The sequence below is a fragment of the Ranitomeya imitator genome, chromosome 9 (genome assembly GCF_032444005.1).
Source record: "Ranitomeya imitator isolate aRanImi1 chromosome 9, aRanImi1.pri, whole genome shotgun sequence".
NCBI classification, from domain to species: domain Eukaryota; kingdom Metazoa; phylum Chordata; class Amphibia; order Anura; family Dendrobatidae; genus Ranitomeya; species Ranitomeya imitator.
The window spans coordinates 45,242,931-45,348,934 of record NC_091290.1 but is presented as its reverse complement, the minus strand read 5'-3'; the positions used below and the strand labels follow the sequence as shown (position 1 = coordinate 45,348,934).

The 106,004-nt window shown below is 44.0% G+C and overlaps 1 protein-coding gene and 1 long non-coding RNA gene across 2 annotated transcripts; one reads left to right on the top strand and one right to left on the bottom strand.

Annotated features, from left to right (window-relative positions):
* The first annotated feature begins 4,674 nt into the window (after positions 1–4,674).
* Positions 4,675–101,210, top strand: SLC25A22 (solute carrier family 25 member 22). Its single transcript, XM_069739768.1, has 10 exons — positions 4,675–4,893; positions 52,833–52,933; positions 55,728–55,853; positions 73,032–73,087; positions 76,072–76,162; positions 89,737–89,855; positions 90,549–90,705; positions 90,859–91,013; positions 92,097–92,172; positions 94,471–101,210. The coding sequence occupies exons 2-10, from the start codon at positions 52,914–52,916 to the stop codon at positions 94,622–94,624; spliced, it is 954 nt and encodes a 317-aa protein (XP_069595869.1). The 5' UTR covers positions 4,675–4,893; positions 52,833–52,913; the 3' UTR covers positions 94,625–101,210.
* Positions 23,839–56,470, bottom strand: LOC138649403 (uncharacterized). Its single transcript, XR_011315305.1, has 2 exons — positions 56,436–56,470; positions 23,839–24,023 (listed from the first exon to the last, which is right to left on the bottom strand). It is a non-coding gene; the product is annotated as an uncharacterized lncRNA (long non-coding RNA).
* Positions 101,211–106,004: the final 4,794 nt, after the last annotated feature.

The following is a 106,004-nucleotide window of genomic DNA, read 5'->3' as shown; positions in this document are numbered from 1 at the left end:
CCTGTGTGAGGCTGTGGGGACATCATACTGTGTATGTGGTTCTGTGGAGACATCATACTGTGTGTGTGGTTCTGTGGCGACATCATACTGTGTGTGTGGTTCTGTAGGGACATCATACTGTGTGTGTGGTCCTGTGGAGACATCATACTGTGTGTGTGGTTCTGTGGGGACATCATATTGCCTGTGTGAGGCTGTGGGGACATCATACTGCATGTGTATTGGCCTCATACTGCATCTGTGGTTCTGTGGGGACATCATAGTGCCTGTGTGAGGCTGTGGGGACATCATACTGTGTGAGTGGTTCTGTGGGGACATCATACTGTGTGCGTGGTTCTGTGGGGACATCATACTGAGTGTGTGAGGCTGTGGCGGCATCATATTGCGTGTGTGGTTCTGTGGGGATATCATACTGCCTGTGTGAGGCTGTGGGGACATCATACTGTGTGTGGGGAGCTGTGGCGGCACCATATTGCGTGTGTGGTTCTGTGGGGATATCATAGTCCGTGTGTGGTTCTGTGGGAACATTATAGTGTGTATCTGGTTCTGTGGGGATATCTTAGTGCATGTGTGGTTCTGTGAGGACATCATAGTACATGTGTAATTCTGTAGGGACATCAAACTGCATGTGTGGTTCTGTGTCAACATCATGTTGCCTGTGGAGGCTGTGGGGACATACTGCATGTGTGGGGACATCATACTGTGTAGGCAGCTTTAGCCGTTCCTTCTGGGATCTCTGCACGGTGACTCCAGGCTCCAGAATGCTGCTGTACCACAGGATTAATTTGGGCAATATACGTGTAGTTCTGTGCCCTCCAGTTCTGCTATGGGGCTTGCAGCTGTCCACAGCCTCGGGCTCTGCGCTCTGGCTCCTCAGAGGCCCACTCGCAGCCTCTTTGAGCCCTATTCTCTCCTCTGTGCTCTTTTCCCTTCAAAGTCTTCTCCAGACTAAACTGACTCCTCCTCCTGACCAGGTAGTAGAGAAAAGGTAAGGCTGACAGCACTCGCTCAGAAGGGCGCTCGTTCCTATTCCAGGGAACCAACCTGGATAATCCGAATAGTCCAAAAGAAGATGAACAGCGCTCCAACCGGGTGTCGTAGTATCAAATAAATCTTTATTAATCGCGTCTTCATGGATTAATAAAGATTTATTTGATACTACGACACCCGGTTGGAGCGCTGTTCATCTCCTCCTCCTGACCAGGATCTTTATTCAGGGAAGCTGCCCTAAAACCAGGTTTTGAGCTCCCCCACCCCCCTGGCCTGGATTCAGAAGGTGCTGTGTGTGTGGTTTACCTGCCAAAGGAATTCCCCTTGTTTCCAAGCATAGCACTACCCTCCCCGAGAGGAAGGCAGCACTACTGTGGTACCCAAACTACTGGGGTGCCTCACATGTGTGGGACATCATACTGTGTGTGGAAGTGTGGGGACATCTTAGTATGTGTGTGTGGTTCTGTGGGGACATCATATTGCGTGTGTGGTTCTGTGTGGACATCATTCTATATGTGTGGGGATATCATAGTGTGTGTGTGGAGCTGTGGGGACATCTTAGTGCGTGTGTTGGGACATCATACTGTGTGTGTAGCTGTGGCTACACCATACTGTGTGTGTGGGCTTCTGTGGGGACATTATACTGTGTGTGTGGTTCTGTGGCGACATCATACTGTGTGTGTGGTTCTGTAGGGACATCATACTGTGTGTGTGGTCCTGTGGAGACATCATACTGTGTGTGTGGTTCTGTGGGGACATCATATTGCCTGTGTGAGGCTGTGGGGACATCATACTGCATGTGTATTGGCCTCATACTGCATCTGTGGTTCTGTGGGGACATCATAGTGCCTGTGTGAGGCTGTGGGGACATCATACTGTGTGCGTGGTTCTGTGGGGACATCATACTGAGTGTGTGTAGCTGTGGCGGCATCATATTGCGTGTGTGGTTCTGTGGGGATATCATACTGCCTGTGTGAGGCTGTGGGGACATCATACTGTGTGTGGGGAGCTGTGGCGGCACCATATTGCGTGTGTGGTTCTGTGGGGATATCATAGTCCGTGTGTGGTTCTGTGGGAACATTATAGTGTGTATCTGGTTCTGTGGGGATATCTTAGTGCATGTGTGGTTCTGTGAGGACATCATAGTACATGTGTAATTCTGTAGGGACATCAAACTGCATGTGTGGTTCTGTGTCAACATCATGTTGCCTGTGTGAGGCTGTGGGGACATACTGCATGTGTGGGGACATCATACTGTGTAGGCAGCTTTAGCCGTTCCTTCTGGGATCTCTGCACGGTGACTCCAGGCTCCAGAATGCTGCTGTACCACAGGATTAATTTGGGCAATATACGTGTAGTTCTGTGCCCTCCAGTTCTGCTATGGGGCTTGCAGCTGTCCACAGCCTCGGGCTCTGCGCTCTGGCTCCTCAGAGGCCCACTCGCAGCCTCTTTGAGCCCTATTCTCTCCTCTGTGCTCTTTTCCCTTCAAAGTCTTCTCCAGACTAAACTGACTCCTCCTCCTGACCAGGTAGTAGAGAAAAGGTAAGGCTGACAGCACTCGCTCAGAAGGGCGCTCGTTCCTATTCCAGGGAACCAACCTGGATAATCCGAATAGTCCAAAAGAAGATGAACAGCGCTCCAACCGGGTGTCGTAGTATCAAATAAATCTTTATTAATCGCGTCTTCATGGATTAATAAAGATTTATTTGATACTACGACACCCGGTTGGAGCGCTGTTCATCTCCTCCTCCTGACCAGGATCTTTATTCAGGGAAGCTGCCCTAAAACCAGGTTTTGAGCTCCCCCACCCCCCTGGCCTGGATTCAGAAGGTGCTGTGTGTGTGGTTTACCTGCCAAAGGAATTCCCCTTGTTTCCAAGCATAGCACTACCCTCCCCGAGAGGAAGGCAGCACTACTGTGGTACCCAAACTACTGGGGTGCCTCACATGTGTGGGACATCATACTGTGTGTGGAAGTGTGGGGACATCTTAGTATGTGTGTGTGGTTCTGTGGGGACATCATATTGCGTGTGTGGTTCTGTGTGGACATCATTCTATATGTGTGGGGATATCATAGTGTGTGTGTGGAGCTGTGGGGACATCTTAGTGCGTGTGTTGGGACATCATACTGTGTGTGTAGCTGTGGCTACACCATACTGTGTGTGTGGGCTTCTGTGGGGACATTATACTGTGTGTGTGGTTCTGTGAGGACATCATACTATATGTGTGGGGATATCACAGTGTGTGTGTGGAGCTGTGGGGACATCTTAGTGCGTGTGTTGGGACATCATACTGTGTGTGTAGCTGTGGCTACATTATACTGTGTGTGTGGGGTTCTGTGGGGACATTACACTGTGTGTGTGGTTCTGTGAGGACATCATACTGTGTGGGGGAAGCTGTTGACCAAGGTACATCTATACTTACTAAATATGCTTAAGGTTGATTAACAGGAGCATATGATTTATAAACTTTATAAAAAGCAGTAAATTATATGGTGTTGATTTGCTGTTACTGGTAAGAATACAGGTTACAAGAAGTCCTATCAGAACATATATTAGCAATAGCAGCCAGTCAACATTCTCCGTTCTGCTAATCTGAAAACTGTCTCCTCAGCTGCACTTCACAAACCACTAGGGGGCGCCTCACTGCTGCATGTTTGAAAGCACTTTGGCGCTGTGTAGCAGTATTTTTATTATTATATGTTTTCCATTATTTCATATTTGTATTTTCTATTATTCTTATTTAGCATTATTTGCACAGTTTATGATATTGGGGTATACATTATAATATTACCCTGTATGTAATCTATACACACCCTCTGAATTAAATTAGATCTGATTGGCACTTGCATGACTTCTTAGCATCAGCTCCATCTTCCGTATGAAATGCTATCACACCGAGAAGATGGTGCAGATATCAAATACAAGTGGAGCATTGTGATATATCAGCGCATAACCATCATATTTCTGTAGCCAATTTGATTAGAACCGGACAGGTAAGATAAGCTACAATTGGGGGGTAAGTAATGTAAATAATACCTTTTATTCTGAAAAAAAAAGATGTTATTCCCTGAGCACCGAAAATCAATAAAAAGATTTTGGATCTTTCTGATATGAAGATATTATCTGCATTCACTGTGAACTGTAAAATCTGATCATTACATTTATAATAGACTCTACAAGTTTTTCCAGCTATATGCATTTTTTTTTTTTTTGGCGACGGTGGAAAAAGCGTTCCGGTTTTTTTTTTGGACTGTCCGGGAATTTCGGGTTGGTTGGCATCCCTGATCTACTCTGTTGACGTTGCACCTCGCTCCGGTATCAGTAGAGGGTGCCACTATCCTGCTTCATTATCCGTAAACCCTGGCATTTATTTTTATTGGGTCAAATATCACTTTTCCAGCTCAGCCGATAAGAACAAGTGGCAGATTGTCTGAGGCTGCAGATTTTCGCTGTGTAAAAATTAACTTGAACTGCTGACTTCCGCGAATTATTCGACACTTCCCCCTCGTGAGGTGCACACCGGCGGGGCTCAGTTTCTATATTACACAGTATAGAGCACTTCCTTTCTAGATCTCCTCCATCGCTCTTCCTCCTCGTTCCCATAAAAGATCAATTTTATTTTTTCTGGTGGTTTTTTTTTTTTTTAAATATCTCCCATCTGGTGTCCAATCGATGAGTGGTGCCCTGCTCCTCTCCTTGGTGTCACACCTCCTCTCTCTGCTGTAGGGGCAGGGTTCCTTTCCTCACCCTCATCTCCCTCCTCTCTGTATCTCTCCTCCTCCTCCTCCTCTTCACCCTCCTTCTGTCTCCCTTCTACACATCCCTGGCCTCCTCTACATCAGGGAGTGGATTCGTGCTACATCTCAGTGACAAGGACCTCTTTGGCCAGCAGCGTCACACAGCAGGTAAGATGTCGCGGGAAGCCACGGTCGTGGGGCCGCGTAGAGGAAATGGGGTGTCTATGTTCAGCGCAGGCTCGTGATCTGCGGAACCTTCTGCTGCAGCGATGTTACTTATTCATGAGCATTATTTAAATCCCATAAACCCTCGTCACGGTCATCGGCCAAAGGTGAATATTTGCCGGCTCGTTCCATAGAGCCCTGGTGCACATGTCCCCGAACCATCCCAGTAACACCTCGGATCTGCGGAGAATTAGAACTTTTCTTGTCTAATTGCAGTTTGGTTGATTTCGTGGTTTACGAGTGCATTCACCTTCCATCCGTATACTCCTGTAGTTACTCTTCATAGCCCTGGGCAGAATAAGTCACCCGCCAGCCTATCACTCATTTCATCCAACGCTTGACTTTATAGTCCGTTAACATGGAGATCCTTGGCCGCCCATCCTTGATCTTGCACTAGTTAACGAGAAGAAACCCGGTGGCCCATTTAGTTCCAAACCATAAAGATTAATTTTGCGTTTCTCACACTGGATGAATGGAGGGATTCTTCCCGTAGGGTATTGATGGAGAACTTTTACTTAATGGGAACATTGGGTTAACTTACCTATAATAAATCCATGCCAGCTATGCATGCCCCGCAGTGATTTGGGGCCCGAGTAATGGTTTTCCTATCTGATTTCAATGCCCTTGGTTGTACTTTAATTTCCCAAGGTGCCTTTCTCTTTTTTTCCCCCTTCTACATTGGGCATATTTTTCCAGTTTATTGTGAATAGAGGATAGAAATAAATGCATATACATAGTCACAATAGCACGTCAGCATGAATATACTTTATCTGTAGGACATAGGGTGAGTCATAAGGCAACACAACTCCCAAATAATGTCAGGGAGCAGAATGATTCTCTATAATACGGTGATAATTAATGTAAAGATGAATGTTACAGACGCGTTCAATAAAGGGCAACATGGAAAACCAGAATGATATAATGATATTGGCTCGAGATGACTCATAATGCAATTCTGCATGTATAATGTATAACATAATCCGCCCATTCGACCTTCTGAGCAAAGTCTTATACTAAGGGCTCGCTCACACAAGTGTATAAACCAGACAAATGTTATCCGATTTTTTATCGGACAGCACTCGGAACAATGTTATTCAATGGGGCAGTGCTGCTGTTAACCGATTTTTTTCCACTGATCAAATCTGTCCCGTGAAAAAAAAAAAATCACAGCATGATGTGATTTTACTCCAAAATAAGATGGGTGCAAGAAAAAAAAATATCGGATGTTATATGGAGACACAGTATAGAATCCAATTTTTACGGATACATGACAATTCTGCAGCACCGATAACTGTCAATGGTCCAGTAAATGGTTAATAGCTGCTGAGTAAAAATATGGATTAGAGCAAGTGAGAAAAAAGTCATCTCGCTTTTCTGGATGAAAATCAGATTGATTTTTTTGTACATTCGCGGAACCCCAGCCTAAAAGAAATGTTTCCACTATGGTGGATCCATTTCTAATACATGGAAGCTGTCTATGAACAGGTAAAAATAATAATAATTATTATTATTATTTTATTTTATATAGTGCCAACATATTCCGCAGCACTTTACAATTAACATCTGACCCAAAAAGAAAAAGAAAATTAGGGAACCAAAAAAAAAGAATACTGGTTTTGTTCCCGTCAGCATTTTTTAAGAAAAAAATTTGGATTAAAAAGCCAAGTCAGGTGCAAAAAAAAACAAACAAAAAAAACCCCTTTTATAGGATATGATCTAAAAACTGCATAATTTGGATTTCTTTTTTATTTTTTTTTAGCTAAATGCGACATCTAATGGCTATGAACATCCAGACTCTTACCTACGTACATGTAGTTTGCAGCCATGTTGTGTCGAGAATCTCTCTGTTCTGATTGTAACCTCTAAGTTCTGTAAGAAAATTAAAATCTTCATAATACGATGGATGGGTATTATAACGTAAGGGCGGGCGCTGTTTATTTTTTTTCCTATAATCATATTTTGGACATGTATCATGGTACAAAAAATCTCATAATACAATGGATGGGTATTATAAGGTAAGGGCGGGCGCTGTTTAGTTTTTTTTGCTATAGTCATATTTTGGACATATGTCATGATACAGAAAATCTCATAATACAATGGATGGGTATTATAAAGTAAGGGTGGGTGCTGTTTAGTTTTTTTTTCTATAATCATATTTTGGACATACGTCATGGTACAGAAAATCTCATAATACAATGGATGGGTATTATAAAGTAAGGGTGGGCGCTGTTTAGTTTTTTTTCTATAATCATATTTTGGACATATGTCATGGTACAGACAGGCTAATGCTTATAGATTCATTACAGATTACATGGAACCTGTACAGATGGTGTTTTCCCTCCTGGGAGGAAAGAAATCTGATATATGTATATTTCGCTAACCGTTAAGAATAAGCATCTGTACAGACAATGGTTTACTGGAGATGGAGCTATACATGGTGTATATGTTGTAGATCATGTACTAGCTCCAGGGCACCAATCCCCCTTGACACAGATGCCCCTCAGCTTATATGCATAATTTACTCGTACCAATAGGAAGGGGTTAAAAAACAACTCTGCTGCCCCTACCTCTGGGGGAGGTGAAATGTTGGACAAGTTGAAATTTATCATCTAATGTGTATGGTGAGCTGTCTCACCCATTAGATAAACGGGGCTCGTGTTGCTCTTCTCCATTGATGTCTATGAGATTAATGGAAAAAATGGAGCCTGGGTTTGATTGACAGGTAGGACGGGGAGTAGAGGGACTTATGTTTTCCCAATATGTTCGCGGCCAAGATGCGGTACCCCCAGCTGTCAGACATTTATGTATATATGTATAATACATGTAAAGCGCCATGGAATAAATGGCGCTATAACAATAAATAATAATAATAATAATGGGATAATGTATAACGCTCCCTACCTGTGCGGGATGGGTATGGAGGATATGACGACCTTGGTCACGTCATACGCCATTCTTTACGACATAGGAAGTTATAGAAGTGTCAAACATCTCATTTTGGGTATTCTCATTATTTTGGGTCAATTCTACAAAGAAGGGTTCAGGGCTTTGTACATGACACAATGCAGAATACTAAACTATTACAATAATGGAATCCCTGGCCAGCAGATACATCAGAATAATCCATCCCTTTAAGTCGCTGACAGCAATGATTTAGGGATTATGTTGCAGATAATCTCCTTGATAAATAAAACTTTTATTTATTCTCAGACTTATATAATTTGTGAAAAGCTTCGATTTCCAAAAACTAAAAGGTAACATTTTAACTAGGTCATATTTTAGGTCTGCAGTAGAGTCAAAATGACAAGTGTGCCCCTCTGTCCAACTGCTGTCACACGCCATTGAATACTGCATGTTTGCATTGTTCCTCCCGACACATGGCGCTAAGTCGTCTCACCTATCTGTGAAAATAATCCGAGAGCAGCATGTTATAGACAGAGAGACCCTGATTCCAGCCATGTATCACTTACTGGGCTTCTTGCTGTAGTTAGGATATACAGAGCTCAGCATTCAGAGAACTGTTAGATCTGCAGCAAACAAAACGGTGGTTTTATCAAAATTGCAGCAAGTAGCCAAGTAAGTGATACATCATTGGAATCAGGGTCTCTGCCCTACATCATGCTACTCTCATATTACATGGTGACAAATTCCCTTTAATGTCAGAAAGGAAGGCAGGATTGGATTGGTCAATTTTTTTTTTCAGCAGGATGTGGGAATCAGGACACTAATCTGTACAGATATTAGAGGATATACTAAGCTCTGGGAAGAAGGATGTCTTTTTTCAACAGTGAAAGACATTTTTGATTTTTTGGAAATATTTAGTAGTGAAGACTTGGGTGAGACCTTGGAGGTTGGGAAGAAGATAGTGGTATTGAGTGTAAAGCCAGATGCACACATTCATCACTCATGGTGCGAGTATGGACAGAGATGTTCGGAGCAGCCGCCGGTCTCCTGACCCAAACTCATCAGTCTTGCAGGCAAATATGAGGCTTTTAAGTCTGGATCACGGTGGCCATTACGTGGCTATCTGTACTGGGACCGTGAATGTGGAATGTCCGAAACGTTTTCATGCTAGGTAAGTTATATGACTGGTGATGTGAAGCTCGATATCATGATTAAAGGGCTCTAAGGCTACGTTCACATTAGCGTTGTGCGGGGCTGCGTCGGGCGCAGCCGTGGCGACGCATGCGCCATGCGACCCTATATTTAACATGGGGGACGCATGGACATGTGTTGTCTTGCGTTTTGTGATGCATGCGTCATTTTGGCGCAACAGAAAACGCTGCATGATGCAGTTTTTTCTGCGCCAAAAATCATGCAAAAATGAACGCATGTGTCACAAAAATCTGCGTTTTTGCATGCGTTGTGCGTTGTGTCGCCGACACAGCACCGCACAACGCAAATGTGAACGTAGACTAAGAGATATGTCCTCAAAGCTATTGTTGTGGTACAGCAAGATCTTTATAAAAGACTCCATCTTTGAGAATGTTATTACAGTGGATTGCGAAAGTATTCGCCCCCTTGGCTTTTTACCTATTTTGTTACATTACAACCTGTGTTTAAATATTTCTGGTGCAAGCAATTACCTTGATAAGTCACATGTTCAGTGACAGGACGTCCCCCTGTGTGCAATATGTGTCACATGTCGGTCAGAATATACACTTTAACTTTTCTGAAAGGCCAAAGAGGTTGCAACACCAATAAGTAAGAGGCACCACTAGCCAAACACCATTATGAAGAACAAGGAGATCTCCAAACACGTTTTTGAGAAGTACAAGTCAGGGTCGGGTTATAAAAAATATCCCAATCTCTGATGACCCCCAGAGCACCATCAAATCCATTATAATCAAATGGAAAGAACATGGTACCACAGCAAACCTGCCGAGAGGGCCGCCCCCACAAAAACTGTCAGCCCGGGCACGGAGGGCATTAATCAGAGAGGCAGCACAGACACGTAAAGGTAACCCTGAAGGAGCTGCAGAGTTCCCAAGAAATGACTGGAGTATCTGTCCATACGACCACAATAAGCCGCACACTCCAGAGTTAACCTTTATAGAAGAGTTGGCAGAAAAAAAAAGCCTTCACTTACACGCAAAAATTGTAAGGCTCTTTTTAAGTTTGCCAAAAGACGTGTAAGACTCACCAAATGCATGGAGAAAGATGCTTGTAAACGCTATGTCTGGTGCCAAACCAACACAGCTCATCAGCCCAAGAACACCATTCCCACAGTGAAACATGGCGGTGGCAGCATCATGTTGTGGGGATGTTTTTTGGCAGCAGAGACAGGGAAAATAGTCCGAGATGGATGAGCAAAACCTGTTTCAGTCTGTCAGTGATTTGAGACTGGGACGGAGGTTCACCTTCCAAAAAGGCAATGACGCAAAGCAAACCGCTAAAGCAACACTCAAGTGGGTTAAGGAGCAATGTGTAACTGTTTTGGAGTGGTCTAATCACAGCCCTGACCTTAATCCAATTGCGAATCTGTGGTCAGGCGTGAAGATTGATGTTCACCAGAGGAAACCAGCCAACTTAAAGGAGCTGGAGCAGTTTTGCCTTGAGGAACAGGCAAAAATCCCAGTGGAAAGCTCATAGAGTCTTATTCAAAGTAACTTGCAGCTGTAATTGCCGCCAAATGAGGCTCAACAAAGTACTGACTTTATGGGTGTGAATAGTTATCCACACTGAAGTTTTCAGCTATTTTGTCCTATTTGGTGTTTGACTCACAATAAAAAGAAAACCAAATGTTCACAGTTGTAGACATGTTCTGTACATGAACTGATGCAAATCCTCAAAAAAAAAATAACAGCGAAATTCCAGGTTGTGAGGTAGAAAAACACAAAACATGCCAAGGGAGTGAGTACATTCGAAAACCACTGTATATAATACCATACTTGGCATGAGTAAATCACCCTAAAAAAACAACAAAAAACATTTCTGGGTGGTTGTCTCAGCTTTTCTGCACTAAGGACTACAACAGTATAGGCTATTACTATGAATATTTTCAAAAAGACCACCATTATGAGACGATCGCCCCTTTATCTAAACCAAAATTCCCCTGATACATGTTAAAGGGAACCTGTTACCCCCAAAATTGAGGGTGAGCTAAGCCCACCAGCATCTAACCTCTGTTTCTCATCTTTCAGGATACATCGGGGGCTTATCTACAGCATTACAGAATGCTGTAGATAAGCCCCTGATGCCGGTGGGCTTAGCTCATCCTCGATTTTGGGGGTGACAGGTTCCCTTTAAGTACCATTATATCATATCATTCTGGCCCTCTTCTTAGAGAAGATCATCCTTAAAAAAAAAAACAATTCAGTGGAATTTTAGATCATCGATATCAGATCGGTAACGAATACAATATCCCCCCATGTATCGACCAATCCTAAGGCTAAGGTCACACAACCGTATTTTTTCTCACCTGAGAAAATTGATCCGATTATACTAATCACACTCTGATCAAACTGATCATAGATTGATCATACTTTGATCCAATTTTCTCAGATGATAAGATGGTAAAAAAAATTTCTCCTTCTTGTCTGTCCGTGAAAATCTCACTGCACTCAGATGTCATCCAAGTGCAGTACATGGTACCAAGATATTTTTCTTTCCTGTATCCAAGTGCAGTCTAATGCATGACTGAGTGCAATCCGAGTATTGGATGCAAATCGAGCATGTCGCCATTTTTTTCTCTGACATTACTATCATTGTAGTAGACAACCCCTGTAAATGTATAGTTTGGTGTTTCCAACCTAAGTCACTAATACTAAATAATTTTCAACATGTCCCACCAATTACCTTCGTGTTTAGGGTCTTTCAGAAGGACAGCGTGAGATGAGCTGGGAGCCAGAACGTTCCGATTATACCTGCTATTAAGCTCTAGATAAACCCCAAGAGATTCTGTGCACCTGAGCCGCTGCAATAATGAAGTACAAGGAGGGAAACGTGAGAGATTGAGCGATGGGCGCATATTACATTACCATCAGCACAGATGTGCTCCTCTCCCATGCCCACAGCCAGCGCCAGACTGTGCAAGAAGATTAGGAATCAATCATTAAACAAGAAGAAATAAGCTGAAGATTTATTTTACACAATATTTAGAAGACGTGATCGTGACCCTACGTGATTTTACTACGTGTTGCTGTGCACAGGCTAGCTCCTTAGTGGGGCATCTGATGGGTCATACCATTATGTTTCTCTCTGAGAGCCTCCTGTATGCCTTGGTATAGATCGGAGGACATACAGGGGTACAGTATGGCTCCATAGACGTCTGTGGGTGCCGCATGACAGCTCCATAGACGTCTGTGGGTGCCGCATGACAGCTCCATAGACGTCTGTGGGTGCCGCATGACAGCTCCATAGACGTCTGTGGGTGCCGCATGACAGCTCCATATAATTTGTCATGTCCTGTCCTATCTTTACTCCAAATATGTGACACCAAATTCTACTTTCATTAATCGCACAGGTGCCATGGCTGATGCACCACATTTCGGCACCCTACCGCGCCACTTGCTTGCAGCACATTGATGAACGTTCCCCGATGTTCTCTTACGTCTTCGTGAAATGCTTCATCTGGGACAAGTGAGGCGACGGAAAGGATAGAAATGGTGAACATTGTTTAGGCTGCTACACAGTTTAACAATGTAATAGTTGTGCGTATACAAGATAATGTTACCGTTCTGAGGGAGAGTGCACGTTGGCAGAAGAAGCTGTGGAACTGGCTCGTCGGGTCCTGCCACCTAGGGCTTTTCCAACCTCTTTGTGCATATGTGTATATCAGATGGCACATGTTCCATGCACCATTCACAATATATCAAAGAGATGATCCATGACTTTTTTCTTTTACAATGTTTCTAAGCGCTAACAGGAGCCTGGCGTTGATCTCTGCCTGTGCTGAGCACTCTTCTGAAGCTTCTGTTGATGTCACTTCGACAGAGCTCTGATCTATAGACGGGATGTACCTGCTGATGTCATGCTGATTGGCAGCCGGCTCCCCACTGCTAACTGCGGGGAGCTGGTTGTCAATCAGCATGACGTCGGCAGTCACAGCATGCCGATAGAGCAGCCCAGAAGAGAAGTTCTGTGGACATGAAGCAGCTGAATCACCGGCAGGAGCGGTCCATGACTGGCAGCGGGAAAAACAGGCTGGTAGTTGCCTCAGTTAGACTAGGTTCACATTGCGTTAGTGCCATCCGTTTAACGGATCCGTTAAACGGATGCGCTAACGCTGATGCACAAAATCTCTTTTTTACTACAATCGCGCTAACACATGCGCTAATGCATGGTACCATTGTGTTGGCATGCGTTAGCAATAGAGGTCTATGCACAGCAAACACGTCCGTTCGTTGTGCGTTAGACCTAACGTACCCAAAATCACATAGTAACGCATCATTTCTAACGCATGCCAATTTTGATATGCGTTAGGATGCGTTATGCTATTGAAGGCTGTGGGCGCGTTAATGGATCCGTTACATAACGTTAGTGCCGCTAAGTAACGGATCCGTTAAACGGATCACCCGAACGCAATGCGAACCTAGCCTTAGCAACAACCTGCCTGTTCATTTTTCAGCACATAGTAAAATAAAAAACCTGGACAACCTCTTTAAGCCCAAACAACCACGAGAATTAACACTAGAAACACCTTGGAGATGTCTCAACAATTTCCATTTTTCCATCTTGTCTCATGGTCTTCCATGGTGGTATTTCACATGCAGTAATTACACAAGGCTTTTAATTCAGAATATTATACACAAAGCCGTATATTCTTTGTTAGGCCGGAGTCACACTAGAGAGGAATACGGACGAGTGCTATTCGAGAAAAAAAATCGCATAGCACTTGGACCACTGTTAATCTATGGGGCAGCTCCCATCATCGTTATTTTTCTTGGCCGTATTATACTTGTGAGAGAAATCACAGCATGCTGTGATTGTCACCGACACTCGGCCGAGTCTCGCCAATGCAAGTCTATGGGTACGATAAAAAAGTGGACACCACACGGACCATCAGTGTGACTTGCGAGAAATACGCACACATTTTCCTCATTTCACCCCATTGAGCCATTAAATTCAGTGGGGAAAATCAGTGAGAAATGTAAAGCCATACACATGTCACACGGATGTCATACTTATACATAGGTGCGAGAAAATCGCAGGATCGCATTGCAAACGGATTACATATGGATCACGATATGGAGAACATTGGTGCGAATCTCGGCCTAGAGAATTGGACCAATTTTTCATATGGCAAATGTGACTCCAGCCTTGGAGCAGTATTCCCCAAACAGTAACTATTGGGCCCCTATATAAGGCTGCCCAGCTAGTGACAGCTGTAAATGCTATTATATCCTAGTGCTAACAGTGATGTAAGATCCATCTGACCTGGTTACTGTTTTTCCAAAAATGTCAATAAACCAATAACCAATAATAAAGCCCAGTAACTATTGGGCTGCCCAGCTAGTGACAGCTGTAAATGCTATTATATCCTAGTGCCAACAGTGATGTAAAATCCATCTGACCTGGTTACTGTTTTTCCAAAAATGTCAATAAACCAATAGTAAAGTGAGTAAAAGAACTTTGTAGTATAACTTAGAGGTAAGGAGAGTGAGGTGCACTCAACGCGCTGAGAGACTAGGCAGATCGTGCTGTAGCTTCAAGTAAGTTTATTCCACTCCAGTGTTGGAATAACAGCCACACAGCTCAGTACTGTTGTGTAATGTCTTCCATGCTATGATGACTCAGTTTCGGGACTCAGTCTGGTCACCTCTTGTGGCTTGATCGGTTTTATCTATGCTGAGCCACAGCCTGTTTGGTCTCTGTCCAGCTGCTATAGTTCTCTTGTCTTTGCTTTTCTTTCCTTGATTTTGTTCTATTCTGGTGTCTCTCACTTCCTCATTTGGTTGTGTTCTATCCCATCTTGGGGGGCTCTTTAAACTCACCTTCTACCTGCATTATTTGCTGACTATACTTCAAGATAGATGGGTGTTTGGAGATCCAGCTCCTCAGGGATTATTTTGCCTCGTTAATCTCTGTTGCTTTTCCTGCAGTTTGATTGTGAGTCTTTCTCCCCAGCACTCTTTCACGTTAAGGATCTGGGAGGTTTCCGCATATTCTGTTTTTTTTTTGTTTCTTCTTATTTTCCTCTTTTTTTATGCCAAAAGAACAAAACAAGTAAAATTACAGTTTCTCCTTCTCAATACAATTTTAAAGAGAACCTGTCACACCGTTTTTTGAGATTGAGATATAAATACTGTTAAATAGGGCCTGCGCTGTGTGTTACTATAGTGTATGTAGTGTACCCCGATTCCCCACCTATGCTGAGAAATAACTTACCAAAGTCGCCGTTTTCGCCTGTCAATCAGGCTGGTCAGGTCGGGAGGGCGTGTTCACAGCGCTGGTTCTTCCTCAGCTTTACGTTGGTGGCGTAGTGGGGTGCGCCTGTTGAAGTGACTAATCCACTGTGGGCACGTGAACAAGCAGCGCGCGATCTGCGCTGTCATCCCTTTCGTCGGTGGGGGCGGCCATCTTCCTGGGGCCGCGCGTGCGCAGATCGAGTGCTCTGCTGCACGGGGCTTCAGGAAAATGGCCGCGGGATGCCGCGCGTGCGCATTAGAGATCGCGGCGGCCATTTTCCCAAAGCCGAGTTTGCATCTCGGCTTTGGGAAAATGGCCGCCGCGATCTCTAATGCGCACGCGCGGCATCCCGCGGCCATTTTCCTGAAGCCCCGTGCAGCAGAGCACTCGATCTGCGCACGCGCGGCCCCAGGAAGATGGCCGCCCCCACCGACAAAAGGGATGACAGCGCAGATCGCGCGCTGCTTGTTCACGTGCCCACAGTGGATTAGTCACCTCAACATGCGGACACCACTACGCCACCAACGTAAAGCTGAGGAAGAACCAGCGCTGTGAACACGCCCTCCCGACCTGACCAGCCTGATTGACAGGCGAAAACGGCGACTTTGGTAAGTTATTTCTCAGCCTACATGGGGAATCAGGGTACACTACATACACTATAGTAACACACAGCGCAGGCCCTATTTAACAGTATTTATATCTCAATCTCAAAAAGCGGGGTGACAGGTTCCCTTTAAAGATGGACAGCACACAGATAGTACTCTGATGGCATCCATATAAATTCAGTGATTTTCACAGACCAGTAGACTTGTATGGCCGGGATTACACATATGCGAGATACGGCCGAGTCTCGCAGGTGAAAACCCAGCTCTGGCGCCGGCACTCCGGAGCGGAGCGTGCAGCCGCATAGCAATACATGGAGCCGCATGCTCCGCTCCGGAGTGCCGGCGCCAGAGCTGGGTTTTCACCTGCGAGACTCGGCCGTATCTCGCGTATGTGTGATCCCGGCCTATGGGTGATTTTAATTCATGATTTGGATATGTGGACATCGTCATAGACTATAATGGGTATGTGCTGTATCTGTGAAAATGGAAACCTGATTGATGCCTTAAAGACATTTTCCTTTAATTCCCTAAATCCTTGTGCAAGTTAACACCATCTGTCATATCTGCAAATGGCATGTGAGAAAGAAAAGGTTCACAAACTTTGCCTTAGGCGACCGAGATCCCAGTCTATTACTAATCTCACCACAGAGATCCAAGTGGCTCCGGCATTACAATATATTCTTGGACCATAACAATAACTGTGCAGCAGCTGCTGCATCTAATGTGTTTGTTTTTTCATTCTGAGAAGACACATCGTATACCCAGAACTCAGCCGTAACATTATTTGATCATGAATCTGCTTAAGCTCTTATATGCTGGATTTATATAAATCCTCAGTTGTAATATGGAAATGTAGAGTTTAGTTCAGAGATTGCATAGAAAGTAATTTTTTGATGGCCAACAGAGCAGTCCCTGTGAGTATTCAGAACACATATTAATAGCACTTGTAGGTCTATGGGGAAGAACATAATTTTAGTGCTGTCCAGTAGGCACAGAAGAGTTATTTAAAAAAACAAGATGTGCCCTATCCATAGAATTGGGGATAACTTTCTGATTGCTAGGGATCTGACTGCTGGGAACCTCATCAATCTCAAGATTGAGGCTCCAGAATCCTAAGAATGGAGCTCTCGATTCCTGCCTTGAATGGAGCAGAGCATGCTCGAACTCTGCTCCATTGTCTATGGCACTGATGGAAATAGCCAAGCACTGTACTCAGCAGTCACATTAACGATGAATGGAGTGGATGCTGAAATGGCACACCTTCCCACTAATCAGGACAGGGCTGCATAGTCGTGTTTTGGGGGGTTCAGAGCCATGAACTTGGGATCCTTGAGGTTTGATCGCCAGCGATCAACGAGTTATTCTTTATCCTATGGATAGGGGATCACTTGACTTTATGTGAATACATCTTTAAGTCCCTGATTCATTATTTGCTTTTTTATTGTCTTTTTTTGTCTTGATTTTTTTTGCTTTGGCAGATTTTGCTCCTAATTCGTCAAAATGGCTCAGTGGGTGCAGATCACATTAATAAAAATACTATGTAGTACCATCAACATAATGCATTGTAAAAAATAATATACTATACAGTGCCAAATGATTCCTCCTGTAGCGCTCAGATAATGTCAACATACCGTAATGTACCGTAAATGACAGCCCTATACATAAAATAATATAACAATGCAATACCATGTCAAAGTAATACAACTATACCACCAACTTACTAGGGCAATTGATGTGCTCTGTGCCACGTCTCAGATTGCACACCCTTTAAATGGATTTTCCAGTGGTATGGTATCATTGATCTATCCGGAACAGAGGGCATCAATATTGGATTGGTGGGGGTCCGACACCTGACATTGCCATTGATCAGCTTTTTCCAGCGCTGGCAGTGGCCAGATGTATACAGTGTACTGAGCTGGACACTGCAGCTCCATCACATTTAGGATGGGGCACTACAGGGATACTAGAAGCAGATCCATAATTTCCCTTGGGATCAATAAAGTGTATCGTATCGTATCGTATCTGGCAGCAGCCACTAGACGGTGGTATTCTGTTTCCGGAGCTGGAAACAGCTGATTGGTGGAGGCGCCAGGCGTAGGAATACCACCGATCTGATATTGATGACCTTTCCATAAAACAGGTCATCAGTATCACAGTAGTAGAAAAACCCTTTAAGAGGAATTTGTAAGTAGGATCAACCCTCCTAAGCCGTCAAAATGGGTATGCAGGTCATAGGAAGCTGAATAAAATGATACCTTGATATCTGCGATCTGAAGTGTTATCATAAAGAAATCCACATTTTTCTTAATATGTAAATGAGCTGTTAAGATCTTTGGGCTGGACATAGATCTCCCTGAGAATCTGCCTCCAGAGCTTATTTTAAATGAAAGGGCGTCACCAGTGTGAGACACATAGATAAGGAGAGCAGACTATCAGTTATTACATGTCTCACACTGGTAACAACATTGTCATCTAAAATAAACTCTAAAGGCAGATTCTCAGGGAGATCTATGTCCCGCCCATAGATCTTTACAGTATATTTACATATTATGAAAAATGTGGATTTCTCTGGAATAAAACATTTGATCACACATATTAAGGTATCATTTTATTCAACTTCCTATGACCTGTATGCCCATATAGACGGCTTAGGAGGGATGATCCATCCTACTGACAGATTCCCTTTAAGCCCACCCCTTATGAACAGAAGCCATGGTACAAGACTTATGTGAAGGTGATTTGCGGTAGATAATAGATTTCTATTATAATTCCCTGATACATGTGATAAGGCTTATTCTTTACTCACAAGTCAGTCTAATCCCTACGGCCTACATATTCTTATATACTGTATTATGTTGCAAATCACTGGTATTACAGTTATATGAAAAAGTTTGGGCACCCCTATTAATCTTAAGCTTAATGTTTTATAAAAATTGTTTTTTTTGCAACAGCTATTTCAGTTTCATATATCTAATAACTGTTGGACACAGTAATGTTTCTGCCTTGAAATGAGGTTTATTGTACTAACAGAAAATGTGCAATCTGCATTCAAACAAAATTTGACAGGTGCATAAGTATGGGCACCCTTATCATTTTCTTGTTTTAAATACTCCTACCTACTTTTTACTGACTTAGTAAAGCACTTTTTTGGTTTTCTAACCTCATTGAGCTTTGAACTTCATAGCCAGGTGTATGCAATCATGAGAAAAAGCTACTTAAAGTGGCCAATTGCAAGTTGTTCTCCTGTTTGAATCTCCTCTGAAGAGTGGCATCATGGGCTCCTCAAAACAACTGTCTAATGATCTGAAAACAAAGATTATTCAACATAGTTGTTCAGGCGAAGGATACAAAAAGCTGTCTCAGAGATTTAACCTGTCAGTTTCCACTGTGAGGAACATAGTAAGGAAATGGAAGAACACAGGTACAGTTCTTGTTAAGGCCAGAAGTGGCAGGCCAAGAAAAACATCAGAAAGGCAGAGAAGAAGAATGGTGAGATCAGTCAAGGACAATCTTCAGACCACCTCCAGAGAGCTGCAGCATCAACTTGCTGCAGATGGTGTCACTGTGCATCGGTCAACTATACAACGCACTTTGCACAAGGAGAAGCTGTATGGGAGAGTGATGCGAAAGAAGCAGTTTCTGCAAGCACGCCACAAACAGAGTCGGCTGAGGTATGCAAAAGCACATTTGGAGAAGCCAATTTTTTTTTTGGAAGAAGGTCCTGTGGACTGATGAAACCAAGATTGAGTTGTTTGGTTATACAAAAAGGCGTTATGCATGGCGGCCAAAAAACACAGCATTCCAAGAAAAACACTTGCTACCCACAGTAAAATTTGATGGAGGTTCCATCATGCTTTGGGGCTGTGTGGCCAATGCCAGCACCGGGAATCTTGTTAAAGTTGAGGGTCGCATGGATTCCTCTCCGTATCAGCAGATTCTTGACAATAATGTTCATGAATCAGTGACAAAGTTGCACTTATGCAGGGGATGGATCTTTCAGCAAGACAATGATCCAAAACACCGCTCCAAATCTACTCAGGCATTCATGCAGAGGAACAATTACACTGTTCTGGAATGGCCATCCCAGTCCCCAGATCTGAATATCATTGAACATCTGTGGGATCATTTGAAGAGGGCTGTCCATGCTCGGCGACCATCAAACTTAACTGAACTGGAATTGTTTTGTAAAGAGGAATAGTCAAGAATACCTTCATCCAGGAACTCATTAAAAGCTACAGGAAGCGACTAGAGGCTATTATTTTTGCAAAAGGAGGATCTACTAAATATTAATGTCACTTTTCTGGTGGGGTGCCCATACTTATGTGGAGCGCCCCCAGATGCAGGGCCGCGGGGTACTCGGTCTGGGGTTGTCACGGTGGCTAGACCCGGTCCGTGACCCTGCTAAGGGGCGTCCAATGAAAGGTGATGGTACGTGGTGCAAGGTGCGAGGAATAACGAGAACTCAGGGTTGCAGTCTCTTTACCTTTTTACTGAAGGCTTCGGGATCCGCAATCCAGAGCACTGCTAACAGGGCTGGCTGAGTCCGGCCGGTCCGAAGGCACATCCAGAGTTCCCTTTGCAGGTGGGAATCAGTGTCTACCTTCTAGCGCCTGTGTATTGTAGTCCTTCCCTGCTGAGCACCACGGGAGAGTCCTCACAACTGTCGTATCTGTTCTTTCTCTCTCCGTCCCCCAGATAATATGGCTAGGACGCACCTGTATGACAGGTAGGCCTGGAGTTATTCTGGGACCCTACAGACGCCCCTCTCCCACGATTGCCTCCTATGTCCGTATAGGTGATTTAAGCCAGACAGCCAAACTGTAATTAACTGCCCTGCCGCTGTTTGAAGTAATGCGTGGAGTCGGTTACTTCCTCGGTGCTCCGGCCACCGGCTAAGCGCCTCAGAAGGATGTTGCCACAGTCTTAGGGACACGACTCCTTCTGGTTCTATCTCCTTTGTACTATGATCCCGCTTCTCACTTCTCCACAGTATACTTCGCTTCGTGTCCTTCCTCGAGATGCCACCGCAAGGTAGTGCAGGCGCGGCTCCGTAACAATCTGTCCTTTCTGCTAAGTACCTGCCAGGTTCCCACCCCTGACAGGTCCCCCCTGGAGCTCTCCCGGGCTGCTTTCTCTCCAACTTCCTGTCCAACCCCCAGTTTTACCAGAGTGTGAGGAGGGGCCTAATACATAGAGCCTTTTGCTCCCCCTGGTGGCCGGAGTGTGAAGTGTAAGGTGTGACTGTGATACCTGGTCAGGTGAACTCCTTTAGTGCAATCAGACATAACATCACTCCCCTTAGTGGCAGAGCGACATTACTGCAATGACCAGGACTCTGGGGCGCTGCACATGCACCTGTCAAATTTTGTTTGAATGCAGATTGCACATTTTCTGTTAGTACAATAAACCTCATTTCAAGGCAGAAACATTACTGTGTCCAACAGTTATTAGATATATGAAACTGAAATAGCTGTTGCAAAAAAAAACAATTTTTAGAAAACATTAAGCTTAATAGGGGTGCCCAAACATTTTCATATAACTGTACATTATCGGGAGACATACGGCACTGCGGCACCTTTATGGTGTTCCTGACCCATATTTATGATGCAATGACGTCCCCGTCTCTCCCCACCTCACACGCTTGTGTATTATATCCCTCATCCCGGATGAAATGCTCCAACCACAGAGCAGATTACCTCAGAGCAGACACTGGTGACACCGTGGTTGTATATTTATATCCTTCCCTCGGGATCTGAGGTGTCAGAGAGAGACACTTTACACAAGATGGATACCCGACCTATGCTGTCTTGCCTCTATTGTCTTGGTGACTCTATACGTCTCTACATCTGTGCTGGGATTTATAGTTCGCACATAAGTCTGTCATTTATATGGTATATCGGACACTAAATTATGCATTAGCCATAAATCCTGACAATGTAGCCCGTGAGGCAAGCGGGCTATACATGGAGTACACATCTGACACACTCAGCCTCTAATGAGGGGACCAGTCCTCTCAGCTTTGTACAGAATTTCTCCATCGCTTTAACCTATTCTTAGCCAATTATATTTTTGCACATATCGACTTTCCTTCGGTATCTGAGGATGCTCTTGGGTACCGGCAGCTGAGAAGAGAGTCAGTTTCCATAGCAACTATTTCTACTAACACAAGGCTGTGAATAGGGGCGTGGAATGGAAAAACACTGTCCACAATATTTTTTAATAAGTGGCTGGTAAAGAGTTAACTCGCTGGAAGTGAAAGGTTTATTACTTTTGTGATTGATGGGGTCAGCATACTATGTAATTCCATCTCAAGTTGGAGGGGGAATTTCCAATAACGCTTCATAAGAGACGATTTTTAGCTTGTGTGTTCTCCCTGTCAGGGCCGGATCCTGGTTTACGTTGGCCCTTGGGCAACAGAGTCCCCCCGGGATCCTCCTCACAGTCTTTTTTTCCCCCCTTGTACCGGTGTATATATATATATATATATATATATACATATATTTATATATACATATATTAACATATTGGTGTATAAAAGTTCAAATATTCTTTCCTTACCCACATTATTAAAATCTAAAAATAATTTAAATACAGGACAAATTTGTTATCACAATGTGAATACCTGTCCGAATAATTAAAATATAATATTTATTCCACATGGGGAAGGCTAAAATGAAAATGTAAAAAAATGGAAACGTTTTAGAATCTTTGTTTTTATGGTCATTTTGCCTCCCCAAATAATGAAATAATGAAATAAAAAGAGAAAATCATATGGACCGCAAATGATGCCTATGAAAACTAGAGCTCATATCGCTAAAATCAAGCCATAAAACTCTAAGGGTATGTTTTCACGGGGCGTGTTGCTTGAGTTTTTGCTGCGGATTGAAAGCTGCTTACATCCGCAGCGTCCAATCCGCAGTGTCCCGGTGTTACAGCATAGTGGATGGGATTTTATGAAATCCCATTTCCACTATGCATACAAACACGCAGGTGGCAGAGCGGCGTATACGCACATGCGACGCGTCTTTCCAGACCGCAGCATGTCTATTTATCTTGCGGAGATGCTTCGTCTCCGCAAGATAAATTATACCCTCACCTACTGTATTCTCACCCATCCCTTGTAGATTGTGAGCCTTCGCGGGCAGGGTCCTCATTCCTCCTGTACCAGTTATGACTTGTATTGTTTAAGATTATTGTACTTGTTTTCATTATGTATACCCCTCCTCACATGTAAAGCGCCATGGAACAAATGGCGCTATAACAATAAATAATAATAATAATAATACAGTCTATGTATAGGATGCGGAATGAACACATGCGGAATCACGATGCGTACAGAAGGAGGCGGCGATTTGGGCGGAGTAGGGTATCCGCTCCCTCCAAAGCGCTGTCAATACACCCCGTGGACCAAAATATAAAAAAGCTATAGATCTTGGGAAGCGAGACGGGAAAAATCGTATGTGAAGGGGGATCCTGTGCGATTTTGTCGCCCATGGGCCTGCATTTATTTGGATCCGGCCCTGGCCAGAAATGTTCTGACCGATTTTCTATTCTCATTACTGGGTGCTGAATACAAGGAATTTTCCAGCATATTCTTGCCGTTCTTGCAAGAATACACACATCTCATTCAATGGTTGTTTCCAGGATTTATCGTGTTTGCACAGACACTGCGGAAAGCAGCTAAGGCAGCACTCACTCTCCGTTACTGGGGTGAGAGCCCTATAACTTCCCATATAGAAAGATAAGGCATTATATTATTCATGTTAATATTATATACCTGTATACTGCAGTATAATAATGCTGAAAATAATAACATTTTGTAGTAAATAAACCCTTCTTGAATCAAAGCTCCATTCCGCACTACGTGTCGTGTTTTTAGCCTTTTTCTGTGGCATTGATGGAGTTAACTCCGACTTAAAGGAAGTGACAATACTTCTCTACAGATCTTTTATTCAATGTTTCTCTGAGACCACAAATTCCGCCCATTTAGGGGTGTTCTCAGCCAATCAGAAAGCTTCCTTTTTATCCTCCCCACTCGGTCGGATGGGGCCAATGAGATGACCGTCTGTTCTGGGCCACATTGTTCTGTTGTAGGAATGAGACCGCCTGCACAGCATCCTGCAACATGAAAGAAGATGTGAAACATATCTGTGACTGCAGGACGCAGCCAACCACAGATTCTGATCAATTGAAATATGAAGCATTTATGCAACATGTTCCAGCAAGTAATCATTATATTATATATCGCTGCGGCTGCCGACCGAGATAAAACACAGCATCCACATATATAGCACATATAGAGGCCACCAGAGAATAAGGATAGAAGACAAAGAAGAGTCTTAAGATCTACACAAAGAGGTTCAAAACCGCAGAAACAATGTACAAAGGGCGGCGATTAACTGACTGATACACAAATCATCACTGCAGAAGGGGGATATATCCCCCCGCATCACATCAGGGCAGTCAGAAACCAGAAAAGGAGCAAACTGGAGCCATTCTTTAACTCCATTGTGATCATTGACATCTCTGTTTAAAGCAAAATGCTTCATATTTTTAATATAACCTTCCAAATAAATGTATTTCGTACTCAAGCTTAAAGCAGACAAATAATAACAATAGGAAACGAATAAAAAAGAAACAAAAATATGTAATAGATATGGATATAAATTATACACAGGCTTGGACTGGCCCATAGGAGAACAGGAGAATCCTCCGGTGGGCCACCACACTCTTATATGAGCACTATATACTTGAATCACTATGTACAGACAAAGGAAGCATCTTAATAATTTACCAATACACCCGTTCATTGTTATATACATTTGTGATGAGGATAATGTAGCTGAGAAGTGGGACCCTAGAGTTGGTTACTGGTGGGCCCTCGGCACCCCACTCTGACACTGGCTGTGTGCACATTGAACAATAAACCATGTACCTAAGCTTAAAAAGACCCTTCTCCTTAGCACAGTAAAGGGACTATACACTTCTCATGTATAGTCCCCCTACCTGGTGCCCCCCGTTTGCCTACATCTGCCTCCTCCGCTAAGTCTGAAGTCTTGGTTCTCCTGCACCTAAGGTGGCAGCCACACTGGTATAGGGAACAGTCGTGAGTATAAACCACTACCCGACAGCACAGGGATGGCAGGGGCGGTGTGCTTTACCACTGTGCCCCCCACACCACTGCAGCAGCTATTTAGATGGCGGAGGATTGGAAAGGTGGTCTCAGTGGAGGGTGCAACCAGACATGACAAATATATAGTAACCTTTCCTTGCCAGGGAATGGTTAATACGATAATTGGGTCCTCATAAGGCACCATGTTATCGGCAGCACATACTTTGCTTACACTGGAGCCATGTGCTGCCGAGTATAATGATTGTTATGTCTGCATAAATAATCCAATCAATCGCCTGATGAAGGAGCGGTTTGCTAATTAGGCTGATAATTGTGAATACTAATTTGTGGCTTGTTAGCTTATCTCCATGCACGGTAAGTGAGAGTGACTCCTCTCTGGTAGATCCAGTCTATCCATGTGTTACGTGGTTGGACACATAGTTATACATTTTCTCTGTAGTATGGCTCTGTTCACATCTGGTTTGTGGTGTCTTGAATAGAGACCATGGCACAGTGCCAAATACCAGCAGCACCCAATGAACCCCGTTGACTTGTTATGAGCTTATCTTGGGTTCCGATGAGATTTCCGATGTCTTGATAGGAAAAGTACTGCTCCATGCTGAGCTATTTTCTTGCTCAAATGTGATGGAATCTGCAACAAAGGCTCGAAACTGAGGAGAGCACAGACTAACAATGATTCTATAGAAGAATTCCTCCGAGTGTTGTCACAGAGATGGAGAATGGGCCCATGCTATTCTATCAGTGTTCTATACAGGGTCTATGTGATAGGAATCCCAAACACAGCCACAGTAGATGTGTCCCAGGCACCGGAATTTGTTGTTCTTTAATCCATCAAAAGTAAAGATATTGATTGATATTGGTGGAGATAAAATTCCGGTGCCTTGGATGCATCTACTGGGTATTCTGGCCGTTTGGTGGAGAGTCACCCCAAGTAAGCACGGAAGTATAGGAGTAGTGCACGGAGTGTAACTAAACATAGTAACATAGTTAGTAAGGCCGAAAAAAGACATTTGTCCATCCAGTTCAGCCTATATTCCATCATAATAAATCCCCAGATCTACGTCCTTCTACAGAACCTAATAATTGTATGATACAATATTGTTCTGCTCCAGGAAGACATCCAGGCCTCTCTTGAACCCCTCGACTGAGTTCGCCATCACCACCTCCTCAGGCAAGCAATTCCAGATTCTCACTGCCCTAACAGTAAAGAATCCTCTTCTATGTTGGTGGAAAAACCTTCTCTCCTCCAGACGCAAAGAATGCCCCCTTGTGCCCGTCACCTTCCTTGGTATAAACAGATCCTCAGCGAGATATTTGTATTGTCCCCTTATATACTTATACATGGTTATTAGATCGCCCCTCAGTCGTCTTTTTTCTAGACTAAATAATCCTAATTTCGCTAATCTATCTGGGTATTGTAGTTCTCCCATCCCCTTTATTAATTTTGTTGCCCTCCTTTGTACTCTCTCTAGTTCCATTATATCCTTCCTGAGCACCGGTGCCCAAAACTGGACACAGTACTCCATGTGCGGTCTAACTAGGGATTTGTACAGAGGCAGTATAGTGCTCTCATCATGTGTATCCAGACCTCTTTTAATGCACCCCATGATCCTGTTTGCCTTGGCAGCTGCTGCCTGGCACTGGCTGCTCCAGGTAAGTTTATCATTAACTAGGATCCCCAAGTCCTTCTCCCTGTCAGATTTACCCAGTGGTTTCCCGTTCAGTGTGTAATGGTGATATTGATTCCCTCTTCCCATGTGTATAACCTTGGGAACTACTAAACCCCAAATGCGACCACAGTCAGTGGGTTTTGTATTTGTATTCTGGGTGTCTATTAGTTTATACTGTTACTTGAATAAGACCCAAAAACCCTGAGTAAGGTCCAACCTCACAGAGGACTGTTGATTTGATATATAATATTCTATTTATATGCAAATCACTGTCCCCATTGGTGCTCACAATCAACTGTATATTCCCCTATCAGTATGTCTTTGGAATGTGGGAGAACCCGGAGGAATTTCACGACAACCCGGAGGAATTTCACAAAAACATGGGGAGAACATACAAGCTCCTTGCAGATGTAGTGCTTGGTGGGATTTTAATCCAGGACCCCAGCGCTGCAAAGCAACAATGCTAACCACTGAGCCACCCTGCTGCTTATATACACATATTTACTTTTTGCACCCTGAAACTTAATAAAAGCAGGGAGCACATTATTTGTGTTCCGTAAAAGCAGAAACCACCAAAAAATGCATTTACGATTTCTTCTACAATTCTGGACACAACGCTCAGAGAACTGTGAATAGCTATGTAGTGACAAGGAGACTGCTCGTATCAATAACAACTGGGTCGTCACTGTGACTGCCTAATCTGAAAGAGGGTAGAGAGTATAATATGCATATAGAGACCACAGGAGCACGATATCACCTACTGCGCTCACCATAGCACAAAGCTATTTGTTTGCTCTCTATGATAAAGAATGCTAATCTTTGGTTACTACTAAACCTTTGAAAGATATTTAAAGGAACCATGTTAACCCCTTCCCGACCTTTGACGCCACGTAGGCGTCATGAAAGTCGGTGCCAATCCGACCCATGACGCCTATGCGGCGTCATGGAAAGATCGCGTCCCTGCAGACCGGGTGAAAGGGTTAACTCCCATTTCACCCGATCTGCAGGGACAGGGGGAGTGGTAGTTTAGCCCAGGGGGGGTGGCTTCACCCCCTCGTGGCTACGATCGCTCTGATTGGCTGTTGAAAGTGAAACTGCCAATCAGAGCGATTTGTAATATTTCACCCATTATAACGGGTGAAATATTACAATCCAGCCATGGCCGATGCTGCAATATCATCGGCCATGGCTGGAAATACTAGTGTGCCCCCACACCACCCCTCCGATCGCCCCCCCCACCCCCCCGATCTGGCCGGTACACTGCTCCGGCTCCCCTCCGTCCAGTGCTCCGCTCCCCCCCGTGCTCGTGTCCGCTCCCCCCGTGCTCCAATCACCCCCCCGTGCTCCAATCACCCCCCCTGCACTCCGATCCACCCCCCCCCGTGCTCCATTCCACCCCCCGTGCTCCATTCCAGCCCCCCCCCGTGCTCCGTTCCACGCCCCCCGCGCTCCGTTCCACCCCTCCCGCGCTCCGATTCCCCCCCCCGTGCTCCGATCCCCCCCCCCGTGGTCCCCCCCCACCCTATCATACTTACCGATCCAGCCGTGGTCCCGTCCGTCTTCTCCCGGGCGCCGCCATCTTCCAAAATGGCGGGCGCATGCGCAGTGCGCCCGCCGAATCTGCCGGCCGGCAGATTCGTTCCAAAGTGCATTTTGATCACTGAGATATAATCTATCTCAGTGATCAAAATAAAAAAAATAATAAATGACCCCCCCCCTTTGTCACCCCCATAGGTAGGGACAATAAAAAAATAAAGAATTTTTTTTTTTCCACTAATGTTAGAATAGGGTTAGGGTTAGGGGTAGGGTTAGGGTTAGGGGTAGGGTTAGGGTTAGGGGTAGGGTTAGGGGTAGGGCTAGGGTTAGGGGTAGGGTTAGGGGTAGGGGTAGGGTTAGGGGTAGGGTTAGGGCTAGGGTTAGGGTTAGGGTTAGGAATGTGCACACGTATTCTGGTCCTCTGCGGATTTTTCCGCTGCGGATTTGATAAATCCGCAGTGCTAAACCGCTGCGGATTTATGGCGGATTTACCGCGTTTTTTTCTGCGCATTTCACTGCGGTTTTACAATTGCGATTTTCTATTGGAGCAGTTGTAAAACCGCTGCGGAATCCGCACAAAGAAGTGAAATGCTGCGGAATGTAAACCGCTGCGTTTCCGTGCAGTTTTTCCGCAGCATGTGTACAGCGATTTTTGTTTCCCATAGGTTTACATTGAACTGTACACTCATGGGAAACTGCTGCGGATCCGCAGCGTTTTCCGCAGCGTGTGCACATACCTTTAGAATTAGGCTATGTGCACACGGTGCTGATTTGGCTGCGGATTCGCAGCAGTGTTCCATCAGGTTTACAGTACCATGTAAACATATGAAAAACCAAATCCGCTGTGCCCATGGTGCGGAAAATACCGCGCGGAAACGCTGCGTTGTATTTTCCGCAGCATGTCAATTCTTTGTGCGGATTCCGCGGCGTTTTACACCTGTTCCTCAATAGGAATCCGCAGGTGAAATCCGCACAAAAAACACTGGAAATCCGCGGAAAATCCGCAGGTAAAACACAGTGCCTTTTACCCGCAGATTTTTCAAAAATGGTGCGGAAATATCTCACACGAATCCGCAACGTGGGCACATAGCCTTAGGGTTAGGGTTAGGGTTGGAATTAGGGTTGTGGTTAGGGTTAGGGGTGTGTTGGGGTTAGTGTTGTGGTTAGGGGTGTGTTGGGGTTAGGGTTGTGATTAGGATTATGGCTACAGTTGGGATTAGGGTTAGGGGTGTGTTGGGGTTAGTGTTGGAGTTAGAATTGAGGGGTTACCACTGTTTAGGCACATCAGGGGTCTCCAAACGCAACATGGCGCCACCATTGATTCCAGCCAATGTCGTATTCAAAAAGTCAAATGGTGCTCCCTCACTTCCGAGCCCTGATGTGTGCCCAAACAGTGGTTTACCCCCACATATGGGGTACCAGCATACTCAGGACAAACTGCGCAACAATTACTGGGGTCCAATTTCTCCTGTTACCCTTGTGAATCTAAAAAAATGCTTGCTAAAACATAATTTTTGAGGAAAGAAAAATGATTTTTTATTTTCACGGCTCTGCGTTGTAAACGTCTGTGAAGCACTTGGGGGTTCAAAGTGCTCACCACACATCTAGATAAGTTCCTTTCGGGGTCTAGTTTCTAAAATGGGGTCACTTGTGGGGGGTTTCTACTGTTTAGGCACACCAGGGGCTCTGCAAACGCAACGTGACACCCGCAGACCATTCCATCAAAGTCTGCATTTCAAAAGTCACTACTTCCCTTCTGAACCCCGACGTGTGCCCAAACAGTGGTTTACCCCCACATATGGGGTATCAGCGTACTCAGGAGAAACTGGACAACAACTTTTGGGGTCCAATTTCTCCTGTAACCCTTGGGAAAATAAAAAATTCTGGGCTAAATAATTATTTTTGAGGAAAGAAAACGTATTTATTATTTTCACGGCTCTGCATTATAAACTTCTATGAAGCACTTGGGGGTTCAAAATGCTCACCACACATCTAGATAAGTTCCTTTCAGGGTCTAGTTTCCAAAATGGGGTCACTTGTGGGGGGTTTCTACTGTTTAGGCACATCAGGGGCTCTGCAAACGCAACGTGACGCCCGCAGAGCATTCCATCAAAGTCTGCATTTCAAAACGTCACTACTTCAATTCCAAGCCCCGGCATGTGCCCAAACAGTAGTTTACCCCCACATATGGGGTATCACCGTACTCAGGAGAAACTGGACAACAAATATTGGGGTCAAATTTTTCCTGTTACCCTTGGGAAAATTAAAAAATTCTGGACTAAATAATTATTTTTGAGGAAAGAAAACGTATTTATTATTTTCACGGCTCTGCATTATAAACTTCTATGAAGCACTTGGGGGTTCAAAATGCTCACCACACATCTAGATAAGTTCCTTTCAGGGTCTAGTTTCCAAAATGGGGTCACTTGTGGGGGGTTTCTACTGTTTAGGCACATCAGGGGCTCTGCAAACGCAACGTGACGCCCGCAGAGCATTCCATCAAAGTCTGCATTTCAAAACGTCACTACTTCAATTCCAAGCCCCGGCATGTGCCCAAACAGTAGTTTACCCCCACATATGGGGTATCACCGTACTCAGGAGAAACTGGACAACAAATATTGGGGTCAAATTTTTCCTGTTACCCTTGGGAAAATTAAAAAATTCTGGACTAAATAATTATTTTTGAGGAAAGAAAACGTATTTATTATTTTCACGGCTCTGCATTATAAACTTCTATGAAGCACTTGGGGGTTCAAAGTGCTCACCACACATCTAGATAAGTTCCTTTGGGGGTCTAGTTTCCAAAATGGGGTCACTTGTGGGGGGTTTCTACTGTTAAGCCACATCAGGGGCTCTGCAAACGCAACGTGACGCCCACAGAGCATTCCATCAAAGTCTGCATTTCAAAACGTCACTACTTCACTTCCGAGCCCCGGCATGTGCCCAAACAGTGATTTACCCCCACATATGGGGTATCAGCGTACTCAGGAGAAACTGGACAACAACTTTTGGGGTCAAATTTCTCCTGTTACCCTTGGGAAAATAAAAAATTGCAGGCTAAAAGATCATTTTTGAGAAAATAATTTTTTTTTTTATTTTCATGGCTCTGCGTTATAAACTTCTGTGAAGCACTTGGGGGTTCAAAGTCCTCACCACACATCTAGATTAGTTCCTTTGGGGGTCTAGTTTCTAAAATGGTGTCATTTCTGGGGGATCTCCAATGTTTAGGCACACAGGGGCTCTCCAAACGTGACATGGTGTCCGCTAATGATTGGAGCTAATTTTCCATTTAAAAAGCCAAATGGCGTGCCATCCCTTCCGAGCCCTGCCGTGCTCCCAAACAGTGGTTTACCCCCACATATGGGGTATCAGCGTACTCAGGACAAACTGGACAACAATATTTGGGGTCCAATTTCTCCTATTATCCTTGGCAAAATAGGAAATTCCAGGCTAAAAAATCATTTTTGAGGAAAGAAAAATTATTTTTTATTTTCATGGCTCTGCGTTATAAACTTCTGTGAAGCACCTGGGGGTTTAAAGTGCTCAATATGCATCTAGATAAGTTCCCTGGGGGGTCTAGTTTCCAAAATGGGGTCACTTGTGCGGGAGCTCCAATGTTTAGGCACACAGGGGCTCTCCAAACGCGACATGGTGTCCGCTAACAATTGGAGCTAATTTTCCATTCAAAAAGTCAAATGGCGCGCCTTCTCTTCCGAGCCCTGCCGAGTGCCCAAACAGTGGTTTACCCCCACATATGAGGTATCGGCGTACTCGGGAGAAATTGCCCAACAAATTTTATGATCCATTTTATCCTACTGCCCATGTGAAAATGAAAAAATTGAGGTGAAAAGAATTTTTTTGTGAAAAAAAATTACTTTTTCATTTTTACAGATCAATTTGTGAAGCACCTGAGGGTTTAAAGTGCTCACTAGGCATCTAAATTAGTTCCTTGGGGGGTCTAGTTTCCAAAATGGGGTCACTTGTGGGGGAGCGCCAATGTTTAGGCACACAGGGGCTCTCCAAACGCGACATGGTGTCCGCTAACGATGGAAATAATTTTTCATTCAAAAAGTCAAATGGCGCTCCTTCCCTTCCGAGCCTTACCATGTGCCCAAACAGTGGTTTACCTCCACATGTGAGGTATTGGTGTACTCAGGAGAAATTGCCCAACACATTTTAGGATCCATTTTATCCTGTTGCCCATGTGAAAATGAAAAAATTGAGGCTAAAAGAATTTTTTTGTGAAAAAAAAGTACTTTTTCATTTTTACGGATCAATTTGTGAAGCACCTGGGGGTTCAAAGTGCTCACTATGCATCTAGATAAGTTCCTTGGGGCGTCTAGTTTCCAAAATGGGGTCACTTGTGGGGGAGCTCCAATTTTTAGGCACACGGGGGCTCTCCAAACGTGACATGGTGTCCGCTAAAGAGTGGAGCCAATTTTTGATTCAAAAAGTCAAATGGCGCTCCTTCCCTTCCAAGCCCTGCCGTGCGCCAAAACAGTGGTTTACCCCCACATATGAGGTATCAGCGTACTCAGGACAAATTGGACAACAACTTTCGTGGTTCAGTTTCTCCTTTTACCATTGGGAAAATAAAAAAATTGTTGCTAAAAGATAATTTTTGTGACTAAAAAGTTAAATGTTCATTTTTTCCTTCCATGTTGCTTCTGCTGCTGTGAAGCACCTGAAGGGTTAATAAACTTCTTGAATGTGGTTTTGAGTACCTTGAGGGGTGCAGTTTTTAGAATGGTGTCACTTTTGGGTATTTTCAGCCAAATAGACCCCTCAAACTGACTTCAAATGTGAGGTGGTCCCTAAAAAAAATGGTTTTGTAAATTTCGTTGTAAAAATGACAAATCGCTGGTCGAATTTTAACCCTTATAACTTCCTAACAAAAAAAAATTTTGTTTCCAAAATTGTGCTGATGTAAAGTAAACATGTGGGAAATGTTATTTATTAACTATTTTGTGTCACATATCTCTCTGGTTTAACAGAATAAAAATTCAAAATGTGAAAATTGCGAAATTTTCAAAATTTTCGCCAAATTTCCGTGTTTATCACAAATAAATGCAGAATTTATTGACCTAAATTTACCACTAACATGAAGCCCAATATGTCACGAAAAAACAATCTCAGAACCGCTAGGATCCGTTGAAGCGTTCCTGAGTTATTACCTCATAAAGGGACACTGGTCAGAATTGCAAAAAACGGCAAGGTCTTTAAGGTCAAAATAGGCTGGGTCTTGAAGGGGTTAAAAGGGTTGTTCTAGGCAAAATTGAAAAATTCTATAAATTGCTTACAAATTGCATGAATTGTCCAGAACCTTTGTTAAAAACTAGTGATGAGCGAGTATACTCGTTGCTTGGGTTTTCCTGAGCATGCTTGGGTGGTCTCCGAGTATTTATGAATGCTCGGAGATTAAGTTTTCATTGCCTCAGCAGCATGATTTACAGCTACTAGCCATTTGATTACATGTGGGGATTACCTAGCAATCAGGCAACCCCCACATGTACTCAGCCTGACTAACAGATGTAAATCATTCAGCTGAGGCGATGAAAACTAAATCTCCGAGCACTAAGGGCAGTCTCACACGTCCAGATATTTCCGGTACCGGAAAAATCGGTACAGGAATTATACGTGTCCGTGTGCCGCTGCGTTTCTGTGGCACATCAGTGTGGCACACGTGTGGCACACGTGTGCCGCCCGTGTGCCCACTGGGTACCACACGCACCATGCCGGAGACAGCGCTAAAGTTTAGCGCTGTCCCCGGCATCGTGCTGAAGCCCCATTCATATCTTTCTTGCAGCAGCGTTTGCTGTAGAGAAGATATGAATATTAGTGTGTAAAATCAATATCCAGGTGGAGCCGCATATTCATGATTGTAATCGGCGGCCCCATGTGACCGCTCATACAGTACAAGGTGTGGCCAGAACAGGAAGCAGCGAGGGAGCCGGGAGCTGGGTGAGTATTTTAATCACAGCGAAAACCCGAGCAACGAGTACACTCGCTCATCACTATTAAAAACCAGTGAGTATAGTTGGAAAATAATGAGTTCGCTAGACTCTTAAAAGGGTTGCCCAGGTTTAGGATACGGATGAGCTATCCAAAGGGTAGGTCAACAGTATCAGAACTGTGGATGTCCGACATCCAGTACCGCCACCAATCAGCTGTTCTCAGCTCAGGCAGTGGCCGGATGTAAAAACAGTGAATGGAAACGGAATAACTCGGCTCCACTCACTGAACTGCAGACTAGCTCTTATTGAACTGGATAGGAGTTTATCTGCAGTTCTCAGGAATGGCCACTATGCTGTAATGGCGCTGTCATGCTACAGCTCCATAATGCCTCCTTCACACTTGCATTGTGTGAGATCCCTCGCAATGCGTCGTTTTGGGAAAAAACGCATCCTGCAAATGTGCCCGCAGGATGCGGTTTTTCCCCATAGACTTGTATTGCTGACGGATCGCGACATGTGGCCATACATCGCGTCCGTCGTGCACTGGATGCAACGTGTTTTGGCGGACCGTTGGCACGAAAAAAACGTTCAATGTAATGTTTTTTTCGTACGTTGTGTCCGCCATTTCCTACCGCGCATGCGCGGCCAGAACTCCGCCCCCTCCTCCCTGAAACTTAGAATGGGCAGCGGATGCGTTGAAAAACTGTATCCGCTGCCCATGTTGTGCCGAATTTGCACAACGTAGGTCGGTACGTTGGGCCGACGCTTTGCGACGGCCCCGTACCGATGCAACTGTGAAAGAAGCCTAAGCCATTTACATCTGGAGCTGAAAACAACTGATTAATGAGGGGTGGCGAGTGACAGGCTCCACAATTCTGATCTTGATGACTTATTTATCTAGGATAGGTGTAACTACAACAGGTCATCCATATCCTAAACCTAGTCAATCACTTTAAGAGGTAAATCTGTGACAGCGTGTTCTGAAGTCAGAAGTGTATTGTTGTTATCTTAGGGTCAAAACAGATTAAATGTGCACATTTGCAAGTGACCTTGAGATTGCAACAATAATTCCTATACTCCAAATAGGGCCAATGCTGTGTGAGCTAAACTGCCAGGACTCCAGACTGATACACTTGTTATGATTAGGTAATTCAGAACCACAATGGACCTGGTGGTTAAGAGCACACAAGTGACCTGATAGTTACAAATAAAATAGGACAAGCTCTGAGACGTGGGAACTCTGCTGACCGCAATCCCTAATCCTATCATACCACACTAGAGGTAGCCGTGGATTGCGCCTAACGCTCCCTATACAACTCGGCACAGCCTGAGAAACTAGCTAGCCCTGAAGACAGAAAAATAAGCCTACCTTGCCTCAGAGAAATTCCCCAAAGGAAAAGGCAGCCCCCTACATATAATGACTGTGAGTAAGATGAAAATACAAACACAGAGATGAAATAGATTTAGCAAAGTGAGGCCCGACTCACTGAATAGACCGAGGATAGAAAGAGAGCTTTGCGGTCAACACAAAAACCTACAAACAACCACGCAGAGGGGCAAAAAGACCCTCCGCACCGACTAACGGTACGGAGGTGCTCCCTCTGCGTCTCAGAGCTTCCAGCAAGCAAGGAAAAAGCAAAACAGCAAGCTGGACAGAAAATATAGCAACAAAAGTAGCACAAGCAGAACTTAGCTTATGCTGGGCAGAGAGGCCACAGGAACGATCCAGGAGAAAGCAAGACCAATACTGGAACATTGACTGGAGGCCAGGATCAAAGCACTAGGTGGAGTTAAATAGAGCAGCACCTAACGACTTCACCACATCACCTGAGGAAGGAAACTCAGAAGCCGCAGTACCACTCACATCAACCAACGGAAGCCCATAGACAGAATCAGCCGAAGTACCACTTGTGACCAGAGGAGGGAGCTTGACCACAGAATTCACAACAGTACCCCCCCCTTGAGGAGGGGTCACCGAACCCTCACCAGAGCCCCCAGGCCGACCAGGATGAGCCATATGAAAGGCACGAACAAGATCAGCAGCATGGACATCAGAGGCAAAGACCCAGGAATTATCTTCCTGACCATAACCCTTCCACTTAACCAGATACTGGAGTTTCCGTCTCGAAACACGAGAATCCAAAATCTTCTCCACTATATACTCCAACTCCCCCTCCACCAAAACCGGGGCAGGAGGATCAACAGATGGAACCATAGGTGCCACGTATCTCCGCAACAACGACCTATGGAATACGTTATGGATGGAAAAAGAATCTGGAAGGGTCAAACGAAAAGACACAGGATTAAGAACCTCAGAAATCCTATACGGACCAATGAAACGAGGCTTAAACTTAGGAGAGGAAACCTTCATAGGAATATAACGAGATGACAACCAAACCAAATCCCCAACACGAAGTCGGGGACCCACACAGCGTCTGCGATTAGCAAAACGTTGAGCCTTCTCCTGGAACAAGGTCAAATTGTCCACTACATGAGTCCAAATCTGCTGCAACCTGTCCACCACAGTATCAACACCAGGACAGTCCGAAGACTCAACCTGCCCTGAAGAGAAACGAGGATGGAACCCAGAATTGCAGAAAAATGGCGAAACCAAGGTAGCCGAGCTGGCCCGATTATTAAGGGCGAACTCAGCCAAAGGCAAGAAGGACACCCAATCATCCTGATCAGCAGAAACAAAGCATCTCAGATATGTTTCCAAGGTCTGATTGGTTCGTTCAGTCTGGCCATTTGTCTGAGGATGGAAAGCCGAGGAAAAAGACAAATCAATGCCCATCCTAGTACAAAAGGCTCGCCAAAACCTCGAAACAAACTGGGAACCTCTGTCAGAAACGATGTTCTCTGGAATGCCATGTAACCGAACCACATGCTGGAAGAACAATGGCACCAAATCAGAGGAGGAAGGAAATTTAGACAAGGGTACCAAATGGACCATCTTAGAGAAGCGATCACAAACCACCCAAATGACCGACATTCTTTGAGAGACGGGTAGATCCGAAATAAAATCCATAGAGATATGCGTCCAAGGCCTCTTCGGGACCGGCAAGGGCAAAAGCAACCCACTGGCACGAGAACAGCAGGGCTAGCCCGAGCACAAATCCCACAGGACTGCACAAAAGAACGCACATCCCGCGACAGAGACGGCCACCAAAAGGATCTAGCCACTAAATCTCTGGTACCAAAGATACCAGGATGACCAGCCAACACCGAACAATGAACCTCAGAGATAACCTTATTCGTCCACCTATCAGGGACAAACAGTTTCTCCGCTGGGCAACGATCAGGTTTATTAGCTTGAAATTTTTGCAGCACCCGCCGCAAATCAGGGGAGATGGCAGACAAAATTACTCCCTCTTTGAGAATACCCTCCGGCTCAGATAAACCCGGAGAGTCGGGCACAAAACTCCTAGACAGGGCATCCGCCTTCACATTTTTAGAGCCCGGAAGGTACGAAACTACAAAGTCAAAACGGGAGAAAAACAGCGACCAACGAGCCTGTCTAGGATTCAACCGTTTGGCAGACTCGAGATAAGTCAAGTTCTTGTGATCAGTCAAGACCACCACGCGATGCTTAGCTCCTTCAAGCCAATGACGCCACTCCTCGAATGCCCACTTCATGGCCAGCAACTCTCGATTGCCAACATCATAATTTCGCTCAGCAGGCGAAAACTTCCTGGAAAAGAAGGCGCAGAAGGCAATCAGAACCTCTTTGCGACAAAACAGCCCCCGCTCCAATTTCAGAAGCATCAACCTCGACCTGGAATGGAAGCGAAACATCTGGTTGACACAACACAGGGGCAGAAGAAAAACGACGCTTTAACTCTTGAAAAGCTTCCACAGCAGCAGAAGACCAATTGACCACATCAGCACCCTTCTTGGTCAAATCGGTCAATGGTTTAGCAATACTAGAAAAATTACAGATGAAGCGACGATAGAAATTAGCAAAGCCCAGGAACTTTTGCAGACTCTTCAGAGATGTCGGCTGAGTCCAATCATAAATAGCCTGGACCTTAACAGGGTCCATCTCGATAGTAGAAGGGGAAAAAATGAACCCCAAAAATGAAACCTTCTGAACACCAAAGAGACACTTTGATCACTTCACAAACAAAGAATTAGCACGCAGGACCTGGAACACCATTCTGACCTGCTTCACATGAGACTCCCAATCATCCGAGAAGACCAAAATGTCATCCAAGTATACAATCAGGAATTTATCCAAGTACTCTCGGAAGATGTCATGCATAAAGGACTGAAATACTGATGGAGCATTGGCAAGTCCGAATGGCATAACTAGGTACTCAAAATGGCCATCGGGCGTATTAAATGCAGTTTTCCATTCATCGCCCCGTTTAATACGCACAAGATTATATGCACCACGAAGATCTATCTTGGTGAACCAACTAGCCCCCTTAATCCGAGCAAACAAATCAGATAGCAGCGGCAAGGGGTACTGAAATTTGACCGTGATTTTATTTAGAAGGCGGTAATCAATAAAAGGTCTCAGTGAACCATCCTTCTTGGCCACAAAAAAAAAACCTGCTCCCAATGGCAACGATGACGGGCGAATATGACCCTTCTCCAAGGATTCTTTTACGTAACTCCGCATAGCGGCGTGCTCAGGTACAGATAAATTAAACAGTCTACCTTTAGGAAACTTACTACCAGGAATCAAATCGATAGCACAATCACAATCCCTATGCGGAGGTAGGGCATTGGACTTGGGCTCATCGAATACATCCCGGTAATCAGACAAGAACTCTGGGACCTCAGAAGGGGTGGATGATGAGATAGACTGAAATGGAACATTTTATTTATTATTATTATTATTATACATTTTTATAGCGCCATTTATTCCATGGCGCTTTACATGTGAATACGGGGCAAATATAGACAATTACATTAAACATGAGCAGATAACAAGGCACACGAGTACATAAGGAGGGAGGACCCTGCCCGCGAGGGCTCACAGTCTGCAGGGGGTGGGTGAGGATACACTAGGAGAGGGAAGAGCTGGCTGTGCGGCTGTTCAGTAGGTTGAGGATCACTGCAGGCTGTAGGCTTGTCGGAAGAGATGAGTCTTCAGGTTCTTTTTGAAGGTTTCTATGGTAGGCGCAAGTCTGATGTGTTGGGGTAGAGAGTTCCAGAGTATGGGGGAAGCACGGGAGAAGTCTTGGATGCGGTTATGGGAAGAAGAGATGAGAGGGGAGTAGAGAAGGAGGTCTTGGGAGGATCGGAGGTCGCGTGTAGGTAGGCACCGGGAGACCATGTCACAGATGTATGGAGGAGACAGGTTGTGGATGGCTTTGTATGTCAGTGTGAGGGTTTTGAACTGGAGTCTCTGGGCGATAGGAAGCCAGTGAAGGGCTTGACACAGGGGAGAGGCTGTGGAATAGCGGGGGGACAGGTGGATTAGTCGGGCAGCAGAGTGTAGGATGGATTGGAGTGGTGCCAGAGTGCTAGAGGGGAGTCCAGAGAGTAGGAGGTTGCAGTAGTCGAGGCGGGAGATGATAAGGGCATGCACTAGCGTTTTTGCAGTGTTGCGGTCAAGGAAAGCACGGATCCGGGAAATATTTTTGAGTTTGAGACGACAGGAGGAGGCAAGGGCTTGGATATGTGGCTTGAAAGAGAGGGCAGAGTCGAGGATCACCCCGAGGCACCGGGCGTGTGGGACTGGGGATAGTGAGCAGCCATTGACATTGATGGATAGATGTGGTGGAGGGGTAGAGTGAGATGGGGGAAAGATGATGAATTCTGTTTTGTCCATGTTCAGTTGTAGAAAGCGAGCAGAAAAGAAGGCTGAAATGGCAGACAGACAGTGCGGGATTTTGGTAAGCAAGGAGGAGAGGTCAGGTCCGGAGAGGTAGATCTGCGTGTCGTCGGCGTAGAGATGGTACTGCATACCGTGGGATTCTATGAGCTGTCCCAGGCCGAAAGTGTAGATGGAGAAGAGTAGGGGTCCTAGAACAGAGCCTTGAGGAACACCGACTGACAAGGGGCGAAGTGAGGAGGTGGTGTGGGGGAGGGAGACACTGAATGTTCGGTCTGTCAGATATGACGAGATCCAGGAAAGGGCCAAGTCTGTGATGCCAATGGATGAGAGGATTTGTAGCAAAAGGGAGTGGTCAACAGTGTCAAAGGCAGAAGACAAGTCCAGGAGAAGGAGGACAGAGTAGTGTCGCTTGCTCCTGGCAGTTAGTAGGTCATTGGTGACTTTAGTTAGGGCAGTTTCAGTTGAGTGATGGGAACGGAAGCCTGATTGTAACCGATCAAAGAGGGAGCAGGAGGAGAAGTGGGAGGACAGTTCAAGATGGACGTGTTGCTCCAGCAATTTGGAGGCATAAGGGAGAAGAGATATTGGGCGATAGCTAGACACAGAGGATGGGTCGAGGGAGGGCTTTTTGAGGATGGGTGTGATCTTGGCATGCTTGAAGGATGAGGGAAAGACACCTGTTGTGAGTGAGAGGTTGAAGAGGTGCGTTAGGGTTGGGATGAAGACCGTGGAAAGGTTAGGGATGAGGTGGGATGGGAGCGGGTCAAGCGTGCAGGTGGTGAGGTGTGATCTTGACAGGAGGGTGGAGAGCTGATCTTCTGTCATGGTGGAGAAGCTGGTTTTGGAGGAGCAGGGTTGAGCAGCTAAGAGGGGCAGTGGGCGCTGTGGGCCAAAGCTTTCTCTGATCGTATTGATCTTCTGTTTAAAGAAAGAGGCGAAGTCATCAGCAGAAATGAGGGGGAAGGGAGGAGGTGCGGGGGGACGGAGTAGAGAATTGAAAGTGTTGAAAAGCTGTTTAGGGTTGTGAGACAGGGAGGATATGAGGGATGAGAAGTAAGTTTGTTTTGCGGCAGTGAGCGCAGACTTGAAGCTGGCGAGGGACTGCTTGTATGCAGTGAAGTGGTCGGCAGAGTGGGATCGCTTCCATCTCCACTCAGCAATCCTGGAAGCCCGTCTCAATTCTTTGGTCAGGCTGGTCAGCCAGGGCTGCCTGTTAATTGTACGAGTTTTACTATGCATGAGTGGGGCGGCCGAATCGAGTGTTGTTGTTATTGTGGTGTTATAAAAAGTGGCAGCAGCATCTGTGTCATGAAGGGAAGCTATGTCTGTGAGAGGGAGAAGGGACTCAGAGAGTGATTGTAAGTTGAGATGTTTGAGATTTCTGCGAGGGTGAGTGAGTTTGTGGAGTGGGGGTTGCACACTAGGAGAGGAGAGGGACGAGAATGTCAGTAGGTTGTGGTCAGACAGGGGGAGGGGTGTGTTAGTGAGATTAGTAAGGGAGCAGAGGCGGGTGAAGATGAGGTCCAGCGTGTGGCCATCTTTGTGAGTGGCCTCAGAGGACCATTGAGTGAGGCCAAAGGAGGCAGTCAGTGATAAACTGACATCACCATGTACCCCCTGACAACCCCAGCTGGACACAGACTGTTGTGAATTCTGTGGCAGAGCTCCCTCCTGTGGTCACAAGTGGTACTGCGGCTTCTGAGTTTCCTTCCTCAGGTGATGTGGTGAAGCCGTTAGGTGCTGCTCTATTTAACTCCACCTAGTGCTTTGCTCCTGGCCTCCAGTCAATGTTCTAGTATTGGTCTTGCTTCCTCCTGGATCGTTCCTGTGGCCTGTCTGCTCAGCATAAGCTAAGTTCTGCTTGTGTTTATTTTGTTGCTATATTTTCTGTCCAGCTTGCTTTTTGGGTTTCTTGCTTGCTGGAAGCTCTGAGACGCAGAGGGAGCACCTCCGTACCGTTAGTCGGTGCGGAGGGTCTTTTTGCCCCTCTGCGTGGTTGTTTGTAGGTTTTTGTGTTGACCGCAAAGCTATCTTTCCTATCCTCGATCTATTCAGTAAGTCGGGCCTCACTTTGCTAAATCTATTTCATCTCTGTGTTGGTATTTTCATCTTACTCACAGTCATTATATGTAGGGGGCTGCCTTTTCCTTTGGGGAATTTCTCTGAGGCAAGGTAGGCTTATTTTTCTTCCTTCAGGGCTAGCTAGTTTCTCAGGCTGTGCCCGAGGCGCCTAGGTCTGGTCAGGAGCGCTCCACGGCTACCTTTAGTGTGGTATGATAGGATTAGGGATTGCGGTCAGCAGAGTTTCCACGTCTCAGAGCTCGTCCTATGTTTTGTGGGTTTTGTCAGGTCACTTGTGTGCTCTGAACTTCAAGGTCCATTGTGGTTCTGAATTACCTAATCATAACAGTACTGGAGGCCCAAAGTACTAATGCTTCTCAATAGAGGGAAAAAAGAAGTTCTGAGACCATTTTTTTTTCTTTGCATTGTATTTTGCCTTTTTTTCCCCTAGACATTTGGGTAGTTCAAGACACAGGTGTAGTGATGGACATTAAAGGTCTGTCTTCATGTGTGGATCATCTCACTGCAAGAGTTCAAAATATTCAAGACTTTGTGGTTCAGAATTCTATGTTACAACCAAGAATTCCTATTCCTGATTTGTTTTCTGGAGATAGAGCTAAATTTCTGAGTTTTAAAAATAATTGTAAACTGTTTCTGGCTTTGAAACCTCGTTCCTCTGGTGACCCAGTTCAACAAGTTAAGATCATTATTTCTTTATTACGTGGCGACCCTCAAGACTGGGCATTTTCCCTTGCGCCAGGAGATCCTGCATTATGTAATATTGATGCGTTTTTCCTGGCGCTCGGATTGCTGTTCGATGAGCCTAATTCGGTGGATCAGGCAGAGAAAAATTTGCTGGCTCTGTGTCAGGGTCAGGATGAGATAGAGATTTATTGTCAGAAGTTTAGAAAGTGGTCCGTGCTCACTCAATGGAATGAAGGAGCGCTGGCAGCTATCTTCAGAAAGGGTCTCTCTGAAGCCCTTAAGGATGTCATGGTGGGATTTCCCATGCCTGCTGGTCTGAATGAGTCTATGTCTTTAGCCATTCAGATCGGTCGACGCTTGCGTGAGCGTAAATCTGTGCACCATTTGGCGGTATTATCCGAGCATAAACCTGAGCCTATGCAGTGTGATAGGACTTTGACCAGAGTTGAACGGCAAGAACACAGACGTCAGAATGGGCTGTGTTTCTACTGTGGTGATTCCACTCATGCTATCTCCGATTGTCATAAGCGTACTAAGCGGTTCGCTAGGTCTGCCACCATTGGTACGGTACAGTCAAAATTTCTTTTGTCCGTTACTTTGATCTGCTCTTTGTCATCTTATTCTGTCATGGCATTTGTGGATTCAGGCGCTGCCCTGAATTTGATGGACTTGGAGTATGCTAGGCGTTGTGGGTTTTTCTTGGAGCCCTTGCAGTGTCCTATTCCATTGAGAGGAATTGATGCTACGCCTTTGGCCAAGAATAAGCCTCAGTACTGGACCCAGCTGACCATGTGCATGGCTCCTGCACATCAGGAGGATATTCGCTTTCTGGTGTTGCATAATCTGCATGATGTGGTCGTGTTGGGGTTGCCATGGCTACAAGTCCATAACCCAGTATTAGATTGGAAATCAATGTCTGTGTCCAGCTGGGGTTGTCGGGGGGTACATGGTGATGTCCCATTTCTGTCTATTTCGTCATCCACCCCTTCTGAGGTCCCAGAGTTCTTGTCTGATTACCGGGATGTATTTGATGAGCCCAAGTCCAATGCCCTACCTCCGCATAGGGATTGTGATTGTGCTATCGATTTGATTCCTGGTAGTAAGTTTCCTAAAGGTCGACTGTTTAATTTATCTGTACCTGAGCACGCCGCTATGCAGAGTTACGTGAAGGAGTCCTTGGAGAAGGGTCATATTCGCCCGTCATCGTCGCCATTGGAAGCGGGGTTCTTTTTTGTGGCCAACAAGGATGGTTCGCTGAGACCTTGTATAGATTACCGCCTTCTAAATAAAATCACGGTCAAATTTCAGTACCCCTTGCCGCTGCTATCTGATTTGTTTGCTCGGATCAAGGGGGCTAGTTGGTTCACCAAGATAGATCTTCGTGGTGCATATAATCTTGTGCGTATTAAGCGGGGCGATGAATGGAAAACTGCATTTAATACGCCCGATGGCCATTTTGAGTACCTAGTTATGCCTTTCGGACTTGCCAATGCTCCATCGGTGTTTCAGTCCTTTATGCATGACATCTTCCGAGAGTACCTGGATAAATTCCTGATTGTATACTTGGATGATATTTTGGTCTTCTCGGATGATTGGGAGTCTCATGTGAAGCAGGTCAGAATGGTGTTCCAGGTCCTGCGTGCTAATTCTTTGTTTGTGAAGGGATCAAAGTGTCTCTTTGGTGTTCAGAAGGTTTCATTTTTGGGGTTCATTTTTTCCCCTTCTACTATCGAGATGGACCCTGTTAAGGTCCAGGCCATCTATGATTGGACTCAGCCGACATCTCTGAAGAGTCTGCAAAAGTTCCTGGGCTTTGCTAATTTTTATCGTCGCTTCATCTGTAATTTTTCTAGTATTGCTAAACCATTGACCGATTTGACCAAGAAGGGTGCTGATGCGGTCAATTGGTCTTCTGCTGCTGTGGAAGCTTTTCAAGAGTTAAAGCGTCGTTTTTCTTCTGCCCCTGTGTTGTGTCAACCAGATGTTTCGCTTCCGTTCCAGGTCGAGGTTGATGCTTCTGAAATTGGAGCGGGGGCTGTTTTGTCGCAGAGAAGTACTGATTGCTCGGTGATGAAACCATGCGCCTTCCTTTCCAGGAAGTTTTCGCCTGCTGAGCGAAATTATGATGTTGGCAATCGAGAGTTGCTGGCCATGAAGTGGGCATTCGAGGAGTGGCGTCATTGGCTTGAAGGAGTTAAGCATCGCGTGGTGGTCTTGACTGATCACAAGAACTTGACTTATCTCGAGTCTGCCAAACGGTTGAATCCTAGACAGGCTCGTTGGTCGCTGTTTTTCTCCCGTTTTGACTTTGTGGTTTCGTACCTTCCGGGCTCTAAAAATGTGAAGGCGGATGCCCTGTCTAGGAGTTTTGTGCCCGATTCTCCGGGTTTGTCTGAGCTGGCGGGTATTCTTAAAGAGGGAGTAATTTTGTCTGCCATCTCCCCTGATTTGCGGCGGGTGCTGCAAAAATTTCAGGCTAACAAACCTGATCGTTGCCCAGCGGAGAAACTGTTTGTCCCTGATAGGTGGACGAATAAAGTTATCTCTGAGGTTCATTGTTCGGTGTTGGCTGGTCATCCTGGAATCTTTGGTACCAGAGATTTAGTGGCTAGATCCTTTTGGTGGCCGTCTCTGTCGCGGGATGTGCGTTCTTTTGTGCAGTCCTGTGGGATTTGTGCTCGGGCTAAGCCCTGCTGTTCTCGTGCCAGTGGGTTGCTTTTGCCCTTGCCGGTCCCGAAGAGGCCTTGGACACATATCTCTATGGATTTTATTTCGGATCTCCCCGTCTCTCAAAAAATGTCGGTCATTTGGGTGGTTTGTGATCGCTTCTCTAAGATGATCCATTTGGTACCCTTGTCTAAATTACCTTCCTCCTCTGATTTGGTGCCATTGTTCTTCCAGCATGTGGTTCGTTTACATGGCATTCCAGAGAACATCGTTTCTGACAGAGGTTCCCAGTTTGTTTCGAGGTTTTGGCGAGCTTTTTGTGCTAGGATGGGCATTGATTTGTCTTTTTCCTCGGCTTTCCATCCTCAGACTAATGGCCAGACCGAACGAACCAATCAGACCTTGGAAACATATCTGAGATGCTTTGTTTCTGCTGATCAGGATGATTGGGTGTCCTTCTTGCCTTTGGCTGAGTTCGCCCTTAATAATCGGGCCAGCTCGGCTACCTTGGTTTCGCCGTTTTTCTGCAACTCTGGGTTCCATCCTCGTTTCTCTTCAGGGCAGGCTGAGTCTTCGGACTGTCCTGGTGTGGATATGGTGGTGGACAGGTTACAGCAGATTTGGGCTCATGTAGTGGACAATTTGACCTTGTCCCAGGAGAAGGCTCAACGTTTCGCTAATCGCAGACGCTGTGTGGGTCCCCGACTTCGTGTTGGGGATTTGGTTTGGTTGTCATCTCGTCATATTCCTATGAAGGTTTCCTCTCCTAAGTTTAAGCCTCGTTTCATTGGTCCGTATAGGATTTCTGAGGTTCTTAATCCTGTGTCTTTTCGTTTGACCCTTCCAGATTATTTTTCCATCCATAACGTATTCCATAGGTCATTGTTGCGGAGATACGTGGCACCTATGGTTCCATCTGTTGATCCTCCTGCCCCGGTTTTGGTGGAGGGGGAGTTGGAGTATATTGTGAAGAAGATTTTGGATTCTCGTGTTTCGAGACGGAAACTCCAGTATCTGGTTAATTGGAAGGCTTATGGTCAGGAAGATAATTCCTGGGTCTTTGCCTCTGATGTCCATGCTGCCGATCTTGTTCGTGCCTTTCATGTGGCTCATCCTGGTCGGCCTGGGGGCTCTGGTGAGGGTTCGGTGACCCCTCCTCAAGGGGGGGGGTACTGTTGTGAATTCTGTGGCAGAGCTCCCTCCTGTGGTCACAAGTGGTACTGCGGCTTCTGAGTTTCCTTCCTCAGGTGATGTGGTGAAGTCGTTAGGTGCTGCTCTATTTAACTCCACCTAGTGCTTTGCTCCTGGCCTCCAGTCAATGTTCTAGTATTGGTCTTGCTTCCTCCTGGATCGTTCCTGTGGCCTGTCTGCTCAGCATAAGCTAAGTTCTGCTTGTGTTTATTTTGTTGCTATACTTTCTGTCCAGCTTGCTTTTTGGGTTTCTTGCTTGCTGGAAGCTCTGAGACGCAGAGGGAGCACCTCCGTACTGTTAGTCGGTGCGGAGGGTCTTTTTGCCCCTCTGCGTGGTTGTTTGTAGGTTTTTGTGTTGACCGCAAAGCTATCTTTCCTATCCTCGATCTATTCAGTAAGTCGGGCCTCACTTTGCTAAATCTATTTCATCTCTGTGTTTGTATTTTCATCTTACTCACAGTCATTATATGTGGGGGGCTGCCTTTTCCTTTGGGGAATTTCTCTGAGGCAAGGTAGGCTTATTTTTCTTCCTTCAGGGCTAGCTAGTTTCTCAGGCTGTGCCCGAGGCGCCTAGGTCTGGTCAGGAGCGCTCCACGGCTACCTTTAGTGTGGTATGATAGGATTAGGGATTGCGGTCAGCAGAGTTTTCACGTCTCAGAGCTCGTCCTATGTTTTGTGGGTTTTGTCAGGTCACTTGTGTGCTCTGAACTTCAAGGTCCATTGTGGTTCTGAACTACCTAATCATAACAACAGACATAGATTTCCAATCTAATACTGGGTTATGGACTTGTAGCCATGGCAACCCCAACACGACCACATCATGCAAATTATGCAACACCAGAAAGCGAATATCCTCCTGGTGCGCAGGAGCCATGCACATGGTCAGCTGGGTACAATACTGAGGCTTATTCTTGGCCAAAGGCGTAGCATCAATTCCTCTCAATGGAATAAGACACTGCAAGGGCTCCAAGACAAACCCACAGCGCCTAGCAAACTCCAAGTCCATCAAATTCAGGGCAGCGCCCGAATCCACAAATGCCATGACAGTATAGGAAGACAAAGAGCAGATCAAAGTAACGGACAAAAGAAATTTCGACTGTACCGTACCAATGGTGGCAGACTTAGCGAACCGCTTTGTGCGCTTAGGACAATCGGAGATAGCATGAGTGGAATCACCACAGTAAAAACACAGCCCATTCCGACGTCTGTGTTCTTGCCTTTCAGCTCTGGTCAAAGTCCTATCGCACTGCATAGGCTCAGGTTTATGCTCAGATAATACCTCCAAATGGTGCACAGATTTACGCTCACGCAAGCGTCGACCGATCTGAATGGCCAAAGACATAGACTCATTCAGGCCAGCCGGCATAGGAAATCCCACCATGACATCCTTAAGGGCTTCAGAGAGACCCTTTCTGAACATAGCTGCCAGCGCACATTCATTCCATTGAGTGAGCACGGACCACTTTCTAAACTTCTGACAATAAATCTCAATCTCATCCTGACCCTGACACAAAGCCAGCAATTTTTTCTCTGCCTGATCCACTGAATTAGGCTCATCGTACAGCAATCCGAGCGCCAGGAAAAACGCATCAATATTACATAATGCAGGATCTCCTGGCACAAGGGAAAATGCCCAGTCTTGAGGGTCGCCACGTAATAAAGAAATAATGATTTTAACTTGTTGAACTGGGTCACCAGAGGAGCGAGGTTTCAAAGCCAGAAACAGTTTGCAATTATTTTTGAAACTCAGAAATTTAGCTCTATCTCCAGAAAACAAATCAGGAATAGGAATTCTTGGTTCTAAACTAGAATTCTGAGCCACAAAGTCTTGAATATTTTGTACTCTTGCAGTGAGATGATCCACACATGAAGACAGACCTTTGATGTCCATCACTACACCTGTGTCCTGAACTACCCAAATATCTAGGGGAAAAAAAAAGGCAAAACACAGTGCAAAGAAAAAAAAATGGTCTCAGAACTTCTTTTTTCCCTCTATTGAGATGCATTAGTACTTTGGGCCTCCAGTACTGTTATGATTAGGTAATTCAGAACCACAATGGATCTGGTGGTTAAGAGCACACAAGTGACCTGATAGTTACAAATAAAATAGGACAAGCTCTGAGACGTGGGAACTCTGCTGACCGCAATCCCTAATCCTATCATACCACACTAGAGGTAGCCGTGGATTGCGCCTAACGCTCCCTATGCAACTCGGCACAGCCTGAGAAACTAGCTAGCCCTGAAGACAGAAAAATAAGCCTACCTTGCCTCAGAGAAATTCCCCAAAGGAAAAGGCAGCCCCCCACAAATAATGACTGTGAGTAAGATGAAAATACAAACACAGAGATGAAATAGATTTAGCAAAGTGAGGCCCGACTCACTGAATAGACCGAGGATAGAAAGAGAGCTTTGCGGTCAACACAAAAACCTACAAACAACCACGCAGAGGGGCAAAAAGACCCTCCGCACCGACTAACGGTACGGAGGTGCTCCCTCTGCGTCTCAGAGCTTCCAGCAAGCAAAGAAAAACCAAAACAGCAAGCTGGACAAAAAATATAACAACAAAAGTAACACAAGCAGAACTTAGCTTATGCTGGGCAGAGAGACCACAGGAACGATCCAGGAGAAAGCAAGACCAATACTGGAACATTGACTGGAGGCCAGGATCAAAGCACTAGGTGGAGTTAAATAGAGCAGCACCTAACGACTTAACCTCATCACCTGAGGAAGGAAACTCAGAAGCCGCAGTACCACTCACATCCACCAACGGAAGCCCATAGAGAGAATCAGCCGAAGTACCACTTGTGACCAGAGGAGGGAGCTTGACCACAGAATTCACAACATACACTGCAGCAATCCAAGTGAGATTTGTTATACTGCAGCTGAACTTGTGTAACCAAAAATGCAACTTTATCACTCCTTAGCACAGAATAGGACTAGGAATGTATGAATTTTCTATCTGCAGGGCTGCCACCAGTAATTTCAGGGTCCCATACTGGCAACATTTTCGGACCCCTTTGAGACTCAGCCCAGGCTCCACCCCAGCCCCGCCTCTACCTCTCAAGCTTTCCACAGTCCCCCCGCCCACTCTTGGAAAAACTCCACTTCTGAACCACGTACTCACCAATCACACATTAACAGTTCCCATCACCAGATCACATACATAGCCAGCAGCTTTTGATTTGGCAAAAGATTTTTTAAGTCGCCACCATGACAAGGTAGACTCTTTTGGCTGGGCCCTACTCTACTCTATCTTATTAAACATTTGTTAAAATATCCAATACTCTTTTTAGGTGTATTTTTTTTTTTCTTTAAGGGAATGAGTAACATACACTTTTTAAAATGATCAATAATACCACATACAAGGGACAAAAACCGTCACACTATGGCTGGACCACATGTTACCACTACATAATGACCGAATACTACCACATACAGGGAAAAAATACCGCCTCACCATGACCAGACCACATGTTACCACCCCATAGTGACTGAACACTACAATACTGATCATTAATTACAAAAACACATTACTAATATAACGTCAAATGCCATTATGCACAGGAGCTCTGTACATAGTATACAGTGTATAGTGTCAGTGTACAGGTAACACACTGACTCACCAGTGACATTATATACAGGAGAATTATCAAATATTAATAGTAAAACCGCACCCTATAATGGCAACGTCTCTATGGACAGCAGAGTGCACGTCCTCACCAGGGGATCCATCCCAGTAGATAAATTCAGAGGCATATGAAGAGAAGGACAGCACCACAGCAATTGTGAAAAAACAGCTCCCGTATTTATTCTGCCATCTGCAACGTTTAGGTCCACGGACCGAAACGTTGCAGATGGCAGAATAAATACGGGAGCTGTTTTTTCACAATTGCTGTGGTGCTATTATATACAGGAGATCTGTATATAGTGTAGAGCTAATACAGGGATCACCCATGCCATTATACACAGGTGCTCTGTATATAGTGTCAATGTACAGGTAATACAGTGGTCACCAGTTACATTATACACAGGAACTCCGTATATAGTGTCAGTGTACAGGTAATATGGTGATCACTCATGGCATTATACACAGGAGCTCTGTAGTCTTATTGTACAGGTAATACAGTAATCACCAGTGACATTATCCACAGTAGCTCTGTATATAGTCTCAGTGTACAGGTAATACAGTGATCACTGGTGACAAACACTGCAGCTCTGTAAATAGTCTTAGTGTACAGGTAATACAGTAATCACCAGAGACATTATCCACAGGACCTCTGTATATAGTGTATAGTGTACAGGTAATGCAGTGATCACTAGTGACATTATACACTCGAGCTCTGTATATAGTGTCAGTGTACAGGTAATACATGATCACTGGTGAAATTATACACAGGAGCTCTGTATATAGTGTCCATGTACAGGTAATACAGTGATCACCAGTGACATCATACACAGGAGCTCTGTATATAGTCTCGGTGTACAGGTAATACAGTGATCACCGGTGACATTATACACAGTAGCTCTGTATATAGTGTCAGTGTACAGGTAAGGCCGGTTTCACATGTCAGTGGCTCCGGTACGTGAGGTGACAGTTTCCTCACGTACCGGAGCTACTGACACACGTAGACACATTAAAATCAATGCATCTGTGCAGAAGTCATTGATTTTTTGCGGACCGTGTCTCTGTGTGCCAAACACGGAGACATGTCAGTGTTCGTGGGAGCGCACGGATTACACGGACCCATTAAAGTCAATGGGTCCGTGTAAAACACGTACCGCACACGGACGTTGTCCGTGTGCAGTCCGTGTGCCGTGCAGGAGACAGCGCTACAGTAAGCGCTGTCCCCCCCACTGGTGCTGAAGCCGCCATTGATAGCTTCTCTGCAGCAGCATTTGCTGTAGAGAAGGTATGAATATTCCTTTTTTTTTTAAGTTTCTCGTGTTTAAAATAAAGCTCCATGTCCCCATCCCCCTCCCACCCCTTTGCGCCCCCCCGCTGTTCTTAAAATACTCACCCGGCTCGCTCCCTCGCTGGCGCTGCTTCCTGTCCTGGCCGCACCTTCTACTGTATGAGCGGTCACGTGGGGCTGCCGATTACAGTCATGAATATGCGGCTCCACCTCCCATAGGGGTGGAGCCGTATATTCATTACTGTAAATGAGCGGCTCCACGTGGAGCTTTATTTTAAACACGAGAAACTTAAAAAAAAAAGGAATATTCATATCTTCTCTACAGCAAACGCTGCTGCAGGGAAGATATCAATGGCGGCTTCAGCACCAGATGCTGGTGCGTGTGGTACCCAGCACGGTGCGTGTGGTACCCAGTGGGCACACGGGCGGCACACGTGTGCTGCACGTGTGCCACACTGATGTGCCACAGAAATGCACGGGCACACAGACACGATTTTTCCGGTACCGGAATTATCTGGACGTGTGGGACTGCCCTAATACAGTGATCACCAGTGACATTATACACAGGAGCTCTGTATATAGTATTTGCTATACCCCATCCATCACTCTAAATCCATTTATATTTGGTCTCCCCACCTCAGTGTTAATTCATAATCATTTTCTAGTCATATCTAGTAGGTGTGATAATATTATTAGCAGAGTTTACTAAAGTGGCTTCTGCTTGAAAAGCTGTGTTTCCAAAAGCAGCTTCTGCTTCAAAACTCCTCCAAAAGCTCTCCCAAAAAAACTAATTTTCCTACAGCAGCTTCTGCTTGAAAAACTCCTCCAAAAGCTCCCCTAAAAAGCAGAGTTTCCCAAAGCAGCCTCTGCTTGAAAAACTCCTATAAAAAAAGTTCCCTCAAAGAAGCAGAGTTTTCTAACGCGGCTTCTGCTTGGAAAACTCCTCCAAAGGCTCCCCCCAAAAAGCAGAGTTTCCTAAAGCGGCTTCTGCTTGAAAAACTAAACAAAGGGTCTCCGAAAAAAAGCAGAGTTTTCTAAACTGGCTTCTGCTTGGAAAACTTCCCATTTTTGAAAACCTTAAAAAAACTCGGTGTGAACATGGCCTAATTCTGCAGGCAGCCCCGTGCACAGTCATTACTGGTAGTTTGCAACGACTATTTTTCAGAGCAGAATGGGTTAAGTATTCTATATATGATGTGAAAGGAGGGATTTTCCAGCTCTTGAGTAAAGTCTTCAGGTTAGCTCACTGAAAATAGTGAGATTATCTTCGGTTTATATGAATGAACAGCTTGTCTTTTGTCTTTTATAGGTGCTGACAGACCTGAGAGACCATAGCCATTGCCGACACAGGACGGACCCTGAGCTTTTATCTGGGATAGGTTCCTATTAAATGGCTGATAAACAAATCAGGTAACCAAAAAAGAAGCAATTGAATGTTCTAATCAGATTGCATAATGTGGTTTTGATGGATGATGTATTATAAGGTTCCCACGATGAGTTTTTGGTGAGTTTTTTACTCTGGTTATTTTCAAATAAATAGAAGTAATCTATTTTACTAATGGGTGCAGAAAATCTGCAACGTCAAAAATTCGCCAAAAACTCATCATGAGAACGTAGCCTTAGTGCAGACTTGTAATGAGCGCAGTCTGATGATGGAAGTGTTGCTGTGTCCGTGCCGGGGAACTTCTTGTGTGGTGCGCTCAGTGCTTACATGAAATGGGCATTCTCAATAGAATAATTATTTATTCTCATACCTGGGCTGGTGCCAGGAGCAGGATCTCAGAATGAACAGTCCAATATATTGTACTGCAATATAAAGGACTATATAGAACCCCAGCCTGACTCTTTTCAGTTTAGCAACTCCTGAACAGCTTTGGATAATTTTCCTACACTGTAATCTGGATTAATGGTATTCACCTTTCTTTGATAATATCTTAAGGTCCATAGTTCAGAGTCCTGACTCCTAATGCTACAATCAGAAATGGTCGATGACCTGTAAAGGAAAACTTTATGGTTTGTGCATATGTCCCTATCAGTGCAACTAGTAGGATCTTTCCACAGCAGATAATTCACAGCAAAGCAGCAGTGTGAAAAAAGCGGTAAATTTCAATGTGGAAATACTGCAAATTGATTTGGTGCAGATTCCACCCTCTGACTTGCAAAGCTGTAAATCATCAGCCATTGATGGATCTTATCTGCAGTGTGTGGATGACATTTCTTAGGCTATGTTGCCACAATCAGTTTTTGGTGATTTTTTTTTTTACTCTGCTTATTTTTGAAAAAATGCATCTATTTTACCTAATGGGTGCGGAAAATCTGCAACATCTAAAAGTCACCAAAAAGCTTATCGTAGGACCCAAGCATTGAAATCATATCCATATTTTGCACGTAGACCTACGGTGTATCTGTCCTGCGAGGACTTATCCTTAAGGGTATGTGCACACGTATTTTTTAGCTCTACGGATTTTTCCGCAGTGGATTTCATACATCCGCAGGTAAAAGGCACTGCGTTTTACCTGCGGATTTACTGCGGAATTACCACCTGCGGTTTTACAACTGCGGATTCCTATTGAGGAACAGGTGTAAACCGCTGCGGAATCCGCACAAAGAATTGACATGCTGCGGAATGTAACCCGCAGCGTTTCCACGCGTTTTTTTCCCGCAGCATGGGCACGGCGGATTGTGTTTTCCATAGGTTTACATTGTACTGTAAACGACATGGAAAGCTGCTGCGGATCTGCAGCAAAATCCTCAACGTGTGCACATAGCCTTAAGGAGTGTTCTCAAGTTTAAAAAAGTTATCCCCTATCCACAGGTTAGGGGATAAGTTTCCGATAGCTGGGGATCCGACTGCCGTTGTCCCCATCCATCCTGAGAACCAGGGCTCTGAAGACATCCCCGGCTGAATGGGGAAGAAGTCGATCATGCATACTACCACTCCATTCATCTTTAATGGGAGCGGTGGAGATTGCCGAGCACCGCGCTCTTCTGATCTTTGCCCCTTCTATTAGAATGGCGTGCACATGATCAATTTCTTCTCCATTCAGCCAGAGATCTCTTCAGAGCCCCTGTACTCAGGGATGGCGGGGGCCACGGCAGTCATTTCCCCAGCAATCGGAAAAGTATCCCATATTCTTCGAATACAAGATAACTTTTAAGCTTCAGAACCCCCCCGTTAGGCGGCCAGACACATTAGACTAAGGGCGCAGTCAGGCGGCCGTATAAAATGGACCAAGTTTGGAACGTAGTGCACGGACTGGCTGGCGGCTCTCCCTACCAGAGTGTGACAGGTTCATGTATTTCTATGCAGCTGTCATGCTCGGGTCAGGAGAGCCGCCGGCCAGTCCGTGCATTGCGTTCCGATCTCAGTCTGATTTATACGATCATCTTACTGGAGCTTAATACTGACTAAACCCATATCTTGGGCTGGACCAGCTGTTTATCTAATTTAATATACAGTAGTAGGTAATTCACAGGTGTCAAGGAAAAAAGGATCAGGCATGTTGAATTTCTACATGCTCAATCATTTATTCTCAGCAGCTTATTATCCTCCACTTATTGAGAACACATCCACTATGGAAGGTGTATGGCCAGCCTAGAGGGGTTTTCTAGCTTTACAAATGTTAATGCCATTGGCTTACTGTAGTTAAAAATAATAAAACCCGTTACAGCTGCACCCATCGTTCCCTACTCCGGCACCGTCAGCTCTGACATTACTACTCCAGCGTACAGTACATTTTGCTGCAGCCACCAGCAGCGATGCCCATGTAGACAGCTGCTGAGCCCAGTGATTGGCTGCAGTGGTCACATATGCTCTAGTCATGGCATAAGCACTGCAGATTGTCAACAAAGACTATGTGCAGCATGGAGGAGCCGCTGCTCATTATCACGGTCTGTGTCGTCTGCGCGCTCTGCACAGTGTCTTCTTAACACCGTTCTCACATAATACTGACAACCATAGAAATCAGGATTCGGGATCTGGTGTCAGATGGGAAGAGTTTTAGGAAATATCAGGGAATGTTTCTCCGCTCCCTTCCAGATCTTTGGGTCTCCATCTATAGAAATGCTTCAATCTGCTAAAGCTAGTATCACCGCGTGCTGAGAATATCTGGAATATGACGTGGATAGTCAGTGCTGTCAGGAGTGTAATACAAAGGTGCAATCACTAATACTTCATATTTCTTCATATTTCTTCTGTTTGCAGTTTGCCTGCCAAGCTAATAAATGGAGGAATCGCAGGACTAATTGGCGTCACTTGCGTCTTTCCTATTGACCTAGCGAAGACCCGACTACAAAATCAGCAAAATGGCCAAAGAATGTACACAAGCATGTAAGTGGGCGGCCGGTCATCATGGTGCGGCCGCAACCAGGACCTGATATGAATGTCGCTGCTTCCCTCAATCTGACGTTGTTTTTCTTTTGCTCAGCGCCGTTGCGTTCCTGAGATATCGCCCCCTCTCTTTCTGGTATGTAAATCTAGACTTGGGAGTCAAAGGGGCGTGGGTCTAATTTCCTCAATGTGAGAGTCTTCATGAGGATCACGCCCCCTTGGCTATCAAGACTAGATTTACATACAAGGAAGAGAGGTAAGGAATAGGATCAGGATACCCCCGCCAGAAACACAGTGCCAGATTCAGGAGAACAGTGATATTTACACCAAGTAAAATATTACATATCTATGGCACGTGTATATAATACATATTATACTTATCCATTATTACCAGTTGTCCTTCTATTAATGTTCTGACAAGGTTATGAAGTCTCGCAGCCCTTCTATCACCACTGTACCATCCAGATGCCACATGTGGGCATTAATTCCCCAGACTGATCCTGTGATTATTGATCCTGACAGTATTAGAAATCCCAATGCACAAGGAGAGAATGAATGTCCCTATATGAGGTGCTGACTGACCTCCATTGTGTCCTTGAATGTTAGAAGGAGAAGTCATATGATGCTGAAACCACACAAAGCAAACATCCGATGCTGAGTCTGCAGGAAACATGATAACGAGGCCGAGAATCCAGCCTGATCATTGAGCAAATTACACAGTTACTTAGAGCAAAACGAGAACGAATCCTTCAATCTTCATTGTTATAGCAAACGTATTTCTGGACAAATGTAAACAGGCACCCAATACAACAGCGCGGAGGATGAGGACACAGTGGTCCTTAACCAACAAGTATTGATTTGATTAACACCAGTATAATTGATGCCTATGGCACAATATAGAGAATAAATAACAGGTGGGAGGACCGCAAGTTATTGTACCATAGAATACAGCCATTCCGCTATTCAGAATATCAACACAATCACACACTAATGTTTTATTATTGCAAATCAACAAATATTATGGTCAGGGATGTCTTGGTCCTAATACCTTAACCTGAGGTGCGTCACTGTGACTATTAGGCCCGTTACCGCAGCCTCTCTGTCACTCTCTAGGCAATACGAGCAGTCATACAGACTCTAATGGAGGCCTATGATCCCACATCATCAGGCCGCAAGTCCATTATCAATGAGTGACTTTGCACACCCATCACTCTGGCTGTCTTCGGCCCCTGAAGCACGGACCTGGTCCCCTTTGTACTGTACTCCTATACCGGGTGTAACAGCTAACATGAGCGTCCTTCTTCAACGGCCTGGTCGTCTCTCTCAGCACTGGCTCTCCTCACTCTGCCCGAATCTCTTAAGTCTGGTCTCTCGTCTCGGCTTCCAGCTACCCAGCTTCTGGTCACTCGATTCTTCACTTGGGTCTGGTCACTCGATTTTTCACTTGGGTCTGGTCACTCGATTCTTCACTTGGGTCTCGTCACTCGACTCTTCACTCGACTCTTCACTCGAGACTGGTCACTCGACTCTTCACTCAGGGCTAGTCACTTAATATGGTGGACATAAGTGTCGGGATCACACTCAGTCGGAGCAGCCTTTGGAAGTGGGGAATCACCAGAAATAATACACAAGACACGTCTTGTATAGTGTATCACTGGGAAGTCTCTGAAGCACGCCCGCCTTCAAAGTGCTATCCCTTCTTTATATAGTTGTTTCAGTAGGTTTAGTGGTTATACAAGTTTTGCATGTTTAAACAAAGAGACAAAACAGGAAAGGAAGAAAAGAAAAGAAAACAGTTTTGTGGGCGGCAGTTTCACAACAAACAGTACAAAGGCAATTCCACAGACAAGAAAAACAGGATTTCATACTATAGCTAAAATGTCCTTGAATGGACAGGTCAATATTTATCACAAATTCTTTTTTTTTTTTTTTTTGTTCATTGAGGTAATCATTTTTGTTCTGCTCTTCACAATCCCCCCTTTGACATATTCCATTCAAAACCTTGTCGATCATTTTAGTCATTCTTTTTGTGATATTACAAAAAAAAAACTTTATATTCTCGCATCCATTACACAAAATTTATTTGTGCATACTGAGATACCCTTGAGTACAACCTTGAATAATACATATATAATTACAATAACCATAACTGTATGTATTAGGCTTTGCATAATCCCGGTAACCCACCCACCGATCCCTCTGAACCAATTGGCCGGGTTAAGAAAAGAAAAGGTATCTGACCACCAGCTATCCTTATTTTGGTCATTGTCTTTGTCATACTGATCCCTGAGTCGTTGTACGTCTTTTAATTTAAATCTCATACTCATAGTACTATTCGGGTCTATATAATGACAGCAGGTGGGTCCGATGATTTGACACATACCCCCTTGTGAGGCAGTTAGGTAATCCAATACCAGGGTATGTTGGTTAGTGACTATTATAAGCTGATTCTGTACAGCTATACTAGTATTTAATATGTCCAATATATCCCAAATCTGATCATCTAGATAATCCGTGGCTCTAACTAATTTATCCCACATTTGTGTTAACATAGGATAAATAAAAATGAAACTAGCAATTTTGTTGGGAATTCCCATTTGTACTATATGCGGCCTCCCCGAGGGACGTGGTGAGTTATCTGCAGCTCTTTTATACAGTGTGTGCTTGGGCACGGCTTGCATATTCACTTGTTTATTTGAAATTATGAAAGTAGCCGGGGTTAGGCGTCCTAATGTACAAGTACCCTTTATACCTACGGGAAGCCATTTATATGCTCCTTCTCCGCATATCCAAAATGTACCCTCAGGCAGATCCCACAAAGCTGAGTGCTGCAATACCAATCTGTGAGCCAAATCCACAAAACTAGATACATTCTGAAGCATACACCAAGAGGGTTTTTGTCCCAAGGGGCTACAGTACCCGGCTGTGGGATTCCCACATACATGCATTCCGTTGACATACTCATTGGATTCATTACAAACCAGGTTCCCCGGCTTACTTGTACAACTGTCTGCATCACCTTGGGGGAACAACTCAGAATGTTCCCATTTTCTATTATGTATATATCTTTCCAATACTGTAGGTTTGAAAGCATCAGAGGAAGGGGTGGTTGTACTGAAACTGAGCTGTAGATTTTCAGTGGGGACCTGTCCTAAATCAGTTAATCCAGTCTTATTCCTAGGTACCCATTTTCCTCCCTTGAATGCTAAATATTGTAAGTTGTCTATTTTTCCTGTAAGATTGCCCTGCCACCAAGGAAATTCTACCCATCCCACAATTGGTATGGCGATTGTAGTATTCCATAGTCTAGTATTGCCAGGTTGGTTGTTGGCCAGGTTGTCTGAACAATTAGGCCAAGCGAATATTTCTTCAGCTGACACGGGAACTGCTAGAAAAGGTATACTTGTGGCTGATACTGGTGAATGGGTACAGATCCAACAATCTGCCAGGGGTTGCGTATTATTTAACAAGTCATGCACTAATTTTCTATGATGTTGTACGAATCTATTGTTCAAAGGGGCTAGAGAATTCAGTCTTTCCCATGCCTCCGTTGAGGTTAACATTATTAACATCAATATCATGAGTCTTATACTGCTTTTTTGCAATGGCTTGCATGTATCCATGATGCCTTTCCTTCAAGCTTGACTGCTGTTGGAGTTGTTAACAGGACTTGGAAAGGTCCGTCAAATCTCAGTTCCAGAGTCTTTCTGGTGTGTCTTTTCACGTAGACTTGATCACCAGGTTCCAACTTGTGGCCTCCTTTGAGATTTTCTGGATCTGGAAGGGAAGCAAAAACTTGCGAATGCACTTTAGTTAAACGTTTTTGTAATTCTTGTACATAAGCAGTTAAAGTCTCAGTATTCAACATCAGTTGTTGTGGAAAATAACAACCCAAATTTGCTGCTCTACCAAAAAGAATCTCATGTGGTGACAGCTTAGCCTTCCCCCTTGGGGTGTTTCGGATGGAATACAGGGCAAGTGGTAGACACTTGGTCCAAGGCTTTCCTGTTTCTGCCATGGCCTTCTGGATTTTTAATTTTATTGTCCCATTTAATCTTTCCACTTTACCTGAACTCTGTGGATGATATGGAGTGTGAAACTGGTTTTCTACTCCCAACATTTTCATAACATTCTGGAATATTTCCCCAGTAAAATGGGTACCCCTATCTGACTCGATCACCTCAGGCATGCCGTAACGGGGTATCAGTTCATGTGCTATTTTAATGGCAGTAGTTTTTGCTGAGGCTTTACGAACTGGGTAAGCCTCTGGCCACCCTGAGAACATGTCCACACACACAAGCACATATTCGTATCCATTGTACCTAGGAAGTTGGATGTAGTCGATCTGGAGTCTTTGAAAGGGATACAGTGGTCTTACATGATGCTTGGTTGGGGTTTTAATGGCCTGACCTGGATTGTGTGCCAGGCATATAGCGCATGCAGCACACATGTTCCGAGCAAAATTACCAAAGCCTGGAGCCAACCACCTTTCTTTTACCTTGAGCGTCATACCATTTGCCGACACATGCGTGGGTAGGTGGAGGTCACTTGCCACTGCGGGGTACCAGGCTCTGGGTAAACACAACAAAGTTCCTTTTTTCCATAATCCTTGCTGATCTTCTGCCCCTTTTTTCTGCCACTGCCCTCGTTCTTCGTCGTCTACCTGTTTCTGAGCTTCCTTCAATCTTTCCTCATCATCTTCAGAGCTATCTAGTGTGTGGGCATGATGTAAGGGTTTTCGTGCTGCCTGTTTTGCTGCCTTATCGGCTTTATCGTTACCCCTGGCTTCCTCGGTGTCGAGTCTCACATGTGCAGCTACCTTTATCACCGCTATTTCTTTAGTTTCTTGTGCTGCCTCCAGAATCTGTCTAATGAGGGAGGCATGTTTAACAGGTTGGCCTGAAGCAGTCATATAACCTCTGGCTCTCCATATTACGCCAAAATCGAAAATAATGCCATGTGCATATCTAGAATCAGTGTATATGTTTGCTGTCTGATCTTTGGCTATTTTTAGAGCTTCAACTAATGCCGTAAGTTCTGCTTCTTGTGCAGACTGATTAGCAGGGAGAGGTTCTGCTTTCAGCACTTCATGCTGAGTTACTACCGCATAACCTGTATGAAATTGTCCATTCATATCTGCATATCTACTGCCATCTATGAAAAGTTCAAATGTAGCATTACAGAGTGGCTTGTCACGTACATTACATAAGCCCTGAGTCTCTTGTTCCATTAATTGTACACAATCATGCATTGACTTTGATGGGTCAAAGGAGTTGGAGAGTGCAGTTGCAGTTTCCTCAGGTATGGTACCCCCCTCAGACTCTAAAGGGAGCAAAGACGCGAGATTAAGAGTCTGAATCCTGGCAAAGGAAATGTTGGGCGGCAGTAGTAGGGAACATTGGAGACGGAGGTGTCTGGCCATTGAAATATGTTTAGGTTGGACCTGGTTAAGAATGCCATGTACATCATGAGTGGTCTGAACTAGAAGTGGGTGATCAAGAACAATCTCAGAAGCTTTATCTAATAACAGTGAAATTGCGGCTACTACTCTTACACAAGAAGGTGCGGCTCTAGCTACAGGGTCCAGATGAGCTGATATGTATGCCACAGGTCTCTGTTTGTTTCCATGTTTTTGTGTGAGCACCCCTGTAGCATGTGAGGATATCTCAGCTGCCATCAATTGAAAAGGTTTAGTGTAGTCTGGGAGTCCCAAAGCCGGAGCTGATACCAGTGCTGTTTTCAAAGAGGAAAATGACTGTTTAGCCTCTTCACTGAGTGAATATGGTGTGTTGGCAATACAGTCATATAAAGGCTGCATGAGTTGACTTGCATGTATGATCCACTGTCTACAGTGTGAAACAATACCTAGGAAAGCACGCAGCTGTTTGTGATTCCTGGGTTCAAGCATGTTACGTATGGCTTCCGTACGTTGAGGTGTGAGGTGTCTGATGCCCTGTGATATGCAGTGACCTAAAAACACGACTGTTTGTTGACAAGCCTGGAGTTTCTGTCTATTTACTTTACAGCCTTCTTGCGCTAAGAAATTAACAGTTGAGGTAACTGCCGTCTGCTCATCAGGGCAACAAATAAGTAAGTCATCTACATACTGTAGAATGACTACTCCTGGTTCTGGGATGAAATTTTTTAGCACGGTCTGCATTGCTTCAGAGTACAAAGTTGGTGAGTGTACCATACCTTGTGGCAATCTTGTCCATGCTAATTGTTTACCCTTGAATGTAAAGGCAAACAAATGACAACAGTTCTTATGTAGTGGCACAGAAAAAAATGCGTTTGATAAGTCAATTACCGTAAAATATGCAGCAGTGCTGGGAATTTGAGACAGTAAGGTATGAGGATTCGGTACCACAGGGGTGACCGGTGCCAAAACCTTATTGATTTCCCGTAAGTCGTGCACCATGCGATATTTCACCATAGTTTCTTTGGAGGACACTTTCTTTTTAACAGGATATAAGGGTGTATTGGCGGGTGACCTGATTTCTACCAAAACACCTTGTAACACATAATCCTGAATTTGTTGAGAAATCGCCTGTTCTTGCTGGGCGCTGATGGGGTATTGCCTAAGCTGAGGTAACATGGTTCCCGGGGCAGTTTCTAACAGTATAGGAGCTACTGACAAAAATCCTACATCAGTGTCTCCTTTTGCCCATAGGCTGTCAGGAACCCGAGACAAGTCAATTTTTGCTTGTTGAGTGTAAATTTCGGGAAAATCCTCCATTGCCTGTATTCTAACATATGGTTCCAGAGTTTCTGCATCTTCAGGGATGGTCAGCATAACTGTGCCATCTTCTCTAAAATGGATGTTTGCATGCATTTTACTTAAGACATCAGTACCCAACAAGCAGGTAGGTGCACCTTTAGCAAATAAAAATTTGGATACAAAAGTTTTAGGGCCAAAGCTCACATTTAAAGGTTTTGTAAAGGGCAACGCCTGAATTTTACCATCATACCCTTCTGCATATGTAACCTTTGAGGATATATTGTCAGGATATGGTAAAAAGTCCTGATTTAAAATGGAGGATGTTGCTCCCGTATCTATCAGAAAAGGTACATTTTTACCCTCAACTTCAACTTGTATTATTGGTCTTCTAGAAGGAAGAGAGACCTGCATAACTTTCAGTCATTCTGAGCTGTCTGTTTGATCAGACACTGGGTTATTTATCCTATTTTTGGGTACAAAGGTTCCTGAATCTATATCTGCTTTTCTCTTCCTACATTCCCTTTGGAAATGTCCTGGCTTCTTACAGTAATGACAAGTAAACTTTTGATTAGCAGAGCCAGTATTAGCCTGTGCAATTCTTACTGGCTTAGAATTTTCTCTTAAGTCCATTTCTATCCCTACAGCTTTCTGTCTAGCCAGGTGTGGGTCTTCCAAGGGTCTCCAATCAGGGGTTGCGGCCTTAAGCTTTTCCTTCACTTTTGGAGACAATCCATCTATAAAGGTTTTTGTAACTAACCTCATCATTCCTGGGGCGGTTAGATCCATGCCTTCATCTCTGAAATTATTTTCTACACTTAGATAATATTCGTCTACTGATTGTCCAGATTTCTGAGCCACCACTCCCGTTGTTCCTCTCTGCCTCTGTCTCTCCCTCATGAAAACCATTAAGTGATCTACAAATTGTGTACCTGATTCTATCGTTTGTAAGGCACCATCTCCTGCTTGGGGCCTATGTACCTGTAGATTTGCTAATAGCTCCTGGAAGAGTCCAGGAGTCATTTTCATTCTACATAATTCTTCTCCATCTGCCCAAACTCCAGCGTGAGTCTGCATAATTTGCTGTATATATTGTGCAAATCTAACTGGACACTGGGTGGGATCTGGTGCGTTATGCAAGAGAGACATGCCTTCAGCGGGGGACCAAGGGAAATATTGTCGAGTTTGGTGATATCTAGTTCCCATTACTCCGTCAGCACCAGGTTCCCTAAAGGGTCTTGGTACTACCCTAACAGGGGCAAGTACAGCGCCATGTCTAGGTGTACCACAGGCTAGGCAATCATTTCTCCAGTCTGGATTTTGTTGTCCACAGTGCGGACATACCCATCCTCCTGGTCCGGCTAAACTTTGAGGTGGTGTTTGGAGAAAAGATGGGGCATGTGGGTTAAGGTATGGGGGTGGGGTATTTTTAGATTCCACATTTTGTTTTTCTCCACAGCCTGTGGGTCTAATACACCACTTTTTACTCTGTTGATTATATGTCCATCCCTCATTTTCTGCTACCCTAGAGACATCAATCAATGCTTGGATCTGATCTATCCATTTCTTGTCTCTGATTATGCCTTTTTTCCTTTCCTGAATTCCTTCCCATAGTTTTCTACTAAAAGCTTCTGCCCTAGTAACTCCAAACTTACGAAAAATCTTTTTCAGCCCCTTAGTGGCATCTTCACCACTTCTCTCCTTTATGATAGTATAGATATCTAATTCTTCTGGTTCCGACTTTGTTTGCTTATTCCCCATTTTCTTATCCTGAGCTTTCTTGCCCTAGGTGGCGTTTGGGTATGAGAATACCTCGTTACCTTCTTCCTAAGGAGCTAGGATGTCTTTTTCTTGCCCTAGGTGGCGTTTGGGTATGAGAATACCTCGTTACCTTCTTCCTAAGGAGCTAGGATGTTTAAACTGTGTTGATGTAAGAAAATCCTGATTCCTACACCTATAGCAAACAACACAAATGCAACCAGACAGAAAAAGAAAAAGAACATACAACGTATCTTGTCCCAGGCTAATTTATCTGTCCTGGGCTTATACTATCACATACAACGTATTCTTGTCCCAGGCTAATTTATCTGTCCTGGGCTCATACTATCATACACTTATCCGTCACCAGGTTTTTGTCAAAGACAGGATCAGAGATTGAACATAGGCGCGGAGGTCTCCCCGAAAGGACGCAACCACGTTGCCCAGTGGGACAGTCACTTCTTCTGTTTCAACCCCCTGGGCGGCTTATAGGGCTATTCCCAACTTCCACACACCTTCTATTCACATTCACTCTCATTCAATGCCGTACTCCGTGAGGTGATCAATTCCTAAATAGTTCAAGAACCCGAGCTATAGGTATCCTCCTCTACTAGAACTACCCGCTAAAGAACACGACACAGAAAATCTTACGGACAGTGCAGGGCAGATATAAGAGATCTAACAGTGTCTCTTACCTGGCCAGGTTTTTGTTCATCTGCCGTCCATTATCCCAGATTCTCTTTTCGTTCGTATTCTGCCGGTGTTCTTGAAGGAATACACAGACCTCGGGTCCCTGTTCGGGCGCCAGGAAATGTCGGGATCACACTCAGTCGGAGCAGCCTTTGGAAGTGGGGAATCACCAGAAATAATACACAAGACACGTCTTGTATAGTGTATCACTGGGAAGTCTCTGAAGCACGCCTGCCTTCACGGTGCTATCCCTTCTTTATATAGTTGTTTCAGTAGGTTTAGTGGTTATACAAGTTTTGCATGTTTAAACAAAGAGACAAAACAGGAAAGAAAGAAAAGAAAAGAAAAGAAAACAGTTTCGTGGGCGGCAGTTTCACAACAAACAGTACAAAGGCAATTCCACAGACAAGAAAAACAGGATTTCATACTATAGTGTAGCGATTTCACTCACTCAGCTGCGACGGCTGACACTCAGGAGACGTGTTCCTTTAAAGTTCACTGGGTTTATTGCTCCATAAACCATGTGGCAAAACAACAGAAAGCAAAATAGCCTTTGGTTCAGGCAAAGGAAAACAAGTGTCCAGTTCATCCGGCTCAGTCCTGAAGCCGAACACACTCAGGAGGGTTTCACCTCCACACATATCTCCTGTGTAAAGGATTAGCCAGTCTTATATAGGACTAACCACACCCAGTAATCTATCACATGATTAGCCATGTGGTCTGACATCACCACAGGTCCTGAAACACAAACATATGGTTATATAAAACAACGCAATATTCCGGGCTACATTACAGCAACAAGGCACTTATGTGGCACATACCTCCCATCGACTACACACCCTTTAGCCATGCTACATACCTCCCCCCTCTGCCTAAAGCCGTGGGGCTTGGCACTTTCTCCCACTAAACAAGGGATTCTTGATAGGGCATCCGCATTACCGTGCAGCTTTCCGGCCCGATGTTCCACATGGAAACTGAAGTCCTGCAGGGATAAGAACCAACGGGTGACCCTAGCATTTCTACCCTTCGTTTCCCTCATCCACCTAAGTGGGGCATGGTCGGATATCAGTCTAAATTTACGTCCCAGCAGATAGTACCGTAATGTGTCCACTGCCCATTTTATGGCCAAGCACTCCTTCTCAACGACTGAGTAGTTCTTTTCAGATGAGGACAGCTTCCTACTCAGATAGAGAACAGGATGCTCCTCCCCATGTAGTTCTTGGGAAAGGACTGCTCCCACCCCAACATCTGAGGCATCTGTCTGAAGAATAAACTCTTTCTTGAAGTTTGGGGCCATCAGAACGGGTTGCTTACACAAAGCGTTTTTCATTTCTTGGAAGGCTGACTCTGTTTCTTCGGACCATTTAACCATTACTGGTTTTGTCCCTTTTAGCAGGTCAGTCAGAGGCGCAGCCATCGTGGCGAAGTTTGGGATGAACCTCCTGTAATATCCCACGATTCCCAGGAAGGCTTTAACTTGCTTCTTGGAAACTGGTTTTGGCCACGTTTGAATCGCCTCCACTTTACTGATTTGGGGTTTTATTTCTCCGTGACCCACTATGTATCCAAGGTACTTAGCTTCTTCTTTACCCAAGGCACACTTCTTTGGGTTTATAGTAAATCCGGCCTCTCTTATAGCATCCAACACTGCTTGGACTTTCTCCAGATGACTCTCCCAGTCCGGGCTAAAGATGACGATATCATCTAGGTACGCAGCAGCGTAGGCCTTATGGGGTGCAAGAACTCTATCCATAGCCCTCTGGAAGGTCGCCGGAGCTCCCTGTAGGCCAAACGGCATCCGGGCATACTGGAAGCATCCATCAGGTGTCGAAAAGGCTGTCTTCTCCTTGGCTTCCTGCGCCATGGGAATCTGCCAATACCCCTTTGTCAGATCCAAGGTGGATATATATCTGGCGTGCCCAAGCCTTTCGATGAGCTCATCAATACGGGGCATGGGATAAGCGTCGAACTTGGAGACCTCATTCAACTTCCGATAGTCGTTGCAAAACCTCCACTCTCCATCAGGTTTTGGGACCAGGACAATTGGGCTTGACCAACCGCTCTTGGATTCCTCAATGACTCCAAGCCTCAACATACGCTCCACTTCCTTGGAGATAACTTCTCGACGAGCCTCAGGAATACGATAAGGTTTCACATTCACCCGCACATGGGGCTCTGTTAGGACCTCGTGCTCTATGACCTTCGTGTATCCTGGCAATTCTGAAAACAGGTCCCTGTTTTTCTGGAGTAACTCCCGGCACTGCTGCTTCTGGGTTTTCGATAGCGTCTCTGCTATAGTAACCGCTCCAACCTCACCTTCTGGGTTGCTTAACAATGACGGAGTAACTGTCGGCTCTCTATCTTGCCATGGCTTGATGAGGTTGACATGGTAAACTTGGAATGGTTTCCGTCTTCCTGGTTGGTGAATTTTATAATTTACCTCACCAAGTTTCTCGACAACCTCATATGGCCCTTGCCATTTGGCCAAGAACTTGCTTTCCACCGTTGGAACTAACACCAGAACTCGGTCTCCCGAATTGAACTGCCTCACTCTTGCAGACCGGTTGTAGACCCTGGCTTGAGCTTCTTGTGCTTGGAGAAGGTGTTCTTTCACGATAGGCATCACCTTTGCAATCCTCTGCTGCATCAGGGCCACATGCTCAATGACGCTTCTGTGGGGCGTGACTTCGGCTTCCCAGGTTTCCTTGGCTATATCCAGGAGTCCTCGTGGATGTCGGCCATATAGAAGCTCAAACGGTGAGAACCCTGTGGAGGCCTGTGGAACTTCACGAATGGAAAACATCAGATAGGGTAAGAGACAATCCCAGTCTCTACCGTCTTTCTCTATAGCTTTTCTCAGCATGCTCTTTAGAGTCTTGTTAAACCTCTCAACAAGACCATCTGACTGGGGATGGTACACCGAGGTCCTCAACTGGGAGATCTTCAGGGCTTTGCATAACTCCCTCATCACCTTGCTCATGAAAGGTGTACCCTGGTCAGTCAGGATCTCCTTTGGCAGACCTGTCCGGGAAAAGACATGGACCAACTCGCGGGCTATGCTCTTTGAGGAAGAATTCCTCAAGGGAATTGCCTCAGGATAGCGTGTGGCATAGTCCAGGATGACTAATATATACTGATGGCCCCGAGCTGATTTAACTAAGGGACCGACCAAGTCCATGGCAATTCTCTCGAACGGTACCTCAATAATGGGCAGTGGCACAAGGGGGTTCCGGAAATGAGGAGTAGGAGCAGTTAGCTGACATGTAGGACAGGACCTGCAATAGTTCACTATTTCCCGGTGACACCCAGGCCAATAGAACCTCTGCACAACCCGTTCCTGCGTTTTTTCCACCCCTAGGTGTCCACCCAAGATGTGTGAATGGGCCATGTCCAACACTTTCCGTCTATACGGACCCGGCACTATCAACTGCTCTACCAACTCCTCCCTTATTTTCGTGACCCGGTACAACAATTCCCCCCTCAACAGAAAATGGGGAAATCTTTTGTCTGCCCCCGGCTCCTGTACCACCCCGTCAATAACTGTAACATTATTAAAGGCTTCCCTCAGAGTGGGGTCCCTATGTTGGGCAGTCCCAAAATTTTCACCGGTAACCTCTAACTCCAGAATGTCAGATGTAGGGGATACTTCCTCCTCATCCCCAACCAGAACACAAAAAGGAAAGCTGTCTGCCTCTGGGTGTGGCGACACCGTTCCAGGGTTCACTGGTTCCCTGCCAGGGAGCTCAGAACTCTTTCCCCACAAATCCCAAAACAAACAGAAATCCCGGCCAATAATTATAGGGTGCAACAAGTCCTGAACTACGCCGACTATGTGGGATTCAGTGCCACATGCCGTTTCAATGTCCACCCTGGCCATAGGGTAGTCCTTTGCATCATCATGTATGCACCGCACTCCGACCTTCTTTCCTGGGAGCAGATGAAGAGGAAAAGTGGCCCTCACCAGGGTCACTAGGCTCCCCGAGTCTAACAGTGCCGTTACTGCTCGACCGTTCACCTTTACGGGACACGCTTGAGGTCCCTCGTTGGATGGAGAGTTCACACTACAGACTGGATACGCATAGTATGAACAACGGCGTCCCATGCTGCAGTCCATCTGCTCAGTGGCTTGGGAACAACGGGCAGCTATATGTCCTGGCTTGTGGCACCTCCAACAAATAACATCACCCGTGGGGACCTTGGGCACCACCTCCCCCGCCCTTTGTGACCTTGGACGCACCACCCCTTTTTGGGACTCAGCTGCCCTCTGGGACCCCCAGTACGGCATGGGCTGCCTCCCGAAGGAGCCTTCCAACCCTTGGTATCTCTCAACCAGTCCGATCAGCTCGTCGGCATTCTGGGGATCACCCTGGGCAACCCAAGACTGTATAGGCCTCGGGAGGGAATGGACAAACCGATCCATCATCACCCGTTCTATCATCTGTGCAGGCGCAGAGGTCTCTGGCTGCAGCCATTTCTGGACCAGGTGCAACAGATCAAACATTTGGGAACGAGGTGGTTTGTCCCGGTGATAGCCCCAGGAGTGAACTCGCTGTGCCCTGACAGTCAGTGTCACCCCCAGACGTGCGAGAATCTCGGCTTTCAATTTGTGATACTCTTTGGCATCCTGCAAGGTCAAATCATAGTACGCCTTCTGGGGTTCTCCCGTCAGGTATGGCGCAAGTACCTCTGCCCACTGCTCTGGCGGAAGTTTTTCCCTCTCAGCGACCCTCTCAAACACCGTCAGGAAGGCCTCAACATCATCCCCGGGAGTCATTTTCTGCAATGCACGTCTTACCGTCTTCCGGACGTGGGTGTCATCAGCCAAACCTGGGGTTGGGGCGCTCGCCTTGCCCTGGATGGCGGTTGCCAGAAGCTGCATCTGCTGCTGATGCTCCTGCTGGCTCTGTTGTAACTGCTGCCGTTGCTCCTGCTGGCTTTGCTGCATCTGCTGCCGTTGCTCCTGCTGGACCAAGTGTTTCAGCAGGTCCTCCATTTTCTCCGGCAATGCTTGCTGGCTTGCAACAGCCTTGACCCAGGACATTCAAAAATAAACTCACGTCTCGTCTCCGCTGGGAACGCTGCTCGCAGGTCTCCACCAATTGTAGCGATTTCACTCACTCAGCTGCGACGGCTGACACTCAGGAGACGTGTTCCTTTAAAGTTCACTGGGTTTATTGCTCCATAAACCATGTGGCAAAACAACAGAAAGCAAAATAGCCTTTGGTTCAGGCAAAGGAAAACAAGTGTCCAGTTCATCCGGCTCAGTCCTGAAGCCGAACACACTCAGGAGGGTTTCACCTCCACACATATCTCCTGTGTAAAGGATTAGCCAGTCTTATATAGGACTAACCACACCCAGTAATCTATCACATGATTAGCCATGTGGTCTGACATCACCACAGGTCCTGAAACACAAACATATGGTTATATAAAACAACGCAATATTCCGGGCTACATTACAGCAACAAGGCACTTATGTGGCACATACCTCCCATCGACTACACACCCTTTAGCCATGCTACAATAGCTAAAATGTCCTTGAATGGACAGGTCAATATTTATCACAAATTCTTTTTTTTTTTATTTTTGTTCATTGAGGTAATCATTTTTGTTCTGCTCTTCACATAAGCCAACCTCGCGGCATCATGCGTCCGTTCTGCTACAGTTTCAGACACCGACTCCTCACCTTCACTACCATCCTGGGCCTTTTATAATTATTAACTGCGCCACAACTGTCACCTGACCTGGTGTCTCCTTCAGTCTCTTCCCCTCAGGAATCAGGTACTTCTTTATGTAGTTCCTGCTGATACAATCCTTTCCACTTTCACTTGTCCTACATTCTTTGGTCAGTAGATTACAACGTGGACTTCCTGCTATAAATTAACTGTGGAAATCTTCCTTTTGTCCATAGCATCACACAAATCTTGGGTGTCAACAAGTACTGCACATGTGTAGGATCTGATACTGTTGCTTTTACATTTTTCACCCAAATGTAAAGCAGCTTCCCCATGTGCAGTGTTTTGGATTTGGAGGAAATTGATGGACAGGTCTGGTGACGTGATCCTCAGTCTGAAATAATTTTCAGAACAGAATCTAAATGCAATCTAAGGGCTCGTTCACATGACTGGTTTTGAGTACAAGTGATATCCATGGTTTTCACGGATAGCACTCATACCTGTCATAGCCTATGGGGTCACTCACATGTCCGTGAATGACATTTGGGGCAGAAAATCAGCTTAATGCTACTCAGTCCCATTGTAAAATCTGTAAATGGCCCTGCCTACCATGTCAATTTACAATACAAGGGTCTCTACATTCTGGAAGTGTATACTTGGAGCCTCTTAGGCACCAGAACCCCCATTCATCTCTTAGGCCACGTTCACATATTTATTATTTGGTCAGTATTTTAGATCAGTACTTTTTGGCAAGACCAGGAGTGGGTGATAAATACAGAAGTGGTGACGTGTTTCTATTATACTTTTCCTCTGATTGTTCCACTCCTGGTTTTGGCTTACAGATACTGATGTAAAATACTGACCAAATACTGCTACCGTAGTGTGACTGTAGCCTGGATTTGGATGTATCCCAACATCAGATGTTAGTGATTTGTTTTTGATTGAATGACTCTGATGTGATGAGTAGAAACAAATGTATATACACAGTATACAACAAACATCCCCTGGAAAGTTCAGTCTACAGCAAACTGACTACAAGCCACAACTGAGAAGATCAAGACAGTCCTAGCAAACAAAAGAGCTGCTGGTCCATCAGAACAATGGACGTCACGTTCCACCCCCGAGTCACAGGCTCAACATTATTTAATGCATTTGAGATGACTTAGAATTAGAAATTACAATTAGAACAGAAAAGTCTGGAAATTTATCTTAAAAAATGAAAGTAATTCAAGAATAGATTAATGAAATACTGGAAAATATATTATATTTGATACTTACCTGTTGAATTTACTAGCAAACATATTTAGTGCTTTTTATATCCAACACTGAAAAATAATCTAGGAGAATTCATCTGGATGATTCAACATCCCCCCGCCCAAAAAAAGAAAAATGTTTCTATGGTCATGTATCTCTCTGAAAGATAATGTCATCCACACCTTTTTTTATGCCATTGATTGCAATGCCTCACGGAAAACTGCTATTTCAATTCATGTGCTAATGAGGCGTAATGTGCTCTAGGTATGTCAAAGCACTTCTCAAGCCTCTGCCTCCTTGGCTCTTTCCATTTTATCTACAACCTATTTTTCCTGCCTTCCCTGAAAACATGAATGCTTTCCTCCTCTCCACGCTTTGATCTGCTCCCTCCTCCACCCTGCTGCTATTTCTCTCATGGGAGAGAATCGAGGCAGATTATGCAAATACTCTTGGATCAAACTCTGTTTCAACATTTAAAGGATTTTTCAAGATCCCCATAAAAAAATAGTTAAAACTCTTTCCTACGGTGTAACAAATATGATCAGACTATGTGTAAAAAAAAAATCAGTAATTACTGATATTTGAGTGCCATTTGTTATAATTCTTGGTCTGCTACTGCGGAACAAATCTATTGTCTCAGCTTCATGCTACGATTATATTCCTCTCCTTCTTTCTGTGCCAATAACAGTATGTAGTACACTCCTCCCTCCATTTCTTCAGTCTGCCACATAACGTGCCTCCGGATGAGAAAATGGCATCACTTTGGTAAATGTAAGTGTGATAATATAAATTTAGCATTCCCAATGAGAATGAGTGAGAGCAAAATTAAAATAAAGTAAAATTTGGAAAACCCCTTTAAGAAGTGTTGACTTGACTCTTTCGAGGTGGTCTTCAGTTGCTGAAATTTCTGTGACTGTCCTATTCTTCTACATTTCCATATCAGCCGCCAAAACAACTGCATTCAGCCAAATGGACCTAAATTTCAGTTGCAAAAATTTCAATAACAATTCTTCAGCATGTGAATCCACCTTTACGATGTGCAATACAAAGTCAGTCAACAAAACTTTTTTTCTTTAAAATTTACAGGTCAGACTGCCTTGTTAAGACGATCCGTTCAGAGGGATACTTTGGCATGTACAGAGGTATGTGCTACTTAATTTGTTGTTAACACTACACACTATCATGTTGTATACTGTTAGAAACTTAGCAAAGTATTCTCCAGTTACATCCTATTAGAACAACCACGGCTGCCACTGAGGGCATCATGTTCAAGACGCAACAAGATGCAACACGTTGGTTTTCTATTAACCAACTAGAGCAAGAAGTCTTAAGCCATTAAGTAAAATGCATAAATTTCCCTTTTTGCATAGTCCCATCTGCTATTACATAGTGACTTCCATTATTATGTATAGCAGTGTATCTTATCACATAGTGTCTTCTCTTATTATGTATATAATTATAGTCTCAGCCCTTAATACATAGTATCCTCCCATATTATATATAGAGTTGTCCCTTTTTATATAATTGCCTTCCTTACTATGTTTATCACCATTCATTATTAAATAGTGTCCTCCCTTATTATGGATAGTGCAATCCATTATTACATAGTGTCCTCTCTTATTACGCTTATTATGTATAGCAATGTCTTGTATTACGTAGTGTCCTCCCTTATTATATGTGATGTTTCTCATTATATGGTGTCCTCAACAATATATACAGTTTCCTCCCTTATTAAATTTAATGAATGATGCCTCTGTGCGAGGTTTGTGATGTCTGGGGTCTAGTATGTATTGTCTTTTTTGTTGGTGAAAGGGGAAATAAGGTCATATATCATATTTTAATCCAATCCCTTTTCCCATAGTCACATCTGGATGGTCCACAGTTTTTGAACAGTCCAAGCCACTTATTCTGTCACTGGCAATTACATGTCCTGCAGTTATGGTGGAAACGGTAATGGTGCTACTAAACCAATCCAGTCATAAATTAGTCAATGTAAAACAACTAGAAAACCAACATCTATAAAGACAAGATGGCCTAAATCAATGGCACTTCCAAACTTAAATATTAACCAACTAGAGCAAGAAGTCTTAAGCCATTAAGTAAAATGCATACATTTTATTAATACAAATACATAAAAACATACATGTAAAAAAAGAGCACATGTCCAATATTACTGCCTGGTAATGTCAAATCCCATATATAATTATCCATTGTAACCTATCAACAACCTACAATGCATATCATGCTGTAACCATAAACTGTATATAGGTGCAAAGCAAGTATCTGGGATAATCCCCTCAGATATTCACCAATGTAGTTTAGTGCACATATACACTATATGTATTTGTATTACTACAATTTATGCATTTTACTTAATGGCTTAAGACTTCTTGCTCTAGTTGGTTAATATTTAAGTTTGGAAGTGCCATTGATTTAGGCCATCTTGTCTTTATAGATGTTGGTTTTCTAGTTGTTTTACATTGACTAATTTATGACTGGATTGGTTTAGTAGCACCATTACCGTTTCCACCATAACTGCAGGACATGTAATTGCCAGTGACAGAATAAGTGGCTTGGACTGTTCAAAAACTGTGGACCATCCAGATGTGACTATGGGAAAAGGGATTGGATTAAAATATGATATATGACCTTATTTCCCCTTTCACCAACCAAAAAGACAATACATACTAGACCCCAGACATCACAAACCTCGCACAGAGGCATCATTTATTAAATTTAATAAGGGAGGAAACTGTATATATTGTTGAGGACACCATATAATAAGAAACATCACATATAATAAGGGAGGACACTACGTAATACAAGACATTGCTATACATAATAAGCGTAATAAGAGAGGACACTATGTAATAATGGATTGCACTATCCATAATAAGGGAGGACACTATTTATTAATGAATGGTGATAAACATAATAAGGAAGGCAATTATATAAAAAGGGACAACTCTATATATAATATGGGAGGATACTATGTATTAAGGGCTGAGACTATACATTATAAGGCAGAACAATATGTAATAAAGGACAAGTATATACATAATAAGAGAAGACACTATGTAATAAGATACACTGCTATACTTAATAATGGAAGTCACTATGTAATAGCAGATGGGACTATGCAAAAAGGGAAAGTGCTATGCATAATAAAAAGGTCACTTTGTAATAAGTGATGGCACTATGCATAATAAGAGAGGACACTGCATGCAATAAGGGATGGCGCTATATTTAATAAAACAGGACACTGTAATACCATACAGCAATATAGAGTATACAAGTGAGGATGCTATGTAATAATGGACAGCACTGTTCATAATAAAGGAGGATATTATATAATAAGGGACAGCACTGTACCTAAGGCAGGATATTATGTGATAAGGTACAGCACTGTACATAATAAGAGAGGGTACTATGTAATAAGGGACAGCGCTTTATATAATAAGACAGCATATTATGTAATAAGGGACAACACTGTACATAATAAGGGAGGATATTAATTAATAAGGAACATTACTGTACCTAATAAGGCAGGATAGCACATAATAAGGCACAGCACTGTACATAATAAGGCAGGATATTATGTAATAAGGGACAGCACTGTACACAATAAGACAGGACAGCTTCTACTGGAGACTGCATGCAGTAATAATTATGTAATTTATAAGGTCAGAAATAAAGATCGCTTTGTTACAGAAATGACATATACTTACATTTTGCAAGGCTCTCAATGGTTATTATTTTATTATTTATTTTATTATTTTATTTATGGTTAGGTATCCTATCTTAGTTATTATATCAGGTGCTATAATATCTTTATATACCCATGGGAATGAACATGCGTTCACCTTCTTGAAGAATATAGTATATATTGCATGTAAAATCTCAGCATTGGTCTGACACTGAATACTCCTGCAGCATGCACACTAATCTTATTTTCTGACATACGTCATACATGTTTTTTCCGGGTTACCATTTGCATGTTGTTTTTTATAACATGTCAGATGAATTGCATTTTTACGAAGTTAAATCGTTCCCACTAACCAGATTTTAGGTAAAACATATGTGGTATTCAGCCCCTCAGGGGTTCATTCTTGTTCTCTTTCTCCAGGTGCTGCTGTAAATTTAACTCTTGTTACACCTGAAAAAGCTATTAAACTAGCTGCTAATGATTTCTTCAGGCACGCGCTGTCCAAAGATGGGTGAGTAATGTAAAGTTTGGGACTTTTTGAAAAAGAAAAAATCTATCCTGGGCGAGAGAAACTGCAAGGTTTTCATGGCATGGATATCATAGAATCATAGAATGGTAGAGTTGGAGGGACCTCCATGATCATCATGTCCAACTACCTGCTCAATGCAGGATTCACTAAACCATCTCAGACAGATGTCTGTCCAGCCTCTGTTAGAAGACTTCCATTGAAGGAGACCTCACCACCTCTCGTGGCAGTCGGATCCACTCATTGATCACCTTCACTGTCAAAAAGTTTTTTCTAATATCTAATCTGTATCTTCTCCCTTTCAGTTTCATTCCATTGCTTCTTATGTTTCCATGTGCAAATGAGAATAAGGATGATCCCTCTACACTGTGACATCCCTTCAAATATTTGTAGGCAGCTTTTTTAGTCCCCTCTTAGCCTTCTTTTTTGCAAGCTAAACATTCCTAAATCCTTTAACCGTTCCTCATAGGACATACTTTGCAGTCCGCTCACCATCCTGGTAGCTCTTCTCTGAACTAGCTCCAGTTTTTCAATGTCTTTTTTTAAATGTGGTGCCCAGAACTGGATACAGTATTCCAGATGAGGCCTGAGCAAGGAGGAGTAGAGGGGGATAATTACATCACGTGATCTAGATTCTATGCTTCTCTGATTACATCCTTGAAATATGTTTGCCTTTTTTTGCTGCTGCATCACACTGTTGATTAATGTAGAGTATGTGATCTATTAGTATACCCAAGTCTTTTTCACATGTGCTGTTGCTTAGTTCTATTCCTCCCATTCTGTAGATGTAATTTTCGTTTTTCTTGCCTAGATGTAGAATCTTGCATTTCTCCCAGGTAAATGCCATTCTATTAGTCGCTGCCCATTGTTCAAGCTTATCTAGATCCTTCTGAATTGTTTCTCTGTTTTCTCTAGAGTTAAGGTACCGTCACACTAAGCGACGCTGCAGCGATACCGACAACGATCCGGATCGCTGCAGCGTCGCTGTTTGGTCGCTGGAGAGCTGTCACACAGACAACTCTCCAGCGACCAACTATCCCGGTAACCAGGGTAAACATCGGGTTACTAAGCGCAGGGCCGCGCTTAGTAACCCGATGTTTACCCTGGTTACCAGCGTAAAAGTAAAAAAAAAAAAAAACACTACATACTTACCTTCCGCTGTCTGTCCCTCGGCGCTCTGCTTCTCTGCCCTGTGTAAGCACAGCGGCCGGAAAGCACAGCGGTGACATCACCGCTGTGCTTTCCGGCCGCTGTGCTTACACAGGGCAGAGAAGCAGAGCGCCGAGGGACAGACAGCGGAAGGTAAGTATGTAGTGTTTGGTTTTTTTTTAACTTTTACGCTGGTAACCAGGGTAAACATCGGGTTACTAAGCGCGGCCCTGCGCTTAGTAACCCGATGTTTACCCTGGTTACTAGCGAAGACATCGCTGAATCGGCGTCACACACGCCGATTCAGCGATGTCAGCAGGAAGTCCAGCGACGAAATAAAGTGCTGGACTTTCTGCAGCGACCAACGACATCACAGCAGGATTCTGATCGCTGCTGTGTGTCAAACTGAACGATATCGCTAGCCAGGACGCTGCAACGTCACGGATCGCTAGCGATATCGTTTAGTATGACGGTACCTTTAGATATCCCTCCTAGCTCTCATTTTCTGCAAATTTAATGAGTTTACCTTTAGTTCTTTTATCTAGATCATTTATAAAAATGTTCAACAACGGAACCAGGACAGAACCTTTTGGAACCCCACTTGAAACACTCTTCCAATTGGATGTGCTACCATTTATCATCACTCTTTGATTACGATGTGTATGATGTGTACACCCACGTCCATACAGCTGACTAGTGCAATGCGCATATTCTAGTCTATATACACATAGTCCTGCATTTACTACTACTGTAAGGATGTTCTTGTTTTTTTTGGGGGGGGACAAAATTCTCACATGGCCCCAAAGAGTTCGTTTGAGCCCCACAGGCTCAAGGGCCCAGGTGCAACTACAACCCCGGCTGCACCTATTCTAGTTACACCCCTGAGCGTTGCCGTATCTATATGCAAAAATGCAAATGTTAGTTGACATTGCTTGCTGTCACTCCTATTGGTAGGTAACCTGCAGAGTATGAGTGCACTAAATTCTTAGGCCGGTATCACACACAGCGAGATACGGCCGAGTCTCGCAGGTTAAAACCAAGCTCTGACACCGGCACTCCGGAGCGGAGCGTGCAGTCGCACAGCAATACATGGAACTGCACGTTCCGCTACGGAGTGCCGGTGCCAGAGCTTGTTTTTAACCTGTGAGACTCGGCCGTATCTTGCTGTAGTGTGACTCCGGCCTTAGAAGACTTCTTTCATCATTCTCATTTGAAATGCAGGTTTTGTTTTTTTACAGCATCTGTCACTCATTATTTTACCAATTCAGTTACCAATCTAATCATTTCAGGCTCAAAACTGCACAAAAGAGCGGCCATTTTTGTGTCTTCTCTAAAACAAATATTTGTTGGCAGCTTTGCCGACCGGCATGTAAAAGATAATTAATGTGGATGAGCAGATAAAGTAATAAATGAGGAAAAACTCAGCAACAGATGGAGAGGAGGCAGAGCGTACAAGGAAAGTGGGGGCGACTGCTTGGAGAAGAGACACATACTCAATTAATGAAGGCGGAAAATGTAAAAAAAAAAAGAGAGAATAAAAATGTAAAAGAAAACATTTGCATTCTGTTTAAAAGTCTTTTTAGTTTTTTTTTCCTTGGACAGACATGTGTACGGCCTAATAGACTAACATTGGTCCAAATCTTTTGTCAGCTCGCACTCGGGCCGAAAATACGTTCATCTGCACCTGACCTAAACAGGAGCTGCACTTTAGTCAAAAGGACAATTTCTATGTATGTTTTACGAAGGAAAATTTATGAAACAAAAACTAAAACGTCAGGGTATTTAATTTCCTCTCTGGCAATAAGTCATCCCTGAGACTGAATTCACACACAGTATTTTTGATCAGTATTTGATCAGTATTTGTATGGCATAACCAGAAGTGTCTCCAAAACACAGAGCCGCCATGGCCCAACTCCTGTCCTAAAACACCCCGTGCATCTGCAGGCTTTTCTCAATATCTGACATGGAATCAGAGTAAACCTTTCCCATTTTAGATCAATTAAGATTACCATAATTATTAATATTTGTCAAATGCCAGAATAATGAGAGAGAGAGTGTGCTTTAAGGCATCTTTATAACTTATTACAAAGTCAAAAGTTTACATTCACTAAGATTACTACGCCTTTAAATGATTCTGGACTGCTCATATTATAATATGGGGCCTATTATACTGTATGGACCAATATATTGGGCTCATTATACTATATGTAGCACTATATGGGGCTCATTATTCTGTATGGAGCAATATATGGGGCTCATTATACTGTATGTAGCACTATATGGGGCTCATTATTCTGTATGGAGCAATATATGGGGCTCATTATACTGTATGTAGCAGTTTATGGGGCTCATTATTCTGTATGGAGCAATATATGGGGCTCATTATACTGTATGGAGCACTATATGGGGCTGATATATGTTGGCATATGCAACAGATTAGGACTTATTATAAGTGAAAGGAGGACTTTATACTAACCAGACAGCAGATGGCGATAGTGTGTAAAGTTATATACTTGCTGTAATGTGGGGAGGGAAGCTCTCAGTGGTTGGTTGTTTTCTTACTTTCGGTTTTGCTTTTCTTCATGAATGTGTTGTCTTCAGTGCACGGACTGTGTGACACTGAATTGTATCTCATGTTTATCCAGTATGAAGTAAATACTGTTTACTCAAGATATCTTGCTGATTGAAGCTTTCCTAAGTACAGCGGTGACTGCAAGACGATGCACTCTGCAACAGGTTATGGGCCCAGGCACCCCAGATAACCCCAGATAACCCCAGGCACCCCAGATAACTCCAGGCAACCCAGGCACCCCAGACACTACAGGTCTGCACTACAAGCTCAGGCAGAAGGATCCTGGTTTATAGCCCAGATAACGGAGCACACAGATAAGCTCTGTAAACAGAAGGAACTAAATCCAGATACAGAGTGACAGAGGAATTCAGCATCCCAGGAGCTGGATATAATTGCAGAGAATTCACAGGACATACAGGAGAATATCTTCAGTACAACTCTCTAAACAAGTAAGACTATATAAAGATGATGAGTAACACAGAACTGAAATTTACAGTAGCTAAACTGAATAGTGAAAATTATCAGTTATGGAAATTCAAAGTAGAGATGTTGTTATCTAAGGATAATCTATGGGAAGTAATTGTTACAGCAAGACCAGATCAAGATAATCAGACATGGGATAAGAAGGATATAAAAGCTAGAGCCACCATTAGCTTATTAGTGGATGATGCTCAATTAATACATATAAGAAATGAAGAAACAGCTAAGGGAATGTGGGATGCATTAAGAAAACTGTATGAAAGACCTAGCTTGAATCACAAGTTATTTTTATTAAGAAAGCTGTACAGTATGAGATTGAGTGCAAATGACGATATGCAGAAGCACATATTCTCAATGATGGAAGTGATATCACAGCTAAGATCTATTGGTGAAGATATTAAAGAAAGTCATGTAGCAGCTATATTGTTGTGCAGTTTACCAGATTCATATACAGCCTTGATAAATGCCCTTGAGACGAGACCAGAAACTGACATTACATTAGATTTTGTGAAAACAAGACTAATAGATGAATATCAGAGAAGAAAAGAACAAAGAAAAGATTCTTCTACTGAAAAGGACAGTGAAAACGCTCTTAAAGCTACAGAATTCCAAAAACCCTATAATAAAGAGACAAGAGAATGCTTCAGATGTAAGAAAAAAGGTCATTTAAAGAATGACTGTACCATATGGAAAGCAGAACAACAAAAATTACAACATAAAAAGCATACAGAGAAAGTAAAAAACACAATTTCCGATTCATGTGAGAATAATTGGAATGGCACATTTAAAGTAACAGACAAGAAATCATCACTTGGTTGGTTTATTGATTCAGGAGCAACGAGTCATATGACAAGTGACAAGAATTTCTTTACTGATCTTGATTTAGATAAGAAAGAAGGCATTTATCTGGCAAATGGAAGCAAAATAACCGCAGAAGGTATCGGACAAGGTATGCTAAATTGTTCAAACAAGTTCGGACAAGATTCAAAGATACTTGTACAAGATGTGTTGCATGTTCCAAAATTGGAAGGCGGATTATTATCTGTGAAATGTTTAACAGCAAAAGGACTTACAGTGAAATTCAAAGACAATGAGTGTGCAATTATTGCAGGAAACAAGGTGATAACCAAAGTCAAGGCAGATGAACAATTATATCATTTTGACACACCAAAGGAACAGATGAAGGTATGTACGCATGATCACAAAAACTGTATTCACATGTGGCATAGACGTCTAGGACATAGACACCCTGACAGTATAAGGGAACTACAGAGAAAAGAATTGACAAAAGATTTAAAGATATCAGATTGCTCAATTACCATAAGATGTGATTGTTGTATAAAATCCAAAGCCACAAGGATATCTATTCCAAAAGAAAGTGAGATGAAAAGCGAAAGACCACTTGATTTGGTGCATACTGACGTATGTGGACCCATGAAAGTGACTACATCAAGAGGCAATAGATACATGTTGACTTTTATAGACGATTACTCAAGATACACAGTCACATACTTAATTAAAAACAAAAGTGAAGTTTTTGATAAACTTGTAGACTATGTAACAAGATCAAGTAACAAATTTCAAAGGAAGCCAATTGTCATCAGAAGTGATAATGGAGGTGAATTTACAGGTCACAGAATAGAAGACTACTTAAGACAAAATGGAATAAAACACCAGAAAACTGTTCCATACACACCTGAACAAAATGGAGTAGCAGAAAGGAAAAACAGAACTCTAACAGAGATGATAAGATGTATGCTGACAGATTCCAAACTACCAGAGAAATATTGGGGTGAGGCAGCAATGACAGCTACTTATCTACAGAACCGACTTTTTTGCAGAAAACTGACGAAAACTCCATATGAATTGTGGCAAGGTATGAAACCAAGTGTCAATCATTTAAAAGTTTTTGGATGTAAAGTTTTCATATTCATTCCAACAGAAAAACGTTCCAAACTTCAAAACAGATCCATGGAAGGAATATTTGTTGGATATAGTGAAAATTGCAAAGGATACAGAATCCTAGATCCCAAAACAGACAGAGTTACGGTGAGTAACAGTGTGACATTCATTGAAGATTTAAATGAAGACATTATGATTTCAGTTGAAACAAAAAATGAGAAAACCAATAATGACACAACTGAAGAAATATCTGATGAGAAAGAAGTAGAAGTTAATGAAGAAGAAAATACTGAAAGTGAAGAATCACAACTACAAACAGACACAGAACCAAGACGTTCAATGAGAGAGAACAAAGGAAAACCACCAAAACGTCTCTCATACAAGACAAGCACAAGAAAAATCTATGAGCCTACTTCTTGGGAGGAAATATCTAAACTTCCAGTAGAAGAAGCTAATAAATGGATAGAAGAAACAGAAACAGTCAATTGTGACACTATCTTCAACAGAAGCAGAATATGTTGCAGCAGCACATGCGAGTCAAGAAGTACTGTGGTTAAGACAATTGTTGACAGAATTAGGACAACCACAGTTGGCACCAACAAACTAAAAGAGGACAATCAAGGATGTATTGTTCTTGCTCAGATGGAAAGAGTCAATCCAAGAACCAAGCATATTGATGTGAAATATCATTTCTTGAGAGATCATCAGGAACAAGGAGTCTTGAAGTTAGAGTACTGTCCTACTGAAGAAATGACAGCAGACATTTTCACGAAGGCGTTGAATGCTGATAAACATCAGAGACTAATAAAAAAGTTGGGTTTGATTGAATAAGTCCTTACTATTGAGAAAGGGTGTTGGCATATGCAACAGATTAGGACTTATTATAAGTGAAAGGAGGACTTTATACTAACCAGACAGCAGATGGCGATAGTGTGTAAAGTTATATACTTGCTGTAATGTGGGGAGGGAAGCTCTCAGTGGTTGGTTGTTTTCTTACTTTCGGTTTTGCTTTTCTTCATGAATGTGTTGTCTTCAGTGCACGGACTGTGTGACACTGAATTGTATCTCATGTTTATCCAGTATGAAGTAAATACTGTTTACTCAAGATATCTTGCTGATTGAAGCTTTCCTAAGTACAGCGGTGACTGCAAGAAGACGCACTCTGCAACAATATATATGTATGGAGCGCTATGTGGTGCCCATAATACTGTATGGAGGACTGCACTGTCCGGTTTCTGAGCTATTGATATCACTCATGTAATGTAAGAAGTGAAATCTTTGGCATTGTACTCTACCTATATTTCCCTGCCGTATCTGTGCATCATGAATCATGGTATGTGTAAAGGGGCCCACTGAGACTCTTTCCCCGGGGCCCACGAAAACCTGGAGGCAGCCCTGTTCTTGAGAAATTAGCTGTGATACTAAAGTTTATTATTCTTGTTCTCCCTGTTTGGTGACATCACTATGCGCATTACTGTGCGGGTAAGACCTCGACATACCGGCCTCCCCTGCGACATCTCCTGCCACCTACTTCCACGGGACATCTGCTGTGATTCATGCTGCAAATGGAGCTTTGCTGTAAATATTCTGCCCTATTTCACAGCAAGAATTCTATATATTGAATAAACAGTTAACTACATAAACAGTTCAGTAACTTTACAAACATTCATACATGTTTCCAAAGTTACTGAATTGTTTATGTAGTTATTTCTGCTCCATAAGCGCTCTACATAAGGCCATGGTATCGCAGCGGATCGGTGGAGTGCCATGGATCAGTGGAGGACCCCAGGTCATCAATATCATTGTAGTGGACAAGCCGTAACCAGCAGATGAAGCTCTATAAAAAAAAAAAAAACAAGCAGGGAATGCTATGAGCGCCTCGTCTGTACAATTATGCATGTAGCTCTGAAAATTAATTAAAAAAATACAATGAAGCAGCATCATGCCTTCAGGGTGTGAGGACAGTCCTCCAAATCTACTGGCTCATGGATAATAATGTATTAAAGAAAAAGAGGTTGCACTCTGTACATAGTAAAAAAAAGTTTATTCCATGTCCAAGGTATATAACATTTCGGCAAAGTGTGAAAATGATGAAATGTTACGTACTTTGTACATGGAGTAAAATGTTTCACTTATCTTTTGCTATGTACAGAGTGCGACCTCTGAAAAGTAATAGATCTATTATGCACAAAACGTTACCGTAATATATTTTTTGGGGATGTTAACGGGTAAAAATTGCAAAATGATTGCAAAAAGCAAACAACATTGCAAATTACTACATATTACATATTCTTTCTGTTCTCGGGAACGTTGAGCATGGTGACGATTTTTAATATGTAGTGAATGGCTTTGGTTATCAGTCACCTCTGCAGGGGGCGGTTTACTAGGCACGGGGCACACGCTGGATCTGGCCAGATTCACTGCCCGTGCGCTTCTGCTATGGCTTCTCCTATGGTTCAGTGCAAAGCTGCCTCTGCTAAACAGAAATGGGAAGCATGCAGTCCGGGCCAGTGGCTGGGCCATAAATCTTCAGGAGTGCGCCACTTTCCATCAAACAGATGGGGTGCAACCGCATATTCATTACTGTAAATGAGCGGCCCCACGTGACCACTCATACAGTAGAAGGTGCGGCCAGGACAGGAAGCAGCGCCAGCCAGCGAGGGAGCCATGTGAGTATTTTAAGAACAGCGGGCGGGCGCACAGGGGGTGGGGACATGGATCTTGATTTTACACACGATTATTCATATCTTCTCTACAGCAAACGCTGCTGCAGAGAAGATATGAATGGCGGCTTCAGCACCAGATGCAGGAGACAGCGCTAAACTTTAGCGCTGTCTCCTGCACGGTGCGTGTGGTACCCAGTGGGCACACGGACGGCACACGTGTGCCGCACGTGTGCCACACTGATGTGCCACAGAAACGCACGGGCAGACGGACACGGATAATTCCGGTACCGATTTTTCCGGTACCGGAATTATCTGCACGTGTGGGACTGCCCTAATATTTGGGAGAGGAGCACAGGTGCATGTTTAGTGCAGCAGTAGACAGACAGGGGAGGTAATGTGCTTGGTGTAGGACTGTGGACATTGAGCAGAGGGAGGAACACACGGTCAGAGCTTTCATGACTGTTGCCATGCCAAAATACCATCTATATGCAGCTGTAGCCTTTTTTTTTTACAAGTGTTCATTGTAGAGAATGCGACAAAGCAAAGCCGGAGGGGGGCGACAGATGGACTAAAAAAATCACTGTGGTCCGATATATAAAGGGATCAAAAATTCTGCTTCTGCAACACTTCATACCCCTTTTTATAGATTTACCTGCATGTATCTGAGCACGTTTGCCATCTGACGTTCGTCTACTGTACTGCAGTCATCTGCACGGAGTTAACCCTTCTCTGACTCAATCTTTATAATATCAGACTGTATTAAAATATTACAAAAAAACTAATAATGGCCCCAAAATAATACTACCGGGACTTCCATATATAACCTATAGAGAAATGAAGCTGAATCTAAATTAAAAAAAATCTTTATTAAAGACAAACAAAATATATAAAAAGGGGGAACACACATGCCTACATTGCTCAGAAAGATAGAAAACAACCTTTCCCACATAGACCTCAACCAACAAGGGGTTAAGGGCCTAGATATGAATCAAGTGTAATGGAAATAGACCTTAATTAAGATGGACCTAGTCCTATAAAATATATACACACTAATTAATTACTAAAATAGTAAAATACAGTATAAAAATTGTGACCATATAATATGTAGTACATGCCATGCAGGAGATATGGATTATACAATTCCAACAATTATATTGCACTGACAAGCAAATACACTGGAGATATTAATAAAATACAAACCACATAGCAAAGTGCATACAGTATATAAAGAAATAACAAGGTGCTAGCTACAGAAAAATGCCCAATAGTGATAAGGTGTTATCTGAGCATGCTCGAATCCCCGCTGTTGGTCAGCCTGAACACATGCAGGGATTGCCAAACAAACAAGAAGTCCTGGCATGTGTGTGCTGTGGCTGTTGAACAGCGGCGAGACATGCAGCCGCGGGGACTTGAACATATTATTCGAGCACGCAGAAGACACTCGATTAGGACCCGAGCATGCTCACATAACATTTTATCCCAGCACGTTCACTCATCACTAATGCCCAATATATCACATAAAGTACAATGCAGTAAAGGGCTCCATAATCAGAGTCACCGTGGATATAAATTATATCAGCCACCATGGTAAATATTCAACCATAAATCAAACTCATGAATAAAGTGCAGTGCAACAAAAAGTGAGGTGCACAGAGCAGTACAGAGGTTTATTAATGGCACAATAGTCAAGCACTTTAGTATAGTGTTACCATGGCATTAGAGTGATGAAGCATGGCAAGTACACAAAAGGAAAGTAAAAAATTACAACCTAAGTAAGTAGCCAAGGCCCCAACGCGCGTTTCGCATCTAGCTTCTTCCTGCGAGATTAGTATCTACTATATAATTGTCTAAGGGTCACTTCCGTCTGTCTGTCTGTCCCGGATATTCATTGGTCATGGCCAGCCAGTGGGCGTACACAAAAGGGCAGGGGAGGCCAGGAAGTATGCAGAGCCGGCCAGAAGCGCTGCAAAGGGGGCGGAGTTGCCATGAGGAGGGCGGAGGCAGCCAGGACCATGGACGCTGTTGGGCCTACCACGCTAAAAAGCCGGGGACTAAATTACCGGCCGCGGCTCGCGGCCAGCCAGTACAGGCCTTGCCAGAAGTACTGCAAAGGAGGCGGAGTCGCCGTGAGGAAGGCGGAGCCGGCTGGGATCATAGGTGCTGTTGGGCCTACCGCCGCCAAAAGCCGGGGACTAAATTTGCGGCCACAGTCAATGATGACGGCCGTGGTTATTGATGACGGCTGCGACAGCAGCAAACAGCGCAGCACATGCGGCGGTGACAGCTGCGGATGGAAGTACGCGGCTGTGAAATATACTATGTGGCTGTGCTATATACTACATGGCTGTGCTATATACTACGTGGCTGTGCTATATACTACATGGAGTGTGCTATATTCTACGTGGCTGTGCTATATACTACATGGAGTGTGCTATATACTACATGGCTGTGCTATATACTACGTGGCTGTGCTATATACTACGTGGCTGTGCTATATTCTACGTGGCTGTGCTATATACTACGTGGCTGTGCTATATACTACGTGGCTGTGCTATATACTACGTGGCTGTGCTATATACTACATGGCTGTGCAATATACTACGCTGCTGTGCTATATACTATGTGGACATACATATTCTAGAATATCCGATGCGTTAGAATCAGGCCACCATCTAGTCAATATATATAATCCCCCAGAAATTATATAAACCTCCTAAACTTTTATATATTCAATGTTTACCTTCTATATCATTTCGGATTTGTTAGTTACTTGTAGAGTGGCTCTCTTCGCTTGCAGCTGTTCACATTTGTCTTTCTGTGTGGAAACGACGCTCAGTCTTTTGATACTTGTAGTACACGCCTTCTGACCGAGCACTCCACCCATCAGCCTATGGCGGATTTAAATAGAGCTTGATCCATTCAATGGAAGGAGAAGTATCATGCCAGGTCAGGGTCCCAACAAAGGGGTACGCCTTTTCCCTGGCTGTTGGGCTCACATGAATTGGCCAATTTATGCATTAGGTATCTTAATTTTTTATCTTACTAATGCAATTCCAGTTTTATATATTTAATGTTTGCATACTATAGCGTTACAGAGTGCAGCTTTCATTTGTCAGTTACCAAAAATTACATTATATACAACTCTATGTGGATCTAAGTTTGGTTCAGTAGAACATAAGGAGGCCCAGACATTGCCACCATAACGTTCCCGCAGGATGACCATATGAGACTGGCCTTATGGTCAAATAATATGATGTAGGATCACTTGGTTGTTGGGAAATGAATGTGACCTTCCAGGCACATGGCTATTAATTAGTTATGGCTGATCACAAACAAATGACTTATATTGATTTTCTTACTTTACAAGCCCGATCAGACAGTACGGGTCCTAGAACTGTAGCGCAGATTGGGCGGCCAGCTGCTGCAAACCATCTACTAAGTGGGAACCATTCCATCGATTAAACCAGCTGAGAATAGATTGTGGCCGCATCCTCGCTGGGAAGCTCGCATGGTGTCACAATGACTCAGCCGTAAGCTCCTTAGAGCGTTTTGGAAAATTACACTGACAATATGTTTAGTCCCACCACATTTAATGCTGACCTAATTCCTACTCGGATACCTCCTGGACGCTAATAGAAGCATTTACACCAAGCGGAATTGACTCGTTCGTGTAGTGCTTGATTATTCCATGTCCGTAGTAGCAAATATACCCACAATATATACCGTGGCATTATACCTGGTGACATGGCCGAACCTGTTCTGTGCTGGTCAGAGATTGCTTATAAGAAGAAACTCCGTGTGCACTGCTATAGACCGGTGCAGAGACTAGGTACCCAAACCATAAAGTGCAATATGAAAAAAGTCTCGCACTCAACTTTAGCATATTTTGTAGATTTATTACTAGAGGTAGCACTGGAAACGTTTCAGCCCCACAGTGGGCTTTCATCAGTCACTACAATGTTAAAGAAAAATGCAATACAATGCGGTACATAAACAAAACATGAAAGAAACAAAAGTATATACAAAATTGTCATAAACAATCAATTAGAGCCAAAGTATTTATAGATTCATATTATAGTGGTGGTATCGCAGTGAAGTCGTGCTTAATAGCCTCGCTAGGTATATTGTTAGAGTAGCTATCAGAGAATCATTGATTATAATGGCGTCCATAGTTGTAGTTGGGATTGTGTGTAACCAACCTTGGCCAAGAAACACTGACATGTTGGCACCCCTGGCAGGCAGCATCGGAGACTTTTCCCCTCTAGACTTTCCCTAGCTGCTCTGAAGGTCATTTCTTGCCATCATCATTTTTCCTTAAAGTCTTTCATATTGGGGCATGTATATGGGGGCAGAGGTTGCGACCCAAATGGCACTTTTGCATTCTAGAAGGTGACTTTAACTATTACTGACACTAAGTGGCCATGTTAAGATCTTTTTCTTGAAGCCCAAGATCTTCCAGGGAAACCTTTAGGCTGCCGTCACACTAGCAGTAATTGGTCAGTATTTTACATCAGTATTTGTAAGCCAAAACCAGGAGTGGGTGATAAATACAGAAGTGGTGCATATGTTTCTATTATACTTTTTCTTCTGATTGTTCCACTCCTGGTTTTGGCTACAAATACTGAGGTGAAATACTGACCAAATACTGCTAGTGTGACGGCAGCCTTACTTTGAGAGTATTTTCGAGTGCCTAAAATGGTGGTTTTTATCAAACACCAGAACAGAAGAGTCCAAAAATAGTCTTTATGTGATATGCAATGAGTAATGTCTACGCTGTTTTGACACTGCAGGAAGAAGCTGACGCTGATAAAGGAGATGCTTGCTGGTTGTGGCGCAGGAACATGTCAAGTAATAGTCACTACGCCGATGGAGATGCTAAAAATCCAGCTCCAGGATGCAGGAAGACTGGGTAAGAATTGTGCTGTCATTGGAAAGACCAGGAATAGGCACCGGAAGGCTAGGTGAGTGGCCTCCGTGTGCTGCCGTACCATGTTTAACTGGGTGGTTCTAGGAGGGAATGCTCCTGTAATACGATGTTGTGTATTATCGTATTTTTTGTCTGTATGATATCTGATGTCCGTGTGCCAAATGGATCACACATGGACAGCAACGTAGATCAATACAAGCGAATGGGATAGTTCATATCAATGCCATACAAGAGGGCTGATGATCCGTGTGTATAAAACCTGGTGGAGAGTGACATGCCTGGCATGACAATGTTAGGAGACTTATAGGCCATGCAATATGGGAAATTAAATATACAATGGAGAGGACTCAAACTCTAGCGCCACCTACTGGAAGTAGCAATCCTAAAAGTCAATATTGACCCTTGCCACATGACTTAGGATAAAAGCCAAACCACAGTCTCAATTTGCAGACACGTGTTTCGGGTTGTTGCCCCTCCTGAGTGCAAAGCTTGTCACACTTTGCTGATATACAGTTCCCACCCATTTGCTGATATTTAGATCTGGAGCCTCTTCATTATCAACATTCCCACTTCCCAATATGTCTGTCAAATGCTGAATGGGTTTGGACAGCTATCCATTATAGGTGATGTTTTACACATATATACGTTAACCCGTAGAACATTTTACTTTTATAGCTGCCCAGAAAAAGCTCATGGCCGGTCAGGCCGGACTGAACGGTGCAGCGGTGGAGACCAGCTCAGCGCGACCCACTGCCATGGCAATTTCCAGGGAGCTTCTGAAAAGCAAAGGCATCGCCGGACTGTACAAAGGCTTGGGAGCCACTATCCTAAGGTGACTACAGCCAGAGTATACGTGAAAACACAAACTAATGTCTGCAGGGTCACCTTCTGCAAGGTCTTTATAGTCTCTGATGGTGAGGATGTAACTTTAGGGGACAGGGAGCAGCGTACAGAACACCACTAACATCTGATCTTTGGGTTCCAGGGATGTTCCCTTCTCAATTATTTATTTCCCTCTGTTCGCCAACTTGAACAAACTGGGTCAGAAGACGCCGGATGAGAAGTCTCCGTTCTTTGTATCGTTCCTTGCGGGCTGTGCAGCAGGGAGCACCGCCGCGGTGGCTGTGAACCCTTGTGATGGTAGGTCTCACACATGGAAGAGTGTGAAAATACAAGGAAAAACATCAAACGTGCAATACGTTGTGTATTATGTATCATTATGTGTAGGGGACCACAACTTTTTGGGGCGCAGCAGCCATTTATAGTAAAATACATCCAGATCCATGTTGTCCTACTATTTAATTACCGCTAGGGACACACAACCGTATTAAAAAATTGGTCTGATTTTCATCCAGAAAATTGGGATGATTTTATTTCTCACTTGTCATTCCGTATACAGTCCGTTTTTCTTCGCATTTTTTTATTGGACAGCACTCGGACTAATGTTTTTCAATGGGGCAGTGCTGATGACTGATTTTTTTTTTCCTTGACAAAATCTGTGAAAAAAAATTCTAGCATGAATGATTTTCCTCCGAAATCACATGGGTGCAAGAAAAAAAAAAATCGGATGGCCTAAGGAGCCACAGTAAAGCATCTGATATATACAGATACATTGTAATTCTGTAACATGGGAAACTGTAAATGTTCTGGTAAATGATTAATAATTATTTGTAACTTTTTTTTATTATAATAATATTAATAATAATTAGCTGCTGAGCTAAAAAAACGGATTGTATACAGATGACAAGTGAGAAATAAAATCATCCCACCATTATGAATGAAAATCCTACTAATTTGTTTTAAACACCAATTTGACCCCAGACTAATAAATAATAATTGGAATTATGAATATGAACCACGATTCAGGGACCAGCCATGGAGAGCCATGAAGCCAAGTCCATGAAGTCCACACCCCCGCGAGAAACACTATAAAAGATAGAATTTGATAAAAAGGCCCATATTTCAGGAACCAAATGGCAGATTAAAAAAAAAAACATTCAGTGGAGCAGCAGGAATAATAACGGGCCACTATTGGGGCAGAGCGTTCCGCAGCACTATTTGCCAATAAAATCACTGAATATGGATATTTCCCCAGTTAGTTTTTATCTCAATGTATCCCATCTAGAAATACAATATTGTTATTCTTTTAGTTCTATGTACACGGATTCTAAATTATGTTGTCACTTTGCTAAAGCTGCATTTTCTTATATTTTTGTTTTCCAGTGATAAAAACAAGATTGCAGTCACTACAGAGGGGTGTAAATGAGGATACATACTCAGGAATTATAGACTGTGCCAGGTAATGGAGGAGGATTGCTGTGACTATAGACTGCATGGCCAGAAAGGCGCAAGCAAGTACACTTGTATAGAGTGACCCGCTATAGGATGTATGTCGCATATATCACCGACGTTCCCGGCTCAATCCTAACAGCGCATAGTGCGTGCACTGGGGTGATTTATAAGTCTGCAGTCATATAGCAGACTTTTCGTTTAGACCGGACAATCCCTTTAAAAAGCCGAGCACTGAGCTTGGCTGGTCTTTGGCACTGCTCCGGTTCCCAAGATTGGTGGGGATATCGCGATCAGACCGCCAGTGATCGGGAAGTTATCTCCTATCGTAATAATAGGGGATAACTTAGAAATTGGAGAATATCCATTTAAGCAATAGGTATCAGTCAGGCTAGGGTCACACAACTGTATTTTCTCTCATACCAAAAAATTGGTCCAATTATGCTAATCACACTCTGATCAGAGTGTGCTGAGAGTGTGCTGAGAGTGTGCTGAGAGTGTGCTGAGAGTGTGCTGAGAGTGTGAAGAGACTGTGCTGAGAGTGTGAAGAGAGTGTGCTGAGAGTGTGCTGAGAGTGTGAAGAGAGTGTGCTGAGAGTGTGAATAGAGTGTGCTGAGAGTGTGCTGAGAGTGTGCTGAGAGTGTTAAGAGAGTGTGCTGAGAGTGTGAAGAGAGTGTGCTGAGAGTGTGCTGAGAGTGTGCTGAGAGTGTGCTGAGAGTGTGAAGAGACTGTGCTGAGAGTGTGCTGAGAGTGTGCTGAGAGTGTGCTGAGAGTGTGCTGAGAGTGTGCTGAGAGTGTGAAGAGACTGTGCTGAGAGTGTGAAGAGAGTGTGCTGAGAGTGTGCTGAGAGTGTGAAGAGAGTGTGCTGAGAGTGTGAATAGAGTGTGCTGAGAGTGTGCTGAGAGTGTGCTGAGAGTGTTAAGAGAGTGTGCTGAGAGTGTGAAGAGAGTGTGCTGAGAGTGTGCTGAGAGTGTGCTGAGAGTGTGAAGAGAGTGTGCTGAGAGTGTGCTGAGAGTGTGCTGAGAGTGTTAAGAGAGTGTGCTGAGAGTGTGCTGAGAGTGTGCTGAGAGTGTGCTGAGAGTGTGCTGAGAGTGTGAAGAGACTGTGCTGAGAGTGTGAAGAGAGTGTGCTGAGAGTGTGCTGAGAGTGTGCTGAGAGTGTGCTGAGAGTGTGAAGAGAGTGTGCTGAGAGTGTGCTGAGAGTGTGCTGAGAGTGTGAAGAGACTGTGCTGAGAGTGTGAAGAGAGTGTGCTGAGAGTGTGCTGAGAGTGTGAAGAGAGTGTGCTGAGAGTGTGCTGAGAGTGTGCTGAGAGTGTGAAGAGAGTGTGCTGAGAGTGTGAAGAGAGTGTGCTGAGAGTGTGCTGAGAGTGTGCTGAGAGTGTGAAGAGAGTGTGCTGAGAGTGTGAAGAGAGTGTGCTGAGAGTGTGCTGAGAGTGTGAAGAGAGTGTGCTGAGAGTGTGAAGAGACTGTGCTGAGAGTGTGAAGAGAGTGTGCTGAGAGTGTGAAGAGAGTGTGCTGAGAGTGTGCTGAGAGTGTGCTGAGAGTGTGAAGAGAGTGTGCTGAGAGTGTGCTGAGAGTGTGCTGAGAGTGTGCTGAGAGTGTGAAGAGAGTGTGCTGAGAGTGTGCTGAGAGTGTGCTGAGAGTGTGCTGAGAGTGTGATGAGAGTGTGATCAGAGTATCTCAGATGAGAAAATGTAAACCCTTTTCCTCCATGTTTTCCATCCTGTGAGTCCTTGAAAATCAGACCGCACTGGGACGTCATCCAAGTGTGGCCAATTTTTTTCCATGGAGTTATTGATTCCTATGGCTAAGTGTGATCTGAGTATTGGATGCAAATCAAGCATGCTACAATTTTTTCCAGAGATAAACTCTGTCCAAGGAAAAAAAAAATCGGACATGTGCACAGCCCCATAGAATAACATTTGTCAGTTCGCACTTGGACCAAACATACGGTCGTCTGCACCTGCCCTAAAACTTAATAATCAGTTCCTTTAGCAGAACCTTATTATAGTTGAAGGTACATGAAAAGTATCTGTATTTATCAGGTGTATCAAAGTAAAAAAGGTTATCTGGGTTCCTGGGCAATTCCCCCTATTGTCTGCCCCTTAATCAAAGCCTCTAAATACGACCATGGCATCTAATCCACTTCATTACGAGGCACCAAAACGTTTTCATACAAGAGCCACAAAAAATCCCTGATGCCCGGCACAGCTTTTTTCCCAAAATTAATTGAAAGAAAAAAAAAGTTAACATCAACATGCCAGAATTAAATTGCTATATTTACTGTGTTTCATATTTTTTATTTCTAGGAAGATCTGGAGGAGCGAGGGTCCGGCTGCGTTCCTGAAGGGGGCATATTGCAGAGCTTTGGTCATTGCTCCGCTCTTTGGAATTGCACAAGTCATTTATTTTATAGGAATCGGTGAATTTATTCTGAGCTTTTTACCCTCCAGGCGTGATTAATGACCGCCATCACATAATCCCCCCTTTGCTAGCGCCCTCCATTTGGCTCTTCTGGCCATTTCCTTAAATGGATTCTTCCTGCCCGTACCGATTTATTGGTCACGGATTTAAACACTGGAAGAACACCTTTTACCGGCGCTGTGGTATGGTCCAAAAGTGTTGAGGTTACTTGCAAAACCTTTCAGCAACTTTCCAGGCTTTCCGTACTTGAAGGCATGAAACAATCACAACGAAATGGGCAACATGGTAACACTTCAAAGATAACTCACGACACGCTCGGACAGATTGTGAAGGTTTTGTTTTGAAAAACAAAAAAAATCACATTTTTGTGTTTGCTCAGCTGCCTGGACCTGCGGCACACTGGTCTCACGGCCATTTTTACCTTTTAAATTCTAGAATGTGCATTTATTGGTAATATTGAATGTCTGAACGTCACAGGAGCATTCGAGGTCCTTACGAATTAATTCAATATCATTTTTTTAGAATTACGGAATATCTGGAAGATTTATATCTGCCTGTTCAGGATACATAATCCCCACTTTAAGGCTATGTGCACGCGGAGTCTTTTTTTCTGCTCCAAAAAACTCATTGAAAAATTCTGTGTGCACATAGAATAAGGGCAGTTTTTATGTTGGTTTTTCAATTTTTTTTTAGGCAATGCCAAAAGTGTATTGGTAATGGTAAGAAAAATGATACGTCTCCTTCCTCCTGGATCCACTGCATCGAAACTGAATCAAAAACTACAGTGGTATATTTTTTTTTATTATTATTTTTTAAAATCCACCCTAAGGCAGATTTAGGGTATGTGCACACGTTTCGGATTCGTGTGCGTATTTTTCCGCGCAGAATCAGAAAAATCCGCAGATAAAACTCCCTGCGTTTTACCTGGAGTTTACCTGCGGATTTACCACGTTTTTTGTGCGGTTTTACACCTGCGGATTCTTATTAAGGAATAGGTGTAAAACGCTGCGGAATCCGCACAAAGAATTGACATGCTGCGGAAAATAAACCGCAGCAAATCTGCGCGGAATTTTCCGCAGCATGTGCACAGCGGATTTGGTTTTCTATAGCTTTACACGCTACTGTAAAACGCATGGAAAACAGCGTCAAATCCGCAACGTGTGCACAGACCCTTACACATCCAACGTTCACGGTCCAAGTACGGATCACAATGTCCGGACCGTGGGTTTACAGACCCAAACGTTAGTGTCAATGAGTCTGCGTAGTTCGGGTCAGGACGACCCTTGGACAATGCGGACATGACAGTCTGTACTCCGACATGTAAAACCGGACTAAGATTGTTGCTGTTCTTTTTACCAAAATCTGATAATCACCCGCACATTATCGTATGTGTAGCACCCGGACTTGTCTTGTCCAATGACTGATCACATATATCTAATTTACAGTGTATAATATATAAGGATGTCCTAAGGATTTGTCCCAGTGCGATCTGATATTTTGACGGATCTCACTGACCGAAGCCAGAGGGAAGCAATACCCTGCACTCACTACTAGGCCGGGGTCACACGTGCGAGAAACTTGCACGTGTCTCGCGTCTCAATACCCGTCACTGCCGCCGGCACTTGGCCCGGAGCGTTCAGCTCCATAGAAATACATGCAGCCGCACGCCCCTGGTCCACTGTAAATTATAGCACAGCTGTCAGCCGTACCTTGTAACCTCTTCTTGGGTGACTTACCCACTATTTTTTTTAATCTTTCTTTAAAAGGGAATCTATTTTAAAAAAAATTAAAAAAGAAAAACAGTATTTATGAACTGCCATCGTGTTAGCGTGCAAGTAAATGCCATTTTAACCCCTTCATGGCCTTGTGATGTATAGGATCTTTTTTTTATTATTTAAGTGATGAAAAAAAATTCTGAAATTTGCAATATTTTTTTTTTGGCTTATGTCACCATTTTCCCAGACCTGTAGAGTTTCCATTATTTCGGGATCTGGGGCTGGCTGAGGGCTTATTTTTTGCGGTTTGAGCTGACGTTTTTATTGATACCATTTTGGGGTAGATACAATGTCTTGATCGCCTCTTATTCTAATGTTGCTGCGCCCCCCAAAAATTTAATTCTGGCGTTTTGATTTTGTTTTTCTCATTACACCGTTTACCAATCGGATTAATTGTTTTTATATTTTGATAAATCGTATATTTCCGAGCCCAGAGATAACAAATATGTGTAATTTTTTTTAACTATTTTATTTTTAATGGGGCAAAAAAGGGGGGTGATTTGAACTTTTGTGGGTGGGGTTCCCCAATATTTTTAAACTTTTTCTCCTCACTTTTTACTTTATTTAACAGTCCCTGCAGGAGACTTGTAGCTGTGATTGTCCGATTGCTTGTGCTGTATATCGCAGTGTCAGAAATGACGATCTCCTATGAACACTGGCCCCGGCCGGCATTCACAGATGTACAGGGGTCATCAACAGACCCCCGGCTGTCATGACAATCCATTGACGCCCCCCCCCCCCCAATCACGTGACAGGGGCGCCGATGAGTGGGTTTAATGACAAGTTTCCGGGCTGGGGGTGTGTTAATTCCAGCTGTCAGCGATTGACAGCTGGATTTAACAGGTTAACAGCCTCGGGTGGAGCTATGCTCACAACCCAATGCACCACTCCGATGTCTGGAAGCGAGCGGCTGCAGGGAAAATATAACATCATTCTCCCTGTAGCTAAACCCCCAGTTAAACAAAAGCATATGCTTAAAATGGTTTTTGCCAGCAAGTTAATGCTATGACTGTATATATATATATATATACATATATATATATATATATACACACACACACACACACACTGCCCAATATTGTGAAAATCAATTATTCTTGGATAACTGAAAGTTTACCAACTTTACCATACATTAGTTTTTAGATTTACAATTTTCAAAACCTCTGTTTCCTATGTGTGAGCAGAGCCACTTTTCTTTACATTTAGAGGTTGAAAAACTGTGACCTATTACTTCTTACTGCTGAGGGTTTGCTGCAATTGTTAGTGATGCTATGTGAGATAAATGAACCAGCAGCACAAACCTCTCTCCTGTCCTGACGGGTGGCTACAATTCTAAGTCTTCAGAGCCACCAGATCTTGCAATCCAGCACTTTAAAAAAAGAAAAATTCTTCTTTATTAGAAAACATTGAGGTTTTTTTTTAAACAAAATGCATGAATGGATGAATTATTATAACAACCCTTTTAATCATGGAATAGGCCATGATTAAAAACAAGATGGTTTGAAACGTGTAGGTAGAGTCCACGGTATTATGCAGCCATTTGTTTTTCACTCTTATGTAATTTTTTTTTTCTAATAAAATGAATATTTTAAGGAAGTGCTGGACCGTGTGATCTCGTGGATCGGAAGACTTAGATCCGTGCCACCTACTGATCGGCAGGCTCTTTGCACTTCGTCTATAGGGGACGCACACCAGATTTCATGGAGCAGTGAGACACATTTTAGTCTCCTTGATATTTTGGGTTGGCCACAGTGTCTCAGCCGTAGAGCGCAAACACAAAGTTTCGGAACTCATTAGATTAGGTTCAGTTTTCGGAATAGTTGACTCCCCTGTGTGTAGACACTTGGGAATGGCAGGATCCAGGACCACAGTAGTTTTCAGCAGGGGCGTAACTACAACAGGTGCAGGGGTTGCAATCGCACCCGGGCCCTGGAGCCTAGGGGGCCCTAAAAGTCCCATTTTCCTATAGAAAAAGACTATTGCTATTAAAATTGTTAAATATTCGGGGCCCCTGTTGGCGCTTCCGCATCGGGGCCTATAAGTTTCAAGTCACGCCACTGGTTTTCAGGCAGGGATTGAGCAACGTGTTGCAGTTCCATTTGGCTTCTGTAATGTTTATTTGCTGTAGCGTTTTTAGATGTCACTTTAATGTACATTATGTAAGTTATAGAGTCAGCCATGTGTATATTAGATTGTGCCCCAGACTGTAGATGGTTCACTAATATTACAAAATTTCACAAAATGTTTCTTTATGCTGTAGATGTGAGACGGTGCTTTATGGTGGTTACAGAAAAACCTAAAAGATTTTATCAACTTAGACAAAGGCCTTAAAGATTAATACTGCCCATTCATAAATGTGAGTCCTTCATCTTTTAGCAATGGAAATATACAAGTAATACACCTGTAGTAAAGCCCCCCACCCAGTCAATAAAGCAGATCTAAAAGGCCTTAAGAATTTTTTTGAGCAGATCAGCTCTTAAGGACCCAATGATATTTTATTGTAAGATTTGGTCTAAAGAGTAACGTGTCTCCTTGTGGGAAGTAACAAGCCAGGCCTGGCCTGTCAGAGTGAGGAGACTTATAAGCCACGCATGCTCCTCTAGGAAATTAAATAATCAAATTACCTCTTCAGAGAGGACTAGGAGTAATAATTCTACCTAGAAATGCGTCTCTATCTACTACTATATGATATATTTTCTCAAAGTACTGAAAATCGATTCCTATTATTGGAGTGGGAGCTGACCTGCAGCACTCGGCAGCAGTCACTACATAGTGTGATGGAGACTTTTACAGCCGTCTGCTGATGGAGGTGATAACAGTTGATCAGTGGGGTTCCTATATCTTGCATCCCTCACCCATCAACTGTTATCACATTCAGCAGCAGCTGGATATAAAGGTCTCCATCACGCTATGTAGTGACCGCTGCCGGGTGCTGCAGATCAGCTCCTACTCCAGCAGTAGTTGATCTCCTGGAATATCTGATACTAATGACCAATGAAAGGATAAGCTATCAATATCATAGTGGTGTAAACACTAAAATATTAAAAAAAAGAGCGCCTCCTGCTCAGGGTGACCCAATACCTCCATGGATTACAAAGACAGTCAATTGATTTCAGTAGAAACTTTGCAATGCTTAGTTTTTTGTTGTTGTGGTGCTGCGGAGAAATTCAACACTTGCAGCAGGTTTCCACCATAGATGATCACTGTGGGTCCAAATTGTTGGACTCTTCTAAGGATAGGTTCACATGAAAAAAAATGTAAATGGTATCCTGGCTGTTAAAGTCATAAATCTAAAGCTTGAATGAACAAATCATTTACTAGATATGAGGACCTTGCAATATAATCATGTGTATACCCGTAATGTCAGCAATGCCAAGTGCTGCCCCCTAGAGGAGATCACATAGCACAGTATGTTAGATTGTTGGCGGCAGTGTAGACTAATGTGTATAGATGCTTGCCATTACTTATATATATATATATATATATATATTGACCTATATACTGACAATGATGTCACCTCCTGGTTACCTTTTTTATACAGGTAAAGCCTTATAATGTCCCATAATATCTGCAGGTAACTAAACCTAGGAATCATGGCACATCACAAACCCAACTGTTCTTACAATCAATGACAACGCTTCATTTTATATGGACAGCCCACTGCTGTCAATCAGTAATGTGTAATACCTAATTACCCCTCTGGGGGTGCCATAAGAAAACCCAACACTTGTCGCTTGGTTCCTCTAAAGGTCCCATCAGAATGCCGTGGGTCCTGCCTGCAAAAAAAGGTCCAAAGTAAAAAAAAAAAAACACTATTATGTTAAAAAAAAAATAAGATCATGCTGCTAAATAGTAGACGGGTTAAAGAGGATTCTTATCTGTAAAGTAAAAAAATATATATTAATAGTATTTATATATTCACTTCTCATAAATTCACTATCTGCTCAATTTCTCATCACAGGCTATTTCTATGATCACAAACATATGTTTTTACTACTTAGAAAAACTACAAAATTCAGGAATAAAATTATTATCATTTTCTGTCCTTCAGCTCCTATGCTGGTCCATGCATCTCCATAGTAACAGACTACAATCCCTGCGATCAGTGTCATCCTGCATTCTTCCTTCCTTCCATCTTTATTTCTCTGTTGCATATATTTGGTTAGTTAGGAAGTAGTGGTGGGGGAGAGGGAATAAAAGTGAGTGTGACTGCAAGACCTGACTACACAATTTAGCTGTTGTCTGTTACCACGGAGACCCATAGATCAGTATCTGACCTGTAGACACAAACTTTTCATCATTGCTTTCATTTTAGATGTATAGTTTATTCTCCTACCCCAATTAGCAGCCAGGCCTAAAAAGGACCAAAGTCACATGCTGACCCTGAATTGTGTGTTGTAGTGATAGATTAGTGCAATGCTGCTTGATAGCGACCACTAGTTATGTGCCGCAAGGTCTTGGAAGCCGCTTATTCTGCAGATCACTACTTATTTGAGCCTTATGCTTTTAAATGCACTATAGCATTGCTGAAATGGACCCAACATCACCCATTGTTTTTTCCTTTTGTGAATTTTCTATATTTGTGTTGTTATTTGCTTTGTTTGTTGTCTTTGTTGTGAATCAGTTGCGTCTCATTAGTGACTATTACCGGGCGAGTACCGATACACCCCGGCCCACACTTCCTATACACCCCGGCCCACACTTCCTATACACCCCGGCCCGCACTTCCTTTATACCCCAGCCCGCACTTCCTTTACACCTCGGCCCGCACTTCCTTTATACCCCAGCCCGCACTTCCTTTACACCCCGGCCCGCACTTCCTTTATACCCCAGCCCGCACTTCCCTGATACCTGGGCCCACACTTACTTTACACCCGGCCCGCATTTACTCTACACCCGGCTCGCACTTACTCTACACCCCGGCCCACACTTACTCTACACCCCGGCCCACACTTACTCTACACCCTGGCCCACACTTACTCTACACCTGGCCTGCACTTACTCTACACCCGGCCCGCACTTACTCTACACCCCGGCCCACACTTACTCTACACCCTGGTCCACACTTACTCTACACCTCGGCCCACACTTACTCTACACCTCGGCCCACACTTACTCTACACCTCGGCCCACACTTACTCTACACCTCGGCCCACACTTACTCTACACCCTGGTCCGCACTTACTCTACACCCCAGCCCACACTTACTCTACACCCTGGTCCACACTTACTCTACACCCTGGCCCACACTTACTCTACACCCTGGTCCGCACTTACTCTACACCCCAGCCCACACTTACTCTACACCCTGGTCCGCACTTACTCTACACCCCAGCCCACACTTACTCTACACCCTGGTCCACACTTACTCTACACCCTGGCCCACACTTACTCTACACCCTGGTCCGCACTTACTCTACACCCCAGCCCACACTTACTCTACACCCTGGTCCGCACTTACTCTACACCCCAGCCCACACTTACTCTACACCCTGGTCCGCACTTACTCTACACCCCAGCCCACACTTACTCTACACCCTGGCCCACACTTACTCTACACCCTGGTCCGCACTTACTCTACACCCCAGCCCACACTTACTCTACACCCTGGTCCGCACTTACTCTACACCCCAGCCCACACTTACTCTACACCCTGGTCCGCACTTACTCTACACCCCAGCCCACACTTACTCTACACCCTGGTCCGCACTTACTCTACACCCCAGCCCACACTTACTCTACACCCTGGCCCACACTTACTCTACACCCCAGCCCACACTTACTCTACACCCCGGCCCACACTTACTCTACACCCTGGTCTGCACTTACTCTACACCCCAGCCCACACTTACTCTACACCCTGGCCCACACTTACTCTACACCCTGGTCCGCACTTACTCTACACCCCAGCCCACACTTACTCTACACCCTGGTCCGCACTTACTCTACACCCCGGCCCACACTTACTCTACACCCTGGTCCGCACTTACTCTACACCCCAGCCCACACTTACTCTACACCCCTGCCCGCACTTACCCTACACCCCAGCCCGCACTTACTCTACACCCCTGCCCGCACTTACCCTACACCCCAGCCCGCACTTACTCTACACCCCTGCCCGCACCTACCCTACACCCCAGCCCGCACTTACTCTACACCCCGTCACACACTTCCTCTACACTGGGAATCTAGATGATACATTACACTTAGGGCTTGTTTTCACTTGCGAGGAACACGTCCGCGTCTCACATGTGGAAACGAAGCTCTGGCGCCGGCACTGTGAAGCGGAGCGTGCGGCTCCATGTGTTGCTATGCGGCCGCACGCTCCGCTCCACAGTGCCGGCGTCAGAGCTTCGTTTCCACATGCGAGACACGGACGTGTTCCACGCAAGTGAAAACAAGCCCTTAATCATAGGACTCTTGGGCATCCGAGATCTCCCTCCATCACAATCATATTGGTATTATTGTGTCCACCTTGTTTGTTTACTTCTGTGACTTTTCATGTTCCCTTTACTTGTCATCTATGATTTTGTGAAAAGTATTGTACTGAACCAGACAATGAAATGTCATTGAAAATGCTGCTTTAACGACAATACAAAAATGTTATTTTAAAAATGTTTTACAGAAAATTAGTAATTTTGTTTGATGTACTGTATTGTAAAATAAATCTAAAGATAATGGTGTTTTCTCTGATCTGATCCTCTGTCTCTTCTGCTTGGTATAAGGGATGATTATACGTATCTGAACAATTACGATCAGGTGTGAAAATTGTCAGACTGGTGACGGTCATACTGTACTTCGGTTTTGTGCCAGAAAGACATTTAGAAGAGTTATTACTGCTTCCCTGCAACTAAACACCTGCCAGTCCCCTTAAGTGGGCATATAACATTCATTAGGTAGAGTATAGGGTTTGTCCTACATTCTGAGTTCAGAAATGCGCTCTTCCCCTGCCCCCCAGCTTCATGTTTATTGGGGGTGGCGTGCTACTTATGATTGACAGTTCAGACCAGTGGCCATACCGGTGCGCTGTCTAATGCAGCAGCAGAGATGCGCAGGGGTAATAAAGTTGGCCAAAGCCAGCAATCTGGCCAACTTTAGAATAATGCTAGTGGGGCTTTCAAGCTCTTCTGCAAAGAGCTTGCAAGTGCTGCTCCCATTGATTAGGCTCTTAAATTATGAAACATTCCTTAAAGTACCACTACTGCATTTAGATTTTTTTTTTCAGCTCTGGAGTGGTGCTTTAAATGTAAGCCACCTGCCCCCCCCCCCCAGGTTCTCATACTCACTTTCCGGAGGGTTCAGTGACCGACTCAACTCCAGTACTGCGGCGCCATCTTGTGCCCGTAACTTTTGAATAGCCGGAAGTCAGAGGCTACATCACAAGCTCTCAACACAAGTCTATGAGAGCCAGAACGAGCTCTCATAGACTTGTATTGAAAAGTGACCTCCGACGCGCTAGCAGTAAGTAACAATAAGGCCGGGATCACACATTCGCGAGATAAGGCCAAGTCTCGCAGGTGAAAACCCAGCTCTGGCGCCGGCACTCCAGAGCGGAGCGTGCAGCCGCACAGCAATACATGGAGCCCCACGCTCCGTTTCGGAGTGCCAGCGCCAGAGCTGGGTTTTCACCAGCAAGACTCGGCCGTATCTCGCGTATGTGTGATCCCGGCCTATGGGGCAGTAAAGAAGCGGCACACCTGCTGATGTGTAAGAGGAAAGAGGGACGATCAGGAGGAGACATCATAATGGCGGAGAACACATAGCACGTCTCTGATCTCACACCTCCTGGCACAATCATCAGGCAGAAGGAGATGTTCAAACAGAAGGACGGAGAAATCACTATAGTGTTAGACTGGACACAACATCTGCATTATTGGTCATCTGCTGCCTAATGATCAATTGTTTTGTTTTTTAAATCATAAATACCAATTTTAAAAGGTTTTTATTTGACAAAAGTCTTATTTTTTTGCTTGGACAACTGTAACATTTGCACAACTTTATGCTAGAGCTGTTGCACCCAGGGATGAGGCTGACAATAAGATTAGGAATAATAGGTGTTTAATTTCCATTAAAGGAAACCTGACAGCTGATACATGCTGCCCGAACCATGAAATGTACGTTTAACATCCGGCCAGGGACCAAGACGACAAGCCTAAGAGGCCGGTCACCAACAGCTTATTCCTGCCCCAATCACCTTGAGTGATAGGACTCACCTTCCTCAAAGGAAGCGAGGCATGAAGGAGCTGTGCGGACACCGACCTCTTGGACTAGTCACCCAAGCAACCACAGCGTTTCAGAGTACAACATACCTTGGTCAGGCACAAGATCCGCAGCGATCTGTGGATGACGTAGGACATGTCATACCCATCGCTCAAAGCAGGAGGACAGCGATTCGGCCAATAGTGGAGGTAGAGACCCACTGGGCTCCATACGATAGTAAGGGCAGTAATGCTCTGATGGTGGCCCTGTGTGGGAAACTTAGAAAAGGATTTTTTTTCGATATACAGAGGGAGTTAGTGGCTGATATACAGGTTGACGGACTAGAGCAGGTAAAGATGGTGGCATTAGTTTGTATTGGGAAAATCTGTTGACAGGGTACCTTTAATATATCTATACTAAGATCAAGACAGCTCTATTACGCCACTTGGCTTCGCTCTGTATGCCCCCGGAGAGCAGATGCACATCTATCCATGGGCATCATTCACATCAGGAAAATGGGAAATGGTGAACTCTGATGCTGTCATATACAGCGCCTTGAAAAAGTATTCATAACTCGTGAAATGTTCCACATTTTTTTTAAGTTATACCCACAAACTTATATGTACTGTGTTATGTTGGGATTTTATGAGATATACCAACACAAAGTAACAAGTATTTGTGAAGTGCAAAAGAAGTGATACATGCATGGTTTTCTAATTATTTTAAAAATATAACTCTGAAAAATGTGACGTACATTTTTTTCAGCCATCCCCCCCCCCCTTGTAGTCTGGTACCCCTAAATATAATCCTGAGTGAAGAATTGCATCCAGAAGTCACATAATTAGTCAATTGAGTCCACCTGTGTGTAATGTATTCTCAGTACAACTACAGCTGTTCTGTGAAGTCCTCAGAGGTTTGTTTGAGAACATTAGGGATCAATCAGCATCATGACAACCAAGGTACACACCAGACAGGTCAGGGATAAAGTTATAGAGAAGAATAAAGCAGGGTTAGGTTATAAAAAAAATCTACCAAACTCTGAACATCTATCTCATGGTACACTGTTTAAGCCGTCATCCAAGCATGGAAGGAATATGGAACAACTGCAAACTTACTAAGACATGGCCGTCCTCCTAAACTGATATCCCAAGCAAGGAGGTGAGACCAAAATAGAACTTTTTGGGATAAATGCAAAATGCAATGTGTAGCGGAGACATAAGTGTTCGTTCACGCTAGCATATAAATCGGATGAGTGCAATGCGAGAAAAAAAAATCAGATTGCCCTCGGACCAATGTTATTCAATGAGGCTGTGTATATTTTCTCAGTTGTATTCGGCATGAGAAAAAAAATCACAGCATGCTTTGAATTCACTCTGAAATCTCATGGGCGTGAGGAAAAAAAAATCAGATTCCATACGGATTATTCATATGGCATCCAATTTTTA

Coding starts and splice junctions, on each gene's coding strand:
- SLC25A22 (XM_069739768.1), top strand. CDS start 52,914: ATGGCTGATAAACAAATCAG. Junction 89,856..90,548: donor CCAGGATGCAGGAAGACTGG/GTAAGAATTGTG, acceptor TTACTTTTATAG/CTGCCCAGAAAAAGCTCATG. Junction 90,706..90,858: donor TTGGGAGCCACTATCCTAAG/GTGACTACAGCC, acceptor TTTGGGTTCCAG/GGATGTTCCCTTCTCAATTA.